The sequence below is a fragment of the Macrotis lagotis genome, chromosome 2 (assembly GCF_037893015.1).
Source record: "Macrotis lagotis isolate mMagLag1 chromosome 2, bilby.v1.9.chrom.fasta, whole genome shotgun sequence".
Lineage (NCBI taxonomy): Eukaryota > Metazoa > Chordata > Mammalia > Peramelemorphia > Peramelidae > Macrotis > Macrotis lagotis.
The window spans coordinates 63,476,672-63,620,850 of NC_133659.1; positions in this window are offsets into that span (position 1 = coordinate 63,476,672).

The window sequence follows — 144,179 nt, forward strand, 5'->3', positions numbered from 1 at the left end:
GCCTCAGTTAACTCATCTGTAAAATGAGGATAATAGTGCCACCTCCTTCCTGAGAAAAAAGAGGTACTATTTGTGAAGACAAAATAAAATCTGAGAGGATAAAAATCAAGGGAAACATTTAATTATGAACAAGGCTATATGAGACAGTTAAAGATATCTTGCAAACATTAAAGTGTTATGTAAATGCTAGTTCTTCTTCTTCTTATTATCATTATTTAATTCAAAGTGAGCTTAGTTCCCATTTTCTGCTCATGATATTTTATGACTTTTCTAAAAATCATTTAAAAATTTTATTTTAAATTCCTGGAATAAAACAAGCATTTCCCAAACACAGTTCAGTAAAAATGAAGATTGCCTTTGAATATGTCCCCAACCACAGCCTTAAATTTTTGACTCTAAGAGATGGGGGATAAAATCATTAATAATAATAATGATGATGATGATAATGATAATGATGATAATAATAATGGTAATAATGATAGGAAAGGATGAAAGATGAACAGAGAAAAGAGCAAAGTAAAGTGATGTGTACTACTTTAAACTTATAAACAGACCAGATAATTTTATATAAGTCTGTGAGCCCTACCCTACTTCACACATGGTGATATCTAATTTGTCCATATGCCTAAGTAAAGCACCTGGGAAAATCCCTGGTGAAGATGAATTCCATTGAGCACACCTGCCACCCCACCCAGCCCCCTCCCTGCAGTCCAGACCTTCCTTTTGCTCTCCCCTAGGCTGGGGTAGGGTAGCGGTGGGTGTTCTTACAGTCCAACTGTCATTGATCCTAGATGCAAAGCTCATGTGACAGGTGTTTCAGAAAACAGGAAATCTATGACAGAGGCTTCTAATAACTATGTAATTTTAAGAGACAGATCAAGAAGACATGACTGTTGGATGAGGAACAGATGGCTTTCAACTGCTGTTGCTACAGTAGGCAGAGGAGAGGATGAGCAGACACTATTGAGGTATCAGAGAACAAGAAAACTCTACATGCATTTCACTTAATCCCAATTTGCTCTATATTTCCTCCCTCTCTTTCTTTTTACCCTATTCCCCCCCCACTGAAAAAAAATGCTCCAAATGTAATATACAGTTTGAACCAATCCCTTAGGGATATGTTCTCCAAATTGTGTAAGAATGTCTTATTTCTTACTTTCAGAGGAAATGTTTTTCTTCAACTGTGATCAGGGAAAAAAAAGGAAAAAAGAATGACAATCAGAGATATAAAGGAAAGTCCCTTGCATTCTGACTCCTGATGACATTGAGCATATGGAACCATGAAATCAATAGCTTTGTGGGAATATTTTAATACTATTTTGATCAAAAGATTTTTTAGAAAAATACCTTATTGTAAATACTAGTAATTATCTCCTTCCTTACTCACTCTCTGTTTCTCCATTCCAGCTTCTCTCATATTAAAGTGGAAACATAAAATCATCTAAGTTACAGAATTTTTGGTAAGCATAACCCTGTTTCTATATCCATTATCTTCCTTCTCCTCCCTCCCTCTATCCTTCTGTTCTTTCTGGACTCTGTGACTGTTTGCTTGAGCACCACAGAAGTGTTCTTAGGAAGTTCGGGATACATGGCCCCCTAGCAGAGCCTCCCTCAACTCATCTTGCTCTGGACATAAGAATTCTAATACCAACCACGAATCAACTGACCTCACTTCCCCCTGCTTTTCTCCTAAGGATGCCTGTGGTTTAAGCCAAGCACCATGCAGCTCTGACCACTTAAAAAGCATAGCCTCACTGGTTAAGGAAGAGAGGCCCATTACAAATGGTTGAAAATCTCCAGTGAGACTGACCAGCATCCTGTGCCCTGAAAAGGGGCCAGTCCAAACACATAGGAAACCAAATGGAACTTCAGTGGAAGGGCAATAAATTGAGTGTTGGTTTACATGGATGATGTCCATGTTTCCATGTGTCACTTGCAGATCATCCAACAGGAATTATAGGAGAGGCTCAATGAAAGGTTTCGTATGTTGTAGGCAGGAGCAAGAGAGGAAAAGATTGGTTCTTCAGACTCCTTGGATAAGCTAACCCAGACGTTTTAGAAACAGATTTTGGTTTTCTTTTGTTTTCAGAACACCCTATTCTAACCTCATCATTTGTAGCCAATCATCTTTTTTTATGCTTTAATCTTATCCTGTCCACCATACTGCCATAGTATTTATGATAGATATATGCCTATGTCAGAAAACATGATAGATAGAGACTGAATTTGGAGTCAGGAAGCCCTGGGTTTAAATTTCTGGGTAATCATAGGCAAGTTACAACTTCTCTGATCCTCAATTTTCTCATCTGTTAAATGCAGACAGCAATATCTCTAGTCGAAAGCTCATGGGGTTGCAATAAGATTAAAAAGAGATAATACATGTAAACATTTTATGAGTTTTAAGCACTACATAAATGTAAGTTATTATTATAGGAAGTAGGGCCTTTTATCTTAATCCTTTTTCAGATTAGATGACCAATTCCTGATTTTATTGTTTAAAGTATTTCTTTAGTTTCAGTAACTTTATAGTTTGCTTCTGGTCCTCCATACTTACAATCAGTCTCTAGTCTCTTCACCAAGAATGGAACCAAATCTGAACCAAGGGCTTTGTGGGCCTTTGACAAAACTTAAAGATTGGGACCTTTTTTCCAAAGTCATCAGGGGCTTTGAAGCCACATGTAACACTTGGGATTTATCAAAAAATAAATAATTTAGAGTCATGAAGAGAAGAATGCTCTGGCATTCAAAAATAATCTCTTATCGCATCCCTCTATATGTGGAGTTGTGGGTCTACCTTGTCATAGCGATCCCACAAATATCTTGAAGAAAACAAATCATATTCAAAGTCCAATGTAGAAGCTTCCTTCTCATCTTTTCCAATAATTATTCCTTATAAAGATGAAAAAGAAGTAACAACATAATATTAACCTTATTATTGATATTATATGTTATACCTTTACATAGTCTAAATGGGCTCAAGTTTTAGATTCAGAAAGGAACTTAGAGACCATTTCATCCAGTTTTCTCATTTTTCTGACAAGTATATGGAAACTTAGATGTTGCCCCTTGCAACATAATATAGGAAGTGACAGAGCAGGTCTTTATGACTCTATCTAATGTTGCTCCAGATAGCAGCTCTTAAAGGGTTTTTCCAAACTTACAATAACCATATTGCAATACTTAAACAGATTGGGGGGTGGGGGTTTGGATGACATCAGACTCAGTATAAGTCGGCATTGTGATATTGCAACCAAAAGTAACTAATACAATTGAGGTAGAGTATCCAGGGCTGATATAGGAATAATTCCATTATCTCCTGCCCTGCTCATCCACATCTGGAAGAGTCATTCAGTTTTGGATCCTGCATTTTAGAAGAGTCATTTGATAATCTAGAAAGTATCAAGAGCAGGGCAACCAGGATTGAGAAGGATCTCAAGATCATGGAATATAAAGTTTGTTTGAAAGACTTATCTAGTTAGCCTGGAGAAGAACAAAAAAGAGGTGAGAGTGAGGAGAACCTAATAGTTGTCTACAGTATTTGAGTGCTGCCATATGGAAAAAAAAATATTAGGTTTGTTCTCTTGGTTCTCATGGAGAAAATTAAATACAAAAAGTGGGAGCTACAGAAATGTAGATTTTTTTATTTATATAAACAAAAGCCCTAACAATTAGAGCTATTCAAAAGTTGATTTAGTTGCTTTAGGAGTTGATGGCTTTGTTCTCACTAGAAGGTGTCAGGAAAAGTTGGATGACCACTTCATAGTTATATTATAGTGATTTTTTTTTCAATTGTAAGTTAGACTTAATGACCTCTTAGGTCTCTGAATTCTAAGATTTCATGATCCATGAGCTCATTTGTCTACTTGGATACTATTATCACAAACAATCCACACTTTCTATTTGTGTGACTCATTCATATTTTCCTTTAAGTCCTCCTTTGTAGATGTACCTAACATTTTGGAGACTTTATCCTGTCTTTTTAATATTCTATGGGTACTAACATAGTACTAAGATTATTCTGCCTTCTCATTTCTTTTCTTTTCTTTTTTTTAGGTTTTTGCAAGGCAAACAGGGTTAAGTGGCTTGCCCAAGGCCACACGGCTAGGTAATTATTAAATGTCTGAGACCGGATTTGAACCCAGGTACTCCTGACTCCAGGGCCAGTGCTTTATCCACTACGCCACCTAGCCTTCCCCTGCCTTCTCATTTCATGTCTGTGTCACCTCTTTTCCAGCTATGCATTTCTCAAAGATGACTTTTTGCATCACTTTTTGTATGAGTCATTTTTGGAAATATGCTATAATTTGTTTGTTCCCACCACACATCTCATCATTGTCTTTTGCAATTTTCCTCCATCAAAGATTTACTCTGATGCCTCAATATGACATCAATGATTCTGAGTTCTTAAAGGCTCTGGCAAAGAAAATAAAGACTCTGAAAGTTTCCACTATGTGGGGAAAAACGCGGTGAACTGAGCGTGGTTTTGTAGTTTGACCACTGGGTGATGAATTTTTTTGTCATGGCAACCCACTGAAAATAGAAATATACAAAATGGTCTTCAGCATTGTGCAATATGGAGCAGTTAGGTGATATAGTGGATAGAATGGAGACAGGAAGGCTCCTCTGAGTTCAAATCTGGCATCAGACACAAATCACTTACCCTTGATTGCCTTAGTTCCTCAAACTGTAAAATGAAGGAAATGGCAAACCACACCATTATCTTTGCCAAGAGAACCCCAAATGGCATCATGAAGGCTGAAATGAGTGAACAACAAACAGCACAGCAAACTATTATTTTTGCAGTGATGGTCAGCAAAGTGGTAGAAAAGAGGACAGAATGGGTTAAGCATTACATAGTTTTAAGCTCTCTGTATACATGAATGTAATTATTGGTACTCTGCAAGGTCCTTGATGAATGGCCACTGAGTAGATATGCTATTTTAAAGGTCACTTAGTCATTTTGCTTTGAGTTTCCTCATGAAGAGTGTTAACAGAAAGACCACCATTAAGATAGTTTGGATTTATACCAATATCTTATCTGCTACAGAGGATCAACAGGAAGAAAAATTATATGAAGAAATCAGCAGACTCCAACAAATCAAATGAACTTATACACGGTGACATGCTAATTTCTTTCTCTTTCTTTCTTTCCTTCTTTCCTTCCTTCTTTCCTTCCTTCTTTCCTTCCTTCCTTCCTTCCTTCCTTCCTTCCTTCCTTCCTTCCTTCCTTCCTTCCTTCCTTCCTTCCTTCCTTCTTTCTTGTTTTTGATTTTTGCAAGGCATTGGGATTAAATGACTTGCCCAAGGTCACACAGTTGGGTAATTATTAAGGGTCTGAAGCTGGATTTAAACTCAGGTTCTTCTGACTCCAGGGCAGGTGCTCTATTCACTGTGCCACCTAGCTGCCCCCAGTGCATGCTAATTTCAATGCAAAATGAGTATAACATTGAAAAATGTGATTCAAGATTAAAAAGGATCACACAAATATGTACCAAATATCATTGGATCCCCAAGATGAAGCTTTATCATAACAGACCGAAAATAAAGGTTTACACATGTGAAAGACATTTCTTAATCAGTTGTATTTGTGTAGGCAGCCTATGAAGTTATTAGAACAAAAGTTAAAGTCAATTATAAATTGATAAAATAAACACGAGATTAGGACTCCATGCAAATTCAATAATTTCATCTTGATCTATTCAAATAAGCAGCTGAAGTTCCAAATAAGGAAATGGTTAAAGGAATAGATACCATTTCCTCAAAAACTTTAATTGATTTACTAAAAAAATAAGAAAGGCAAAAGAGCCCAGAAGCTGCCATAGCCAGCAAACACTTCATCTCTTTGTCAAGGAGAAAGACATGTCAGCCAAAGAAAATAATTGTTTAGAAATTCATTTTCAAAATGCTCCAGTGAAGAATGGTGGAAAATTATTGCCTTCATCATCTTTCATACAACAGTAAAGAATGATGGAGAGACAAATTAATTTTCAGAAAGCTTGGCTTATGAAAAGTCATCTCAATATCATTTATAGATGAAACTGGAAGAAAGACCACAAACAGTTGAAAAATTGAAACAGTTCAACCAACATTTCTAAAATTAATTATTTTCATCTCCAATAGCAGTCGAACCATCACATTTGGACTCTAACAAAGTACTATAAAGAAAGAAAAATGTGCTAACAAAAATGAACTTAGGGGCAGGTAGGTGGCGAAGTGGATAGAGCACAGGCCCTGGAGTCAGGAGTACCTGAGTTCAAATCCACAAAGAATATTATTATTTTTATTTATTTTTATTTATTTTTTTAGTTTTTGCAAGGCAATGGGGTTAAGTGGCTTACCCTAGGCCACACAGCTAGGTAATTATTAAGTGGCTGAGGCTGTATTTGAACTCAGGTACTCCTGACTCCAGGACTGGTGCTCTATCCACTGCCCTACCTAGCTGCCCTAATGTTATTTTTTTTTAAAAAAAAAAAAGGTGATTGGAAGGAACTAAAGAATCACTCTTCTGTATGTTTAGATTCTTATCTAGGTGAAATCTTGATGAGAATAATTTAGGTATGTATTCAGCTTATCTCCTAGATGAAAATGTTAGAAGGGAAAAAGTATTTTATAAATTGCCTACCTTTTGTTTTTAACATAATAATTACTTCCTAATACTCACCTTAACACACTTTAATAGTTTCTCCTTTCAAAAAAATCATGTGTATGGTGGATACATGCATGCAAATTTTTAGTGAGCTACAGTATGGCATCTTAGAAGGTCAACTTCAGAATGCAGATGGCATGGGCATCAGCCCTGACTCTGACTCAAATTGGCTGTGCTACCCTGGACCTTAACTTCTTAGAGTCTCAAGTCTCTCCCTAGGACTATCTATTGCAGACAAGTTGCTAATCTGAATTGGTAGATGGAGTTCTTTCATCAGGAACACCTTATGTCAGTGAAATGATAGGCTATTTTATAGAGAGCAAAATACATTCTTCAAAGCTTTCTTTAAAAAGTATCCTCTCATGTTTAAAATCATGCAAGATACTTTGATCAGTGTAGCCAGAGAAATAATTTTATACCATGATCTTCTGATTATGAGTTTCAAATGAAGCATAAAACATAGAGATGGAAGATATCCAAATAGGTGAGAGATTCTCTATAGTCAACATAACATTGTGCTGATTAAATATGGCAGAACCTCCTTGATGAAATTTATGATATTTCAAAAGGAATTAGACTAACAGTCCACAAAGAAAAACCAAGTAGAGTAGAAATACGTATTATACACAATAAGAAATGCAATTGGATAGGACAGCCATTGAGTTAGTCTATCAGTACATTTATCTTCGATTGACAAGGAAGGATAATAAATTAGGCTCAGATTGGAATAGGAAGAAGAGCTGGGTGGATAATATTTGGGAAATTTATATTACTTTGAAAAGTCTCATTTGTACTTCCAAAACAAAACAAAAACCAGAAATAATAACAACAAAACAAATCAATTATTTTATTCTCAACAATCTTCTATTGATATTGTATGGCTGTGAATATCATAAACTCCACATCTATAAATAATTTTGCTCAGAATCCACCTGTTAGGTCAATTATTCAAATGTAATTTTTTTAATCAATGGGGAAACTGAGACTCAGTTAAGTCATACAATAAATGTATAAGGTTATACAATAAATGTTAAAACTGAGGCTTAAATTAAGTTTTCTGACTGCAAACAAGTGCTTTTGTTAAAATCACATGTTGGTGTCTCTTCTACCTCATGGTACCTCGGGTTTGACGAGGTATTTTGGGCTGAAAACAAATATTAGTTGGAGTAAAGAATCTGGAGACTAGTTCCCCTAAGTTAATACGTGATTCAACAATTCGGTTTGGTGAGCAGTGATTAAATACCTACTCACTACTATGTACTAGTTACTGGACATATCAAGACAAAATAAAATGGTCCCTGTTTCCAAGGAGCAAACCTCTTGACTGTGTCTTACTGAGGAAGATGGTGAGCTCATTCACTGGGAGGTATCATCTGCTACTATATGTGCAAATAAAACAGCTTCTGTTGAAAAATGTCAGTTTCTAATCCAAGTAACACCTTCTGGGGGAATGGGTTGATGAGAAAACCTAGGTAAAGGAAGGCGAGTATAGTGTTCTATGCCTTAGTGCTGAGTAGGAGTCAACACTCAACTCTGGAATCTGTTTGACTAGAACTATCTATTGAACAGCTTCCGCTACATAATTCCCTGACAATACCAGTAATCTAACATTTCCGAGGCATCTGGACTCATACATATTCATATACACAGAGTGCTGAATACCATACAGAATGATGACATCTGGCACTCCCAGATTAAGCTATATATCCTTAGTCCCAGGGAAGGAAACAAAGGTGACTTTTTCCTTTGTTTTGTTTCTTTTCTTTTCTTTTTGAAGACTAGCTCTCCCTATCTCATGTGGGCTACAAGAGCAGCAACTACTTATGGATGCAAAGCTAATAATAATAATAATTATAATTATAATAATAATAATAATAGAAGTAACCACTTAAATAACATTTTAAAATTTGCAAAGCACTTCAAGAATATTAGTCTTATTTCATCTTCACAAAAGTCTTGGTAGAAAATGCCATCCCCATTATACAAATGAGGAAACTGAGGCAGACTAGATCTTGCCTAGGGTCACAAAGCTAGTAAATAAGCGTCTGAAGTAGGATTTGAGCTTGAGTCTTCCTGACTCAGGTCCTAAACTCTAATCTCTTACTCACTTAGTTGACGACAACGTTTGTCATGGAAGCTGCCCTTTTTAGGCAGACTGCTGGTCTGGGTTTCTAAGCGCCCACCAGATGAGGTATAATATGGGTTGCTTCACCTGATTTAAAAAAAAAAAAGAGGAAGATTCCAGATGGTCAGTCTCTTAGAAGAGACCTATCAGATCATATATAACAAGTTATTACTTAAATGAGAAATGACTTCTCCAGATAAAATTGTAGTGGAGACTGCTGATCCTCACCTAAAACTGGTATTATGGACTCTGTCTGACTTCAGACAGTTCTCTGGTACTTCATTTTCAATACTGGAATAAAGTGAGATATTCATAGGTGATGGAAATTTTTTTTTAAAAAAAGAGAGACTTATTTAGCCACAGCAGGAAAAACACAGTCAACAAGAATTGGTAGTATTGAGGACACTTCAAATTGAGAGAATTTAGGGTTTGGGTCACCTTGATTACCTATCTTCTGGCCAAGTGTCTAGTTCCTGTACTTTGAACTCTGGAAAGGACTAAGTGAAGTCAGAATTCTTGGTCTTTGGTTATCTTTTTTTTTTTGGTTGGGGGCAAGTTTAGAAATTTTATTTTATTTTCTTACAATTACATGTGAAGATAATTTTAAACATTCATTTAAAAAATCTTTTGAGTTCCAAATTCTATCTCTTTCTTTTCTCCTTCTCCTCAAGATAATAAACCATTTGACATATATGTGTGATCAAGCAAAATATATTTCCATATTAGTCATGTTGGGAAAGAAGACACAGACAAAAAGAAACAAAAACCAAAAAAAAATGAGAAATAGAAATACCTACATTCAGACTCCATTGGTTCTTTTTCTTTAAATATGAACAGCATTTTTCAACATGAGAGCTTTGGCATTGACTTGGGTCATTGTGTTGTGGAGAAGAACTTATTTACAGTTGATCATCCCTACAATACAAATATTCTCCTGGTTCTGTTCATGACTTTCCAGGATTTTTTTTTGCGGGGGGGGGGGGGGTTGCAAGGCAGTGGGGTGAAATGACTTGCTCAAAGTCACACAACTAGGTAATTGTTAAGTATCTGAGGCTGGATTTGAACTCAGGACTTCCTGACTCCAGGGCCAATGCTCTATCCACTGTGCTACCTAGCTGTCCCCTTTCCAGGGTTTTTTCCTGAAATCAGCTTGCTCATCTTTTCTTATAATAATATTCCAATTTTCCATTCTTTGCCACTGCAAAATAAGCTGCTATAAATATTTTTGAACAAATAGGTCCTTTCTCCTCCTTTTAAAAAATCTCTTTGGGATACAGACCTAGTAGTGATATTTTTGGATCAAAGCCTTTTGGTCCTAGGTCTAAACTGCTCTGTAGAATTGAATCAGTTTACAAATCCACTAATAATGTATTAGTGCTCCAATTTTCCAGCATCCCCTCCAACATTTATCATTTTCATCTTCTGTTATATTAGCTAACTTCATCTCACTTAAATCCCATTCACTTGCAAGTTGGCATCACCTTCCTGATGCCATTGGTCTTCTTTGAGAATTAAAGTTGAACAATACAATCGGATAAGTATGAGGTGGTTCCTCAGTTGGTCAACCAATTCTTGAGGAAAATCTCAATACATTTTAAGGAAAAACCATCCTAACCTGCATGAAGCATGGGGGGAGTTAGGCTATTGTTCTCATAATGTAGAACTACCTAAATTTATTCATGCCAGAATCCTTAGTTGACTTTGTCACTTCTATGTGTGACTTATCAAAAAGCTGGCAATGACTGAAGCTGATGTCTTCTCCTTCTCAGGATCCAGGCATCCAGGGAAGAGAATGCCTATGTAACTGGAGTGGACTGGAGCCAAAGGAAGGGTCAGCATTCATGACATGTGGAAAAAATGACCTGTATGTATGTAAATATGACCTATGTGTATGTAAATAAATGACCTGCCCTATATCCCTCCCCCACAACAATTTCATAGGACATTTTCCTATGGTATCCTGTATTTTTGCCCTTTTGTACTTTTGCATCTTTGAGAATTTTTTTGGTTACCTCTCAGTAATTGAGTAATTCTGTGGTTCAAGAGGCATCCCTGGCTCTTGAGACAGGTGCTGCAGGATCAAAAAAAGGGCATGTAAACTGACCTCTGGAAAGTTTAGGAGGAACTTTGAAACACCTAGCTAGTCTAATACCCCATCTACTCAGCCATGGCATCTTGGCACTTACTAATTTGTGAAGACATTTGTGCCATTTTTGTTTCCCCAGCTATGAGAAACAAGTATAATTGACCATGGAAAGCCAATCATGTCAGGTTTTCCAAAAATTCAGTCTTTATTTCCATAGCTATAAGATTGGATGCCAAGTTGATGATGTGTCACTAGAGGCCCAATAACTCCTCTATTTCATATATTAGGATAACAAACTATTTTGATGTCTCTTCACCAGCTTTATCCTTGATGCCATTCCAAGAACAGAAACTCACTGTGCTGATGCTTGCATTTCTTTGCCCTGTGCACCTTGAATGAACGTGGTGTGTCAGTTTAGACATCAACCATCCCAAGTCCATGCCCAAGCCTTTCTTCTAAAAATACCAAATTGTCCAGAACTGATAGCTTCTCATGGAAAGCCCAAGACTTTGTTACTTCTGGCAGGCACATGTGTTTTGCTTTGGCCAGCCAGGCAGGAGAATTTCCAATAGCATGGATAACTGGGGATCTTGCATATTTCCTTCCCCTAGCTCTGTCAAGGTCTTGTCTGACACAGGTAAACTGGACATGACTATATAAACAAACTTGGGCTTTCAGTGACGCCTCTAAATTGTCATATCCTGCCAGAAAGTCTCCATAAAGTGTCAATGACTGGTAAATTCTTTCTGGGCCAGGCCCAAACATTTAACCACAGGATTAGATTTCAGCAGGCATAACTTTGTTCTTGAAGATTTAAGTTATGCTGTTTTCTCACAATTGCCTCCAATGGCCTCTGGTCAAATTCCAGTGCCATTTTTCTCTCCCCTTACAGTTCAGGGCTGGATTGGGCCCCAGGGAATCTTTTTGGAACCTTGGACTTTTTGACTGTGTTTCTGCCAGGCTTATCCTTTGACTCTTTCATTCTGATCCCTTTCATCTTGATATAGTGGAAAGAGAATTTTTTTGCTTCTTTGAAACCAATTTTGATTCAGATTCTTACTAAGTCACATCATACTTCCAAGTCTCAGTTTCCCCTTGTGTAAAAGGAGGCTACTAGATGGTGCACTGGATAAAGTGCTGGACCTGGAGTCAGAAAGATTTGAGTTCAAATCTGACCTCAGATAGTTTCTAACTATATGACCCTGGGCAGGTCATTTAACCTCTGTTTATCTCACTCAACTATAAAATGGGAATCTTAACAGTCCTAACTCACTGGATTATTGTAAAAATCAAATGAGAAAATATTTGTTAAAATTCTTAGTACAATGACTGGTATATTCTAGATGCTTAGTGTACTTAATCCTTTTCCTTCTCATTTCCTCATCAATATAATGGGAATAATAATAGCACCTGCCTATTATCAGGGTTATAGTGAGGATTAATGGTACATCTTTAAACTATTTTGCAAATCTTAAAGAGTTATATAAATTCTGCATTATCATTATCATCATCATCATCATCATTATAGCACCTACTTCACAGGATTATGTGGATTATACAAAACAAAATATATTAAAGTACTTTGCAAAGTTTAAGGAACTATATAAAAATTAGCTGTAATTAGCTTAAAACAATTATGGGAAAACTATTATAGTTCTTCAGTCACATGGCAAGCACAAAATTATTAATCTGGTTATTCTATGAGTCTGAACTTTCATTGTGTTGAATAATAGTAGGCTCAAATAAAAATTAAAAAAGTATTTTCCTGTTAAGTACATACCCTTGGGATAGAGGATAGAAATTGGATTCTGTCAAAGGAATGGATAAAAGGAGAGGCTTCATATAATGAAGCTGAGATAAAAATTAGAAGTAGGACTCTTGGTGCCCTTCCCAAAATATGGTTCAAAATTTCAGTGCAACTTTTTATACTCTGTCACATCCTGATCAGATGGATTATAGGAAAGTAGATGGGACACCTACATGGGGAAGCTTTGGCAGGAATGAGGGCAGAAGTCAAAAGTTGAACTCTTTTCTAAAGCTTACAAGATGTCCATTGGAGAAGTATCTAAGATATTATAGACAATTTTTCTCCAGAGACTTTTAATGGTGACTAAGTGTAACTCATATTGGAACCTGAGAGATCAAAACCATTCTTTGAAAATTAATTTTCTTTTTTTGGGGGGGTGGAGATGATATGGTAATAAGAGTACTGAATATGGAATCAGAGGACCCAGCATTGAATGCCACCCCCAAAACTAACTAGTTGTGTGACCTTGGGCAAAGTATTTAACTCTGGGCCTTTTTCCCTGAGTGAAGAATGTTGGGGACTGAACAGAATGATTTCTGAAGTCCTCTCCATCTTTTAATCTATGATCCTTGGAATTGAAATCTAGGGTTCTTCCATCAATATCATGATGCCTCTTACATCTAGAACAGATGATGTCTTTGGTCCCAAGGTAAAAATCCATCATATGCCCTCATATTGATCTCCTAGATGCAGATTTATGTCTGTCTCTTAAGACAGTTGAGTGATCACAAGAGACCATTTGGGGAAGGATGCCATCTATCGCATTCCAAAAAGTCCCTGGGACTGAAGGAACCCAAGTTGCTTTCCCTAACATGTCATGCAATGCAGCAGGAATAAAACTCTTAGTCTGCTTTTGTCAGGAAATGCCCCAATCTAGCATCCAGGTCCCTGAAACCCTGGGCATCTGCCAATTCACTCATAACCCATAGGCATCTGGTAAAGCTCTTGGCTGATTGCTTCAGTCAGGTTGGATGGAACAAGACACGACCATAACCCTCACAGGCAGGGCCCCTCTATTACTACCTTGAAGTTTATCCATTCTCTAAGTTCAGTACCTTGAAAATGATCCTTGAGTTTTCCATCATTCACATTTCCTCAGCTAGTCCGTGTAGAAGTTACTTGGATTTTGTGTGTGATATTTATTAAGTTAAATCACACCACAGTGCCTCTGGGCCCACAAACAGATCACAGATACAACATTTAAGGTTGATCTCATGACTCAGTTCCTTCCCCAAAGGAGGGGAAGCTCAACAAAGAAAACGATATAAAGGGTTACTTTTCTGAGAATACTCAGAACATACCAAAAAAAAAGCAGATATTTTAGATTCAGACTCTTAGAATCCAGCAGCTAGGGTCTGTCTGACCTCACTGAATATTGTTTTGCCTAGAAATCCCTCATCTTTACCTTTATTTTGGTTTTTGCAAGACAATGGGGTTAAGTGACTTACCCAAGGTCACATAGCTAGACAATTATTAAGTGTCTGAGGCTGGATTTGAACTCAGGTACTCCTGATTCCAGGGCTGGTGCTCTGTCCACTGAGCCACCTAGCCAACTGTTATCTATATCTTTTAATGTCCAAAAATTGAACTATAGATTTTGACTTATCTTGGCTACAATGACTAAGCTTATATAGACAGAGGCATTTTTGAAGGAGGCAGTAGGATGCAAAGGATAGAGGGCTGGCCTTGGATTCAGGAACATCTGGGTCTAAATCCCGTATCACACATGTACTAACTGTATTATGGCCAAATCACATAACTTTTTTTTGTCCCTGGAAAGCTCTCTCTGATTATGTTACAGATGCATTGCTGGCCCATTTTCGTGGAGATCTTACTTTCCACACCAGTAATATCCTACACTGATAAAATCAAAGGCCAGGACTAAACAATAAATAAATGTGCTTTAGAGGCAGATTCCAAACCAAAGAGTGAGTTGAAGGATTGGAGCCAATATATTGGCAGAGATTCCTCTCTTGGACAGTCTGTACTGACCATTAAGAAATCACCCTTAACACCAGTGAGGATTGTTTATACCAGAGCAACTGTCTGGGGGTTTGTGGGGAATCTGTAAGGAACAAACACCTTGTTCCAGTCAGTTATTCTTACTTGCGGCAGGGGAAGGTGTCTAGTTTAATATGGTTGGCCTGCTATGAATTTCAGACATTCAGAGTGGCAGGTTGATAGAAAACTAGCCCCAGTCTTTGTTAGACAGGCCTGTCTAGTACCAAAAAGGATGTGTGAGGTCTTTTTGACTAACAAGTGTTGCCTGTCAATGAGAATTTAATTTGAATAGGAGAGAGCCTCAAAGGAAACAAGGATTTCCAGGTCTTCCTGCCTCTAGGCTCAGCATTCTTATCCACCATGCCAGTGACTTCCTCTCTAATAACAATATGATGATGATGAAGAAAATATTAACATTGGTAATGCTAAAAGGTATCATTTTATTATTTAGTTATTCAAGGTGGGCTGAAGAATTCTTACCTGAAAGAACTACAAAGCTCCTTGACATAACTATTCCATCCCAGGGAAGCCCTTGGTATTTTTCCCACCTAACAATTCCATAATAACTCTGTATGGCAGAGCCCTGGAGAGCTAACATATTGGAGCACAGAATGGGGATCAAAATATTTGAAAGTCTCAATATTAATACCACTCTAATAGGATTGAATAGTCAACCAAAAATTGTGTTTCCTATATGACAGGGGAAAATAGGAGAAAAAAATGAAGGTCTTAGACTTGAATTTTCTAAGCATCCCAAGCACAAAAACTTGCCTAGATAGAAAGCAATTTGAATAAGGTCTGGGTGGCTGCAATTTGACTGTGAATCAAGAGTGTAATAAGGCAGTTGACACAAGGGTAGCTGCTGGCATCTCATCCTATTCTAGGTTCAGAAAGAAATGGGGAATGCCCTTTTGTATTCTGTATCAATATCATTGTGTTCAGCTTTAAATAGTTAGTGATGGGAGATATCGACCCATACAGACATATGTCATGCCACAATGTGAATATATTCACATATACATACATACAAACATACACATATCTAAATATAACCCATTGATAGCCTAGAATACATCCAGAAAAGCAGTAGCTGTGGAGGTGGCATGACCATACTTTGTTGTTGTTTGTCCTTCATTTTTGTAGGAGACCATGATATCAGGGAGGTGATGTCATGACAAGCCCTTGAATTCGATTTGAGTGAGGGGATCCATGCTAGGTTACCAGCCTGACTTCGTTCTCGAGAGTCATCTGGGTCCAGTGACCAGATATGAATCAGGAGACTGGGTGTGAGGGTTAAGTGACTTGCCCAAGGTCACATAGCTAGTAAGTGTCCCAGTTCAGATTTGAACCCAGGTCTTCTTGACTTCAGGGCCAGGGTTCTATCCACTGTGCCACCAGCTACCATCCATGCCATGTGAAGACTAGTTGAACTAAAAAGGTTTAAATTAGAGAAGATAAAACTTAGCCAGAATACAATAACTAGTCATATTAAAGGCTTTCCTAAGGAAGTAAAAAGAAACTTGCTTTGCTTTGCTTTGCCCTAGGGGGACAGAACTAAAAGCAATAAATAGAGGTAGTAGAAGGTCAAACTTGTACTCAGGGTAAAGACTGACAATAATCATAGTCATCCAAAAGTAGAAAAGGCTGCTCTGGAAAATAGTGGACTCCCCTTTTCTAGAAATCTTTAAGCAAAATCTGTCACTAGGGAGATGGATGGAGGAGGTAGTGTTATTTCCATATATATCAGAACAACACTGCAAGTTAATATTCTCATTTTACAGGCAAATAGATGTCAAGTATGAAGAAACAGAGGTCATTTAAAAAATTGAAGCTCCTATTAACTACCCACATCTGTAGAGGCCAATGAGTCAGCAAGCCATTTTCAAAGATTCAGGTACTGTGCTAGGATTCAAAGATGTAAAATAAACAGTACCTGCTCTCAAGGAGCTTACATTCTATTGGGGGAAAACAGAATAAACAGACTATATTCTAGCATCTAGGAGATAAGATAAGTAAGAAAAGAGGGGTAATCTAACATGAAAAAGTATATTTGTAGGAATCTAAAGATTAGAGACGAGGATAACCCTAATGATCTCCCTTAGAAATCATTATGGGGACAACTCAAATAGCTTCCCCCACCCCATTTCCATCGCTTTTACCTCTAAAGTTACTTTCCTTCATTTGGATATATTTCTAGTATGTATCTTGGTTATTTGGGGGCAGTTAGGAATCAGAGTGGAATCTCAGGAGGACTTGAGTTCAAATCTAGTCTCAGACACTAGCTATTGTGACCCTGGGCAAGATACCTGCCCTGTTTGCCTCACTTCTGTAATCTGTAAAATGATTTGGAAAAGGAAAGGACACACTGCTTCAGTATCTTTGCCAAGAAAATTTCAATGGGGTCATTGTTATCACAAAAAAGATACAACTGAAAATCAACCAAATAACAACAAAAATCTAGCTATTTACATGTTTTCTCTTTAGAATGTAAACTCTTTGAGGACAGGAACTATCTTTGCTTTTCTATTATAGGGTTTTACACATAGAAAACATTTCATAAATATTTGTTGATTTGATTTGAGTGGGTGGAACCAAGCTAAGGCACTACTGTAAGACTGAGTTAAGACACTGTAGTTAGACCTGGATGCTAGGAGCAGAGAGTGATGATAATTCCACAAATTATAAAGTAGGCAGAGCACTGGGTCTGCAGTCAGGAAACCCTGAGTTCAAATTCAGCCTTAAACACTTAATAGTTATGTGACCCTCGGCAAATCTGCCTGGTTCCCTCATCTACAAAATGGGAATAATAATAGCAGAAATTTAGTAATATATAGAAATCCCTAATTTGTTTGTAGCATACATCTCTACTATTATGATGCCACATTACTTTCTTTCATACTGCCATCTTAGAAAAACTGGCTGCCTAAGTTGGACCGAGAAAGAAGGATTTATAATCTGTCATAAATACTCTAATAAAGCCCATGGTTTTACATGTGGATTCAATTGCAAGACTTCTCCTTTAAATATGGATTAAGATTAGAGGAGCAAATCAAAATATACTGAGTAAAAGAATAGTAATGGAAATACCTCAAACTCACATAAAGAAAATATCACTACCAAAATGTTAGTGCATGTTATACACAATCTGAGTAATAGCCTATAGAAAAAGGTTCAGATCAAAGTAATTCCTTTTCAAAGCTGTCAAACATTCCATTAGATAATCTTACCTACATGGTACTATAAAAAAGTAAATTAACTATTTATCTTGATTATCTAGAGATTCTTTATTGGCTTAGATCAAGTATATGTCCTAAAAATAAAATAGGGGAATAACCAGTTTTCAATATTATTGGTATGAAAATAAAGATGGTTAAAATATAATTCATTAAAAGATACCACATTTCACTTTCACAGTTATTCTTTTTTAATGATGTAGCAAACAAAGGTCAAAATACTCCAGTATATACTGATAAGGAATTCAGAGACCGGCATAGACATAATGAATGTTTTAAAGTATTAGAATCTGCCAAAACCACATATGTGAATATTCTTCCTCCTTGTGTAAGCTTAAGAAGGGAATCAAGCTCTTTTGAGAAGGGGAACTTTGTATTGTTGATTGAAGGTAAGCAAGCTTGTCTTTTTTTAATTAACTTTTCAATTATTTATTTTTCTAATTAAAAGTAAGGATTAATTTCAATATTCATTTTTGTAAAACTTTCTCCCTTCCACCCTTACCTTTCCCCTCCCTAAGATGGCAAGTAATCTGATATGTTATACATTAGGCTTCTCTTTCTAAAAAAGTGTCATAATCAAAATGTAATATAGAGATTCATTGATATTATTCTATGTTTGAAGGAAGGTGAGATACATTTTGGGATTCACAATGAAAAAGCTGATGGTCTTGGGAAAGGTTCTTTTCTAAATTGTGACAATATGCTCCAAAAATATGCTTCCATAATGGCAAAGCATGTGTAACAATTCCCAAGAAACGCTATCTGTCTGAGAAATTGCACAAATTGATTTAATTACATTTTTGTACAACATTGTGCAACAAATGACTACATCTTTATTAGATGGAAAAATTGTCTAAATAATTGCAAATGATTCTACTGAAACTAGATATCATAAATAAATGTTCATTGTTGTGTAGTATTTTAGCAATGAAAAACAGTCCATTTGAACACTGTGACCTTTCAGAGATTATTTGCTACTGCTGTTAAGTCTGTTTTTGATCAGTTAACTCATGTTATGGGCATTCTTAAAACTGATTATCAGCAATGTCTGTCTGTTTTGATGGTGAATCTAGTATGTTTAGATAATCTGTGACAAGTTTAAGTAAAATGTAAAGAAAGAAACTGAAATAATCTACATAAACTGCAATATCCATTGCTTGGACCTCATTCAAGTATACATACATTTCATATAAACAAGACACAATTCTTTATTTTTCCATTATTCAGACTCTTTTTTTGCCTTCTTGGAAGGGAGAACTGTATGAAATGCAGTAAAGAAAAGTTCATAAGCAGTAGGAAGTAGTGGAAGACTTGAAAATTATGGTCAAATATAAGATGGGCATGAACCCAATGAGTGGTTACTATAAACTGAACTGTTCCATTATTTTACAAGCTTTAAAATTAATTGCCAAAACAGCGTAGTGCTAAAATATATAAAAGGTGGGAATCTTACCCATTAACTAAATTCATTTAAGACCACCTTTGCTTTTCATATGCTATACTTTCAATTAAAGAGCAGAAATGGTGAATAAGATTCTTTAAATTTCAGATTTTTAACTCATTCAAACTTTATATATCTTACATCATAGTATCATCTTTGCCAATGCCCGAGTTTAGCAGTTTTCCCTCTTGTAGGCATAATTTCATCTCAAAATCATTAGTCAATGCCAGTAATATTGAGTCTAAGGGTGAGTAAAATGAAATTATTACTTCCTGCTCCTCTTTTCCATCAAAACATGTTGGACCTACAATGTGTCAGCAAAAAGAATGCATATTTGAGCACTTCTCACAGTCTGCTGTCATAATACACACACACACACACACACACACACACACACACACACATATTCTTTGTTAAAATGCTGTATCAGGGAATACTTGTCTTACTTCCGCTTATGATCTTTACATGGGAGTCCCCTTTCCCACATTGTTCATTAAAAGAAAATTAAGCTTAGATAAGTTTTCAATTTATTTGAATGAAAATATGATTGAAGATGCAAGAAAATGTTAATATTAAAAAAATTCCATAGGTACACACTCTAATGATACATGCTCCACATGCCTATGGTGATGGGCAGGTGGCCAAAGGATTCACAGCTTTGGTTTCAATCAGTGATTCTGGATATAACTCTCACATCTGTGTGGAATTACTGGACATTTTCCCTAACTGTATGGCCATAGCTTGTAATTAGTCTTTTAGATTTTAAAAAAACCCTACCTTTTATTTATTTAAACTAACTGGCATTTGTTTTCTCTCCTTACCTGTCCTCCCTGAGAAAAGTAAACTCTTCTTTTTTTCCTAAGGATTTTGTAAGGCAAATGGGATTAAGTGGCTTGCCCAAGGCCACACAGCTAGGTAATTAAGTGTCTGAGGCCAGATTTGAACTCAGGTACTCCTGTCTCCGGGGCTGGTGCTCTATCCACTGTGCCACCTAACTGCCCCCAAAAGTAAACTCTTTATAATAAATATAGTCAAATTAAACAAATTCTCACATAGGCTGTATTTGAAAATGCCATTATTAGATTTAGAAAAGAGTATATATAATAAAATAACTATGTTACCTATCTTCCCAGACAACTCTGCTCCCATTATGAAGGAATGTTTCTGCAATGTCCCCAAAAAGTAGACAAGGGGAACTCTCCCTGAAAGGATACCATATTTAATTTTTATATGTATGTATATATATTCTCTAATAATAATAATAATAATAATAATAATAACAAATGTCTTTAGGGCCTGTAGCATAAACCAAGAGCTCATTTACTAGGAAAACACATTCATTTTCTCTTTTTTTTTCCTCAGAGAGTTGGCTCCTTTCCAGGACCCCTCCTGTCTTTTACACATACATATGATAGGCACTTACTCCCTGGAGCAACATAAAAAATAGATCATAAACCTGGCAATTTTGGAAAGTTTGCTCATCAACTGATGCCAAATGAAGTGAATAGAATCAGAACAAGTTATATGATAAAGAAAAACAATTTTGAAAGATTTAAGAACTGTGATCAATACAAGGACCAACTTTATCTCCAGAGAACCTAAGATGAAAAATGTTACCCACTTCCTGATGGAGAATTGATGGACTCAATATGCAAAATGAAACGTAAATTTTTAGACACGGCCAATGTTCAAATTTGTTTTATTTGGCTATACATGTTTGTTATAAAAAAAGTTTTCATTTGGGGGAGAGAAGGATGGATGGGAGTGAGCTAAAATAGGAATGAGGAAGGGAATAAATATTTATATAGTATCTTATATGTTCCAGCATGGAACTTTACAAATATTATGTCATCTAATGCTCACGGCAATTTTGTAAGGCAGGTGGCGTTATCTCCATTTACAATTGGGCAAACTGTGGCAAACAAAAGTTGCGACTTAAATGCTCATTGGTTGAAAAAATGTAAAATGAAATTTGATCTTTGCTTTAATCATTATCCAGAAGTTCTATCACTCAAATGAGTTTCTTCTACTTCCTTCTTCATCTTCCTCTTCTTCTTTTGTTTTTTTCCAAGACAGTGGGGTTAAATGACTTGGCCAAGGTCACACAACTAGGTAATCTATTAACTAATACCAGATTTGAACTCAGGGCCTCCTGATTCCAGGGTTGGAGCTCTATCCACTGCACTACCTAGCTGTCTCTCTGTTTCTTCTTTATTCATACATACCCTCATGATTTTTTAATCAATATCTATTACTGAGTTACAACTAGGAAGGTGAGACATTGTCCATACTCTGTGCTATCTGTGGATCAGTGAAAAAATAAAACAAGACAAAACAGACATGGAATGGTGAGTCCTTCTTTTGAAATGTTGATTGAGACCCTGTCTTTCTTTTAGTTGACAATCCTGATTTTGAAAGGAACAAATTCCAACCTGGAGGAGAGCTGGTATAAAGATGACTTCCCCTTAACATTTTCCATCTAATTTTATATACAGCAAGGAAGACTGGGAACTCCCAACAGATGTTATCATTACACAGAGAGCCATTGTTCAACACCAAATTGATTTATCCTACCTCTCTTATAAACGCTCCTGATTGTAGAAACTCACATTGGCTTAGGAGTCTGTACCTCCATTGCATTTGTGACTATCTTACTCTAAAACCTATGTATCTTTTAGTTTTTAGAGTCCCTTCATACTATATTCCTTTTACTCACCATATGGCAACGCATCATGCAACAGCTGCTGTATATTGTATTTCTTGGGAAAAAATGAAAAACATATTCACCCAAGACCACTGACAACAGAGCTAAAAATGTCTGCCAATTAATGGCCTCCATATTTAGTAGTTTTATGGTTGGTTTTCTCCATGTTTCTTGTCAGTACGTCAACTCTGAGAAGGAGTTCAAGGAGGCATATAAGCATTTTCCATGGTTTCTCAGGGACCCCCCCCCAACTTAAATGAAAAAATATCAGGCTGAAAATTAGTAAAGAGCAGGAAAGAGTGCAGATGCTTATTGATGGTGGAATGGCTAAAGAAACTGTAATAAGTGAATGTAATGGAAAATGACTATATCGTAAGAAACAGTGGGTATGAAGAATTCATAGAGGCTTGGGAAGACTTATATTGAAGTTAGTAGAACTAGGAAAATAATATACATAGTGAACATAATAAGGAACATTGTTGTCGTTGTTTACTCGTTTCAGTTGTGTCCAATTTTTCATAACCTCATGTGGGGTTTACTTGGCAAAGACACTTGGAGTGGTTTGCCGTTTCTTTCTCCAGCTCATTTTACAGATGAGGCAAACAGTCGAGTAGCTTGCCTAGGATTGTACAACTAATAAATGTCTGAGGTTAGATTTGAACTAGAAAAATGTTTTCCTGACTCCAGGTCCCATACTCTATCCTCTGAACCATAAGACACATAGGAGACCAAAAAACCCCAAACAGAACAAAACAACCCTACGCCCCTGCCAAAGCCAAACTAAAACAAAACCACTGTGTAACTTTAAAGAGTTAGAAAATTAATCCTTCTATCTTCATTGCAGAGGTAGGGAACGAAAGACTTGAAATGGTCAAAAAGAGTACTAGGATTGGAGTCAAGACAAACCCAAAGACATCACCTCAAATATTTATTAGCTGTGTAAGCCTCTCATACCTAATCTCAGGTTCATCCACAAGGTGAGGCAGTGGAATTTAACAACCTTTTATGTCTAAATCTATGTTCCTATGAACATTGTCTATATTCTCCTATATGGCTAATTCATTTATGAATTTTGCTGAACCTCCTTTTTTCACTACTTCTTTTTGAATTTCTGTTATAAGTATAACACAGGGTTTACACAAGGGATGGTTCACTGGGCAGAGGAAAGGGTAAAGACATATCTAGAAATGAATGTGATATAAAAACAAAAGACATAAATGAATAATATAATTTGTAAACATTAAAAAGAAAAGTCATCTGATGGGCACCTTGGTTGGTTTTCCTTGGCAGAAGTTGTATCCTCATTCCCTGTCCTGATTCTTTGCTTACAAGACCCCTGAGAAGTTTGTTAGAACACATTTTGGGAGGAGTGTAAAGGAGTTAAAGGTGACGGGCACAAAGAAGATCAATATAATGAGACAATATAGAGAAAATGAAGCCAAAGAAAAGAAAAGAGAGGGAAAGGGAAGGAACTTGAAAGGACTAGAGGAAAAGGGGGAAAAATCTGACTTTATATTTTGTTTGACAATCTTGCTCTGAAATAATTTTATCAAAAGCAATAATTCTGCTAACAGTTGAACCAGAAGGTGGTGAAAACAGCCATTTTTACCCAGTGAATTAGCCTGAAAATTCACCAAAACAGAAAGATCTCTTCATGTTTTCCTTTTAAAATTATAAGAAAAAGACTCTTGCTACAGGTAGTCAAGAGTTACTCTTTAACTAAGTCAATGAAAGGGAGCTGCTTGGTAAAGGTCGGGAAAAAAAAGGAACATAAACCCTTTAAAACCATCCTGTAAAACAGACCAAGTCATTGGCAAGTTTCCCTCGACTATGAAACTTAAGAAAGAGCTATCTTGATCCTAGAAGAGCTCAATGACCTTCATGGAGAAGACTAATAGGTAAAGTGAGGAGGGGGGACATGGAAAAGGGAAATGGGGGTGGAGTAGATGAAGCTTATAAAATAACTTTTGACTCAGTTTTAGTTTTGAACTCATACCCCATAGTCACTGCAATTCTTAACTACCCAGTTTATCAGGTACATCTAGCCAGGCCCTGGTTATTCTCTTTCTTTTCTTTCCTGAGAAGTTGAAAGGTGGATGTATTTGTTTGGTTAAAAAAAATAAAATTTAATTTAAAAAAAAAAGGAGCAAATTCCTTCAGCAGAAGAGCAATGAAATCCTAGAGCTTGTACTTCTATAGTTCTTCTTTTAAAGTCTACTTTTCATCATGCTTTGATAAACTGTGTTTGCTGTTAGAGGATACACCTCCTGATTTCATGGATTTTCACTGTTTGTCTCCCTAGACCTATTATTCTCTCCTTCCTCTCTGTCACTGGATTCCTTCAAGATTCGTCTTTTACAGACTGACAAATTGCCTTCTGTAGGGGTGGGGGGGAGGGCAGTAAGATTGGGTGAAAAATTGTAAAACTCAAAATAAATAAAATCTTTAATTAAAAAAAAAGATTTATCTTTTACAAGAAGCCTTTCCCAAGCCCTGTTAAAGCCAGGGCCTTTTCTCTGTTGATTTATCTCTAATTTATCCTGTAAATATCTTGTGTGTACATAGCTGTTTGCATGTTATTTCTCCCATTAGATTGTGAATTCTGTGAGGATAAGTACTATATTTTTGCATTTCTTTTTTATAGTGCTACCACTTAGCACAGCACTTAGGACATAGACAATTTAATAAATGCTAATTGACTTGACTTACATTAAGGTCAGACAAAACAGAGAGAATTCAATTCCAAAGATAGCCCCAAACCTTCATTTTATTCAATCCAATTCCAAATTTCTCTACAATCCAGACTTTGCGAAAGAGAGGGAAAAAAGCAATCAGACTCATTTGCTCATTAAAATTTTGTTTACCTTAAGGTCACTCATGATGAGAATCAAGGAATCATAAATATGGACTACTGAAAGAAGAAAAGAGAAAAGGAAAATAAAAGGCCCATATAATCATTCCATAGACTGGATACCTTGCCCTAGAGACTTGGCTCAATTTCCATTGCATTATTTATAAATGTAAACAGTAATTCAGAACAGTTCTTGCACATCATCTTATTATGACTAAAAATTATATTTATTCTATGTGGAAATGTGGATTTGTCCTAGTCCAGGAAGCTAGAACAGGGAAGCCAAGAGTTGATAGTTTTTTTTTCAGGGGTCAGAGAATTATTTGGATTAAAAAACCTCTTTGAATTGTATGTACTTCTTCGTTAATTTTTATTTTTAATCTATCTTCCTCTCCCCCCAAAAAGAAAAAAAGAACTATCATTTGGGAGGGGCTTAATCTTAAAACAGGAACCAATCCATAATATTTATTTTACTTTGACTCTGATATTTACTGTTGGCTCTGAGGAAACACTAAATTAGAATGGACTAGCCAATGATCAAAGAAATGGTGTTGGAGGCCGCTTGGAAGAGTGGGGATGGACAGCTGCTGCAATGAAATTACAGAGGATCTAATGCAAGAGTCTAGAACCAAATCAATATTGGAAAAAAGTATAGAAGAAAGAGAGTATTATATCCTACCATTAGGGAAAGAGTTCAAATTAAATTTTGTTAGCAATAAAAAAGGTTCTCAAACCACACACATGAAGACCTCACCTTTACTATCACATGGGAACACAGCTGCTGGGAAGACAGAAGGGCAAACCTTTTAATAAAGACTCACCTCATCTGGAAGCAAGAGAGAATACAAGTCCTTCCTTTAATCTCTTTCAGTATTCCTTTACACAATGAACTGGAAATTGAATTGCAAACTGCTTCTGTTCTTGCCAACAAATTCCAAGTCCCACGGATAATGCTCTGGAGTCTAGAGGTTTTCAACTTTCTGTTAAGGACCTACATTTTTGGAATTTAATGACCTACGAGGTCTCATGAAGACCTTGCCAGCTAACTCTTGGGTCACGGTCAAAATACAGCTACTCTAATGGATCATCTGTAGCTGATTCAGTCATTCAGTCTAATTGGAATGCCAATTTACCTTACCAAAATATTTGGATTATTTGGGGATTTTTATGTAGAAGAGTTCAAATTTATTACTTTTATACAGTACAGTAATTAGAATTAGACTGAAAGGTTGCCTGGGATAACCATCCTTAAGGGGCCATCCCAACTATTCATGTGGAAATATTTTATAGTATTCATTGTCTAGAAAATGCTTTTTAAAAATAGTTCAAAATTAAATTTTAGCCCCATTCCTACCAAAATTACTAAAAATTCTTCATTAATGTGTTCTAAACTAACAATTATATGGCAGTGTAGGAGGGGGAAGAAAGGAGTTTTGTGCTTAGAGTGAGGGTGGCAAGTAAGCTCAAGGCTTAAGAAACTGGTAATGGAGTGGGTTGAGAGCCAGGTTGAAGTTAGGAAGAATCATCTTGTGATCTCAAGTCTGACCTCAGGTAGTTACCAGCTGTGTGACCATGATTAGGAGTGTGCCACTTAACCCTGTTGGCCTCCTTTCCTCATTTGTAAAATGAGTTAGAGAAGGAAATGGCAAACCGCTCCAGTATCAAGAAAACCCCAAATGATGTTCTGAAGAGCCAGGGTTATTTCAGGAAGGGTAGGAATGGACCCATTTCCCAATCATTGGTTAATGACACAGACCCTGGGCTCTACCCAGGGATCTAAGCATCACCCCATTCCTCATACCTAGAAATCTAAAGTACTCACTTTGGCAACCACTTCTGTATAGCAAGGGTCTGCAGACTTTTTCCTGTAAATATTTTTTCCTGTAAATATTTCCAGATAGGAAATATTTTCCTTTAATCTCTTTCAGTATTCCTGAAGAGGCAAAATTATGGATAGTATATAGATATTATGTAGATATTTAAGAAGAGAAAAAATAAATTTCCCAAACAGATTTTAGTTTTATTGACTAAATTCAAAATAAATCTTTTTTTTTGTAATACAGCTCTACTAATGAAAAGTATAGAGTTCTATTGAGTTGCAATAACTTTTTGTTTAATTGAGATTCAAAGTTAGTGTTCTTTTTCATCAAAGTCCATAGCAAATGCTGATCTGTTAATGCTGATATATAATGAGATTTTATGTATTTCATCTTTGAAAATATCTTTTTATGCAGGTAGATACTGCCAAATATGATCATGATTTTAATTAACCATATGCATAGTCTGGGAGACATTTATGCATTTCTTGTAGATTCTTTTCTTAATATTTACTTTTAGCATATCATCTCATCACACTGCAGATTATTGGTTTTCATTTGAAAGTTAGATGGAAGGGGCAGCTAGGTGGTGCAGTGGATAGAGCACTGGCCCTGGAGTCCAGAGGACCTAAGTTCAAATCCAGCCTCAGACACTTAAAAATTACCTAGTTGTAATCTTGGGCAAATCACTTAACCCCATTGCCTTGCAAAAAAAAGGCAAAACAAAAGAAAGTTAGATGGAAGACACTACATTGGACAGTTAAATGGATTTTAACTTCTAGAAATTTGCATTGAGGGTAATTTATCTGAATTTGCATTGACATCCAATAAAACCACAGCTAAAACTCGTTCACACTCAAAAGATATATCTGCTGTAAATTTAAGTGGGAATAGAGATTTCACTTTTTGTTTTTATTTTGGACAGCATGGGAAATATATAAAAATATATAAAATAGCATGTATTACTTATGATACAAACATTATTGTCATTGAATTGACACAATACAAGTTTCTCATGTAAGTACTGTTTTGCCTTAAAATTTTAGGCTAAATTCATCAAGAAATCTTATCAAGTCTGCAACAAAAACTACTTTTCAAAGCCATGACAACTTGGTGGCACAGACCTGGAGTCAAGAGGGCCCAACTTCATGAATTCAAATCCAAACTCAGATACTTACTAGCTGGAAGACCTTGAGCAAATAAATCTCTTAACCCTGTTTGTCTCGGTTTGCTTGTCTGTAGTACTGGAGAAGGAAATAACAAATAACAAACCACTCATTATCTACCAAGAAAATCTTTCCTTCTTTTTACCTAATTTTGATGGTGAGTATGTATTGGTAATTTTTTTAAAAATGTCATGAAATGGCAATTCACATAGTACTTGAAATACTGTTGAATTATAACTATGTCATTGTGATTTATAGTGTATCAGGCTGTAATGCCAAGAGATGAAAATGCCACATATAATCTCTGTCATAGCCACTTAGCTCTGTCCTCATATTGCAAAAGCAGCTATAGAAAATCCATAAACACATCAACATGACTGTTTTCCAATAAAACTTTATTTATGGACATTGAACTTTGAATTTTACATAATTTTCATGTGTCATGAAATATTCTTAAATTTTTTTCAACAATGTTAATATGTCAAAAACATTCTTAGGTTACTGGCATATAATATAAAAACCATTATGGGCCTGGATTTGGCCCGTAGGACATGCATGACTTGCCAACCCCTGCTTTATAGTATAAAGTTCTTTGTATAAAGTAGTTGTTCAATAGATGTTTAACTGAAACTGTCATTTTTGGGTTTTGTATATGTGACGTCTAGTCCAGTAATTGAGCAGAGGAGGTACTTAATACATTTTTAACAAATTAAGTTGAGTTGGTTCTGCTATAAGTGAGTTCCATTAATTAAAAAGCCTGGGTACTTCTCTCTCCATCATTTGTCTTCAACACCAGCTTCCTTGCTGTTCCTCAAATAGGACGACTTGTCTAGCATAGAACTCAACTCAACCACTTTCAACTATATGACTTTGGGGAATTATCTTTCTGAGGCCCAGTTTTTTTCATCTGTTAAACGAGGTAAAAATTTCTGCTTTATTTGTTGCCCAGGGTTTTTGTGATATATTTGTTTGTGTCTTTGTAGCCATAAGGTGCCATGTAAGCCACTACTATTACAATTATGTTATAATAATTATTTTATTTTTATCCTTAGGTTTAATCTAGCTCAAATAGAAATGGTGCTAGGACAAGTCACTATCCTTTTATTGTCACTTTGTGTTTAACAATTAATGAACTCTTACATAGATTGAAAAAAGTAATACATTTTCATAATTGAATTGAAGTGTCAGTAAAATTGGTTTGAAGAAACTCAAACTCTGTAAGCTCACCGAAGACGTCAGGAAAACTCCATCGTCAGGATAATGGGAATCATTCTTCTTTTTCCCATGTGGTTTTGGTTTTTTTCCTCAAGTTTTGTATATTTTGAGAGCTTTTTGCTGGAGGTTATGAGTCCCTGTTGTGGCAGCATCAATTCAAATGTCTTGTTTCTAAATTTTGTGAGTCAATATTATGTCCTAGTGATTATAGAAAGTTTATCTTCTATTTGTTCCAGGGATGTGTGGTGAGGCGGCAGCAGGTGAAGCAGAGCTGAGTCTCACTTCTGATTATGAAGGGCTGAGCCATATACCTGGCCCAAGCTTACTGAAAGCACTCAAACTTTCCCAATCAGTGAGGCTCAGCTCTGTCTCACCTGCTGCCCCCTCACTGAACATCCCTGATCTAAGTCCATTAAGAGATGAATTCTAAAGAATATTTTGAAGGTTTTATTTCTAGCATGAAGTTATGTCATATCTTCGTTTATGGAGAATTTGGAATTTTTGATATACAAGGTATCCCTAAAGTCTTAGTATAGTTTTAAAATCTGAAAACTGCACTAAGAATTTTAGGAGACTGTATTAGCCTGATCATGAATTTCTAGACCTGAGATTTCTCACCTTTTTTGTATTGGAACTTCCGGATGAAGCCTGTGAGCCCCTTGTCTGAATGATATTTTTAAATGTATAAAATAAAATGCATATGATTACAAAAGAAATTGATTTTTTTAAAGTTTATATATCCCAGATTAAAAGTCCCTGTTTTAAGTAATTAGTAAGATTCATTCTTTTTGTGTTGTACAGTTTCTGCTATTTCCTTCCAAACTGCAACCATCTATAAATCCAAACTTATTCTTTTCCTGTCATGAACTTCTCTATTTTGGTAAGCAAATATTCTCAGTCATTTGTTTGGACTTTTTGGCAACATATTATTGGTTGAGTTCATATTGATGTCATCCATGGAAGACCTTGTGACTTTTTGATTTTTTTATTAGAGCTTTTTTATAACCTCCATTCAATATTAAACTGCTGTCAGTTATAATCAATAACTCCAATGGTATACATTTGCTATTAACCCTTACTTACTAGTGATCTTAGAAATGATATTAAGTCATGAAGTGCTTCTGTAGATTTTTAACCCTAGTCGTAGATTTTTAATCTAGTACTATGAAAATTTCTACAAAATTGTTAACATATCCCCCACTAAAATAAAATAAAAAAGCATTCTAGGTATGCTGCTATTCCAAAAATCTCATTTTGCCATGGTAACGATCCATAGTTATTAGAAGTTATGTCTGCAAAGCAAAAGCACCATTACATGCTACCAAACTGAAAAATTCCAGTTCCAAACTTCATTTCTAGTAACCAGGATAAGCCTGGCTAAATTAGGGGAGGTTTATTATTATTATCAGGTTGGCTACAGGGTTATGAATTTTTCAGCTTTAGCAATTCATGAAAAACATCACTGATTTCCTTTGCAAACATACATTTTTTATTTTATGTATTTAAAAATATCATCCTGATAAGGGGTTCACAGGCTTCATCAGATTGCCAAAGGGAATCACAATACCAAAAAAAAGGTGAGAAACCCCAGACCTAGAAATACATGATCAAGTAGTCATCTTATTTCCTACATACTTATGGGATCAACTCCAAGGAATTAGGGGTATTTCTCTAGGAAAAGAGAAGACTCAGGAAGATATAAGAAGTGTATAGAGATATCTGAAGGGCTGGCATATGGAGAAGGGAGTACATTTGTTTTATTTGGTTCCAAAGGGAAGAAAATGGAGCAATGAGGGGACAAATTGCTAGGAAGCAGGATGCATTATCCCAAGAGGTATGGGTTTCCTTTTTTATGAGCTCTCCCAATAGAGGCTCTATGATCACTTATCAGGCACATACATTATAGTGGGGACTCCTTTTGAGCATGGATGGAACTAAGTGCCTGCTGAGGTCCCTTTCATCACTAGAATTTTATGATTCCGGGAAAGCAATCCCCCTTCACACTGTTGTCCTTGAACACCATTGCTGTTCTTCAGTTATTTCATCCCAGAATTAGTCAAGAGCATTGACTTCTTCCACAATGGGTATTTGTCTAATTCCAAACCTGGACCAAAATCAGCATGTACTAGATGGGTTGAAATTGCTCCACCTAGGTGTGGACAGTTCCCAGGGGCTCAGAGACCAGAGCTTGCATGCATGAGAGCCAAGAGGTAGTTAGTCCTTAACAGAAATCCTACCCAGCAAACCACATATTTACAAAGGATTCGGCTCAGCTAAGGACCATTTGGATTAACGGAGAATCAGCAGGAGCCTTTCCCTCAAAACTCAAAACAAGACCTCTTTCAAGGTTCAAAAATGTTTGGCAAAACTTGTTCCTAATGTCCCTGAACTTTGCGGTTTGGGCTCGTCAGGCAGCCAATAGGTTTTATTAAATATCCATTGTGGAGAGTATACTGAATAGCCCCAGAGACTTGCAAAAGGCAGCAAAAAAATGAGGTCCTTGTCCTCCAGGGATATTGAGTCTAATGGGGGAGGCATGCTGTCTAATTTCCTCCAAGAAAGGATTGCCTACAATGAATCTTGACCCAAGTCGGCCAACGAATTACATAGAAAGGACTGCTTGGAAAATTTGCACTTTTCAAGTTTTATGCTCTGCCTGTCTCCAGTCTATTACAAAAATAAGTGCTGCCCTCTCAGGAGAGATATGCCCATACATCATGCCCAGGTACACTCTGAGCTCACAAGAGAGATACACAGCCATAAATGTTCATACAACCATATCCAGGAACACTTTGAGCTCCCCCAGAAGATGATTTATTCTTTATTCTTCTCCTTTATGATCTCGTGGACTGAAAGTCAATTATTTATCACCCCGAGAAATATTCTCTGGTGTAGAAAGCCAAATAGAGTTGTTGTTAATATCTAACTGAGCCTTGAAATCAATGCAATGTTTCTAATGATCTTGTTTTCTGATTATTTGCAGATGACTTACAGTCATATTTGCTTACAGATGGAATGTCAGATTTTCAGTACTTTAAAGCAATGCTATTTATTTATTTTCTACTTTACTCAATTCAACTTGGACTGTGGAGAAAATCAAAGGCAGTAGTTTGAAAGGAAAAGTTATGGGTTGTATAGGGAAAGTGGCAGAATTTGAGGATGGGGAGGGATACTGAAGAACATTTTGGTCCATTTCTCCATCATTAGGTGTGGCTACAAAATTTAAACGATGCCAGACTATGCTTTTGCTTAAAAATAGGGTCTTTTAAAGTGATCTCCGGAAAAGGAGATTCTGCAACTTTTGTTCTTAATTCCTTTCAATATCTGATGGTTCTCATTTTTGAAAGATTCTTCCCTGGACTTATATGAACAGAGGCAAGGTGAAGTAAATAAAACCAGAATACTGACATATTCAGAGGCTTCAATGATGTAAATGGAAAGAACAAAATAATTTTCAAAATTGAATGCTGTTTGATTACAATAACTACCGACACTAGGGTGGAGCTAGGAAAATTCATCTTCCTCCCTTTATGGCAAAGGAAGGAGATGATAAGTATAGAATAATATATATATATATATATATATATGTATATACTGAGACCAGTTGAAATGTTAATTTTGCTAAATTGCTTCCCCTGTATAAAAGTCTTTGTTACAAGAGAAAGCAAGGAGGGACATAAAATCATGAGACATAAAAACAAAAAGCATCAAAAATAAGCAGTGTTTTACAAACATTTTTTCATTTGATCCTCAAAACTACCCCAAGAGATAGGTGCTATTTTTATTTCCATTTTATAGTTGAAAAAACTGAGACAAAGGTTAAGTCACTTACCCAGGGTCCCATAGCCAAAAGTGTCTGAGACTGAATTTGAACTCAGGTCTTTCTGTCTTCAGGCTCAGCACTTTATCCAATGGATGCCTAGCTGCTTCAATAAATAAAATTGAGGTAATTTTTGAAAGGAATTCTCCTATAACTAACCTGATGTTTGGATCAATCTTCATCTTACTATTTCAGTCATGTGGCTCCTAAACATTTGGCTGAGTACTCAACAAGCTCTCCAAAATGTGTTGGTTGGTACAATAATGGGTGAAAATATAAACAACCACAAAGTGGGAGTGGAGGAAAGGCAAAGTAGCAACTCTTTTTATTCAAGACAATCTTCACTCATTAATAATGAAAACAAGTTCTAATTGGAAAATCCCATATTATTACTGTGGTTTGATTCCATTGAGTGGAGCCTTGTTAGCTAATGAAAACCATGCTGATTTATCTTCTGTGCTGGCTGGAACTGTATCTGGCTAAACCTGTAGAAAGCTCCTTTATGCCTAAAGACACTGCTAGATGTGGGGATGAGATAATAACCCCAATCCAGGAGAGACCTCTTCAGTGACATGTGCTGCAACACCATGAAGTTTAGCTGGTCAGCAACATTTACATTAAGTCCAGATTCTCATTATACTGTAACAAAGACTTGGGTTATTTCTATATAGGTCAAATCTTCTAGTCAGTTCAGTTATTTGCTAGCAACATTAGCCTGCTCTGGGAAACAGAAAAACTTTATAGACATAATAAAAATCAGTCAATTTTATTTATTTATTTATTTTTGTGGTTTTTTTTTTTAATCCATGTATATTTTTAAGTTATAAAATTTCCTTCCACTCTCTCTTCCTACCCCTGTCCCCTCAGTGGTGAACAGTCAAATTAGAATTATGTATAAATTTTTTGATAAACATATTTATAGATTAGTGATTTTCATTGTAAGGAATTAGGATTAAGGGAAAGAGATGCAAAAGATAATTTTTATAGTTCTGAAGGGTTTTTTTTTTTGGTCTTTGTTTCTTTTTTTGTTTTGTTTTTCTTCCTTTGGATGGGGATAACACTGTCCATAGCCAGTCTAATACGGCTGTCCTAGCTCTCTGCACTGCTGAGAAGAGCTGCTTCCATTAAGGTTGATCGTATCACAATGTTGTTGTTAATGTGCACATTGTTCTCTTGGTTCTGCTCCCTTTGCTCAGCATCAGATCCTGTAACTCATTCCATGCTTCTATAGAGTCTGATCATTTATGGCTTCTTATAGAACAATAATATTCCATAGCATTCATGTACCATAAATTGTTTAGCAATTCCCTAATTGATGGGCATCCCTTCAATTTCCAATTCTTTCATTATGCATATTTTGGAATATGTGGGACTTTTGCTATTTTTTATGATTTCTTCTAGATATAGGCCTAGAATTGGAATTGCTGGGTCAAAGGGAATGAACATCTTTATTGCTCTTTGAGCAATATTTATGGCTCTCCAGAATGGTTGAATCTGTTCACAACTCTACCAGCAATGCATCAATGTCCCAATCCTAACACAACCTCTCCAATATTGAGCATTTCCCCTTTTTCTCATCTTGGCCAATCTGATAGGTATGTTTTAAATTGCATTTCTCTAATCAATAATGATTTGGAGCATTTTTCATATGATCATATATAACTTAAATTTCTTCATTTGAAAACTGTCTATTCATATCCTTTTACCATTTATTAATTGGGGAATGACTTGTAAAATTTGATGCAATTCTCTGTATATTTTAGAAATGAGATCTTTATCAGAACTATTTGTGAAGATTGTTTCCCAGTTTTCTGCTTTTCTTCTAATTTTGGCAGCATTGAGTTTATTAGTGTGAAACTTTTTAAATTTAATATAGTCAAAATCATTTATTTTGCAATATAATTTATAATGTACTCTAATTCTTGTTTGATCATAAATTTATCCCTTTTCCATAGATCTGATAGATAATTTCTTGGTCAATTAATTTATCTATGGTGTCGTCCTTTATATCTAAATCCTGAACCCATTTTGACCTTATTTTGGTATGGGTTGTAAAATGTGGGTCTATCCTAGTTTTTGCCACACTATTTTCCAGTTTTCCCAACAATTTTTGTCAAATAGTAAATTCTTATTCCAGAAGCTGATGTCTTTAGGTTTGTCAAATGGTGGATTGCTATAGTTATTTTCTGCAGTTTCTTTTGAACCTACTGATCCATTACTCTATTTCTTAACCAGTACCAGGGAATTTTGATGATTGCTGCTTTTTAGTATAGTTTTAGATCTGGTAGAGCTAGACCACCTTCCTTTACATTTTTTTAATCAGTTCCCTTTCTATTCTTGACCTTTTGTTGCTTCAGATGAATTTTGTTACAATTTTTCTAGCTTGGTAAAATAGACATTTGATGATTTGATTGGTATGGCACTGAATATTCATTTAATTTTGGTAGAATTTTTATTTAATTTGGGTAGAATTGTCATTTTTATTATATTAGCTCAATCTTACCATGAGCAATTGACATTTTTCCTTTTATTTACTTTATTTGGGTGAGAAGTGCTTTATAATTGTGTTCATACATTTTCTGGGTTTGTCTTGGGAGGTAGATTCCCAAGTATTTAATATTTTCTATAGTTACTTTAAATAGAATTTCTCTTTCTATCTCTTTGCTATTGGGCTTTGTTCATATATAGAAATGCTGATGATTTAGGTGAGTTTATTTTATATCCTACTTCTTTGCTGAATTTAATTGTTTCAAGGAGTTTTTCACATGATTTTCTTCGGTCCTCTAATATACCATTATATCATCTGCACAGAGTGAACACTTTGCTTCCTCATTGCTAGTTCTGATACCTTCAATTGCTTTTTCTTCTCTTACTGCTAAAGGTAATATTTCTAACACTATATTGAAGAGTAATGGTGATAATGGGAATACATATTTCACCCCTGATTTTATTGGAAATGATCTGAGTTTATTCCCATTACATATGGTTTTAGATAGATACTATTTATTATTTTTTTTGCAAGGCAATGGGGTTAAGTGGCTTGCCCAAGGCCACACAGCTAGGTAATTATTAAGTGTCTGAGACCGGATTTGAACTCAGGTACTCCTGACTCCAGGGCCAGTGCTTTATCCACTTCACCACCTAGCTGCCCCAATACTATTTATTATTTTAAGGAAAACTCCATTTATTCCTAAACTTTTTAGTGTTTTAAAAGAATGATATTGTATATTATCAAAGGCTTTTTCAAGCATCTGTTGAGATAATCATATGATTTCTGTTGGGTTTTTTTGTTGATATGTTCAATTATATTGAGCATTTTCCTAATATTGAACCATCCTTGCCTACCTGGTATAAATTCTACCTGATCATGGTGTATTATCCTAATAATAATTTGCTATAGTCTCATTGCTAAAATTTTATTTAAGATTTTTGCATTCATATTCAATAGGGAGATTGGTATATAATTTTCTTTATCTATTTTGGTTCTTCCTGGTTTAGGTATCAGCACCATATTGGTGTCATAAAAGGAGTTTGGCAGAACTCCTTCTTCTCCTATTTTTTAAAATAGTTTAGGTAGAATAGGAATTAATTGTTCCTTAAATGTTTGGTAGAATTCACTTGTGAATCCATCTGAATCTGGAGTCTTTTTCTTAGGGAGTTTATTAATAGTTTCTTAAATTTCTTTTTTCTTAAATGGGGTTATTTAGGTAATTTATTTCTTCTGCTGTTAATCAGGACAGTTTGTATGTTTGTAAATATTCATCCATTTCACTCAGATTATCCAATTTATTGGTATACAGTTTGGCAAAGTATCTCTGAATTATCTCTTTTAATTTCCTCCTCATTGGTGGTTAGTTTACCCTTTTCATTTTTGATACTGGCAATTTGGTTGTATTTTTTCTTTTTTTTAATCAGATTAACCAAAAGTTTGCCTACTTTATTGTTTTTTCCCATAAAACTTAGTCTTAGTATTATTTAAGTGATCAATGGTTTTCTTGCTTGATTTTCAGAATTTCTAATTTGGTATTTAATTGGGGATCTTTAATTTGTTCTTTTTCTAGCTTTTTTTTAGTTGCATACCCACTTCATTGATCTCTTCTTTCTCTATTTTATTCATATAGGCATTTAGAGATATAAAGTTTCCCCTCAAAACTGCTTTGGCTGCATCCCATAAAGTTTGGTATAATGTCTCATTTTCTTGGATTATAACAATTATTTATTTCTATTATTTGATGTTTGATCCACCCATTATTTAAGATAAAGTTATTTAATTTCCAATTAGTTTTTGGTTTATCTTTCCATGACCCTTTATTATATATAATTTTATTGTATCTTGATATGAAAAGGATGTATTTATTATTTTGGCCTTTCTGCATTTGATAAGGTTTTGTACCCTAGTACATGGTCAGTTTTGGTAATAGGTGCCATGTACTGCCAAGAAAAAGGTATATTCTTTTCTATCCCCATTAAGTTTTCTCCAGAAATCTATCATCTAAGTTTTCAAATATTTCATTCACCTTCTTAACTTCCTTCTTGTTTTTTTGTGGTTAAATTTATCCAACTCTGAGAGAGGGATATTGAGTGTTGCCATTATTAAAGTTTTGCTGTTTGTGTCTACTTGTAATTTACTCAGTTTTTCCTCTAGGAATTTGGATTCTATACCACTAGGTGCATATATTGTTAGTAATGATATAGTTTTGTTACCAATGGTGCCTTTTAAGAAGATGCAGTTTCCTTCCTTCTCCCTTTTAATGAGATTGATTTTTGCTTTTATTTTATCTGAGATCAGGATCTCTACCCCTGATTTTTTTTTACTTCAGGTGAGTCATAATATATTTTGCTCAAACCTTTCTACCCTGTGTGTATTTCTCTGCTTCAAATGTGTTTCTTATAAACAACATATTGTAGGATTCTGGTTTTTAATCCACTCTGCTAACTACTTCTGTTTTATGGGACAGTTCATCCCATTCACATTTACAGTTAAGATAACTAATTCTGTATTTCCCTCTATGCTATCTTTCTCCATTTATATTTTTTTCCTCTTATTCCTCCTCACCAAAATTTTACTCCTTTTTTCCTCTTGACTTTTCTTTTAAAATTTAACTTTCAGTTTATTTTTATTTATATCTTTGCCTTCAATTTCCCTTTTATCCATCTCTTCTTCCCTTATCTTTCCCTTACCCTGTTCCCCCTTTCACTGTATATTAATATAGAGTTGTAAACCCAAGTGGGAATGTATCTTATTCCCTCTCTGGGCCAAATCTATTGAATAGAATTTACTCAGTGTTCACACTCTCCATTCTTTTCCTCTAAAATTATAAATCTTTGTGCTTCTTCACTGAATGCTATTTAGCACTCTAGTACTATTAATCAGTTAACATCAATCACAGTTTGATTATTTGATTGCCTGATAAACTCATATTGTTATCAAAGCATCATCAGAGATTTATTGCTTGATTGCTTGATAAACAGCATTGTCTCAAATTACATCAAATTATAATGATGATAATAATCTTTTTTTTTACCTTTATCCCCTTTTCAAGTAACCTCTAAGGACACACAATCCTCCTCATAAACCAAAGTATCATCCAAAGCCAAATCATTTTTTGAAACTATTTGTGCTCCTCCCCTCAGTCCTATTTTCTCTCACACTTTACTCCCCCCACTTCCCACCCAGAATACATAATCCCTTGTTAAGTGTTCATTTGTTAAATCAAGAATGGATTAAGTCAACCAGGGATCTAATTAGCTACAACAATCTTAAAAACCTCTAGATACTAGGAGTGTCTGGAGGTCTCACTCTGGAAGTCTCACTCAAGAACTTTACAAATGATTGTAAGTTATGGGAGACACTGACTCAAGACCACCTAGTTTATGATACCATCATTAGCTAAAGTGCTAAGCTTCATCAGCACAGCAGAATTAAAGTGGGTCATCAGGGCTTTTCGTTTCAAACATAGTGAAGTTATCTTGGACCTCTTCAGTGGAGAGATAATACCCAATTATATCCATATCCTTTAAGTCCAATCTCTTCAGTTTTATTTGACCATTTAATTATCATGAAAGAAGTAAAGTTCTCAAGAATTAGAAGTGTTATATCTACCCTTTTAGAGTTGTATACAGTTTGATGGCCTTGACCACCATTTGTTTTATTTTGTTTCATAGTTTCCTTCCCTTTTTCATTTATCTTTTTATAGAACTCTTGAATCAAGTATTTGGTGATTGAATTCTCTGTTCAATTCTGGTCTTTGTGTCAGGAAATTCTGGAAGTACTCTGTTTCCTTGAACATCCAACTTTTTCCCTGATAGTGTATGCTGAATTTCGCAGGGTAGTACATTTTGGGTTGTAATCCTAGGTCTTTTGTTCTCCAATATATGGTATTACAGTACTTCTGATCCTTGATAGTTTCTGTGTGAGTCTGATTGTGCTTCCTTTGTATTTGAATTTTTTTTTCTTTTTGCTGTTTGCAATATTCTCTCCTTTATTTAAGAGGTCCAGAATTTGGCTTTAATAGCCCTTGAAGTTTTTATCCTTGGGTCTCTTTCTGGAGGGCTATATGTATTTTTTTTTAATGATTACATTGTTTTCTTGTTCTAGCAGATTTGGTCAGTTTCCCTTATAATTTTCTGCATGATGTTTTCCAGGTTCTTTTTTTGATCTAGTCTTTCTGGTAGTCTGATGATTTATAGAATGCCTCTACCAGATCTATTTTTCCAGGTCATTTGTTTTCCCTAAAACATATTTTACATTTTCTTCAATTTTTTTCAGCCTTCTTATTTTGTTTGATAGAATCCTGTAGTCTCATAGACTCATTGGTTTCTATTTTTTCAATTCTAATTTTTAGGGTTTTATTTTCTTCAATTACCTTTTGTGTTTCCTTTTTAAAGGTATTTCTCTGGGCAATTTTTCATAATTCTCCTGCATGGCTCTCATTTCTTTGTTCCTTTTTCTTCTTTTCTCTTCTTGAGTTTTTGTATTTGAGTCCAATTTATAGACTGTTTTGATACTTCCCCTATGAGTGATTTTTAAATTATTTCTTCTTCAGACAAGGCATTGTTTTCATCTTTGTTTGTAAAGTAGTTTTCTATAGTGAGCACTCTTTTAGCCTTTTGGCTCATCTTTGTTGTTTTAGCTCTGCTCCTGGGTATAGGGAGGTATAGATTAAAGCATTTTTTTTGCTGGGGCTGGGGTCTTATCCCTGGCTTGTTGTTGGCCAAGATGTTGCCTATGCAGTTCAGGCCTTGCCCTTGAAGAGGTTTGTTTTCTCCTTTATGTCCAGGTTCCAACTTAGCAATTGTGTGTTCCCAACCTAGTCCTGTCTTTTGCCCAGTGCTCCCAGGGTTCAGACTTTGAGGTTGGGATCCTCCCTGTTGGCTTGCTATCTAGCTGCTGGGTCTTCTGCTGTTGTCAAGCTGTTGGGACCTGGATTACTCTGTGGCTAAGTGACTCCAGTTGGCTTTCCCACTCTCTCATCTCCTGGGCTTTATTTCCCCTTTTGCCCCCTAAGATACAGACTTTCACTGAAGATCTTCCATGATGTCTGCCATTGAAAACTTCTTGGCATCTTTTCTTTTTTCTTTGTAGAATCTGTAGCTTGAATGTCAGAATAGAAGCTTCATTTATCTTTGGTAGGGAAAAGCTCCAGAATCATATTAGCTTCACACTGCCATATTGGCTCTGCCCTGGAAGTCTCAAAGTCAATTTTTAAAGGTTAATTTTCTCTATCATCAATTTGCTTTGATAAAGAAGTGTGGTACCATAAGAGAAGAGTGTTGCTTATGCTGTGACTTTGTGGTTTTGCCTCACTGTTGTTTCCTTGTTATAAGAGCAGCAGGGTTTAGGAGGCATTCTATTGGGATGTAATCCTATTATAGAAAGGAAAAGGCATTTTAATGAGAAAGTTTACTTTCCAATGAAGTTGCAGCAATAATTACACCCTTTCTATCCTTATACCATTCTTTCTGAATGATTTGATGACATTTTTCACTAAATTCATGTTACCATGTAATCTTTCTGATTGGAGAACCATCATTGTATGAATATATGTAAAACATTCTAATTGAGGAGATAATTTTCTAGCAAACATATGACCCCAGTGATATATTGATAGGAAACTAAAGATATGCTCTCATTCTGTTTCCTTTCCCTTTATCATGTGTAAAGATAATTTTTGGAAGACATCATTTTGGGAAGAGAATTCTATTATGTAGAATTCTAAGTATTGTAGACATCAGGGGAGAGTCATATTTCAATCTAAATAATACAATACCTGCAGTTTTTCCCATATGCATTTATTTTATTTCTCCTTACCCTAGTACTGCCAAATGGCATGATGATGCTCCTTGAGGAACTCTGAACCATGCCATGGGTTTCAACAATGAAATCTTCCTTTTTAACTGAACTCCCTAAAGTATGAATTTAGGAATAAATAGGGACTAAATGACTTTTCCTATTTGCTTCATAAAAAATACTTCTTCATTCATTCATTCATGATATTTCATCTCTTGTCACTGAACTTTTGCATAGGTTTGCCCTCTGTCTGAAGTGTAAGTCCTTTTAAAGGTATGACTAAGAAATATCTACTTCAAGTGATTCTCCCCGTTGATAGGGCTACTGCTACTCTTCCTCCTATAGTAGTAGTAGTAGTAGTAGTAGTAGTAGTAGTAGTAGTAGTAGTAGTAGTAGCAGAAGTAGTAATGGTAGTAATAATAGTAGTAGAATTTGTAATAGTTGTAGTCATGATAATGGTAGTGGTAGTGATAGTAGTAGTGGTAGTAATGATAGTAATGATAGTAGTAGAAGTAATAATAGTTGTAGTCATGATAATGGTAGTAGTAATGGTAGTAGTAGTAGTACTGATAGTAGTAGTAATAGTAATAGTAGTAGTAGCAGCAGAAGAAGCAGTAGTAGCAGTAGTAGTAGTAGTGGTGGTGGTGATAGTGGTAGTAGTAGTGGTGGTGGTAGCAGTAGTAAAAATAGTAGTAACAATATTTTTATTTTTCATATATCTTGCACTTATCTTTGAATATGAAATATTCTCTAGTGGAATGCAAGTTCCTTGAGAGACTGGACTTTTTTTTTAAATACCTGCAACTACCATATTGCTGGAAAATGCTAGTTGATTATCGATTTCTTGATTGGCCACCTTCTTCTAGGACAAAGGTTTTTGACCTGAGGTCCATGAATTTAGTTTTTAAAAATATTTTGATAACCATATTACTATATAATTGGTTTACTTTGACAATTGTATTGATTTTATTCCATACATTTAAAAATATTCTGAGAAGAGGTCTGTCAGTTTTATTAAAGAGGTCCATGACAAAAAAGGAGGCATGGTAGGGGGAGAAGCCCTGATCTGGGGTTAGCAAGTTTTAGGCTATTTACACGGTGTGCTGTGGTTACTCAGATTGGGGTTCACCAGTTGATTGCAGAGCATATCAGACACCCGGGGGAAGAAGCACAGAGATGGCTTAAGCCTGTCCACTTCTCCAAAGAACATACATCAGAGAAGCAAGAAGGAATGACTGAGTCTAGCAGCTAAGCTATTGCAAACCTTACCTACTGGCTCCTTCCAACTCTCCCACACATTGTTCCCAGAACCTAGCAAGGGATAGGTCTTTTTGAAAATCAAATGCGGGCAGCAGGGGAGATTGATTCATCAGTCACTGATAGAAATTAGAAACCTACCACCTATCTTTCCAACTCTCTGTTGACAAAAATTAATTTTAGCATCTCTTTCATAATAATGTAACACTAGTATAAATTGAATAGTTATAATAATAATAACAATACAATTATAGCTAGTATATGCATAACACTTAAAGGCGTATAAAGTGTTTTATATATTATCTATCGTATAACTAAGGCTAAGATAAAGTGATATTTACTATTTCATAGTAAATCAGCAAACCATAAATTTAGAATCCTACCAGATGTCTTTCTTTTTCCTGCATGTCTCCAACATAAATGAGAAGTTATAGAGTATCTATTTGTATAAAGAGGAATTGTGATACTTGAACAACAGAAGCTGGAAGGTATCATTAAACATTTATTACAGTATTATTTATATAGCTAGAATATATGTACTTATGCATATACATAGCCTGTTAATGTAGAATAGATCTTACTTAAGGTTAAAACAAATGCTTTAGAAATAATAACATGTGGGCTGAGCTTCTGGAGATCATTTTCATTGCTCTGACCCAGCTGTGTTCTCTCCCTTCTGCCTCTATTGTTAACAAATGCAACATTTGCAACAGAAGCCACATTTTTCTGTATCATCCAGGCTTCAGTGGGACCAGCCTTCACACCCACCCAGACAAGTCACATTTCCTGGGTAAATTAAGGGATTTTCCATTATTAGAGAGCCACCAATAATATCGTAGACCCTTGCAATGGAAAACAGTCTGTTTACATGATGAATCAACTATTTGAGCTCAGATGAAGTCTTAATAAAGGAAGATTTTAAATGTCTTCTATGGGTTAGGCATGGAGCTAAGCAAGCAGTGGGAATACTAAAAAAGGAACAAGAAAGTCTAAGAGAGAGATGTAAATAACTAGGCACATATCAAATATATGCAAAGTAGATGGAAGACCTTTTGAAGTGAAGGTATCAGTAGCTAGTGAGAACAGGAAAGTATTTCTATAAAAGATGGGATAGGAATTGAATCTCTAAAGTAGTCAGAAAAACTAAGAGGAGGGGAGGGAGTGCTGGTAAAAAGATGCCTCTACTTTTGCATTTCAGGGAAAACCAATGCAAATGCATGAAGATGAGAGAAGAATTGGGGCTGCAAGTAGGCCAGAATTTGCTAGATCATAGAAGATATGAAGGTGAGTAAACTGTAAGAACACTGGAACGGTAGGATGAGGCCAGGCTATGAAGAGCTTTAAACAGGGAGGTTGATGGTTGATCCAAGAAATAAGGTTGAGCAGGGATGTTGCTGCTTAGGGTCACTAGGTGGTACCGTAGTTCTCAGAGCACAGGATCTGGAGCTAGCTGGGTGACCTTGGGTAAGTCACTTCACTTATTTGCCTAGATCTATTGGAGAAAGTCTTTCTCAAAAAACCTTAGGGACAATATTGTTTACTGGGTCATGAAGAATTGGACTGGACTAAGCAACTGAACAACCAGTATGATACCATTGACCTAACCCTTCATATTCTACCACATAAAGGTTCAAGAGACAAATTTGTGTGTGTGTGTGTTTGTGTGTATACATTTTATTTTAGGTATGAAATTTTATTTTGTATTTTTGTACATATATATATATATTACATCTATAATACGTGCCCAAAATGATTTACAAATTTTAGAGCATTATATACATTTCAGTTATATTGTATATATATATATATATATATATTCATATATAATAGTATATTACAGTATTTCATAGGTAGGTAAAAATGGTGAACTGGATGGAGTCAGGGTAACCTGGGTCCAAGTCTTGCCTCTGACATATGCTGGCTTTGTGAACTTGACTAAATTACATAACCTCACAGCTTGCCCAACTTTCTAAGATGGCAATAATTGCAAAACATGAGCCAATCAGTATTGGTAGAAGAGATTTTCCTCATCAGGTGTTTTCCATACTGATGAAATCACAGATCTGATCCCAAAAATAAAGGATACCATTTATTTGAAACCTCACTGTTTGGTCAGCCATGCCCTAGTTTTTTCACAATTACAAATCATAAAAATTTAAATCTCTGACCAGAAATCTGTTTTCTCTTCCGTTGCATTCTAGAGTTGTGCTCTGAATAATGAGATTATTGGGTCAAAGGGTGTGATTATTTTTATAACATTAAGTTGATTTCACTCACTCTAAATTTATAGCGTATAACCTCAGCTGGCTCTTCACCACTGCTTGCCAATTCTTTTACTCTTTTGTTATTGAGTCCATATCTCATTCCCCACAGCAACTGCTCAAAATATTTTCCTCTCTCCTCAGGCTCCCAACCACAGCCCCTCCCACCTCCCAATTTACAGCAGATGACTTGGCTCCTTTCTTCTCAGGGGTTCATGAAAGTGTCCAAACTCTTGCCTCTATTCCCCTTCTTTCTTTCAAGCTTGTCAGAATTGTTGCCCTTTCTTTCCTCTCTCTCAGAAATCTCCCCTCAACTCTTCCTCTTCTACCCTTTCCAAAGACTATTTTTTCACTTAACTCATTATTTCAACCAAGCTTTTAGTTGAACACCAGTGCACTATTTCTTTATTATCTTCTCCTCTACCCTGGGCAATCTGTCTTTCATGCCTATTTTACAGAAAATGTTTTCTCAAAGGCTACCAGAAGCCTCCTGACCACCAAACCAATTGACTTTTATTTAAACCTCATTGTCTTTAGCAGACATTCCTATCTCCTCACTCCTAGATTAATTTGGGATCTGTGGATTATTTCTTTCAATTTATATATGTGGATATAGATAGATTATATTTCAATAAAACTTGTTTCCATTGGAATCCCATGAATTTTATTTTATGCATTTAAAAATATTAATCAATAAACATTTATTAAACATCAATAATCTAGGGATTGTGCTAAGTGTTAAGGAAATAAAAAAGGGTAGAAATGCAAAGTTTAATTTACATATATAGTATCTTTTATATGCATATATCACAAGTTGTATCTCTCTCTCTCTCTCTCTCTCTATATATATATATATATATATATATATATACAGGAAATAATGGAGGGCAGACATTATGTATATAGTCTTCAACAGTCACTTAATAAATGCTTGGTATCTGTCTGATTAGAATAATCTTTCTTAATCATAAATTTAGCCATGTCAATCTTCTATTAAAAAAACACAGATAGAAGCATAAATGGGAAGCTGTTGCTCAAAGGAGAAGGGGAGAGAAAAACATTTCCTAAGTTTAATATGTACTAGACATTGTCTTACTTGCTCTACAAATATTATGTATTTTATCCTCACTACAACTGTGGAAAATGTGTGCTATTTTTATCCCCATTTTACAGTTGAGGAAACTGGGGAAGACAGAGTAAATGCTTGAGGATTTGAACTCAGATCCTTTTCATTCCATGTCTGCCTCTATCTGCTACCTGACCTAGCAGGTTAAAAATCCTTTGCTAAATAGTCTCTCCTTTTTTTAATCTAATGAGATATCATACTTTATTAGTTCCTCTATTCTATTACTGATCTTTTACTATCACCTTTATTGATTCTTCTTCCTTTTCCAAGTCATATCTCCACATATCCTGCTGGATATATGCTTCTGACTTTCCAGATCATGTTATCATTGCATGGCTGCCTTCTCATCCTCCAATTTCCCTACACAATAGCCACTTCTTTTCCCCATTGGTGCTTGTTTCCTTTTGGGATCTCCATTTTAGAGGCACTCACCCAGTGACCATGCTTCACTCTCTTCCCAGAAGTGCTTTTGATTCTCCTGGATTTCCACCAGCATGAAACAGTTGCCTTCATCACCATGTCCTGTGAAAGTACCTTCTCTCTCCTTCTCCTCAATCTTTTTCTGAGTTGTCTTCCCAAAATAGTATATATGCTTCTTAAGGTTAGAAGCTTACTTAATCTCTATTTAGTTATGTCAGTTTTCTATTGAGATGTTTGTCCTTCATTCTAGAAGAAGACCATGACATCAGGCAGGTGAAGTCATGACAAGCACATGAACTGGATTTGAGTGATGGGGTGCTGCGCTAAATCTCCAACCTCACTTTCTTCTCCAGAGCCATCTGGATCCAGTGACCAGAAGTGAATCAAGATGACTGGAGCGGCCCTGGATGCAAGACAATCAGGGTTAAATGACTGCCCAAGATCTCACAGCTAGTAAGGCTCAAGTATCTGAGGTCAAATCTGAACTCAAGCTGTCCTGACTTCAGGACTGGTGCTTTATCTACTACATAATCTTCTACTAAAAAAAAGAAAAAGAAATGGGGAACCATTGCTTGTTGGAACCAAACTCCTTATTCTGACTTTTAAGGTTTGAACAATCTAAAGTTACTCTACCATTTTGGTCTTATTTTCCACTACTGACTATAGGTATTCTATTATCTGAACAAACTGAACTTCTATTGACTTTGAATCTGTGGTTCAAGTGCCTTCCACAATCTGCTGAAGTTCTAAGACCCTTTTACAGTCTAAGGCGTATACTTCCTCTTATAAAGAGCCTTCCCTGATTTCCCCAGTCAGTAATACTAATTTACTCCTCCAAACCCCAACAGCTTTCCACTCGTAGAAGAATAATTAAAACACATTATAGTATACATTGTGCATTAGTAGATTGTAATATCTATGAAATCAAGGCCTTTGCCTTGGCTAAATTTTATATCTTCTCCATTGCCTAACAGTGTACTTTGTATATAGCAGTTATTTATCCAACTGTACCTTTCACCAGTTTGTGATTCCACCAACAATAACTGCATCTATTGGACATTGATATATTCCATTGTCATTGAGGTTTGTCATATAGGGTTGAGGATGGGGTGGAATGGAAGTGTGGAATGATAGAAAATGAATCAAGAAAAAATGAATTTATTTTGTTTGAACATCAGGTGCAGGTATTTGGAATGTTTACTTTTAAATCTAGGTTTACACGCACACAGACACAGACTGATAGACAACTCAACAAATTTATTAAGCTATCAATGACAGATATGGTTGGTCACAAAAGAAGATTGGGCAGCCATTTACCATAGTAATGAAGAATAGATGGAGAGGAACCACACTAGTATTCATAATATATATATAATATCAATAACAACATATATATGTATGATATTTCAAGATAGGACCCAGGGATGATTAGCATATTTTATAATGATCAACTGAAGCACCAAGTTTTAGAGAGCATCCCTGTGTCCTCGAACAAATCAGTGTTGGAGCAAAGAAAAGTTGGAGTTCCTCACTCCCCCTTGTTTAGTCTCTTGATTTGACCAGAGTGCCTCTGATATGTCTGCTACAATCAAGGACTCCAAGAAAACGACAATCAAAATCCTAGCCAGTGGACTAAATTAAACTAGCAGAGATTTCCTCTTTCTCTGGCTGACTGAGTCCTAAAATTTATTCTCATTTCTTTCCATACTCCTTCTACCTCCGTAGTATTCTTGGAAATCACAAGGAATGTGGGAAAGATGATGCTCATGCCATAGATAACAATGAAAATCTAATTCCTTAGTTGTGAGTGGATAATGATTTCAATGAATAGGACACCCACTGGTACATGACAGGTCAAACATACAGAACTATAAATAATCAAAATCAATGCAATAATAAAATATAAACTTTCTGAAGGCAGTGACTATTTTACTTTTGTAAGCCTAGTATACAGTAGACACTTAATGTTTGTTGATTGAGTGGTGGTACACACTTTGTATTTAGGAAGTTATAAAGACCAACCTATAAAGATGAGGTTAGAGTGAAAAGGGGAAACCAAAGAGGAAGTCCTGAGGATGGAAGTCAATGCTCTTAGAAGTTATAGGAATACAGAACCAGGTATAACATATGAATTCTTTGACATTAGTGTCATGAGATAGCTATTCCAGAAATATAAACAAGGGCCACAATCCTCCAGCAAACAAACTGGAATGAAAGATAAGTCTTCTGTTGCTAACTCCATTCTAGCTCCTTCCTTTAACCTCATGAGAAGCAATAAATTATAAAATCACTAGATATCCAAGACCAGACCTGATTCAAATCAACTCATGTGATAGCTCAGGTTTGTGAGTAGAAGGAAATAAGACACAGACAGACCATTCAACATTTAACCAAAGGAAGTTTACAGGTGAACAATTTAAACAATAACAATGACATTCTAAGACAAACAACTTTGAAAGACTTAAGAGCTCTGATCAATGCAATGTCAACCACAATTTCTTGAGACTGATGATGAAGCATGCTACCCACATGTTGGGAGTTATGGATTCAAGGAACAGATTGAGGCATAAACTTTTTGAGCGTGATAAATGAGGGAATTTGTTTTGCTTGACTTTGTGTATTTATCAAGAGAGTTTTATTTGTTTTTCTTTTTTTTCCAACGGAGTTAAGAAGGGGAAAGAAAATAGATTTTTGTTGGTTAAAATTTTTTTTAAACCAAGGGTGGATTACTTATTAATAGTATCAATGGCATCAGCAAGGATGCCACATTGATCCAGTTGGGTATGGCACCCCTGTACACCTATCACAAGAGTTTGTTATGCTTTATGAGTCCTACTTCCTCAATGGTGCAGGCCTTGGTCTCTGAGTCAAGGTTCATTAGCTTTTTTTTGTGGGGGGAGGCTAGTCTAACTTGCCTGCCTAGGACCTTAGATTTTTCTTTCTACTATATTAGCCATGGTACAGGCAGAATGCTATAGTACAGATTTAGTGATGTTTTTAATTTCTTTATTTATATCACACATGATTAAGGAGCCTAATAAATAAATTCTACTGTTTATTCCAGGTTATTATCTGGAGACTAATATGTCTCATTCTATCAATTGTTGTTCATGCATGAATTGGAGTGGCAAAAAGGCAGAGAATGGGAATCAAGTCAAAACTTTTTCTTTCTTTTTTGATACTAATTTTTCATTGCCCTCCTATTTAATAAAGCTTTAGATTAACCTATTTAATAAAGTTTTTATTAAGCTTTAGATAATTCACTGTATTTCCTTCAAACATTTTAGTCAATGAAAAAATTGAAATAGATTCATCTCTAAAAAAAATGAGACTTCAGTTTTTATTTTTGCAATTTTTATAAAAGTATAACATTTCTCTAGGTATTTACTTGACTTACCATGGACCAATAATAATGTGATACCAAAACAGCTAAAATGATTTTAGACTATATGAAGAGAAAGGTAGTATCCTTTACAAAGGGAGTTTATAAGCAAGGTACAGCTTAGTCTTGCTATACTTTGTCTAGCTAGGTCACAGATAAAGTTTTGTATCAAGTGGGATTACATTTCAGAAAGGACATTGATAAGATGAAATATGTCTTGAAATATGGGTAGTGAGGATAGTGAGAGGACTGAAAATTGTGCCACATAAAGATTAGATGAAGGGTTCTTGGAAACATAAATGTAAACTGCACTCATGTATATGTTGTCGAATCACTTCAGACATTTCTAAGTCTCTGTAAGTCCATTTGGAATTTTCTTTTATCGTTTTTTTTTTATGTTTATGTAAGGAAGTGGGGTTAAGTGGCTTGCCCAAGGCCACACAGCTAGGTAATTATTAAGTGTCTGAGGTCGGATTTGAACTCAGGTCCTCCTGACTCCAGGGCCAGTGCTCTATCCACTGTGCCACCTAGCTGCCCCTTGGGATTTTCTTGACAGAGGTACTAGAGTGGTTTACCATTTCCTTCTCCAGCTCATATTACAGATAAGGAAAGAGGCAGAGTCAAGTGACCTGCTGAAGGTCACACAAGTACTAAGTGAGATCACATTTGAACTCAGATCCCCCTGACTCCAGTGCCAGGGAGTTATTCACTATATAGATATAGATGTGTAAAAAAATAGTTCTTTGACAAACAGACCCAGGCTGCTTTCAAACTGGCACCTGTCTCAGCAAGGAGAAAATCCTGAACTATGGTTTGAAAAGCAATGAAGTTAGTTTGGAAAACACATTCACTTTTCTAATTTATTTTGGAAATGGATCTCACATTTTAAAAAATTCAGAAAAATTCTACCTATTTGTAAATGATCTCACTCTTCTCCAAACCCTTTCCAAATTACTCTTCCCCTCATAAATACGTGGTCTGGAAAGAGATGGGAGCAGTCAGAAAGGATTGATGATTGGGGAGCAAGAGAAAGGAAGGTGTCCTAGGAGGTAATGTATATATATAATAGAAGGGTGCTGTAGCAAGGATATAAAAAGTGGGAGAAATGAGAAGGTTGAATTCAAGTGCTTCTCCTTAATGGATTCAGTCATGGTGTCTATTCAGTTCTCTTACCTAGGAATAATAGAGGCAAGAATCAGTTAGAGGTCCTACCTAATGACAGGAAAGATGAGAGCAAGAAAAACACCATTTCTTGTCCCTAGTTCACTAGATTCCAAATCCTTATCTCTACATCATAAGACCCTTTAGAGTTTGATGGGCTTTCCCCTACAATTGGCTGCGCTAAGTTTATGACCTGAAATTGTACCTACTTTTCTTCACTTTCTTGCTTATTTGTGAGGGTAATGGGGCAATGAAGAATTCTTTAAAAAGCTATCAGTTCTTTCCCTAAAAGTTCTGGTTTTGGAGCTCTGTGACTACTGGAATCAGAGAGAGCTTTTGGGGATATAGCCCAGTTTAAGATGCTTTAGGGTACATCACTTAACTGTTCTCAAATATTGCTCTTTTGTTTGAGAAGTCGATCATAAAAATAAGTACTGCATACTCTAACAAATATTTATTTGCTTTTGTCTAAAGTGACTCTAATAGGCCAAGTTTTATGGGAATAGAGATCTCTGAAATACAGCCAATTCAAATTAGTGGAGTTTCCCTATAGTTAGTGTCTCAGAGATATTATGGTTGAGTAAATGGAAAATAATCTATCCCTTAAACAATGAAAGGCATGGCTAAAGAATGGGTTATCCACTTTCTAAAAATTTAAGAGAGCTTGGGACTTCTTTAGCACTTTCTCCCTTTGGAGAAAATCCATTTACCACAATTGGGAGAATGGGACCACCTAGTTTAAATCTTTCCCATTAAATAGAATCAAAATTAAAACTATTAAGTGCCACCTTATTTTTAATCATTTCACTGTTTGTAAACTTTTTAAACTCAAATACATTTTTAAAAATTTTAAATAGGAATACATTTTAAGCAATATGCTTAAATAAAAATCCTTGGAGCAGGAGTCACACGTTTTGCTTTGTATTTACACTATTTTGAATATTCAGTAGCTAAAAATTACTTGCTTTGAATGATCTGTGTTTTACTCCATATGAATTTAATACATGTGAATATTCTCTCTCTTTGATTGCCTTTTCACTCTGATTTTATCCATGTTTTAAGACACATCTTGCATAAAAGATGTACAAAAATACTTAAAGTTTTCCTCTAGTTCTTTTTTGTGTCTGTTGTGCCATAATGTTTCATTCTCCTGAGCCTATGCAGTGTTTTGGAAATATTATAATGTCTTCTCTGTACCTCTGTGATATGTTTTAACTCTTGTTGAGTAGGACTAGGCTTTTTCCAGAGCTAATCAAGGAGTTAATTAACTGTTGCGCTTTTTAGTCAATGGTTTGCATGAACTGAGCGTTTGTTCAGAGCTACTAAAACAGAGGTGCCTGTGGACGGCCTAGGCACTCCTAACTTCCAGTCTGCTGAGATTGCTTTCTTCATCCCATGGAGGTCAAACAAAGTTTAGTTAACTTTTCATTCCTATTTTTTTCTTTTTATTTCTATGCCCCTCTGCACTACTTGGCTTTAGTCGGGTCTGGGAGTGAAGCTGCCAAAATAACGTGAGATAGGTTGTTCTCAGGGGTGCTTCTTGTCAAACAGGAAGTACCAGAAATCTTGTAAGATGTCCAGTTTTTTTTTTGGGGGGGTGGATGTTGTTGTAGACTCCAGAGGTTTATGTCTAGATAAAGATCTGGATTTTCTGGATCCTGGGCCAAACTAAAACTTTCAGTTTACCCATTACTAATAAACATGTCAGCAATTTCTCTCCATCTCTCCCACTCTCACATCTGTTGTGAAAAATGGGAGCTGTCCTGTATACATTTATTTTGCCTTCCAAGTGACCACTGATTACAAGGGAGAAAGATGTTTTCATTGAATGAACTTCATGGCACACAATATCCCTTCCTCTTGAAAGAGTGATGAGTTGCACAGAAAGTGGAAACCATATCCCAGTTTCAGAAAAACAAATCAATTCGAAGTGCCATGATAACTTCGAGGAAGCTCATGCCAACAGAAACATGGAACAAGTGGAAAGAAACAACTGAATATTGAAGCAACTTCTCAATCAAATACTTCTCAAAATGTTATTTTCCAAGGCACAGTGAGTAATTCATGAATTCAACAGCTGTCAAGATAGTTAAGTTCTAGTAGTATCTCTTTATTTTGGTTTAATTTAAAAAAAAGATTAAATTATGTACCTACTATGTTCAAGAGATTATGCTAGAAAATATAGATAACAAATTATTTTTTTAAAAAGTTTCTTCCCCCAAGGAGCTTGCCTTCTATTGGCAGCTACAATAAATCCAAAAGCAAGTAAATAACAATACTTTTACATAGTAATTTCAAGAGGGAGAGGATGAGAATTCCAGGGATAATAAAATATCTGATATAAATGACATCTTACCTGTGCATTAAACAAAAGTAAGGATTTTCAGAGAAAAAATTTGAAGATTCCCTGTCCAACCTCTTTATTCACATTCTGAGTTTTGTAAAACTACTGCTTGCCATCCCAGACCAAAAAGGAGTAGCTATTTTACTGGATGTGTAGAAAGTAGAAAATTTCAGGAACCAGAGAAACTTGGAGTTTTTCTTAATCCCACATTACTGCAACCTTGGATTTACCTAAAGTGAGAAACCTTGGTATTATATAATTGTCATATGGTTGTGAATTGTGAGATATTATAACCTTGAAAAAAATCAAAATTACACATGAATCAAAAGGAACGTTGATGCTGGAAATGGAAAAACAGCAGCATATTGCCCCAAATGATTTGTGGTTTTTTTAGCAGTATCAAACAAATCATCGAAAATACATCTGACCAAAAGAGAAATGGACCAGTCATAGAGTGAGAACCATTTGATATATTTAGGATAATAGTTCATCAACAAGTATTTTTTGACAATTATGTTTCAGGCATGATTTCAGTTTCCAAGGATACATTGAGCAAATAAAGACCTTTCCTTCAAAGAATTAAATGAAATATCCTAGCTTTTTGGCTAGATTATTTAGAAAGAAAAAATTTCTCCTTATTCTCTTTGTATTGTATTCTTTTTCTTCTCTCATAGTTGCTCAAACAAAAGTTTTTCTATTTCAAATTATTTTCTATTTGTTGAATGGGGCAGTTAGGTGTCAATAAAGCCCTGGAATTGGGGTCAGGAGGATCTGAATTCAAATTTGACATCAGACACTTGCTGGGCAAGTCACTTGACTCTATTTGTCTTAGTATCCTCCAGTAATGTTGTCAAGAAAACTCCAAATGGGGACACAAAGAGTAAAATGTGACTTAAATAAGTAAAGAACAACATAAGCGGAATAATATATTTGCAATTACTTGCCTATATGCTTTTCTTCCATTCCTCTTCTAAAGAGAAGGTATGAACAAAATCCTCAGCCAAGGTTGCAGCAATAGGCTGTAGTCATGACACAAAGTTTTCTGTGCAAATTAATTGATGAATTATAGAGTTCAAGTCCATAAATATGACCTTATAACTTCTGAACAATTCAGCAAGTATGACAAGAAATACCCTCCATTGTCTGGAGTTTTTTTTTTTTCTAATTCATAGGCTTCTCTATTTACCATAAAATCAAAGACAAAACAATCCATGACCTCAAAGAAATTATATTTTCTTGAAGAATTAAGGGAAGAATTTTAGCTCATTGTGTGCATTCTTTAGTCAATAATGATCAGAAATGAAAAAGAACGACCTGGAGGCTAATTGTAAGCAAGAGAAAAATCACCATTGTAATGAGGAAGGGAAGAGGACTTTGTGACAGCTGCACTTTGGGACTGAATTTAGAGAGATAGGACCCAAGTTCAAATATCTGCCCATGTGACCTTGAACGGTTGTGTAAACTCTCTGAGATCCAGGTTCCTCATCTTTAACATGAGGTGCTCAAATTAAATAACTTCTAAGATCTCTCCTAGTTCTCTTTATGATCCTATTCTCCTATGAATGGTCAGAGTATAGAAAACCAGCCCTCGACACTGTTTTTTATGAAACTATTTGTCCTTCATACTTATTATTGCAATACCTACTAGATGCTAGGTATTATGCTAATCACAGAGGATAAAAGACAAAAATTAAAAGTTTTTTCATTTAAATAAATTTACAAAGGGGTGGCTATAGCACCAGCCCTGGAGTCAGGAAGACCTAAGCACCAGCCTCAGACATTTAATACTTACCTAGTTATGTGACTTCAGGCAAGTCAAAAAGACAAACGAAAAATAAATAAACAAATAAACAAACAAACAAACAAATGATTTAAATGAGGAAAGAAGATATTCAAATTTAAAGCTGGAAAGAACATATACACAACTGCTTAGAGACAATAATTTTGCAAAGCAAAAACAAAGTATTTAAGGAGAAAAGATGAATTGAGATCTGTAAGAGGTGTCACTTGACTTGAGGCATGAATGGTGATAGGGATTCAAAAATGCAGAAGTGGGGGTGAGAAGCATTCTAGGCAATCAAAAGAACTTGGAGGACAAAGACACCAAGGCAGAAGATAGAGTGCCACATATGAAGAATTAAAGTTTTATGTAGGATAGCTTAACTGTTACATCCAGTTCGTGTCTGGGGAGCAGAGTGGATAAATGGCGGAAGGGAGGTAGAAAATAATAAATCACCATTATTTTCTGACTGGAAGAGAGGAATAGATGTGCAAATAATATGCTTACATCCCAAATGTCAACATTATTCAAGATTTTAGAGTTTTCTCCCCACCTTAAAAATGATCAAAGACAAGAAATATAAATTCTCAAACTCTAGTATTTGGAAGTTTGAAGTCTTTGGTGTATTTATATGTCTAACAAAAGAGAAGCAACATGGTACAGTAGAAACAATGTTGATTGGCATCAGAAGAGTTCAGATCTTAACCTTGATATTTATAATCTTTTTGACTTTGGGCAAGGCTCTTCTGTGGGTCTCAGTTTCCTTAGAAATAAAATGAATGAGTTGTACTATTTGACTTCTGAGATCCAGTTTGGTTATATATCTAATGATCCTATGATGACATATTTATTATAGATAACACTGAAAATCCTTGGATCTAAAGTTTAAGACATCCTTTGGTCCTATTAGGAAAAGGTACTCATAATATATTGTTTCACTATTTCTGTAGTTTTGATCTTATCTATCCCTTCAGCAATGAGGATCATATTCCACTAATGACTTCTCATACTATAAAATTTCTTGTCTGTTTCCTCCCACAAGTCCCCTGTAAAAGATCTATCCAGTATATGAGATACTTCAGTCTAATATTTTTAGCATTTAATGCAGTTTTCACTATATTTTTATTTATTTCTGGCTCTTGATTCATGACCAATCTATCTCATTTGAAGAAAGAATATTTCAAAACAAAACAAAAGAATATTTCCTCAATTATATCTTTCACATCAATTTGTACTTTGTTGTATATAATATGTGGTATTTTCCTTATATTTATTATATATATATATATATATATATATATGTATATATAAACATATCATTACCCCTTGGGCTACTTCCAATTTTTATTCTGCTGAAAGGTATTATATAAATTAAGCATATAATGTATGCATGAGAATATTGGTGTTGAAACCATAGATTTTTGTGTCAGGAATCATTGAAAGCACTTCACAATTTACAAAATAACTCCATGCCACTCATTCTCTTATTTAACTTTGAGATCAAATCATTGACCATTTCTATCCCCAGTCCAAGATATATGTGTTAACTATGAAATTGAACATCATAGTCAGAACAGTAGACATTTTTCATCCATTTTATTTTGCCTGTGTGGATTGTTATATATCTGTTTTTTTACATGATCACTAGTCTCATTAAGTAGTCAACAAATAATAAACAATGAAGTTGTTATTCTCTTTAAATCATTTAATCTATTTTGTAAATATGTATGGATATGATCTGCTACAGAAAATTATCTGGGAAAATCTATTAATTCTTTCATAATTCATCAAAACATCCCTGAAATTCATATAATTTTTTTTAGAAATGAGATAGGTATATTATGAATAGTGATGGATATCTTCTTAATTGCCTTTTGGGGAATACTATCATCTGTGATTTTTTTATTTCTTTGATTATTTGATTTCTTTTTCCAAATTAGATATCTTAAAATTGATTCCTTAATATTTTCAAAATTGGGGTAACTCTAGCATGAATTGCTTCTATATTTAGTCATTTTTTTCTGATCATTTTCCTAAATGTCATTTCTACTTCATGGGTAACTGAGGTGTTAGGAGCCCTGATATAGTTATGGCATTAAATAAAAATTACTAAAGAAATACAAACCATCTCATTTCATAATTATTTATCCTCCTTCCACTTTCATCTACAAATGTTATCAGAATTATTTAGTTAAACTGGATCTCATACCAATCTTTCTACAGACTTGTTTTCACATTAGACCACTCAACTATTTTACGAAGTGATACTGTTCCCAATCTTCCATCATTCACCTCTTTATTGCTTAGAAAATGAGTTTATATTCTAAACAAGCTTTGCCCTTGGATACCATGTCTCCCTGGTTGGCAAGGAGATCATATGTTTGCAAGCTGAGGAAGTTTATAGGCTCTTTTGGACTGCCTGCTGTGGCATTTATTTTGGTAAGGAGATCATGTGTTTTCAGGCTAAGGCAGTTTATGAGTATTTTTGGCCTATCTTTTGTGATATTAACTTTATATTGGCTAATCTGTAAGAAATGGTGGTCATAGTCTTTATATCTCTTCTGAGCTGTTGTAATTTAATGCAATGTTTTTTCATCTAAATCCTTTCTTCAAGGATGATGTTGATCTCGACCTTTGCTCTAAGTTGCTAATGAACTTATGGCATACAGACACTGTACAGAGTTAGGAATATGTCCCACATCCATAACCAGTCATCTTTTATTTTGATTGATTTGAATCTTTGTGATAATTTTTGGTGTTCACATACAATGCTTTCTGACAATTTTCATGAACAGATAGAATATACAAAATTTAATCTAAAAGTCTTTGATATCTTTAATATCTTCATTTCAGACCATAGTTCCCAAAATATTGCTTGCCTTTTGCCCCTAGGATCACATTTGTATTAAAATAATCATATATACATTGATTTGACTTGGAGTCCTCTGAGTTTCTCTATGTCTTCTTTTTCAGCAACAAATGTTGGTAAACAAACTACAAATTTGCCCATGATGGTCTTTTTGTGTATACTTGTTAGAAACTTTTCAGGTTTACATGAAAGAATTTTGGTTGTTGTCTTTGGATAGTTTGAAACCAGTTTAATCAACTCCTTTATTTCTCTGTCCAAGAAGGATGTGTGCCATCTTTCCATTTACATTAAAGTCCTATATCTCTTTTAGTTTTGTATTTATAGTGAGAATGTCAATATTGATAAGAATGAGTTCTTCCATAATATGGCAATTTGTTCCTTGTTGGTTAAAGATATCACATTTAGAGTTTCAATATTTAAATGAATGTTTATAGATTGTCTAAAAATTGTATGATCCTTTACTCCCTCTCTTCCCTATCTAGCTATACTGTCATCCATTGTCACTAGAAATGGAAGGGGGCAGAGCACAGAGGACCATTTTGTATCTTTCCTTGTTTCCTTATTTGGCCAAAAATCAATTATGAATTGGACCTCTTTGTTGCATATCAAAGTAAATAAATCAAGCTCTGTAGTTTGACCAGTTTCTACATAATTAGAATCAACTTGTACAAGAAATAAAAACTAGGAGTCTTTTCTGTGTTTTCCAACCCCTTATCTACCACTTTTTATCTTGGCCTTTGCTTTTTGTTCTACCTTCTGCAGATCCCAGCTCCATTATCTATCATTTAGCATCACAACTCCATACAATGCTAGGCCTAAATGTCTTTTGTCTTCTCTCTCTGCTCCTCTGCTTTTGATCTACACAGATTGTCCTATCCTTTACCATGCCTGACTTCATCACCTACTCTATCCAGCCATTCCTAGAATATTGTCAATTTGAGTAATAGTCCTGTTCTTGACCTTTGGGGCCAACAAACCCTGAAGAATTAGAAATTTTATTGAATATAAAATTCTGTCAACCATTTATTGTCTCTACTGCTTGCTGGGCACTGTGAAGATCAAATGTTTGGATAAGATGTGGTTCTTGCCCTTATGCAACTTGAAGCCCAGTGGGATGATGAAAATAATCAATCAATAACATTATTAAGCACCTATTATGTCTGTTAAATGATGGGGGTACAGAAAGAGGAAAAAAGATAGTTCCTGCCTCAAGAAGATTACAATCTAATGGTATAATAGCTTGCATTTATGTAGTGCTTTAAAGTTTTCAAAACATTTAACATTAGCTAACTCAATTAATCCACAAAAAATAATCCTGTGGGATTGGTGCTATTAGTCTTCATTTACAGTCGAGGAAACTGAGGCATACAGGATTAAGTCACTTGCTCAGGGTCAATCACTAAAAAAGTGTCTGAAGAATGACAGAACTTAGATTTTCTTGGCTCCAAGTCCAGGACCCAACATTGCCATCTAATTTCCTCAAATAAGTCAAGACATTATGAGAAGCACAACCATAAAAATAACAAGAGGACAAAAACAGGGTAATTACCAAACTAGGATCAACTTTGTGTGGGTCACTTTGTGTGGGATTTGCAGGAGTATATTTCTTATATATTACTCTTTGTTTCTAAGTCAAATGGCTGCCTGGGTTCCATATATTCTGACATAAGTCATATCTAAGGGAATAGGAAAAAGGTTCAAATGATGCTGTCACAGTCATAACAGCAGATGACTTTGGCTAAGTCACCATCACCTATCAGAGTCTTCTGTGAAATTGGGAACAGAGTCACTAACAATACAGGATGAAAAAAATAAAGACCCAAAGGCATCCAGGAGAAGCAAATCCATTCTGCTCTACCTCAAAGAAGTTTTACCTGGTCCTTTGTATTTCCTTCATTTATGGAAAATTCCAATTGGGGACTTTACCTTGGAGATCTTGCTTCTGCCTGCTTTTATCTGATACTTTGAAAAGGCAATGGATAGTTCTTTGGGCCTGGAATCATGAAGACCTGAGTTCAAGTTTAACCTCAGACACTTATTAGCAGTGTGCCTTGGACAAATCACTTGTTCTCACTTTCCTCAATTAGAAAATGTAAATCACAAGAAGTACCTACCTTCCAGGACCACTATTAGGATCAAATAAAATAATATTTGGGTTTTGTTTTGTTTTTGCAAGGCAAATGGGGTTAAGTGACTTATCCAGTGTCACATAGCTGGTGTCACATGTCTGAGTTTGAATTTGAACTCAGGTCATCCTGTGCACCTCCAGGTGCTCCATCCACTGAATCACTGAACTGGCCCTAAGAAAACATTTGGAAAGTGTTAATTAGCACAGTTGATAAACTCTTATTTATTTACCTTCCCTTTATCAAGACTTCTCGATTACTGCCCATAGGTAATGCTTACTGACCTTATGCCTTCCTTGTCCTGCTTTCCTTAATGCAGTAATAAGGGAGACTATGAGCACAATTTCACTTAAAAACTTTGATGTTGCACTTCACCCAAAATGATACAATCTGAATATATATGATAAATTAAGTTACAAAACATTTATTAAATCCATTGATAAATGCTGAAATTCTGAAAACAAAAATATAAATAAGCAAGGCATTCATTACCCCCAAGGAGTTTATAGGGATACTAGAAAGAAGTATGGGAATAAAGTGAAGTATGGCTGAGATTTCTTCATCAAAATGATGGTCTCAGGAGGGCATCATGGTGAGGTTTTCCAGGGCGACAAAGTTATACAAGAATGAGGTGGAGTCCGGAAAGCAGAAAAGAATATTACAACAAGGGAATACATTATTTCATGTAGTTTCTGGAGATGCATGTGAGTGGATAGGAGGGAATTCTTACTTGTGGGAAAGTTACAGCCAAATTCTTTTGTGATTTAGGAATCTGTGACAAATATTTCTATTCATGGGGGATCCGATCTTCTGATGACCAGGGCATGGAAAGCTCAAGATCATGCTTCATAGCCATGAAATAAGCAGCCTAAAAGTTTCTTTTGTGATAATCCAAAGGGTGGGACCCAGAAAAGGTCATTAGGCTGAGACAATAGGATGGCAAAGTAGGAAGGAGAGAACTAACTCATATGCAAAGCATTTTGTTCCAGCATTTAATTTTTAAAAGGGTGAAAACAGAAATTCTCCATCAAAGAATATTCCTCTTGTTTCATATATAGAAAGTCCCTCATTTGAATTTTCCTCTTTTAGCCTCTGGTCTAAAAAAATTTTTATGAGTGACTTTCAGTCAGTCAACAAGTGTTTATTCATCATGTACAAACCCTTTCCTCTGCCCCTACATTCCCACCAACAATAGAAACACATGGCATCTCTGATACAAAGTGAAGCAGCCACCATGTTGAGGTCCATGGGGAAAATGCCATTTGCTTTGCAGTCCTTACCAATTCCATACAATCCAATTTTCCCCTGATCATTTTAACCTTCATAACAACTCATTAAGTTGGCTCATCATTGAAAGTCACTTCATCTCTCTGGGTCTTACCCTCCTCATCTGTAAAATGAGAGAGGCAGATGATGATCTTAAAGGTTCTCTTACACTTGAACATTCTGTGACCTTGGCTCAGGCTCCTAAGAGAATACCTTTTACAGATGATGGCTGAAACCACAGGAGGCTGTGTGGCTCAGAATTTATAAGGAGAATGTGGGTGGAACACTTTCTCCCCCCATTCCACACAGCCTTTCATTTTTATGACTCTCAACGAAGAAATAATTTTTACTTAAAAAAAAAACTTTGTTCTAGGGTCCTTGAAATGCTAGCATTTGCAAACCAACATATACTGGCAAACCATCGTGGGAAATAGACATACAGCACATTTAATGATGATTGAATACATAAAACATTTTTCTTTTGTTGTTATGTGACATCTGGATGAGTTTCAACTTCCTGCTCACTGCACAGCCTCCACGCTTCCAATTCTGGGGTTTTTCTTTTCCCTCTCCCCCCTTTCCTTCTCCTTCATGAAAACACAAATGGTTTTGATTACATAATAGCTGCAAACTTTATATCCTCCCCCTTCAATTGTTACACATCATAAACCAAGGAGCGAATTTCGGACTCCATTAAGAGAAAGGTTGTTTTGGATTGCTAGGCTGCCTTATGTGCTGGGGGTGGTGAAGAGGGGGATGGGAATTTATTGAGTTTGACTTGAAAGGATGCCCAGATTGCCAACAGCTCACCTTAAAGAGTTGACAAAAATCCTGATCATGGCCTAGGTCAGGTCAAAGTTGGAGGATGTGACCAAACCTGTTCCTAATCCCACCCATTCTAGACCAAAGATATTTGACTATGGGAAGGCACACAAGTGATAACATACTAAACAGAGGCATGGGGTAATATGATGATTTTTTTATTTAATTTGTTCTCTTCTCTAGCCTACAATAATCATTTGATTCATTCCTCATTGTCTATAAAGTTATCTCTTGCTATAGCACCTAGGTAGATAAACTAAAAACAGATGGTGCACTCCAACACTATTAAGTCTTGGAAGCAAATGAGTTAGTGATGTTTTAGTTTGGATATTGATATCTGCTAGGGATATAGATTTTGTTTATAAATGTGCAGTTTTTACATTTCCCCATTAGATTTCTCATCTTTTGGAGATGACAACTGACTCACTGAACATCATTTTTTAACCTTATTTCTAACTCTAAAGTTCTGGAAAAAATAAACGTATATAAATCAGCATGGTTGTTGAAAGAAGGCTGAATTTGGAGTCAGAAGTTGTTCATTTTTCAGTCACGTCTGCCTCTTTGTGAACCCGTTTGGGGTTTTGTTGGCAAAGATATTGGAATAGTTTGCCATTTCCTTCTCCAGGTCATTTTACAGATGAGGAAACTGAGGCAGACAGGCTTAAGCAACTTGCCCAGGATCACATAGTTAGTAAATGTCTATGGCCAAATTTGAACTCAGGAAAATGAGTCTTCCAAATTCCAGGCCTGGTATTCTATTCTCTGAGCCACCTTGGCTGCCCTGGAGTCAGATGATCAGATCCTGGCTATGTCACCTCCTACCTGTGTAACCTTTGGAAAACCACTTAACTAAGTGGGATCTTAAAGATATCTTCTACATTTAAATCTATGATTTTATTTAGTTATATGACCTACATTCTTCATTAAATTTCTATTCCAATAACTTCTCCCAGTAGGAAAATCATGGGCTCTTGAGGGCTCAGCCAAATGAATACAAGTTGACAGAACCTTTGAGACCTGAAAGGAGTCTAGTATCAGATCAGCAATAAACCATATGGTTTTTTTCCTCTAAGGATTAGCTATAATAAGTTGAGAAAGATTTATCATGAGAGTTTAAGAATTATAAACATTTGGGGGCCACAGCAGCTCATAGGTCATAAGACCATAATAACAATGCACATTTTATAATGCTTTGAACAGTACATTCTTTATGACAAATGAGACAGGGAAATCAGTGCAGGGTGATGACACCTTCTCTGCATTTTATAGTCTTAACAACTTGCCTAGGACAATGGATTTGATAGCTCAGCTAGTATGTGTCAGAGAGAGGATTCAAACTTGGGTCTTTTTGGCTTCAGGGCCAGCTCACTACATATTTAATTAACCTATTAGTTGATCTTTTAAGATCTATTAAGAACTTAATGATATTGTAGTAAGAGTTGGGATAGAAAGAAAGGCAGCTCCTTTCTCTAAAGGAGCTCGCATTCTAATGAAGAAAAAGGATGTGAATACCTTTGTACATTCAGAGTAGGAAGCATTAGCAGCTGGGGGACAGGGGTCTTGGAAAAGCATCCTAAAAAGGTTGGAATTTTTTTTTAATTGAGTCTTGCAGAGAGCTGGGGAAAATAAGAGGAGAAAAGGAGGAACAGAACATTTTAAGTATAGGGAACAGCCTGTGCAAAGATGGGTGACGGAGGATCATGTGTGAGGGGTAGCAAGCAGGACGCTGTAGCTACATTATAGAATGTGAAGAGGAGAGTTAAGTATAAGATTTAGGAAAGGCCAGATTGTCAAGATCTTTACATGCCAAAGAGCAGACTTTAAATTTGATTCTGGAGGTAACAGGGAGTCCCTGTAGCTTACTGAGTAGGAGAGTGACACAGGAGGAGGACTTTCAGTTTGGGAAGGATGAATTGGAATAAGAAGATATTTGAAGCAGGATGGACAATTGGAAGCTATTGTGATTGTCTCAGAATGAGATGAAAAGAGCCAGAATTAAGATGGGGATTTTGTTAGTAGGGAGAAAGGGATTATATAGAATAATTATAAACTGACCAGTGTAAGAGTTCAATGGAAGTCTTATCTTCTCTATTTGACAGATGAAAAACTGAGGCTCAAAGGTAAATAATTTATTTGTGGTCACATAGTAAATATGAATTTGGGATTCAGATCAATGACTTTTGATTCCAAGTCCTTTTCTCTCTGTCTCTGTCTCTGTACCTCAGTTTTACAAAGGGAGATTTATTTTAATGATAAAGCAAGAACAGAAGTATTTCCCCTCCCAAAAAACTGGGTCAAGGTGGCAGCATTTGTTCATTTAGACTCTTGATCCCTGGGAAGAGTGGACTTTAGATATTCTCTACATCAGGGATGGGGAACCTTTGTTTCTAACAAGGGCTATTTGAATGTTTATAATATCATTCATGTGCTATATTTAGTCAAGCATTTAATTAATTTACCCCCCAAAAGCTCCTATATTTATTGACTTTTGAGTCCCTGTCCCTGGAATCATCATACCAACATGACCCTGAACTGGAGATCAGCCCTGATCCACATAGTCTTCATACTTCCAAGTTCACTTCCAAATGTGACTGGATTGATGAATAGATACATCTTCATCTCTAATACTGCTTGACTTGGCTAGGGAGGTTGCTCCTGGCTTTGCTCTTTACTATTTGGCTTCTGCAAAAACCCAGCATGGACCTCAGTTTTTAGACTCTGGTGGCTCATTTTCCTGACCTTTTAAAGGTCATAAAGTCATAGCCACCTTCAATCTCCTTCACTCCAAACCCAATAAACAGACAGATGCAAAGAAGAGGAACTAAATTGTAACCTTGGATGGGGATGGACTGGAAAAAGGGATACCTATCTTTCAGAGAGTTCAGTCTTGTGCTATGTGTTTTCAAATTGCCTATTGACATATTGCTCAGATCGACATTTAGATAGACAAGGTGTTTTGAATGTGTCCATTAGGAGAAAGCAGATAGTAAATAGACTGATCCAAGCAAGGGTCCTGTTCTCTTTCTAGTACACGCCATTGCTGTCCTTACTAAGGCCATTCAATACTTGGGTCTCTTGAGACGCAGAAGGATTTCAACCTGTGTTTATGGAGGGACCACTCAACCCGATGAAATCACAGATCCTTGAACTATTTAATTAAATATGTGATTTAATTTTAGCATGTGTCACAGTCAATGACTATAAATATTATGACTAATTTCACAGAGTCACAGAAGTCTCAGAGGGGTCTCAAAGACCATTTGTTCTGACTACAGTTGAACAAGAATCTCTTCTCAACTTCATTAGCATTTCTAGTGGGAGATTGGGAAGATGGAACAAAAGACTAATTTATCACTTGTTTAATGAAGGTAGAACTTATGTTTTGGAAAGGAACAGACATTTTAAAAAGTCAGGCTTGTGTTTTGCAGAAAAGGTCTAGACTAAAAATAAGAGTAGACCAAAAGCAGAATGGACTGCCTCCGAAATGAGTAAGCTCCCTTCATGGAAAGTCTTCAAGCAAAAGCCAGAGAAACCATCTTTAGAGATATGCAGTGAAGATTCCTTTTTTTGCTTGTTTGTTTGTTGCTATGGGTTGAACTACTTTCCATTGAGATAATTTTTAATCTCTGGAATTTTGTGATTAGGCATATTCTTCATGAAATGATTTTAGTGCACAACCACCGTTCTTCCTATAAAATGAAAAGATAGCATAGTAACATGGAAAGAATGGCATATGTGTAATCTGTAGTAAGAAAATCTAGGTTCAAATCCTGGTTCTGTCATTTACTACTCATTTGACCTTGACTAAGGTATTTAATCATGCTGAGTTAATTCTCTGTTCATGCACAAAATTAGTTGGCTGATTTAAATGATCTATGAGGGTCCTTTGTTGTTAAACCCATGATCCTGTGATTTTGTCTTGTTGTGGAGGGCTTGCGATCAGCACTGAGTGTGGAGCATAGAGAGCTGTAGCTAAGAATTTTCTGGGCAGCACAGAGAATAGCTCCATTGTAGGTGCTGTTGAGTTGGGACAATGGGATGCCTCTTTTTCAGAGAGTTCAGTTATATGCTGTGTTTCGTAAACACCTGTTGGCATATTTCACAAGTAGACATTCAGACAGACAAAGACTTTAAAATTTGTCCATTAGGAGTTGGGCATTTTTTTCTTTTTTTTTCTTCAAACTGTCCAGATAGGAAAAACAACCTCACATTTAAATAGATGCTACTGATGGAGCTTCGCAATAGTGCAGGACTTAATGCAATGAATTCAGTATCATCTTCAAGGAGAAACATCTATAGAAACTCATCATCAATAAAGAATTCTTTTTTGGATTTTGTTCAGGATATCTTAACAAGATATTTCCCATGGTACCAGGGAATATAATGGGCAGATTTAGCACCTTATATAATGTCCATGTTCAGCTGCTTATTGAAAGACATTATATCTCCATAGTCATCCTTATTTATCTTTTATGATATTAATATCCCAATAGGAGCCAAGTTCAAGAGCCCAAGGCTGGATTATATGTGTGTCAAATTTTATAGTCAGTGACCAATACATGTGATGAGGTTTTATTTTTATTTTTATTTTAGTTTAGTTTAGTTTAGTTTTTTTTTCAAGGAAATGGAGTTAAGTGGCTTGCCCAAGGCCACACAGCTAAGTAATCACTAACTGTCTGAAGCTGGATTTGAACTCAGGTACTCCTGACTTCAGAGCCAGTGCTCTACCCATTGCACCACCTAGCCATCCTTATTTTTAATTTTTCAAGGTTTCTTAAGCAATATTCATCAGTGAAAAACTGTCCTTCCCTTTTCATATTTTCATCAAGGATATTTTCAATCCATGAATTATCATTCTCCTCAGATTTTATAGAAATGACAAAGTAGGCACTGCTGTTTTTAGGTTTTGGTGGCTTCTTGGTTGTCTTTTAGTTGTTTTAAGAATGAACTATTCTATTCTTTTGAAATCTATTTTAAGATATCTTGAGAACTGATCTCTAAGCATTAATAATGAAAATAATAAGAATTAATACTTCTATAGCACTTAAAGTTTACAAAATGCTTTGCATATTTTATCTCATCTGATCCTCACAACAATATCATGTGATAGATGTTATTATAGTCATTTTACACATGAAGAAATTGAGGTTGAGAGTTTAAATATAACTTATCTGAAGTTACCCAGCTGAGGCAGGGTCTAAACCCTGGACTTTCTGACTACAAGTCTAGCACTCTCTATCGTACATCTAATATGATAGTTTTAGGGAAAGAGTTAGATTTTGAGCTGGAGGATTCAGAATTGAATCTTAGATATCCTCCTTTCTACTAGTATGGCCTTGGGAAAGCCATTTGACTTTTATCAGCCTCAGTTTTCTCATTTATAAAATAAGAATTTGGATTTAGATAATATCAAAGGTTTCTTCCAGATCTGATTCATAGGATCCTATAATCCCTGAATATCTAAAAATCAGGATACCTCCAGCATGTATTTTATCTGTTTAATTGGTCTAAGTCCATCTGTTTTTCCCAGCTTCATCATCTGGAGCCTTTCTCATAAAGTTCTAGTACATTTAGTACTATAGTAGCCAAATCTAAGTATGATGCCATTGTCATTAGCCACAAAAATAAAGCACTATTAAAACAAACCATTTTTGTTCCATGACCACAGTACTTTCAGGCATCACATGCTCTCAGTTAGTTGGGTCTAAAGGTAAACTCTTGGAAGTTTTGCACCTTTAGGTGCCTTTTCTTGTTGTGTGAGGTGATGATTCTTCATATTTCTGGTCAAGCAGAGGGACATAGCAGCAAAGTGCATCGTGAGTTTGGAGTACAAATTCAGTTGCAAAAATGAGCATAATGACAAAACATAGTTTCTGTGTCCTTTCTATTTCTTTATTGTGGCAACTACTTGGTATTTGACTATGCTTCTCTAGAGTGCTGTGGTAATGGTGTTAGAGTACCCGGATTTATTTTTGGCAATTTCACATTTTTCCCCCTAGGTTTGACAACATGTTTCAATAGTTCAGGGAGAGTGTTTTATAATTATGATGCAGTGTCTTCTTGTTTTTATTCTTTCTTATAGGATCCTAGAATTACAATGAGACCTTAGAGATTATGTAGGCTATTTTCCTCAAAATTTTGTTTTGCTCAAAGCATAATTTTTTTTGCTATGAGGAATTTCCAGCATAGTCTGGGAGAATTGGAAGACATATGGATTGATAGCATAAAACTCACATAATTCACTGAGACGTGCATGCAATTACAAGTGAGATTCATCCAAAAAGGAAAGTCAGCAAAATCAGTGTGATGCTATACATAAAACTTTTCAGAATCACCAATCTGGTCTTAACATAAGGACATAGTTGTCTTTAACATAACAACTTTGTTGCAGTTCCTGTATCATTGTTCTTTTGACTGTTTATAGTAGTATGATTCTCCCCATAGTTCATTGAAATCTTCAAGATTTTCGTTTCTTATGCAAACAAATATAGTTCAATGTCATTGTACCATAATACTAGAATTCCTTCATTTCTGTTTATTTTTCAAAATTTCCATTTATATCCTTGGCTTCCTATTCATTTCATTATTGTTTTGCCCACATCTATTTAAAAATTTCTCTGATGGTTACTCAGTTTTAGCACTAAATCTGCAGGATGCTTTGGTAAATATCTTTTAAAAATAGTAATATTTAAAATGGTAATAGTTAAATAGAAGTGTAGATCTATGTGACCAAGAAGCAAAATCCAAGAGTACAAAGTACTAGCGCCAGGTGAGGGGAGGAAGAGGTTATTATTATTTGAGAGTAACTTAGAGAAAACTGAAAACCATTTTGGCAGGAAAAATAAGTACAAGGCCATTATCTCATACAGGAAAATGTAAGGTTATATCTTTTACAGTTATGGGGGGGGAAAATCATAACAAAACAGTAAGTAGATCAGTTTCATTAGAGAACATTAAAAAATACTTGACCTGAATTAGATAGATAAATATATAATATTTAAAATCTTTTGAAGTTAACAAACTCAGTTCAAGAAGAATTTGGAGGAAAATGGGGAGATGTGAAATAAACATCTTTATTAAAATCAGATAGCCAAAATATGTAAAGAAGTAAATATAAAAGACTAGGAATTATTTGTTAATGTATAAGTAAAAGAGTATGACTAGTTTATTAAAAAGACAAGTAAATTGGCAACAATTATATTAAACAAGTAAAAATATATATATTACTAATAAGCTAATTATAAATTAAAACAAGGCTGAAATAACTGATTGACCAATATGGGACCAATTTTCAATGTATAATTGTGAGAAAACTCCTTTTATCTTCCTCAGATCTGACTGGATTTATAGTCAGCATAATCTAGGTCATTAGGTAAGTCTCTAAGTAGCAGGTAGAAGTGGTCCAGCTCCCAGTCTCACAGAACAATGTATAACAACTGAGAACTTTCCACATTCATATAGGAGTGGGTAAAGGGTTTCCTTTCATATCTCTTCAGTCAAGTCCTACTCAATCTTTATAATTTTGTGACATTTACCTTTGATTAATTTTTCTGTATAGTTTTTTTTTAATTTATTGTAGTTTCAGTATTATATCACTTTCTAAGTTCTGCTTACTTCACTGCACATCAGTTCATATAGATCTTTCCATGCTTTTCTATAATCATCCCATACACCATTGTTTTATAGCATGGTGAGAGAATTTAGGGGACTATCACACCAAATGGTAGTGGGATTTGAGTCATCCACACTGACTCCAACTTTTGACTTAATTCTGAAGCTAACTGTTCAATTATGGATTTAGTTCTATTTTCTTTCCTGTAAGAAAATTTCACTTAATTATAAGAATCGTGAGAAATATCATTGCATTGTTTGAACTTAGTCCTGTATGACCAGGTATCTGGACCACTTCTACCTGCTGCCTAGAGACTTAACTAATTCTTGACCTGTGATTTCTTTGGTGTGAGGGATCTCCTACCAATGTACATTGGCAAATTTTCTTCAACTTATGGTTTTAGAAAGTTATCTTGGGGACTGAAAAGTTAGGAAACTTGACCAATGTCAGAGCTGCATATGAACCTAACCCTTCCTAATACCCATTGCACTACATAACACACCATTCTCCTCCATTCTTTACATTAAATTCTATTTATCAGTAATGTTTTATAATTATGATGTAATGTCTTCATTGATAGAGAGACAGAGACAGAAACAGAGATAGAGAGAAGAGACAAAAACAGACAGAGAAGTATAGTCGATATATTACTGAACTTCAGGTCAGGAAGAACTTGCTTCAGGTCCCATCTCAGATGTATGTTGAATGTGTGACCCTCTAAAAATCACTTACTCTTTTAGAATAATAGGCAATTCTCCTAAAAGTATGTTATGTAGAGGTTGCTGGCCTGCCTTGGTAGAGGGAGTTTCCTCATTCAGTAGTACTCTATTCCAATAACTCACAGGTTCAGTCCCTATACTTTCTATTAGTCATGTTCCAATTATCTCTATTTTCTTTTGATGGGTTAATAATGCCATGTAATTTGAACTGGAGTGCCTTGATAAGTGAGTTTTTTTTTTCCTTTTTAAATGTTTCTAACATCCTCATCATTCGTGAAACTGGAGTTTGACTACATTTGAGTGAGTTAAATTTGATGCTTTCCCCCCCCACCCCAGGGAATCCAAGTAATTATATCAATCAGAAGTCTGTCTTTTGATCTTGCTAGATGTGGAAAACGTTCTTGAGCTATTTAAAAAAAATTTCATTAGACATTTTTGCAGCATTTTTTGAGGATAATCTGAGAATCCATAGGTTATCATCTGCCTTCTAGTTCCATCATCTTTCTTTGTAAAATTTCCAGACCTCTTTGTTAGTTAAATGACCCTTTGATGTTTCTTTGCTGCATTTCCCTCACATCTGCCAACTGGCCTTCCAGTCTGGAATTGTATTTCCCACTGATTCCATTTCTTTATTCAGATTTTCCATCTCTTCCCTCCTCCTCCAACACCCCCTCCCTGCATTGTTTACTTTAGTTATGAATTTGTCTTGTTCTATTTTTACTGATGATAAACCTCTCATTACAAGTGCTCACTATTTATCAATGCCAGGTCTTTCTTTACAGACCTCAGATCTTTCTTCATTTCCTTTATCAAATTTGATGGATCTCATGCTACATCTAACATTCTTTTTTGGCTGTTTCAGAAGGTATTTCTTTTTTCCTTCTGGCAAATTCTCTTCAGTATCTTTTAATTCATAATGCTTATTCACTGTGTTAGAGAATTCTTTTTATTTTCCTCCAGCATTCTCATTCCTTTATTCCTTACTGTTTGTTATCTGAGATGTTATTGTCTTTGAAATTCCTTGGTTGCTGCCCTTGTTTTCTCTTTTTCCTTCATTTTATGCAAAAGTATTTTTAAATTTCTTCATGTTAGGTTATAGATTAAGAACTAATCTAATTAGAAAAAACCTCTCCTTCCTACATGCTCATTTAACAAGTTTGTATGTCAAAAGTTAAAATAGGTACATTATTACTTACAGAAGATGCCATCCCTTTCAATCATTAGCATGAAAGCAAAAGAGGCTACTCATGACTTTGAAACTTAGGAATTAAAAAGCTTTTTCTCCATTTCATGTATTTCAAGGATCAGCAAAATCTATGATCATCTGAGCCATATTTTATTTTTTTAGGTTTTTTCAAGGCAGATGGGGTTAAGTGGCTTGCCCAAGGAAGTGTCTAAGGCCGGATTTGAACCCAGGTACTCCTGACTCCAAGGCCAGTGCTTTATCCACTATGCCACCTAGCCACCCCATGAGCCATATTTTATTAAAGCAAATAGTTCAACATATAAACTAGCATAGAATTATTTTGTATTTTAAAATGCTATTTGCTACATTGATTTTATGGAAATTTTTCATTTTAAGTTTAACATTTTTTTAATAGATAATGAAATCTGATGTTAACAGAAATAGCATGTGTTTCACCATGTCTTGTTTATAATATCAAATCTATTTTTACAAAGACTGATTTTTTTTCTTTAAATACCCTCAAGGAGATGAATGTTCAATAAATCCCAAACCATAAATTACTTGGAAAATTGTTCCCTTTAAACAGAAGCAATAGGGAAACTCAAAAACAGTTTTGCAGAAATTACATGTAGACAAGTATCTTACACAGTAGATATATATATATATATATACATATATATGTATATGTATATATATATATATATATATATATATAAAACCTTAAAATAAAATGTCATGCTATAAAAATGGGAAAAAAGTGAAAAGTGAATAAGATTAGATATCTTTTACAGTTATGACTAGGGAGAAAATTCTTAATTAATCAAAGAATACAGTTAATACTAAAAGATAAAAGTTTATTTAAAATGAATAAAATTGTAAAGCTTTTATATGAACAAAATTAATGAAACTATAGTAAGAAGGGAGAGTGTCACCTGGAGAAAAATAACTTTGTATGAAATACTTTGACATCTAAGATACAAAATGGATTGAAACCATTTTCATTTGGTACATTTCAATAGGTGTTGTAGTAGATAGAGAACTGGTTCTGGAGTTACTAAGACTCATCTCCATGAATTCAATCCAACCTCAGATATTTACTAGATGTGTAGTCCTGGGCAAGTCATTCTCCTTTGCTTACCTCAGTTTCCTTGTCTAAAAATTGAAATGAGAAGAAATGGCAAATCACTCAATATTTTTGTCAAGAAAACCCCAAATGAGGTCACAAAGACTCCAATATGACTGAAAATGACTGAACAAGTGGTCAAAGAATATAAATAGTTCTCAAAAGAAGTGCAAATTGATAGACTGGGGAAAAAAATCTTTGTTATAAAATTTTACTAATAAGAAATTTGTTATTTAAGATATGTAGATAGTCAATAGAAATACATAAGACTAAAAGTCAGTATTTAGAAGATAAATTATCAAGAATATGAACAAATTTCTGAAAAGAACAAATTCTGAAGAGATCTACTAACAATCATGGAAAAGAAGTTAAAATCATCAATAACAGGAGAAATATGTGAAATATTTCCTCAAGAGAAATACAAATCAAAACAACTTAGGTCTCACCTCACACTCAGACAATTAGGAAAGATGACAAAAGAAGGAAAAAATACTGAGTTGGTAGAAAGATAATCACAGTCGATAGAGCCATATATTAGTCTATTCTGGAAAGCAATTTGGAATTATTTTTTTAAAAATGAATAAAATATCTGTAACCTCTGACCCAGAGATTCCACTTATTAGTACACATTTAAAAGAAGTCAAAGACAAGAAAAAAAAAGATCCTCTCTATAGCAAAATAGCCATAGCAACTGTATTTTTATGCTAATAAAGAACTGGAGACAAAAGAAAATGAGCATTGATTGTGGAGTGATTAAATATGTTGTGGTATGTGAATGCAATTGAATATTAATGTACCTTAAGAAACAAAAATTCTAAGGAATGCATACACTTATGTGAAGACTTACAAACTGATATAAGGTGAATTAAGATACTCTTCCCCTAATTAATAAAATCCAACACAATAAAGAAGAATAAAGATTATAGTATATTTAAAATGAGCAGATCAAGCTCCAGAGTTGAGAAAATTCTCTCTATCCCTCTTTGCAGAGATGAGGAACTAAAGGTATAGTATATCACATATATTATCAGGCATGATTAATATGTTGGTTTGTTTTGCTGAACTATGTCAGACATACCCAAAAAAAGTTCAAATATTTTTCAATCAAAAAATTTTAACAAAATTCCCACCCTCTTGGAATTTCTGAGCTCTTCTTTTAACTACTATGCTTATCTCATTCTAACATATTTATATACATGCCTGCCTTGTTTATGTGGTAGTTAGTAAGCTTTATGAAAGGAATGATAGAAGGGATGATTGCCATTTTCACCTCAATCTCTCCAGAGTGAAATATAGCATCCTATAAATAATAGGCACTCAATAAATAGTTGTGTTGAAAATCAAATAGAAAGCATTCTTCAAATATTAATATGTAGGATAGTTCAAAGACAAAAAAAATTATTGTCAACTGCATTTGCTGAACAGAAAAAAATAGAGAGAAGGAATTCAGAACAAAAGATTTGAGGTGGATGAAGATAGCTACTCAGAGGCTTTAGTTATTTTTTTTCTTGTGTTTCCTCAGACAGACCCAGGGGATTTAAAGAACTGAGGGAAGCCACCAAGTTTCAGCTTCACAAAGCCTTCTGTAGTTTGTTAGAATGTACCCCCAAATCTGTTTAAGGAAGTGTGCAGGTTAATAATTAGAAATAACTAAGAATTAAAGAAGACTTTCTAAACTAAGTTTACATTAGAGGTATGGGATTAAAATATATTTTAGCCATGTTTTCAAAATTCCAAATTGCTTTCTAGAATGGTTGTAAAACTACTACAGTAAAATACATTCACATATCTATTGTTCACAGTCCCTCCACTATTTATTCTTCCCATCTCTTCTCATCTGTATCAATTTGTTGGGAGAGAGACAAAACTTCAGAGTTGCTTTAATGTGCATCTCTCCTGGTATTGGTGATTTTAACTTCTTTTGCATGATTGTTAGTAGATCTCTTCAGAATTTTCAGAAAATTGTTCATATTCTTGATAACTTATCTACTGAATATTGATTTTTGGTCTTATGTATTTCTATTGGTCGTCTACATATCTTAGATAACAAATTAGTAAAACTTTATAAGAAAGATTTTTTTCCAGTCTATCAATTCTCTTTTTTTTCTAGGTACATTAGTTTTGTTGGTGTAAAAGCATTTCCATTTCATGTATTCAAAGCTAAATTTATCTTTTGAAATTGCCTCTGCCTATTGGAAGCTAAAAATTCATTACTTACCTATAGCTATGAAAGGCATTTGTGCTGCTTTTCTCCTAACTTTTAAGGTAGTAATAGTCAAGTTGCATATCTATTTTGAATTTATTCTGGAATATAATATAAGATGGTGGTATAAGCCTTTTCTGCTGGACAACTTTCCAGGTTTTTCAGCAGTTCTTTTCAAATGGGTTGTTATTTCTAAGTAATTTAGATTTGGGGGTTTATTGAACCTTGGGTTATAGAGTTCCATTATTTCTAATTCTCTCTTGTTTAATCTGTTTCATTAATATACTTTTCTATTTTTTTAGATACTAGTACCAAATGGTTTTGATGATTGATGTTTTATAATGAGTCTGATGACTGGAAGGACCGATTCTCTCTTCCTTTATCCCCTTTTTCATTATTTCTCATGATATACTTGATCTTTTGTTTCTCCATATGAGTTTATCATTTTTTATGTAACTCTTAAAAGTATCATTGGAAATTGGATTGATTTAGCATTAAATGTGTCAATTAATTTTAGTAGAATTATTATTTGAACTAAATATATATTTATATTTTATAATATAAACATATATATATATTAATATAACCCAGTCAGGAGAACTGAATGTTCTTTTCCCTGTTTTAGTCCCTTTTTTCCTTAAGGAGGTTTTTGTAACTGAATCTTTTCAAGTATTTGAGGGCCTTTAGGTAGACTGATGCCTAAATATTTCTTACATTTTGTAGCTATCTTGAATGGCATTTTCAGTTCAGTTATTGCCTCCAGGGTTTTGTTATTATTACAAAGGAATTGATTTTTATGAATTTGTTACATAACCTGCAGCTTTGCTAAAGGCATTAACTTTTTCAATTACTTTCTTTGTTAGGTCAATAGGATTTTCTAAATGAACCATTAAGTTATCAGCAAATAGGTATCTAGTTCATTCTAACTGAAAAAGGCATATAAGTAGCAAGCTATCTTGTCTATTCCCATTTCACCAATAATCTCTACATTGAGAGAGTGGTTTGCAATCATAGCAAGCAAGGTGGCCTCCTAGTTTTCTGACAAGTACAATTAATTCTTCCAACACTCTGAGACATCCCAATGCAAACTGTGCTATGGGACAGCAGGCTGATTCAGTTTCATGGTGTTCATAACAAAGCACTATAAAAAGTATACTTTTGAGACTTACTACTTTTTTATAGCAACAAATCTCCTGGGATTAGACACTGAGGCAATAGGCTATTGTGGGTCTGGCCCTTCCATCTTTGGTGTCTACTTTCGGGGACTCATCTCTTTGACTAGTCCCTCTTTCTCACATTATTCCTGTGGCTTTGGGGGTTCAACTGTTTAAGATTTTTGGTCCTCAGCTTCCAAGAATATGTATGTACTCTCTTTCTCTCATCCCTCCACCTGCATTACTCCCACTGTGTCTATGTATCATGAAGCAGGTGTAATTTTCGGCAAAAGCTTCATCCATTAAATAATGTTCCCTGAGACTCATGGGAGCCATAAATAACATTATACTATTGTCTATTTACAAAATTTAACAAAGTACTCTTTTACTTTGAAAGGGGTTAAGAAATGGAATGTCTCATATAAGAAAAAAGAAGGAGCCTCTAGGAATAGAAGACACAATAATAAATTTAGATGTAGAGGAGATTAAGAAATTTTACAATCCATGAGCTTTAACAGAGGAAACCCACATTTCCTTGTAGCCTCCCAAAGTTAAAAATCTTTATTATCAAGGTTAAATAACTATTTTGGCTTTTTCTCTCCATTTGCAGAAATAAGGTCATTGTTCCCATGATGCTGAAACATTCCTCTTTCCATTTTTATTCCATAGTAAGTTTTCCAAAAAAAAAAAAAACCCATTCTCCCCTCTCGACTCCTGGTCCTAAAGGAGAGAGGATTCACAGAAGGTTTTTTGTGGAAGCTGAAAGCTTTGTCCCTTGAACACAGATAGTAGAAATTGTTGTTGGCTTTTCCCAGGTTTTGAATAAAATATATAACAGGATAAAAATCCCAAAGGAGGTGACATTGAGGGAAGAAGGTTTCACCTGGGTTTGGGGAAGGCATATAATATGAAGGAAAGAGTACTGGCTCTAGAATTCAAGTTTCTCAAGTCTAATAATTGATTGGATCAATTGTTTTCTCATCTGTACAATGAGAGGATTGACCAAGAATGGTTCTGAAGGTCAGTTCAAGGATCCCCATGGGTCCTCAAAACAATTTCTGGGGCTCCACAAGTAAAAACCTTTTATAATATACTAAGATGTTCTAATTTCTAAAATTGTTAATCAGTTGATAAGCATAGGTGAATGATCTATCAAGGCATCAACTTTTTATGAAATCCTTAAGAATGTATGGAGCAGAGCTGTGGAGATTGAACAAAGTTCAAGGACTATTCCCTTTAATTTAGAAAAAAAACAGATATATTATTGTCTGATCTTGTTAAAAAAAAAAAAAAAGAATGTATGGGGCAAGGGGCAGCTAGGTGGCGTAGTGGATATAGCACCGGCCCTGGAATCAGGAGTACCTGGGTTCAACTGGGGTCTCAGACACTTAATAATTACCTAGCTGTGTGGCCTTGGGCAAGCCACTTAACCCCGTTTGCCTTGAAAAAACTTAAAAACAAAACAAAACAAAACAAAAAAAAGAATGTATGGGGCAGGACAGCTAGATGGTGCAGTAGATAGAGCACTGACTCTGGAGTCAGGAGGACCTGAATTCAAATCTGGCCTCAGACACTTAATAATTGCCTAGCTGTGATACCTTGGGAAAGTTAACCCCACTGCCTTAAATGAATAATTTATTTTAAAGAGATAAAAAATGAAGAATGTATGGGGCACATGAGAGGAAAAATTTTGAGAACTACCAATCTAAATGATTTTTAACATTGCCACCAACTATGAGTCTCTGATCCTAAGCTTATTTGTTATTAAGTTAGGGAGATGCAGAAATAGGACCACTTATAAGCATCATAAGACTCAAAATGATCTAAGAAGTAAAAGTCAGTAAGTTGATGCTTAAAAGGACTTATGAAGCTCCTAAGAGGTGTGCATCAAGTCCTGGACATGAAGTCTGGAAGATTTGAGTTCAGATCACGCCTCTGACTCTAGATGAGTCACTTAACCTCTGTCTTCCTCAGTTTACTCATCTGTAAATGGGTATAAAAATAAAACCTACCTACCAGGATTTTTATGAGGATGAAAATGAAATAATAATTATAATGCTCTTTGCAACTCTTAAGGTTTTATATAAATTTTAATTATTATGATGGAAACCATAAACTAAAAGAAAACTCCATGCTCACTCAATCAGATCATAGGTTAAAGGACAGGAAAATACATTGCTGTTGTTTAATCATTTCAGTTGTGTCCAACTCTTCATGACACCCCCCCCCCCATTTGGGGTTTTCTTGGCAGAGTTACTAGAGTAGTTTGCCATTTCCTTCCCCAGGTCATTTTACAGTTGAGGAACTGAGGCAAATAAGGTTAAGTGACTTACCCAAGAAAATACATACTAACAAGCCAAAATATCTGCTGAAGGGTATAGGATGTTAATTCTCTCAAGCCCAGGCTTTTCTTATCTCACTTGATGCATATCAGAGCACATTCCCTGTGTCCTCTAGACCTCAGTTTCCTGAGTCACTTAACTCTGAGGGTAAGGATAGATAGGCTTGCATTTATAGGGTCCTTATCTGGGATCTTTAACTTTCTCAAAAAACATTCTTTTGGAATTAAAAAAAATTGGTTTTCATCCAAAGGTGATTTCCCCTCCACCATCACTTTCCCATGCCCCTGAAAGTCTAACTAAAAACTGTAGTAGCTATTTTAACTTTTGAAGGAAGAAGGAAGAAGTTGGGCTTCTGTTCCCTAGGGGAAGTCCTCATAGCTTCTTTTATGCCACTCTGAAGAAGTAGTCCATAGTCCATACCCATCAAAAGAAATTAAACTATTTCTGAACCCAAAAAAGAGAAAGTCATAGTAGGCCTGAGGGAAAATCAGGTTTAGGATTCTTGTTTTCTGTCCTGGATACAGGAACCTAAAATTTTACATCCAACTACTCATTGAAAAGCATCTGGTTTTGTTTTCTTGGTTAAAAAAGAATTGGAAAATTGAATGCTAAAATTTTATTAAGATGAAACAGAGTCATGGCAGAAAAATGAGGCCTCTCTGATCAAGTTCTATTAGGGCAGTACCTGAATACCCTAGCCTTGTAATAAAGATGGCAAACCAACAAAATACAGTGTAAATTATATTGTTAAACCATTTAGATTCATAGAATTGGAGAGTTGGAGAGGATTTCAGAAATCATTTCATTCAATTCATACCCCAAATTAATGTCCATTGTAGCATACCCAGGGGATGACCAACTAACCTCTGCTTGAAGATATCTAGTGAGGGAGAACCCCATACTCCCATTCCCAATCCCTAATGTAGTCAAGTGAAAAGCAGCATAGACTTGAAATTGGAGGACTTTGGTTAAATCTTAGCTCTACCTCTCCTATAACCTTTATAACCTTGGGCAAATCACTTAATATCTCCAGGTCTCCATTTCTTGATCTATAAAATGGGCATGTTGAACTAGATGACTTGTTCCAAATGCATGATCTTGTGACCTCTCAAAGCAATCATTCTTTTTTCTACATAGCTCTAATTAGAGATTATTTTTTTTTCCTGACATCAAGAGTAATTTTCTACTTACATCTCATGACTCTCTCCTCTGGGTCCAAACAAAAAGAAATCTAATAATATCTCTTCCACACTATAAATATCAGATACTTGAAGACAGTTATTACAGTCAAGTCATCCTCCTTATGCCCTTCATAGGAATGGACTCAAGGCCCTTCTTCACCATCCTCACTGTCATCCATGTGACCCCTCCAGCTAGGCAATGATTTCTTTCAATTGTGGTACCCAGAGCTGAGCCCAATACTCTAATTATAGTTTGACAAGGGCAGACACAAAAGGACTGTCACCACTTTATTTTGCAAAAATGTTCTTCTCAGTGTTACCCAAGTTCAAAATAACTTTTTTTGGCTGCTGCATCATGCTTCTGACTCATTCTGAACTTTCGGTTCACTGGAATTTTCAGATCTCTTTCAGAAAAGTCTGCTATTTAACCATGAGGTTACCTGTTTAAACCATCCTGGATTTGTGAAGTTGATATATTGAACCCAACTATAAGACAGCATTTATAATGATGAATAGGGTGGATAGGTAGCATAATGGGACTTGACTTGGAGTAAGGAAGACCTGTGTTTGAATCCTTCCTCAGACATTGCTGTATATGTGACCCTGATTAAGTCAATCTCTCTCTCTCTCTCTCTCTCTCTCTCTCTCTCTCTCTCTCTCTCTCTCTCCCCTTCCCCCCTCTTCCCCCTCCTAACTCTTTCTGTCTCTCTCCCCCCTCTTTCTCCCTCCCCCTCTCCCCTCTCTCCCCCTTTCCCTCTCTCCCTCTCTCCCCCTCCCCCTCCTCTCTCTCTCCCCCTCACCCTCCTTTCTCTCTCTCTTTCTCTCTCTCTCTCTCTCTCTCTCTCTCTCTCTCTCTCTCTCTCTCTCTCTCTCCCTCTCTCTCACACTCTGAATAGACACTTGAGTATATGCATGTATACAAGCATGCAAACACAATATGTATAAGCAGTATATGTTCTTCTTTTCCAGGGTAACATGCATTTGGGTAGATGAACTTAATGAACTTAGAATTCTTCCATCAGTGTGTATATATATATATATATATATATATATACATATACATGTAGATATATCTCTATATAGATATAGATATGCATGTAGATATATCTCTATATAGATATAGATATGCATTTGTATATATAGATGTATAGATCTATATAGAGATACACTAATATATAAATAATAGAAGTTGTCTATATGTATGTTATAATCTGGAAAATAAATATTTTTTAAATCCATTTAACTTTTCCTCTGTAAATAGGTCAAACTCTTTAATGTGAGTATTAATCTCATTTAGGAGCCTTTCCAGTATTCTAGGGCTTGATGGGATCAGCACAATTCACCTAGAAACAGATGCATCTGGAAGACCTCACAATCTATAGGAAATTCCACTGTATACTGGATCTCTTCCATGACAATGTTAAAAAAATAACAAAAAACATGGGTTCAAGTGGAAGGGGTGATATGACTAATAGAGGCAGTAGGTATTAAGTGTTAAGGTTAGGGTATATCACCCTCAGAAGAAGATTGGTTTGACCAAACCACAGGAAAGCAGTAATCCTGAGAGTCAGCAGACAACAGAATGATTGCTACAGCAATTCAACAAGGCCGTTGCCTGACTCATGGAAGACCTCAGCAATGTGTAGTTTCTCTCTGCCAGGGAACAGAAGAGACTGTTTTTCAGAACAATCCAATCAGTAACATCTGGTTAACATACCCTACGAACCTGGAAGGGAAAATAAACCCTAGAAATCTGAAAAAAACAAATTCCCAATAGATTCCAGAAAAATGGGGTGTTGGGAAGTGGGCAGTGTTTTCCCCTATCTGAGAAGTCCATAGATGAGGCAGGAAATCTAGTTTTAGCATTTCAGGCTTAAATGTAATTCTTTATTTTCACTGATTGGTGCTTACCCATAGACCAAAAAAGACAATTAAAATTATATGTGTCCTGCTGTTAACAAATGATGATAAAGAGGGATCATGGGACTGAGGTTGCATTTGAGACTAAAAACAAGAAAGAGGGGATGGGACTCCTGAATTCTGGCTTCTTGATTTTAAAAGGATATATACTTCCCTTGTAATAGAGATCCAGGTCTGGTCTTCCAGCAGGTTTGTTATCTGCCAAATTCTACCCCTGCTGGCTAGTTGATGCTAGGAATGCTACAATTAGAGATTAATTCCTTTGGCTCTGTTAAAATGCAAATATCCTCTATTAAATGCAAATGCCCCTAGGAGAAATGTTACATTAAACCATGTGAGAGACTTATTGCTCACATAGAAATATTTCCCCAAGAGCAAGTTTCAAATTTCCTTTTGAGTTATATTACCTTAAAGAAATTTCAGAAAATTATCTAGATACATCCATCCAAGGAAGAGAACTAACAGGTTCTCTTGGTAGTTGAAATCTGGAATTAAATTTGATATCACTGAAACTTGAGGAAGATTCATAGAATCATAATTTGATCCAATATCAGAGCAGAAAGAGAACCCTCTAATTCAACCCCAATTGATTCTAAGAGAACAGGATATGAAAAATCAAGGTGAGGCTCATACAACCGCATTTTCCTATTTATTTCATTTTCCCCTTATTCTCTCTTCATTGACCCCAGGGCTTAATTTTAATATTCATGAACCAGAAGAAAATTGGATCATATCCTAAGTAATCAGACTACAATTTCTTTATATAATGTTTCTATGACATCACTGTACCTTTCTATTCCCAGTATTTGTTTCTTGAGCATGGTCGGGGGTGGGGAGGGGAATGTTCCTCTTATGGAATAGGACTAGAACCAAGAAGGGATGGCAGTGTAGAATAGGAAAGTCTGCATGTAAATCCTGATTCTGGTATCTACAATGACCCATGTAACCTTGGTGAAGGTTAGAAACTGAATCTGGGATACAATTGATATAAGGAGATTCGGAAAGAGGAAACTCTCTTTTCCAATGCAGGTAAGTGTCCTCTGTAAAAGGTATCTTCTCTTAACAAATTGCCTAACAGAATACTGTGATTTAAGCAGAATTCGAAAGTCATATATGTCAGAGGGGCAGGTAGGTGGCGCAGTGGAGATGGCGTGCTGGATATAGAGTCAGGAAGACTGATCTTTATGATTTCAAATCTCACCTCAGATACTTATTAGCTATGTGATCCTGGGCAAGTCACTTCACCTTGTTTGCCACAGTTTACTAATCTGTAAAATGAGGTAAAGAAGGAAATGGCAAACTAAACCCCAAATGCAGTTACCAAGAGTTACACATGACTTAACAACAATAACATGATGTGCCTGAAGCAAGACTTGAACCCCAATTTTCTTGACTCCAAGGCCAGCTCTCTATGTACTCTAGCACACACAGATAGTTTAACTTTTTTAGGTCTCATTTCCTCAACTGCAAAATAAGAGGGCTGAACTAGATCTAAGCTCAAAGGTCACCTTCTGGCTTGCATCTATGGCCCACATCAAAAACCAAATAAAAAGCTACCGTGGGAGGCAGTGTCCTGTTATCGACTTCTGCTTAGGAAATTCCTTCCACTTGTAATTTTCTGATCCTGTGATTTTATCATCTACTTTATTTGTTTTGAACTGAATACTTTAAATTTATGTGAATCCTTCTAGTTATGAACAATGTTGAATGTTCAGGTGCTAATTATCCTATTTCTTTAAAAATATGCATTTCGATAACTTTTACAAACTCAGCTGCAGCTGTATCTGCCTTTACTCAAAGAGAACCACCCGCAGACTCAATTTCACATAAAAGAGGGTCTCCATTTTTTAATTTTTTCAATTTCAGAAAACATAACATAATTTTAGCCTGGAAAAAGATTCTAGTCCACCCTTACATACTTGAAAGTTTATCAAAGGACTTTCCATTTATTTTCTGCAATGAAGTAAAGATTTGACTCTAAGTGTAGGCAATGCCAAGGAGTTATTTGCCTCTAACCTGTATGTGTAAAGAAAGAATTCTCCTACAATTGATTTTGTAACCTTCAACAACAGAATCTTTATTGTGAAGAGTAGCAGACCATAAATCAGAGGCAAGTTTCTTCTAAGAGATAGAAAAGAAATAACTTATTTGCTGAAATGATGGGCTATTTGTTATAATCTGTACCTTTCTATTTCATGGCGGAATATAAAGGGAGAGACTTCTTGAGCCACCCATCAAGGAAAGAAAATTAGAGTGGATATATTACATTAGGAGGCAGAACATAGTTGGGTCCAGTTCATATAAAACAAAAAAAAAAATCAGGTTCTGTGCTTGCCCAGAGAAGGGTATTACTAAAAAACTGGGCAGCCACTTCCTTGAATAAGCTCTGTGAATGATATACGTACCCCCAGGCCACCCCATAGTTAAGGAGACTGCCCTCCCTTTGACTACCAGATGCGTCTATTATAAAGTGCTGAAAGGAAAAAGAAAACAAATAATAAAATTACAAAATAAAGTTTATTTTATTAAAATTAAGGCTGTTTCCTTCTCTCCACCTCAGAGTAACCTTGAGATGGAACAGTCTGAGAATTACAATGCTACAAACCCTTAGCAGTTAGTTCCACAGCAGGAGGTGCCTGCTAGAGACAAAATTATAGGGTTAGGAATGTTCAGAATCCAGAGACCTGATTGGCTGAGCATCCCTTAGGGTTTCATAATCAAATATTTGTACATCTAAATGGGAGCAAAGAAAGGAAAAGGGCTCATAAGGAGAGTCCCAAAGCATGGATTATTGGAATAACAGATGGAAATATTATATTTTTGAAACATTCTTTCTATAAAGAAGTCTTTTGAAGTGTGTTTTAGTAGAATAAGCTGAGCCAAAAGTGGGAGAGGAGGGGGGGGAAAGAGAGAGAGAGGTTTTATTTTCAAATGGTTGGTGTCAGCAGAGTACAAAGTTAGCCCTTCCCAGAAGAAGCACAACCCAGAATGCACCAAAACTTGATGTGCTTGCTAGACCCCTAAGCGACACACTTCCCAGAGGGAAGAATATCCAAAATCCATTGTCACTAACTGCAGTCTACAAATGGGAATAGACATTTTCTCTTTGGTTTTCTGAGCTAAACAAATGGTTGTTGATGGATTGATGCATTCTCCCTTTGATCTGTCAAAGGAGGGGCCCAAGGCTTTTTCAGGGGAAATTCTATACTGTCGGATTTTTCTCTTTTTCATATGTTTGTTGAAACTCAAGTTAGGATTCCATTAGACCTTCTATTGAACAAGAATGGTTTTGCTAGGGTTTGGCTCCAGAGTGAGAAGTGGAAGGGGAAGTAAATAAACATTTATTTTGTTGCTTTTTTGCTATTCAGTCAGTTTTGATATTTTATGACCCCATTTGGAGTTTTCTTGACAAAGATACTGGAGAAGTTTGCCATTTTCTTCTCTAGCTCATTTTATAGATGAGGCAAATGGGGCAAGTGACTTGTCCAGGGTAACACAGCTAGCAAGTATCTGAGGCCAGATTTGAACTGATGAAGATGAGTCTTCCTGGATTCATTTGGTATTCTAACCAATCATGCTATCTACCTGCTCAAGAATTTATTTAACATAAACTATGTAAGTGCTTAGTGCTTTTACAAATATCTCATTTGACCCTCACAACAAGTTGAGAGGTAGGTTATTATTGCTATTCCTGTTTTACAGTTGAGGAAACTAAGTCAGAGATTAAATGTCTTGCCCAAGGTCAGCTAGAATGTGTCTAAAGTTGAATTTGAACATGTCTTCCTGAGTCTAGGTCCATTGCTCTAGTTACTGCATTGGATCTCTTCCTTGAAAGTATTAAAAAGCTTTGGTTAATGGACAGTAGTTGCTCCATAAAGGAAGAAGGTTGGATATAGGAGCTATGGATTTCACATATTGGGGTAGCTATTATCAACTATGGCTTAAATCAATTAGGTCATGTGACATAAATAGAAACATATATATCTCGATTAAAACAAAAAAGAAAACAGGAAGAAAAAATACCCCATCATTATTCAAACATTATGCTTTGCCTTCCTGTTCCCTCCTTGTGTGAGTCTACCCCTCTGACACTGACCTTTTTTGATGGTCATCTCTCATACATACTGTCTAATTACTGAAAAATCAAGTGCCATTTGGTCAGCCCAATGTAGATATTTCAATCTTCAGATGAAGTTCACTTATCCTGTTTGACTCCATTAAATTAGATCAACCTTGTACGAATTCTGCTATTATTTGGCAATATAGTCTAATAATAATAATAATAAATAATAATAATGATGAATGTTTTCATCACATATTATGTCATCACTTATTTTTGTGAGAGGTCTCTGAAGTCAGATGTTATTTTTATGTTATTGCCATAGAGAACAAAGACACAGATCAGTTGGAAAGAGGCATAGGATTAGGTCATGGATTTAGAGCTAGAAGAGATCTCAGAGTTCATCTATTCTAACTTCCTCATTTTCCAAATGAGGAGACAAAGACCTAGAGATGCTAGGTGATTTGTCTAAGGTCACACTGCTAGTAAATGGGAAAGTCAGGATTTGACTCCAAATCCATTGATCTTTCCATTGGACCATGGTACCTTAGACCTCAGAGGACTCTAGTCCAATGTACATATTAGCAGGAATCCTCTTTAATAATAATAATGATCATCTTCATAATCCCAATTTATATATGCTTTGAAAGTTTATAAAGTACTTTCCTAGATTGTCACAGCTCATCTGTGAGAGAGGTCCCATTATGGACTCATTTTACAGAGAAGAGCACTGAGGCTGAGAGAGGATACGTGATTTGCCCAGGGTCATGCTTAGTAAATGTCTGAGTATTCAGAATCATAACTTCCTGATTCCAAGTAGTTATTGGACATCTAACTCAAATAGTTTTAATAATACAGAACTCGTTATCTCATCCAAAGTGGGCTGTTCAACCTCTGAATAGCTTTCATTATGAGGAAATTTTCAGTCATTTAGTTTGCTTGTTTGTTTTTCCTTATCTTGAGCTGAAATCTACCTCTGTGAAATGACCCTTCTTTGATTCAGGTTCTGCCATCCTTGAGTCAAATAAGAAAAATCTCCTTCTTCCACATGATAAATGTTCAAATATTTAAAGATGGTCCTATCTATCCTGTTTTCTCCAGACTAATTATCTCCAGTTCTTTCAAAGATTTCTCTCAAGGATTAGGTATGGATTAATGATGTGAATCGATGCGGGTAATGTGTTAATAAATCAGCAGGCTAAAGAGTAATGTTAAGTATCATTTTTCTTTCCTTTTCAACTCTTGGAGCTAATGCTTGTTGACTGAGAAATGATGGCAATCCATTTGGCTTGGTGATTAGGACATCCAGTTCTTAATAGAGTTTGTCGTTTTTTGATATTAGTTTTAATATTCTAGCTGAAATTTCCAACCCTTCCACCCTCTTCCTAGTCTCCCCCCCCCAAAAAAAAGAACATTCAAAATCACTCTCCCTCCTAGCAGGACCCATTTCAGAGTCCATGGAGGTGGAGGGGGGTGGGAAGGCTTCTAGCAATGACTCTCTGGCCTCTAGCATCTGCTTGAAGAGTCCAAGAAGCTTTTATTCAAAAATCCAGCCAGCAGTAGAGGAGGCTCTTGGCAGGGCTGCTTCCTGTCCCTCGTTTGATCACAGGCCTTGGGTTTGGAAAGGTTCTCCCCAGTCTTGTGGTTTCCTCTTTGTGCGTCAGTCTGTTCTGGCTGAAACATTCCACTTCCTTAGGCCAGCCTCTCCATCCGTGGCTCCCCAGCATCCATGGTTCACTTTCTTCAGCCTTGGACTATAGTCACATTCTCCCTTCCCCAAGGATATTTCTGGCTTTACTTTATCCATGGAATCAGAGGGCTTCCAGCTGGGACACTACTCCTACACCTTCATCCCACCCTCTGATGTGACACTCAAAATTTCTCCTTTCCCTGGTAGGATTTCTGTCATAAAATCCCCCTGACCAAAGCCCTCATCTCTTTCTTACTTCACTATTTGCGCTTCATCATAAATCATGCCTGAATTTCTCATTCCTAAGTCACCTTGGATGGTTCCCTTGCCTTAAGTCTCTTGACCTGGTCTGTTTCCTTATGATCCAGGAAGCTTCTTATTTTGGCTATCCTTCCTCATGTCCCACTCCCATTCCCTCTGCCTGGATAGCACTGTAACTGGAAAAAGCAATGTTTTCATTCATCTGTTCTTAGTGAGGAGGTTTGTATAATTGGACCTGAGACCCCAGACAGTTTGGATAGCTCACAAATGCAAAGAAGGAATTCCTCAGAAGCTTTAGTAAGTGATAATTACATGCAGTCATCCAAGAAAATTCTGGGATTATTTATAGAGCAAGGTTTCAGCTGGGTGGTTTGGGGGATGGGAATAGTAGAGGTTGATATAAGGAATAAGTGACCCAGTGAATACAATAAAATTTTCTAATCTTATGATGATTCGAGAAAAGGCATCTAATAGAATTCTAGCTCTTTGAAGATGGAATCATTTCATTTTTGTGTTTATATCCTGGCCCATAATAGGTACTAAATAAATATATATTGGATGAATTGAATGTATTTAAAAAAAAACAGTTTTATAATAGATTGAGACAAGTTGGAAAGGTATCTGGAAAGATTCCTTCTCCTAACACTTCTCTGAGGAGTCTTGAAAGAGACATTAAGGAAGTCAAAGGAGATGGTTTTGTTACTATATAATTCTATGAGATTAGCACGTAGCAAACTTGCATCCGATTCTCTATTAGAATGATGAGGAAAGGGCCGTAAACAGCTCAAGCTGGATAGAACATCCAAAAAAAAATGTTTATTGACTGACTGATTCTGAGGTGAGGTTGCCAAGATTGAAGGGAATACCAAAAATAGGGAGGCAGAGAGTGATTTTGAATTTCTCTTTTCTGGTAACGATCATATCTCACACTGAGCACTTGTAAGTTTGCAAAATACTATACATATTAATTCATATTTTGTCTTTACTATTCTGTGAAAGAGTTGCTCTTATTTCTTCTCTTTTATAGCTGCATCAAGTGTAGTTTAAGTCACATGCCTAGGAAGTATCTGAGGCAGAATTTGGACCCAGGTCCTCCTGATTCCTAGAACTAGGTTTAGTTCTTACCTACCTCATTATAGTGTCTGCTAATAGGTAGTACAAGCATGGATGGTTGACAGAATAAGCATAACAAAGATTGGTAAAAGAAATAAATAAAGTCCCAGGAAAAACAAGGTTTTTCTATCCAGCAATAATGTAAGGCAGAGTGTCCAATGGAATGTGAGCAAAACCAAAGAAAGAGTGATGGGATCCTTGGAGAGTATACCTCAAGGCAGATACATGAAGTAGCCCAACATTTCTTTTATTCTGTAGTGCTTTGATAGGGAAGACAATGTGCTATAGTAGGAAGAACTCCAGACTCAGGATCCAAAAAATCCCCCAAACAACCTGAATCTTGTGTAAGTAGTAAGTCACTTAACCACTTAATATTGTTTCCTTTTCTTCATCTATCAAATAAGGCACTTAGACTATATGATCTCTAAGATCCCTTCTGGTATTCTGAGACTATGATCTTGCTTCCAAATTGGTTTACCTATTATGCTGTCATCATGTCAAAGCATCCCTTCCCACTGCACTCATATATTACCAAAGCTTTAATCAAGAGAGGACTTCAATGATTTATTCTTCCTTTAAAAAAATCTCTTTTAAAGAATTTAAGAGTAAGGGAAAAAGGTGAGAAGTGTAACCCCCATTGGTCTAGATGGTTTTCCTCAGAGCTCTCAAATCCTGCTTACCAAGATACATCAAGAACATCTGCTATTTTGGGTTTATAAGCTGAGCATCAAAACCTTTGAATATCTTTGGCAATTGACTTTAGGGTTGTACACTCAAGAGTCTTCACTGTATGCTGATGGAAAAACTCAGGCTCAGAACAATGAAGTATCTGGCCCTGAATCATACACTGAAGCACCATTAGAACTGAAACTCCTTACCTCCCAGGTGTAGATTTAGCCTAATGTTTCTACAAGATTACACTACAAGTCAGCCTCCAAAATGTCTGGGACAACTTAAAGATAATTCCATTTTACTTTCAGCTTGTACAATGACATCATGTGAATGGAAACATTATGGAGAATCCAAAATTCATTTACTGCACAAGAGATGAGATTTCATTGGGAAAACACAATGGTGCAATGAAGAGGTGGTGCTGCTCTGCCAAGAGGAAACTGAAAGGAGAGAGGGTCAATATCAAGAGAACCAGGTTCTGATGCAACTTGCAGACACTTTCATAAACTACCAAGATTCTTTCAACCCATCCTTGAATCCTTTTCACTCTATTTCCCTTTAGCACTATTCAAAATTTCCCTTGGTGGTACAGTGGATGAAGGATAAGATTTCAAATTAGGCAGCTTGAGTTTAAATTCTATCTCTTCTGCTTCATATGCAGTCTGAGATGAGTCAAACTTTCTGGGTCTCAGCTGCTGCATGAATAAAATGAGGTTCTGGACTAGATGACCTTTAAGAAGAACTGAGTTCAAATATGGTCCCCTACATATAATGATGGTGTAACTCTGGACAAGTCAATTCACCTCTGGATAAGATCTGGACAACCCCCTAAGAATAAACATTTCAGACTTCACTTCCAAGAGAAATTCCCTCATCTGGAAACTCTCTTAACCAAGAAATCAGAGGTCTAGTCCCTATCTCTATCCATTATCCATTTCTAAGTATCCTAAGTCACAGCTATACCAATAATTATGTAGGTGAACTTTGGGGAAACTATTTAACCTTTTAAGACCTGTCTATTTATAAAATAAGAAAATTCTATAACTATCTAAAAGGATTGCTATGAGAGAAAGACAGTAGATAGAAAAGCATTTTGAATATTTTTATAAATACAAATAAATGAAGATTCTGTTTTGAGGCACCTACTTACTTGGTTCTTGCTGTCAAGGTCCTTTTATTCAATTAATTAATGAAACTAATTTTTCTTGAGGACCTGCTACTATTCCATATACAATGAGAATGAGGAGTGATAGTCTAGTGCAAGAGAGTCTATTGCTTTCATAGGGAAGACAATGTACTATAGTAAAGGTATTCTCTTTAGCAACTATTGTGAGACTCTATATTAGTCTTTTTAACACCTCTAGAACTTAGAGTCCTGAAGAAGTATTGGAGATTCTGACTAATGAAAGAAGAAATGCTCTGAAATATTCATATATATATATATATATATATATATATATATGTATATATATATATATATATGAATTCATACTACTTGAAATCATCATCATTATATCCTATATGGTCATTCGTTCCAACCCAGTAGAAATATACAGTGAGAATTCAAATAACACAACCATGTCAGAGTAATTCATTATTTGTACTAATCAGAGCCTAGTTGTGATGATATTTGTCCTTCATTCTTTTTTTTTAGGTTTTTTGCAAGGCACCTGGGGTTAAGTGGCTTGCCCAAGGCCACACAGCTAGGTAATTATTAAGTGTCTGAGACCGGATTTGAACCCAGGTAATCCTGACTTCAGGGTCAGTGCTTTATCTACTGTGCTACCTAGCTGCCCCTTGTCATTCATTCTTGAAGAAGACCATGACATCTAAGGTAATGCCATGGCAAGCACATTAATCGGATTTGAGTGAGGGTGGGTTGTGCTAATTCACCAGCCTCACTTTCTCCTCTAGGTCCAATGATCAGATATGAATTGGGATGACTGGAAATAGTACTTGATGATACAAGGCAGTCAGGGTTAAATGACTTGCCCAAGGTCACATAGCTAGTAAGAGTCAAGTGTCTGAGGATAAATTTGAACTAAGTCCTGGTGACTTTAGGACCAGTGCTCTACACATTGCACCATTTAACTGCCAGAGCATTTAAGAGTCAAAATTTTAAGTCAAAATGAGCTATTGACTAGAATTAAATATTTAGTCAAAAACTTCAAAAGGCCTATCTGTGCTCTCACTAGTATGGGTATACCCTCCATCCAATTATGTCATGTGTAATTCTTGTCCATAGCTTTTTTGTAAATATTTCAAGTGAACATCTACCCAGTATTGTGGAGACCCTTGTCTGGCTTTTTTAACATTTCATGGCTAGAAGAGCCATCCTCAAGATGTCCATCTGTTGTCTTTAAGTTTAGCCCTTTGACCAACCTACCTCTTTATTTGATCATACATGGTATATGATGAGGTCTCATATGCAAGTGATCAATGGTGATATGCCATATTGTAAATCCATCCACAATTCATCTTTCCTTAGATCACCTCTAGTTGGGGTTCTTTGGAGATCATGTTCCTGACTTGTTTTCTGAGAGAATATTGGTTTTTATAAATCGGACTTCTGAAAAAACATATATATAGAAAACACCCTCTCTTTAAATAGCCATGAGTTTAGAGTCATTTAAGAACCAATTCTTAAGATTTGATTTGATTAAGGTTAAATTTGATTCAAGTCAGAAGAAATTTAAGTCCCTCTATCTAGCTTTTAGTCTGGTAGGGGGCTATGACACACACATGAGGTTTGGTGCTGATTAACCTCCATATATGAAATACCCTTCTGGTTTCTGTGAAGACTCAACTAAAATTCTACTTTTTTTAAGAGTTCATTTCTGGTTTTCAGTTCCAATCCATCCATCTGTCTCCCCTTAACTTTGCTAATGTCTTCCCTCTGAGGTGATTTTCCATCCACCCAATCCATAGTCATATCTATGCATAGTTATTTGCACATTGTTGCCCCCATTAGAATGCAGTTCTTGAGGTATGGAGACCATACTTTTGCATTTCTTTGTGCCCCAGATCAGAACTTAAGAAATGTTTGTTGACCGACCAACTAACCTGAAACTCCAGGGGCTCCATACTTCTAGAGCAAATATAACCTCCTTCACTGGAAAGTTATAGTTCTTCACAACCTGACCCCTCCCTCCCTTTTAAGTCTTCTTATGTACTTATTCCCCATCCACATTCTATAGTTCAGCTATATTAGCTTCACTATTGTTCCTTTTAAACAATATTCCATTATCCATCTCAGTGTCTTTGCATTTGCTGTACTCCAAACTTCATTTATGCCCTGCCTCTTGAAATGTCTGGTTACCTCCAAGATATAGTTCAAATACTATCTTCTCTATGGGGTCTTTCCTGATCCCCCAGTTGCTAGTAATGTGTGTGTGTAAGTATGCATATATGTGTGTGTGTGTGTTATGTGTGTATATAAGGATACATATATTTAAATATATTCATAATTTCTTTTTCATTAGAACAGAAGCTCCCTGAAGGCAGTAAGGCAGGAACTATTTTGCTATTGCTATAGCTTTTTAATTTTTTATAACCAGGGGTGGCTAGGTGGCATAGTGGATAAAGCACCAGCCTTGGAATCAGGAGTACTTGGGTTCAAATCCGGTCTCAGACACTTAATAAATACCTAGCTGTGTGGCCTTGGGCAAGCCACTTAACCCCATTTGCCTTGCAAAAACCTAAAAAAAAAATTTATAACCAGCAAGTTTCTGAAATGTAATGGGTTCTCAATAAATACTTCTTTGATTGATTTGATTTAACTTATCATATGGAACCCAGAAGAAAAATAATTAAAATGCTGGTATTTTAACCTTAGCTGAGGAATGAGATAACTTTTTCTTAAGTGTGGATGTCCATATCTCAGCCTGATAATAAGTGCTGTGACTGCTCCCAGGTCCATATATCATTAACCTGCTTGTTTCTGACTAGATCTAGTTAGCCCTTAATTATAAGATAAAAAACCAGAATTATTGCTAATTTTTTACTTAATTTTATTGACATGTTATTTTTCAGGTTTGTCCATGTCCATGATTTCATCTGGAATTTTCATGGCAGAGATACTAGAGTGGTTTGCCATTTCCTTCTCATAATACAGATGAAAGAATTGAGACAAATGAAGTTAAGTGATCTGCCCAGGGTCACCCAGCTACGTAATACATAAGTATCTGACATAAGATTTGAACTAATAAAGATGAGTTTTCCTGCTTCCCAGCCAAGCATTCTTCCCACTGAGTCACTTAGCTGCCATGCTTTATTTTATATTACATATATTTATAAATTGCTCCCATTTTATAAGAGGTCTCTTAGGGGCAACTAGATGGCATAGTGGATAGAGCACTGGCCCTAGAATCAGCACAACCTGAGTTCAAATACAGCCTCAGACACTTAATAATCACCTAGCTGTGTGACCTTGGGTAAGTCACTAACCCCATGGCCTTGCAAAAACTAAAAAAAAAGGTCTCAGAACAAAGTAAGAGTTGAATAAAACAAATAAGTGGATTTAACATTTCACATCTCTAAAATAGTTTTTGAATTTTTTGAATGAACAGAAATCTATTTTCTCCTTTCCCCTTTCATCGAAAAAAGAAAAGCTCACCAATATGCACAGCCAAGTCCCACCCCCTCAAAAAAATCCCAATGGCTGCATTAAAAAAATAAAAACAAACAAGCAAACAAAAACAATTTCTTCTCTGAAGTTCTCCAGGAGCAAATAAATCCATATGGATATTTAAAACCCTTTCCAATCTGGTCTTACCCAATCTTCCTAGCCTTTACATATCATCCCTCTTCATGTAGACTAGGGTCCAGTCAAACTAGCCTTCTTCTGGTTAATTATATTCAGTACTCAATTACCCGCCTATGAATTTGCCATATTTATCAAGCTCTATGCTTAGAATCCATTCCACCCTCATCTGGACCTCTTAGAATCTCTCGTTTCCTCCAAAACGTGCTCAAGACTTATTGTCTTCAGGTCTTTCCCACATCCTTTGATCGACAATGTCCTACTCCACAAAATCACTTTGTGTTCACTTGTATATCTGTACATGTACATGCTTGTGCACATTTGTAAACAGCCTCTGACCCTTTTATTTCTCCTAATTAGATTAAGTTTCTTGAAGTTAGTCTTTTAGTTTTGTCAGTTTTTTCCCCCCTAAGATCTCTCAATTTTGTATATACTTATATGAACCTCTAGTTTCTCCTGATAGAATGTAAGGTCCTTGAGGGCAGGATTTGTTTTACTTTGGCCTTTGTATGCCTAACCTAGCACAATGTCTGGCACAGATTAGATGTTTAATTACACTTGATAGTTGATGGAGTGCTCTCAAGGTTTTAGATGTAGAAAACAATATACAGAAACTTGAATATCTCCTTTTCAAATGTTTTCTCAGCTCATCATTTTTCTCTTTTTAGCTAGTTATATAATCCTCACCCCATCTGGATATCTTCTTTCCCACTTAATTTCAACGTGGTGTAGAGACAGAGCTGCTCATTTTTCTTTCTCAGTTATTCCTTATTGGGTCACATTCCTACCCACATATTTAATACTTCAAACCGTGCTGGCACCTGCGATTTCTGACCTTTCATTTTAAACATTTTCCACTCTTCCATCCTTTTCTTTCTCTTCTACATCTGGTCTACCTTGTTGCTGGGATGATAGTCTATGGAAGGTTACTCAATAAAATCTACTCTGTGGGAGAGAGGTGCATAATGTTTTCTGGGAGAACTAGCATTTCTGTTCATCTTTGGTGTTCATCTTCATCCAACTTTCATCTGTGGCTCTAAGAAGCTATAACATGCACAGTGACCACCCCCAATAAAAACCATCTTAGTAGATGGGCTAAAAAATGTTGAAGGTAGCTGACGGGCCCATGGGTGAGGTAAGGGGATGTTTATTCCCAGTAGGTGAACATTTTCCCCCCACCCCCCAGAGAATGGGCAGGTGAGAACAATTTATTCCAATGGTCATGGAGGTAACTGAAGCAGGTTCTGTGGAACACTTAGAACTTCCTGGGACACGAAAAATGCCAAGATCATCCACTTCATCTTGGACCATCACCAGTCATCTTGACTTTAGTCTTGTCACTGGACTTTGATGACTCTGGAAGAGTGAACTGTTGACTTTGTGTAACTCTTTCTTACTTAACTCCAATTCACACACAGTTAAGACATTGGTTCTCCAAGATGTCATAGGTCCTTTTAGAAACAAAAGGCAAACCACGATTTTGTAGTAGAGGGGGGAAAATAATGAAATTCTGAGTAGCAAGTAAATAAAAACTATCAAAAATTTCATTATTCAGAGTTGCTTTCAGCTTGTTACAAAAGGAGCTTATGAAGAAATTAAAATTAAGGATTTTAACCACCAACTTTTCACTTAATGTCATTGCCTTGCAAAAAAAAAGAATTAAGGATTTCTTACTGGATTAATGGCATCATAATATAGAATCCCCAAAGTCATTCTCAAATTCATCAGCTGTTTTAGGTATGACAACATCCATCGAACTCATGATTGTTTTAATACGGATTGGAGCATGCTATTTTTCATTTTCTTTCACTTTTTCTATTTACGTTTTCATATACAAAATGATTAATTTGGAAATGATTTACATGATTGCATATGTGTACCTTCTATCTCAAGGAAGGGGAAGGGAAGGAGAAATTGACTCTGGAACTCAAAACAAACAAACAAAAAACCCACAAATGTTAAAACTTGTTTTAACATGTAATTGAGGGATAATAAAATATATTTAATTTTTAAAAAATATGCTCTTTCAGGAATCACATATATAGCACGTGGGATCCTAAAATATAGAAAGAGAAGTGGTTGGCTATATTGTGACTCAGTCTTGATATCCTTCACAAAAAGGTCTGCCCCAGCTTGCTCATCTGTAAAATAGAAATAATAACAGCCTACTTCTCAGGGATGTTAGGACAGTCAGACGAGGTCACATATCAAAGGCATATTGTAAACTTAAAAAGCAGCATATAAATGCTAGCTAATGTTTTATTCTTAGGTGAGAGACTGCATGATGGATGATTCAGGGTGTAGCATAAATGGGATAATGGACACAAACTCCACTTTAGAGTTAAGAACACTGAAGTGTTGAGAGTGGGTAAGAAAACCTTAACTATAATTATTATTATAATCGCGTGAGAAGTAAACACTTACTGTGTGGTAGACAGTGTGTTAAGTACTTATAACTATCCCAATGAATCTTAATAACTGTGCTAACAGGTTGTTGTTGTTGAGTTGTTTTTCAGCCTTTTTATGACTTCCTTTTGGAAGTGATTTGTTATTTCCTTCTCCTTTTCATTTTATACATAAGAAGACTGAGACAAATAGAGTAAAGTGACTTGCTCGGGGCCACACAGCTAGCAACTGAGACCAGATTTCAACTCAGGAAGATGTGTCTTCCTGCTTCCAAGTCTGATATTCTATCTACTGTGTCAAGATGGAGGTGTTATTATTATCTGCATTTTGCAGGTGGGAAAACTGAGGCAGACTGTAGTTAAGCGACTTGCTCAGGGTGACAGGCTAGGAAATACCTGAGGACAGATATGAACTTCAGTCTTCCTGACTCAAGACCCAGTGCTGTATATATTGCACCTCCTATTTCCCCGTTCCTCCACCCCAATATACTGTGATGAAAAATTGCCAACATGACAGCAATAAACTGGTCTTCAGGATGTTACGGACTCTAAGGTTAATAACTTGATAATTCTCAATGTTCATAAGCTTTCCTCATTTTTCTTTTAGGTTCTATCTTAGGGTAGTATAGTTGAGTGAGAGCTGAGGAGTCCAGTTCAAATACTGGCTTTGTTGCTTCCTACCTACAGCTGAGCATGCCATTCCTCCCTGGTCCCCAGCTTCCTCATCTATACTAAGTCTGATTCTAAGAAGAACAATGAATATGAATAGGTTACTGAAGCTAAAGTAAAACTTGTTGATAAGTGATTTCCCTAATTTTTTTTTCAAACAAAACATTTTGAAAATTTATTATACAGGTGTGCTACACTTAGCCACAAAGAAAACAACCAGTCCAGAATGACAGGAGTCCCATGGCACAAAATCATGGGGCACGTAGGTGGGATTTGCATTAAAAGATGGTATGACCTTTTTTGCCAGGGAGGTGTGTTAAATGGTAGTAAAAGAGTCCTTTATCAGATGGTAGAGTCTTGTAGAATCTTTCGTAGGGCAGATGATGTCTCCTAAAGGATTCTGCCTTCCCAAGAATGTCACCAAGGGTCATTCCATCTCTGCTCCTGTGGCCTGGGGTCAGCATAGTCCAGTTACTTGGACCTCTGTCTCATCTTTCTCCTTCTGCATTTCAGTCTAGGCATTCACTTCTTCTTCCACTTGGCTGTCATGGAGCAATGGAAGTAGACAAAAACGGCACTAAGAAGAGAGCTATTTCCCTAATTTTTAAAATCTGAAATCTATAAGAAATGATGGATGTACTGACCAGCCTTGATTCCCAAAGAGCAGTGACAAACCTGGTTGTTTGCTTCCTGATAGAGAAGTAATGAGTTCAGGATGAAGAATGAGACAAACATTTTTCTTTTTACTTCCTTCTTTCCTCCCTCTCTCCCTCCCTCTCTCCCTCCCTCCCTTTTTTTATTTGACCATATATATTTCTTAATAAGGAAATTGGTTTTCTTTCTCCAACAGGGTGGGTGTGGGAGAGTGACAAAATATAGAATATTTTATTTAAAAAACTCATAAAAAGTTCTAAATAGTTGATGATAGGGTTATAAGTCTAATTATTAATATATAAAGAGACTAAAGTCCCATGAGGCAGGGCTCTGTTGATTCTGTGTGATGCTCATCTTCTAGTTCTTCAAAGACAGGGATTCCCCACCCCATTTCACTGTCAAATACAACATGGGTAAAATGTTTGTATTAAAGAGAAGGACCTTTACTGTTACAGAAAGTTTGGGGTTAGTAAAACTGCTTTGAAAATTCAACAATTTAGCATTAAAAAGAGAAGATGGGGCAAGACATTGGCAAGTGGTAAAAACAAGGATGATAGATGAATGACCAGGGTGTGCCATGAAAAGTTAGAAAAAAATCAAGGGAGGGCACTAGCCCTGGTATCTATTCTCCATTTACTTATCTATGTTAATGTTTCCTCCTCAGTCCCCTATATCTGGTAACCTCCTAGAGGGCAGGAGCTATTTTCTTCTTTGTATCCCTTAGATACACTGAAATAGAATAGGAATGGATGCGTGGTACAGTGGATAGAGCCTCTTAAGGGAGGAAAATGGGTTCAAAATATGACCTCAGACACTTGCCATCTGTAATTCTCTGGTTAAGTCACTTACCCGCTGCTTGCCTCAGTTTCCCCCTCTGTAAAAATGGAGATAATAACAACACTTATCTCCCAGGATTGGTGTGAGGCTCAAAAAAGATAATATTTTTAAAGATAAATATTTTAAAAATATTTTAAATATTTTAAAAAGAGCACATAGAACTGTATAAATGTTGGCTATCCTTATGAATTGAATTGAATACTTTGTGCTCACTAATACATTCTGAAGCTCCATTATCCTTCCTAACACCAACTGTGTGAATAATTGTTCTTTTCTTCTGTCATTCATTCATTCTCCTCCATGAGCCCAACATAACTTGTAAGTTTGAAATCCTTGTTTTAGGAACAGCCTTGAAGCTGCTGATTGTTAAGGGTCAATTTGACGACATGCTCTCCATAGCGGGGCAGATGCAGCTTCCAATGAGCAGGACGGCAGCTCCATCCCTAATAAGTTAATCCAATGGTTTTTGTCATGAGCAAAACAAGAAATCATGTTTTTAATCATACTAAAAGGTCTCTGCATCTTGTTAACATCTGGAGTTCAATCATTTCTGTGCTAAAAACTGGGGAATGCTTCAGCAGAGTATAAATCTTGCCCTTCGTTGTACATACAATCCAGATGCCGAAAGAGAATTAATGTTCGTTTGTAACACATCTGGGTGTCGGGAGCTTTGAGCAAACCCTAATAGAAAGAGTGCGGAACTAATGTAGCATTACACCTTCTTTCAGGCCCGGGTCTTAGACTAAATGCTAAGGGTCTATAGGTATCCCCAGGGGTTTAGCAATAAACTCCCTTAATCAGCTTTGGCATTGTGTTAAGTGTAAGGTGTTTTGAATTTTCCACAGAAGGCTTTAGGAGTAGCACAGTTATTTCTATAATCTGTCTGCCTTTGACATCTCTTTAGGTTTGCCACCATCCTAAAATCCAGCAGTAATGAAGGCTGAGAGTTCCTTAAATTAAGTATAGGATGAGGCTACTCCATAGAGACATTGGAAGAAATCACAATTCCAAAGCTTAATCTTATAATAGATGGTATTAATAGATACCTACCTAGTATCATTTCAGTGACTCCTCTCCCCCTAAATATCTTCTAACTTCTTGGATATAAACAGTGAGCAAAGTCTTTCATTTTACAATTTAGCTTGTTTAAAAATACAAATCTTGGCCAAGTCTCCTGGTTTTGCCTCAGTTTCTTAATATGTAAAAATAAGCTGGAAAAGGAAATAGTAAGCCATTATTGTATCTTTGCCAAGACTCCAAATGGGGTCCTGAAGAATTAGACACAACTCAAAAATGACTCAACAACAAAAACCACCAAATCATTATTAAACACAAATAACTGAAAGCTGGTGCCATTCTGAGAATTGGAAGAAATCTGAGAGATGATCTAGTCTAACCTTCTTATATTATAGACAATGAAATCATGACCCAGAAATGGTGTGACCTATCCAAGATCACAAGAGTCAAAAGTGACAAAGTCATGATTTGAATTTATATAATTTCCAAATCTACCATTCTGTCCATTGTACTGCGCTGGTTTTTTGAAAGAAATTATGTTTGTCCTTCATTATTGGAGATGACCATGACATCAGGAAGGTAATGCCATGACAAGCACATGAATTGGATTTGAATGAAGGCATGCTGTGTTGTCACTTTCTTCTCCAGAACCATCTGGGCCTAGTAACTAGATATGAATCTGGATGACTGGAGATGACCCTAGATGCAAGGCAATCAGGGTTAAGTAACTTGCCCAAGGTCACACAGCTAATAAGGCTGGATTCAAACTCTTATCCTCCTGACTCCAAGGTCAGTGTTCTATCCACTAACTAAGGATACACCATAATTTTGTTAATGTAATTGGGGAACTTAAAGCATTCTTAGATTTGTTGTTCCTGATAGCCCATACGTGGTAAAAGCAGATATTCCTTATCTAGTTCCAATTCAGCTTGTAGAAATTTGGGGCAACAATTTCTGATTGTGATGGATTGAAGATGTGGTGCACTGGGATGACCAAAACTTTTCTCTGGCTTCAGAAATGGAACAGTGAATGATTCAGGAGAGCAAAATCTGCAAAGGGATAAGCCACAGATCTCTTAGTACTTTTCCTTCCTGTATTAAGGCAAGAAATGTTGTCTTCAGGTATCCCCAGGGAGGACTTGGGAATGACAGTGTTAACCCAACTTCTCAGGGTTATCTCTGGAATTCCAAGGGAAACTACCCTCTGGGAATCCAATCTGGGAGTTTAAATATGAACCATGAGGGAGTGTTTCAAGAAACCTTATCTTGTACCATAATATAGAGTTTCCATTCTTCCCTCATCCCCCTTTCTCAGAAAATGTAAGGTAAGGTATATTTCCATATGGTTGAGATTTGTTCTTTAGCTGGTTGTTTTTAGTCTTTGTCCAGAGTATCAGAAAAGTCTTAGCTCAGTTTTAAGCTTTAGTAGTTTAAAACTCCTATAAGACTTTTGAGATGTTGCCTTGGTATAACTCAGTATAACTAGTACACAATTGAGCGTAATAGATGGTTAATCTAATGTTAAACTGAAGTATCAGGAAGGTAAGGGACACAGTGCTGAAGAAGGTAGCCTGGAGAGGTAAGGGCTGCAGAAATGCCAAGGAGGTTTGACAATTGAGGGGTAAGAGACCTGTGGAGTCCTGGCCTAGGTCAGGGGTTGAACTAAATTAATTAGTTTTTAAAGTTTCTTCCAACTCCTAATCCTATATTCCTTTGATCCTAAGAAGGTAATTAGTAAGTGGATACTTAGATGTTCAGGTAACTCCTGGAGATGGAATGAGTGAATGAATGAACTTCCTATCCTCCAGGAGCTTGCATTCTAGTCTGGGAGGCAACACATAGATGGAAGCCAAGGAAAGAAGTTTAATATGGTTTGGTAAGTCACAAAATAATAAATAGAACAATGGAACAGTTCATTATTGTATTCTTTGCAGAGGCAATGGCAGTGGTGACTTGATTATCATTTTCAGAAAAAAATGTTAAAGATGGCGGGGGGGGGGGGTCAGAGGGGAAAAGTACAAACTCAACACCAGGCAGAGATTAGCTGGAATAAAGGTTGGGATGAGGTCTTCCCAGTCATGCCTCCCAGGTGGACAGGCAGTGTGGAAGATAAGAGCAGCAGTAGCATCAATGGCAGAGGAGAACATGACCAGGGTAAAGATGGAAGCAGCTGAAGACAGACTAAAATAGCCAGTAATGGATTCTTAAAATACTGCCAGGGTGAAAATGCTCTTTTTCTGCTTCTCTGTCAGACAGGCAGAAGTAGCTTCCTGGAAAATGAAATAAGGGGAATATAGCAAAGTCCAAACTGATGCGGGGAGAATGCAATTTTCCCAGCAGGATCAATTACTACAAGTGTTTCGGCAAGAATGGAGTCACCTCTGGGTGGTAGTAATAGACCATGGAGGTCCTCTTCTAACTAGCATTACCAAGAGTTGAAGGATTACTACATATATGAATGATATGAAATTTATCCAGGAGGCAATTTAAATGGCAAAATCAACAAGCCTGAAGGCATTCGGGGGGGGGGGGGGTCAATGTATCTCTAAAACACTTTTGCTGTTGCTCTGTCATGTTTGACTCTTAGTGACTCTTCTGTCCTTGGGATTTTCTTGGCAAAGGTGGTATGGATCGACATTTCTTTATCTGGTGGATTTAGGCAAGCAAAGGTCAAATGACTTGCCGAAGATCACACAAGCAGTGTCTGACACTGGATTTGAGCCTCGGTCTCCTTGACTCCAGGGTCAGTACACTATACACTGAGTCACCTAGATGGATCCTGGATAACGAACTAGGATCCTTTAATTAATTGATTGATTATATAAACAAATAAAACAAACCAAATAGATCATGTTTAAAATAACATAAAATAAATAAATAATTTAACAGAATACAATAGCTCACTGTTCATGCTTTCCCATTTGATCCTGGGTTTGATTCCCAGTTCTACAACTTACTATCTACCTAGTGTTTCCTCGTGACCGAGGAAACCAAGAGAGGGTGATGAGGGAGGAACTGAATAAAGAGGATGGGTTTTCTCCCTGGATCCCCCTTAGCACTGAAATCACAGTTCCTTTCCCTATCTTCTCAGCACATCTGACAATATTACTGTGTTGGCCTTTTAAAAAGAGGACCCTGAGCTCAGTGTGGTGCATCATATACTCCAAAAGTATAAACCAACTGACACTGCAGTTTATTCAGAAATATTAATATTGTAAGAGAATATTCTAGAGAAACAATCTATAGTAAAAGTTAAGGTAAGGAACATGTAAATATGTCAAGGATCTAAGACTTATCCAAGGTATGACAATGTAGACCAGTTGGAAAGATCAGAGGGTTAAATTTTTTCTTTTTTTTTTCTTTTTTTTGCAAGGCAAATGGGGTTAAGTGCCTTGCCCAAGGCCACACAGCTAGGTAATTATTAAGTGTCTGAGACCGGATTTGAACCCAGGTACTCCTGACTCCAAGGCTGGTGCTTTATCCGCTGCACCACCTAGCCACCCCAGAGGGTTAAAGTTTCAGTGTGAATATTCCCACTTCAGAATCAACAAATCAGGGTTTTATTCAATGATTTGGTGATTGCCTAATCCAAGAAAGTTGATAAAAGTCTAAATTCAAGATAAAGAAAGCAAAGGGGAAAATCTTTTAAGCTCTATTTAAGCCATTTAAATCTATTTAAGCTCTCTTCCTAGCTCTGCTAGGAAATATGCTAAGTACTCTACCAATACCATTTCATTTGCTCAACATTGAAGAAAATGGTAATAATATGTTAAAACTTAAAGGTGAATTGTGCATCCATTTTTTTCCTCCCAGAAAGCCACATGTGAAACATTTACTATCCTGCCTCTGCCTGGGTTGCAGAGCAAGTATTCAGGGCTTAAACCAAGATCTTCCTAACTCCAAGGCTAGCTCCCTATCCACTGCATCTCTGAAAAAAAATTTGGGATGTTTGAATGATGGTATATCACTCAAATGAAAGAACAATTCTTTAATCTTTATTCCTGGGAGGGGGGTGGCTAGGTGGCATACCGGCCCTGGAGTCAGGAGTACTTAAGTTCAAACCAGGCCTCGGACACTTAATAATTACCTAGCTGTGTGGCCTTAGACAAGCCACTTAACCCCATTGCCTTGTGAAAACCTAAAAGAAAAAAAATCTTTACTCCTGTTTTTTTTAGTTATTTTTTTTTTGCAAGGCAATGAGGTTGAGTGATTTGCCCAAGGTCACAGAGCTAGGTAATTATTAAGTGTCTGGATTTGAACTCAGGTCCTCCTGACTCCAGGGTTGTGCTCTATCCACTGTGCCACCTAGCTTTCCCCTTTCCTCCTGTTCTAAAAAGGAATTGCCAGATGTGAAAACAGAAATGGTCATGTAGCTGCCAAGGTGGTGGCAGTCATAGTGGTTGTTATATTTCAGGTGTAGCTGACTCTTCATGACCACACTTGGGGTTTTCTTACTGGTAAAGATACTGGAATAGTCTTCCATTTCCTTCTTTGGGTTTATTTTACAGATAAGGAGACTCAAGCAAATACGGTAACTCCTAAATTTCTAGCCCTCTTTTAGAACCCTGTACATTGCTTTGTACTTCTCTAAAGTACTTGTCACAAAAAGTTGTGCATTAATATTTTCCGTATTTATGTCTTGACCCCTGCTGCAAAGTCAACATCATGAAAACAAAAAGCTTATCTTGTCTAAATGTTGTGCCTCTAGCACTCTGCAGAACTTTGATGTTTAATAAATATTGAATGAATGGATAAATGAATGAATGAATGGAGTATCATTGTTCCTAAAGCAGAGTACTGATCATATTATTCCCCTGCTCAATAAATTTCAGTGAATTCCTATAGAATAGAATACAAGTAATCTGGCTTCAAACCATCTTTCCAGAATGAATATACAGTACTACTCATCTCACACCTCTATTTCCATAAACTCCTAAGTTCCAGCATGGGCCTTCCAAATGATTCCCATTCCATGCATTACATTCTGTGTCCCTCACATGCAGGTCTTTACACATACTGTCCTAAATTTTGGAATGTTCTTCTTCCTTACCTCTTCCCAAAGGAATCTCTAGCTTCCTTCAAAGAACAATTCAGAGGCCATAGCTTCTAGAATAGACTTTCTTGATTCCTCCAATTATTAGTACTCTCCTCCAAAAAGAATGACTTTGTATTTTATTTGAATAGATTTACTAGTCGTTGTATATAAATTCATTGAGGGCAGGCAAGGAGTTTTTTGTTATTATAGTTTTAATTTGTAACTTTTTCTTCCCTAGCTCACTCTCTGACACCTAGTAGGCTTTCAATCAATCAATAAACTGTTAAGTGCCTTTTGTTGTTATTGTTTCAATTGTTTCAGCCATATCTGACTCTCCATGGCTCTTAGCAAATGTACTGGAATAGTTTGCCATTTCCTTCTCCAGCTTTACAGATGAAGAAACTAAGGCACACTGAGTGAAGTAACTTGCCTAGGATCATGCAACTACTTAATGTTTGAGATTAGATTTGAATTCAGGTCTTCCTGACTCCAGAGCTGGCATTCTATTGACTATACTACCTAGCTGCCCAAAGTCATCCTAGCTACTTACACCTAAGTGCCAACTATATGCCAACAAATATTTGTTTTATGGAATAGAAAGGAGTGAATGAAATGGCTAATGATCAAACTTTGAATTTGGTAATAGTAGATATAAGTGAAGCGTTAGATGAAGCTATTTTGGAATATGAAGCATACTTCATTACAGAGCTGAAACTTCCACAAAAAGAAGAGCCATTGGCAAGAATATGCATTTTCATGTGCTCATATAGGAGAAAAATATAATGGTCAAGAAAGCATTTCTCAAAGGTTCATGTAATTAGCCTTTGTAACACCATTAGACATTGATACCACAGATTTTGGTTTAGAGTTTGATATTCCTTTGATGGGCTTGTCCTCTCAAAGTAAATCACATTACTTCCAAAAGCAGAAACCAAAGCCCACCTACACCCAGCAAAATAGATGACTTTCTTGAAGAGACTTTCTCTTAATATTATGTGGCTACCAATGGAACATATGCGTTGTTCATAAGTTCTTTCTTTCTCAGTTCACCTCCTTCCATAGTTTGGAATTTTTTAAAAAACTTGTTTATTGATCCATTTTATGATGCAGATCCCTCCATAGAGGAGGCAGCCAGGTGGAACAGTAGATAGACTTCTGGCCTTGGAAGGAACTCTGGACTCAGACAATTACTTGATGTATGACCTGGGCAAATGACTTCATTTCTCTCAGTCTCAGTTCTCTCCTGTAAAGTGAGAATAATAATAATACCAACCTCCTATGATCAAGTGAGCTACCATATAAAGATCACTTTGCAAATCTTTGAAGTGCCATATAAATCTAGTAATAGTAGTTGTAAAAGCAGCAGCAGCAGCAGCAGCAGGAGTAATATAAATGAAGACAATTCAAATGGTTTGGGGAATAAAAAAGGCTTCTATCTAAACAATGATTTTTAAAAAATAATACATTGATCCTAAACTCACTTAACCTCTCCAATTTTCTCCTTAGCAAAAGGGCTTATGCAAGAGAAATGACTTTGTGTTTTATTTGAATAGATTTACTAGTCTTTGTATATAAATTCATTTAGGACAGGCAAGGAGTTTTTTGTTTTTATAGTTTTAATTTCTCTTGCATAAAACTCCACATGTAATGAAGTGATAGGGTTCAAATATAGCAATTCCCTTCTCACTGATGATGAAAAGAGACTTTAGAAACATTGGACATCTAAGTCTTGTAATGCTTTGTATTGCTTTATAAAGCCATAGTCCTCATAATCTTCTACTATATTCATTTTTGATATCTAACAAGTGAATTTATAATCTATCCTCAGTTTACCAATGGATTCCATCTCTCTCCTTAAGAAAAAGATAAAGTGCTTGCTGGCTAAGTAATTTCTGACTCTTTTGGCAGCTTCTCTATGTATGATTCTTGCAATTGATTACATTTTTGCTAGAAATAATATATAAAAGCAATACCTATGACTTTTTTTCTATTTTCCATTTTTTAGCACTGACAATTCATTTGAATAGGTCAGGTTGAAGCTATTTCAACCATTTTTTTTGTCTTTTCACCTAACTTTAGACTTTATTGTAATTTTGTGATGATTTATGTCTTTTATCTAACCAGGAAATGGTCTAATTAAGCAAATAATTCCTGATATTTACTCCACATCAGTAATTTGATGTTTCCCATTTGTTAAGCTCTATCCAATTTCATTTTTTCATGAATGATATGAATTAGTGCTTATGACAACTAATACCTTCAATATCTTCTGGAAAATAAAAGATATTTAGAATATATAGGAATAAGGCTACCGAGTTGTCTTCAATATCTATTTCTCATCCTGGATCAATATTTTCTAGCATTTTACACAGTCCTCTTCAGGCCCATTTCAAGGTTGAAATCAGTGAATTTTTTAAAAAAAATCTTAATAGTATTTTATTTTTTCTCCAATTACATATAAAGATAGTTTTCAACATTAAGTTTTGTAAAATTTTGAGTTACAATTTTTTCTCCTTCTTTCCCTTCCCTCCTCCCTCCCCAAAATAGCAACCAATCTGATGTAGGTTATTCATGCACAATCATGTTAAACATATTTCCACAAGTAATATCCTAAAAGAAGAATCAGAACAAAAAAGGAAAACCATGAGAAAAAAATGAATAAGAAAAATGAAAACAGTGCTTTGTACTATATTCAGACTCCATAGATCTTTCTCTGAATATGGAAGGCAATTTCCATCACAAGTATTTAGAAATTATCTTTGATCATCGTGTTTCTGAGAATAGTGAAGTCTATCAGTTAAGGATCACACAATAATGTTTTTACTGTGTACAATGTACTTCTGGTTCTGTTCACTTCACTCAGCATCAGTTTGCCTAAGCCTTTCCAAGGTTTTTCTGAAATCTACCTGCTCATGATTTCTTACAGAAAAATAGTACTACATCACATTCAAATACCATAACTTGTTCATCTGTTCCCCAATTGATAGGCATCCCTTCATTTTCCAGTTCTTTGCCACATTAAAAAAAAGCTGCTATAAATATAAATATTTTTGTATCTGTGAGTCCTTTTTCTTTTTTTATGTTGTTTTGGGATACAAAAGTAGTGGTATTATAGCTGGATCTAAGCTTATACATTATAGCTTTTTTTTAGTTCAAAAATCATGATCTTGATAGAGAGAAAAAAAGCAAAACGAGAGGTAACCAGTTCTGACTCTTATTTGCAATCCTATTTTTTTAGATAATCCCTCCTTTTTCTATCTCAAACCCGGGAAAGATCTTATCTTAAAAATGCCAATGTCTGGCAGCTAGGTGGTGCAATGGATAGAGCACTGGCCCTGGAGTCAGGAGTGCCTGAGTTCAAATCCAGCCTCAGACACTTAATAATTACCTAGCTGTGTGGCCTTGGGCAAGCCGCTTAACCTCATTTGCCTTGCAAAAAAAAAAAAAAAACCTAAAAAAAATGTCAATGTCTCCCACTAAATCCAGGGTCATCACCAGTTGTCCTGACCTACCTCTTGCCTCTGGACTACGATGACTCTGGAGGACAGAATGAGGCATAGCTCTACCTCATTTATATTCAAGTCATTTACATCCTCCTGATATCATTGGTCTTATTTAAGAACAAAGGACAAACAACATCAATCTTAGTATCTCCAGGATTTGATTCTTGAGAACATCCCACCCCTTCTGGACTGCCTTGCCCAGTTGAAGGTTAGGTCATAGGATAATTTTTTTTCTTTCCTGTTGAGAAATTCTCTTAAAATTTAGAGTATAAATTAGACTATGATTGACCACACTTATGTATATATGTCAAATTGGACCTAACACACATGTGTACCGTATAAATATGTGTACATGTTTGTGTAAATATACATGTGTGCATTCACATATTGCTGTATCACAGAGAGATATTCCAATAGAATGGCCATTTCCTCTTTTCCTCTCCCACTTTGCCAAATTTCCCATCATTTCCATGCCAGAAACTAGATCCTTGTGGGTGAGAAGATCTAAAAAATAAATTCCCCTTTTTGACTATTCCTCTTTTTAAAGGATGATGGTGCTGAGCTCTCCTTATTTCTTCAGCTCTTGGACTGCAGAGGTCTTTCAGCCATAGCTTCACCTTTGGCTTCATCTCTGAGGCTGATCATCTCCAAACAGGATACCAGAGAGGTCTAGCCTTTCTCCTTTGACAATCCTTCCTGGCTCAAAAGCCCCTTTTCTCTGTAAGATGCCCCACCTTGCTTTAGGATGATTGACTCCAATTTAGTTCTTTGGGTATCTTACATATTTGATTGACTAGGGACAAAGGTATGAATTCTGTACTCTTTATTGCTTCTCCATATGCAATCAATTTCTTTAAATCCCCAACTTTTTTTTTAAAGTAGGGAATATATATTGTGTGTCTTAAGGTCTTCTCCCTAACATTTCAATAGCTCTTGTCTTTTATTCCATCCAAATGTTTGGTTTTAATGGCAGTTACCAAAAATATTCCCTCTTACATAAACCTCTCTTTATGGTGCTTAAAATTTTACAATTTAGTCTGATATGAACTACTCTTTTGCTTCATTAGATGTTACTTCCCTCCCCAAACTCTGATCTAATCAAACTGTCCTTAGAACTGTTCAGGACAGTTTCCTTTCGTTTCTCTAATTCTTTGCCCAAATGCTTATTGATTGATCAATACAAGATATTTTCTTCTTAAATAAATTACACTCTTTTCAGAGTCTTATTCTAGTCTTGGGTTTCCTTGGTCCTTGACTTTGTATAATAGGGCATTCTCTAGACCTACTTCACAGGAGTGTTGTCAGGATAAAATTACACATAATGAAGCAAGTTGTAACCTGTAAAGTACCATATAAATAAGTTGTTATTGCTATTGTTAATCCATTTTCAAACAGAAATCCTCCCTGAAAGACTTTTATCTTGGGATAACAATCCTTCAACTTCCTCCACAATTTCAGTGCCATTCTGTAAAATGTCACGGAAGCCATTCTGCTGAATGTCATGGAATGTGAGTACCTTGAAGGATATTGAAAAAGAACTCATGAAAACATCTAATATCACAGACCACAGAACTGGTGAATTGTTAACACTTAGCTCTAGACAGAACGATTCTTGGGGTCCATGTGCCCTGAGATTAAAAAAAAAAGAAACTAAAGAAAAAAAAGAAATGTTTTCTAGCTCTTGCCTTCCTTTGAATATCTGGCTCCCATTCTCCCCCTCTACCACACTGGTTCAGGAAGTTAGCAATTTCCTGCTCTGGCTGGGCCGGATATTAAAACCTCTTTGTTCCCTTATCTTTGGGAAATAACACCTCTCTCTAGCACTCCAAATGGCTGGCTCCTCCTAATAGTCTTATAAAGAGGAGACTGTATATAGTTTTCCAATATTAGTGGGCCAGTCTTTCTGTCTCAGCCAACACCATCTATAATCCTAAAATTTGGTGTAGAACACACCACAATTGTGGATTGTCTGATCTTCAGAAAATAAAATTTTAGGTATGCTATAAGAATAAAGTGCTTCCCTTTCCAGACTCTCCTTCTAACCATTTCTCCCCCAAATGCATGCACACACATTAGCAAAGAATAGAAACATTTTAGAGATTATCTAATTTGACATTTTTATTTTATTATACATGCAAGGAAACTAAAACTCAGGGAACTGTAAAGCGATTTACCTAAGGAAATGAAGCTATCAATCCTGCCTTATATATTATATAATTATTTTCATAGGATCATGCATTTAGAACTAAAAGGGACCTCATACACCACCTTTTCTAACCTCTCATTTTACAGGTAAGGAAATTGTGTTCCCAAGAGTATGAGCGCTTTGCCCAAATCCACTAAAGTAGTAAAAGGCAGAATTGGGATTCGAACCCATGCCTCGAACCCAAATCCATCCCCTTTCCATGAACTCATCCTGTTTTCATAGGATTTATTCATTCCCCATTGAGTATTAATAAAGGCTTCCTTACATGGGAAATTGAGTAGTGCTCCCTGATAATACATACAGAGAATGTTCCTGCTGATGACAGTTTGGTACATCCCAATTTACAGATATGCACAACATTGAGTTTGACATCAAGCCTGTGTTCCCCCTTTAACTGATGGTTAGTGATACCATCTGCACTCCCATTCACAGCTTGTGGGGTTTTCAGGTTTCTCACATTTGGTAAAATGTTCTAACAGAAAATATTCATATTCAACACTTCAAAGCCCCTTTAAAACCATTCCATTCTTCTTGTTCCCCACACATTACATTCCGGTTTCTTTGGCTTAGTACTTTGATACAAGAAGAAAAAAGTTACTTTCCAATAAATCGGTACATCATAAGCCTGTTGAATGTTTTTTACTTTAAGTTTCATTGAATTATCTGTAGCATTTTTCTTTTTTAACTAACAAGCATTTTATTTTTCTCTCCCTCTGTCTCTGCCACATTTTTGGGGGGGGATAAAAAGAAAGAAAAAATAAAAAGATTAAAGAGAAAGAAAACAAACTTGGAATAACACAGTGGTTGTTTAATTCAATGCTTCATATTTAAGGAAGAGGAAAATTAGACCTAGACCTAGATAGGTGAAGGGATTTGTCCTCAGGTGATACAAACAGGCAACATGAGAGTTGGGCCTGGAGTCCTGGCCTCCTGATTTCAGAGTCTTTATCTTTTCAACTATGTCAGGAAGATCCAGGTTCAGATATAGCTCAGATCAGACATTTCCCAGTTGTGTGACTGCGGGCAAGTCATTTAACTTCTGTCTACTTTGTTTTCCTCCTCTATAAAATGGGGAGAATAATATATCACCTACTTCATGAGGTCGTTGTAAGGATCAAATGAGACAATATTTTAAACTGACTGGTATATCATAGGTGCTTGATAAATGCTTATTTTCTCTTCCCTTTTAAATACTTTTTGAATAGCTGTGTGTAAATGAAAATGTAATGCAAAGAATGGGACTTACCAGCATCAAGTCAATAATCTTTTATTAATCTTTGCTTTCAAGATGCTCTTAGTTTAATAGAGAATAGAATATGCAAACAACTAAATATCAACTCTCTCTTCTCTCTCTCCTCTCTCTCTCTTTTCTTTCCACCACAAACACACATGTACATATATGTATATCATATATATATATGAACATATATATGATAAATTGGAGATAATCTCAGACAAGGATCTAAGATTAAGGAGTACTGGAAAAGGCAACAAAAATAATTTTATTTTAAAAATTGTCAAACTAATCGTTAAACATGTTAAACACAAATTTGTATACACAATATTCACCAAACTGTTTGCCACTTAAGGGAGTGGGGAAAGGAGGGTGGAAGGAAATTTTCTAACTTAGAAATATGCATTTGCATGTGGATGAATGTTAACAAACTATAAAATGTCATTGGAAAAATAAAATATCAATTGAAAAAATTATGTCATAAATAATCACAAAAGCAAATAATCAAATATGGAAAATATAGAATAAAATTTTGCTTAGCATACAAAAAATAAAAAAACCCAAATGAATAACCAATCAAACAAAAAACCTTTGTTTTCCATGTTCTATTTAGTTTTGTCTGAAGATTCACTTCTTTGTGGTTCAAATGTTTTTCTGATTCTGCTGATCAAGTTTTGTACTATGTATAAGTCTTTTCCTATTTTCTTGTAAAGGCTTCATAGTTATAGTTTTTATGACACCATAGTATTCTGTTATGTTAACATCCCACAATTTATTTAGTTTACATCTATGCCATCATTTATTAAGGCAGGGAAATATAGTGGGTAGGACATTGGGCTAGGAGTCTAGAAGAAATGGCCACAAATCCTATCTCTGACATTTATCAACTGGGTGATTCTTGGCAAATCCCTTAACCTCTATGTGTTTCAGATAATGCTCTGGGTCTTGCCTATTATGTCCTACAATGGTTGCTTTGGTCAAAGGAGCAGACTTTGGTGAAGCCACAAATCTTTGATGTGTTAGCAACTGATTGATTCAGATTTATGTAACATCTCTAATCATTGATTAATTGGATGCTTTCCATTTTTAGCTCTTGAGAAATTATTGAAATGGAATACCTGAATCAAATGGTATGACTAATTGCGAAATTCTTGCTATGTATTGTTCTCCAATATATGTTTAAAATTTTACAATCTCATCAACAAAAAAGTGTTTCTTCCTCTCTACCCTAACCTCACCTGTTTGGGTTTTTTTTTTTCACCATTCTAGTGAACATAAAGGCAATATTTCAAAGTTGTCTTGGATTAGATATTTCTGAAGAGGGAATCTGAGGATTTTGTCATGTGGTTATTGGCAATTTATATTTTCTTTTAAATTATTGATTCATATCCTTTACCTTTCTCCAGACCCCCAATCTCACAACTCCAATTGCCTACTAGCCATCTGAAACTGACTCAAAAATATCTTAAAACTAAAATCATTCTCTTTCCCTTCAAATCCTTATTTTTTTCCTAACTTCTGTGTTACTATCAAGGGTATCATCATTCTCTCAGTTACCCAAGTTAGCAACTCAGATTTCGTCCTTGAATCCTTAGTCTCTCATCCCCTGACTCCTATATCCAGTCAGTTGTCCCTATGTTTCCACCTTCATAATATTCTCCTATTCATCTCTTTTGCTACTCTGACACTGTTACCTCACTGATATAACCTTCATCACCTTCATCAAGTCATGAGACCTGACTACTGAAATAGCCTTTTGGATAGACCCTGCCTCAAATCTATTCTCTAATCTGCTTTGATCCTAAAGCACAAGTCTTAACACTAAATTCTAGTGACTCCCAATGCCACTACAATCCAATTTAGAATCTACTGTTTCACTCTACAAGGACTTTTCAGGCAACTAGATGGTATAGTGGATAGAGCATTGGGCCTAAAGTCAAGAAGATCTGAATTAAAAATCTGAACTTAGTGACCCTGGTAAGTCACTTTACCCTGTTTGCCTCAGTTTCCTCACCTATTAAATGGACTAGAAAAAGAAATGGCAAACCTATATCTTTGCCTCCAAATAGAGTCATGAAGAGTCAGACACAACTAAATGATAATAACAAAAAGGGCCCCTTAGTACCTTTCCCTCTTTTTTCCCATTATTCTCTTCTGCACACTATGCTCTAATGACACATTCCTCCTTGCTGTTTCTTCCTGAACAAGATGCTCACAACTGAGCATTCTCATTGGTTGTCCCCCTATACCTAGAACTCTCTCCCTCTTCCCCTCTCCCTCCCCCCAGCTTCCTTAGTTTCCTTCAAGTTCCATCTCAGTAAGAAATTTTTCCCAGGCTTCTTCAGGTTTAAGACTTTTCCTTTGTTGATTATTTCCAATTTATCCTGAATATATCTTGTTCATACTTTATTATAGGCATGTTGTCGCCTCCATTAAACTATAAACTTGAGAACAAAGATTTTGTATCCTGTATGCTTAGCAAGTAGGTGTTTTATTGATTAACTTTGGGCTACTAAATTGGCTAAACTTTGGCTTTGAGTCTGCTCAAGGAGCAAGTATGAGAAGCTTCTAAGGCAAAAGATGGTCTTTTGAAGAAAGCTTCTTAGTGCCTACCCTCAGGAAGGTTTCTATAGACAATGGTTCCATTGGTGTTTTAATCGGACATCAATATTTTTCTAAGGCATTTTTGGTCACAAACTTCCCTTCTGCTGTCCAGAAAATTAATTTTTGTATATTCAAGGTGTGTAGTTGTTTGTGCTGCTGCTATCCACCACCAGACCTGAAAGAATGTGTCAGTTCTGACAGTTTATGACACATTGGTAGCAAAAGAAAAAACAGATCCAAATCATCCCCAATACTATAAGAATATGAAAAACAACAAATTCAGATACATGTACTAGAGAAAAGGTCACAGGAAAGCATGCCTTACTCATGAAATCAGAAGTTGCCTCCAGGATAAAATCCAAAATCCTTAATCTGGTATTGAAAGACCTCCACAATTTAGCTCCCATATGCCTTTTCAGACATTTCATATTACTTTCAGTCAACAAACAAATGATTTTTGTAAAATTGTACATTTGTCTACTATGTTGAAATATTTAAAATGATTCTTAGAACTATCACTTTAATCTCCTAATAGCCCTATGAGGTTGGCAATCCCCTTTTTCTAGAGAAGGAAGTTGAGATTCAATGTTTCAAGATATATTGAAGCTAAAGACTTTCCAGGCCTAGATGCCTGGGTACATAAACACATTTTATGTAGCACTCATTTATAATCTAATTTCTGCCCTTTTTATTCCAACCCATAAGCATACTATGTTCAGATTTCCAGAGCAAAACTCTGTCACATTCCCCCACATAGCCACCAAGGCTCTAAGGAATATACCTGAGGGGTACCTGTGCTGTTTCCTATAATGCTATAGGTAAGATACCCCAATTTATGTTCTCTCCAATATGAGCTGTTAGTGATCAGCATTATTTAAACTAGGAGTTGTTGAGTCAACTATAGTTCCCGGGCCAAGTTCAGTCCACTGCCTGTTTTTATATGACCCATGAACCAAGAATCTTTTTCATATTTTGAAATAAAGCTTTTTAGGTTTTAAAATGTAAAAACCATTTTTAGCTGATGGCAACATGGCCCTCAAGCTATAGATTGTCTATATCCTTGATTTAAGTATCTTTATATTGGGAAATGTTCCAAAGAAGATATAGTAAGAAGAGAATTATAAACTTCTGCACCCAACTCTTGGGGATGGTCTATCTTCTAGTATATAGAGGGAAAAAATCCCAAAATGTAAAGCAATTTGTCTCACAAATGAGCATAACCAATGGACAAATCTCTCCTTTCAGCAAGACTATTTCATAGACTATAAGACTAGTAAGTCTTTGCTCTGTGGGTAAGTGAGAGGCTGGTCAAATCACTCTTGGACTGAGTCTCACTTTTCATGACTGTTCTTATGGACTGAAAATTCTGGAATAGGTTCTGACTATTGAATCTTTGACAGCTAGCTTTCCTGACTTGTCAAAGTTCACAAGGATGAAGGCTAGCCCAATATTCCATCTAAGAGTAGGAAAGAATAGACTCAAGCAATGGAAAGCCATGAACTCATGTCTTCATGCTGCCTTGAGTGAGGATATAGGCAGCTATCATTAGGAAGTTGTTGTCATTATGGTTACTACCAGGGTCTGACACCCATCATCACAGCTGGTTCTCCTTGCTAACCACCAGAGAAGGAAAAGGGCCACAGGGTCCCCTGTGGCAGTCTTTTTATGTACACTCTCAATTCTGGTTCGTAAGTCCACCTCATCACACACATTTAGTAGACCAGAAATCAAATGCCTGTGCATGTTTCAAAGTCCAAAGGGTAGTTTATGTAAAGATGACCGCACTGCATATACTCATACAGACTGGCCTTTGCCATTCGACCACATTACATATCATCATTAATTATATTATTATTAACCTTATAGAGTTATTAGAAGATTAAAGTGATAGTTGTAAGAAACATTTTGAAGATAGCAATAGAGTAGATAAATATCAAATATTACAAACATCATTTACAAGACCTTGTTCTTCCATGAATTTCAATTTCACTTGTTAAACACATAAGACTTGACTGTAGTGGAATCAAACAATTTAGCATTAGATGAGTATTTGAGGATCACTTAGTCATTTTCCTCCTTTTTAATGATATGTTAAGGAGAAATTATTGAAATGGGATACCTGAATCAAATGGTATGATTAATTGCAAAACTCTTGCTATGTATTGTTCTCCAGTACATTTTACAATTTTACAATTCCATCAACAATAAAGTGTTTCTACCTTCTTATTTAATAAATGAATGAGCTGATGTCTACCTAAAAGTTAACTGGCTTGTACAAGGTCACGTAGCTACTCAAAGGCAGAATAAGTTCATTTATATGGATCACGCCCTCCAGGTTGAATGGACACATAGAATACATCTTGTTGGGGTAAACTGACCTGCCTGTTGGAGCCTAATCTCTAACCTCTTGACCCACCTCCAAGGCAATTAGCCAGTAATTGCTGCTGAGGCTCAGCAGGGGCAGTTTTATGTCTAGCCAACCTTCCAGAGGTCACTAATGAGTCACCTCATTGGGTCTAAAGTCATCTTGCAAGTTAGAGTTGGGGAGGACGGGAAATATAGCTTAAAGTTGCTGGTTTTGATTTTACTAGAAATGTAGTTAATATGTTGAGACAGCTAAATTTCACTGAAATAATAGAAATCTTAAAAGAAAACTGGACAAGAACATGGAAAAGTTGGAATGAAATGATAAAGAATAAAATATGCAGAACCAGGAGAATGTTATATACAATGATTGCAACCACTAAATCATTAAAAGAAAGTCAAATCAAATAACTGAAAAAGCAATAACAGTTCAGGATACCAAACAATGAAATTTATCTCTTAGGAGGGGGGAACTCTGAAGGCAGAATACTGTATACACTGTCATACATATTCATTGTATCCATTGCTTTTGCTTAACTGTTTTTCTTTGTTGTAACAAGTTGAGAAATATTTACAAATTCCAAGACTGGGTAGCAGGAGAGAGGCATATCTAAAAATTACTGGTGTATAAATAAATGATACCAAAAAAAGCATTCCATAATGGTTTTTGGAAAAACTAAACTAAATTGGAGATATTTGCATATTATGATTGAAATTTTTCTCTAAGAATTTGAATTTAAACATAAATGGCTGGTGTTATTTATAATCATGTCATTTTCATTACAATGGCAACTGGCTTATTAACACTGATGTTAACAAACCAAGACACAAAAAAAGAGTTCCCTGATTTGATGCTGATTAAATACAGATTCAGAGTTATAGGGGGAAGTAAATAATGTTGCATAATCCTTTCCCTAGTCTAACAGTTATGGACAGTGTTAAAAAAAATCTTTCAGGCATTTGTTTATTTCTCAAATATTTTTATGAGCCTTAATTTGTGAAATAATCTTCCTCTCCTACCTTAAAAATAGGTATATATATATATATATATATATATATATATATATATATATATATAAATTAACACAACTACATATTTACAAAGGATGCTTGCTATTAAGAAAAAAATTAATCATGGCTGGGATTTTACCATAAACTAACAGGACTGATTTTTTTAAACATACCAGACCATATTCATCTTAATGTGTTACCTTCAAAGTAGTCCCCTTGGGAGACTATATACCTATTCTAACACTGCTACCACTGCTCAGAAACATTTCTGGAATGTTTCTTTTGTAATTTCCTTCAGTGTAGTTTATGGGCCACACAAGAAAAATCCATCTCACAGTCACACTTTAGTTTTGAATGAAAACTATTTCAGACCTTGCTCATGTACCTTGTTCGCCAGACTTTTAGGTAACTCAGAGGACAAAGATTTATTATTACTGATGCTATTTCAAAGAATTGTAAGGGCAGTGAGCTCCAAAAAAAGAAGTCCCAAGATAGACAGGACCATAGCAGTCCTGCTGAAATAAATATTTAGCCTCATAACAATGTTCCAAAGAGCTGAAATCCCAAGGGGATCAAAGATGGAAGCAAAGGAATATATATACAAAGTTATGTTTAGTACTACTTTTCTGTCATGGTAGCAAAGATTTCAAAAAAAAGTGAGTGCCCATCAACTAATGAATGACAATCAAATTGTGGCATATCACTGCATTCTAAGAAATGATGCATAAGAAGAATTTTGAGAACTTTGGGAAGACTTGAATGATTGATGCAAAGTACCCAGAGCCAAGAGGACAATCTTCACAATAGCCACAATAATGTAAAAGAAAATAGCATCAAATGACCTCAGATCTCTGATCAACACAACAACCAATCTTGGCTTCAGAGAGCTGGGTAGGGGAGTATGCCTTCCTCCTCTGGGCAGAGAGGTGGTCAGAAACAGATGTGAAGGAGGCAATTATTGTCAGAAATGGGCAATATGTTGGATTGCTTTGCCTCTCATTCCTTGATAAAATGGAGGATGACGGAGGGAGGATAGTGGAGAGTGTACCATGGGGATAAGAAATGAATGTTGTTGTTTTTTTAAACACACTAATTAAAAATATTCTTAGGCCCTGCTTTTGTTGTTCTTGTTTATTTGTTTGACATTATTTCATCTTCTAATGCAAATTCATTTGAAAGTATTACCAAATTTTTAATAGCTTTTTCTCATCAAATGTATTTTTAATCAACAGAGTAATAATAATAATAATAGCTAACATTTAAAATACACTCTAAGGTTTACAAAATATTGTTTTCACATCTATCTCGTTTGATCTTCACAACTTTTTGAGGTAGGTACTATGTAATCCCCACTTTATAGGCTCAGAAACTTAATTTTTGCTAATTTAACTATTTACTTATTTGCACAATAATTTTTAACTCAGGCATGCCACAATTTGTTGTTTGCATTACCATGCTTTAGTTTTTTAGTTTTTAGTTTAATTTTATCATACTGCTTCTACTGTTTTCTAAATTAATAATTTCAAGATATGATTTAGATCAATTTCTAAATTTTAATATATACCTGTTTTATATTAAATGTGTTTCCTACAGGTAAAAATGGACATATTTTGTTCTTTTCTCTATTATGTAAATCTTTATCTTTCTAAGGGAGTCCAAGACCTCCATATTTATATGTGTCAATATCCATATTTAATGTAGCAACTATTCATTTTAATCTATCTCCTGGTATCTATTTTCTTCCCTATATTTGTTCTATATGTCATCTGAAGGTAGCAAAACTTATTGTTAAAACTAAATAATGAAAGCCACTTAACCCCATTTGCCTTGCAAAAACCTAAAAAAAACCCCTACATAATGAGTCAAAATTAGATAGATTTTTAATCTGCTAGTGTTTTTATTCTTATTTTTGCTTTGTTAATTATCAAGATCTTCCTTTCTTTTTGCTGCTAATTTGTTGCAAATGATATGTTTAAAGAAATAGATATATTTAACTATTTTCTTTTTAATTCAAACCATAATTTTGTTATTTCTATTATACTTACAAAGGCATACATATTTTGTTTTCTGATTCCAATATTAGGCAGTAATAGACTTAAAGTATGTGATTACCTTTAAGAATTTATCTTTAAATGGTTCTAGTATTACTCTTCTACTATGCCCAGAGGTCTTTTTATTTATGGGTCTGTATTGACAAAGTTATTAATGTTGGGTTTTGAAATGTATTCTTTTGTCATCATAAAACTAACAATAATCTTTGATCCAGCAATTCCATTACTAATCCTAATATATTTACATGTGTGCATGTGATTAAAGGGAAATATTCATAGCTGTTTTATTTGAAAAGCCAAAAACTGGTAACAACCACTGAAGGAACATAGTATGGGGAAAAGTAGTGGATTTGGAATTAAAAGCCCTGGGTTTAAATCTTGCCTTTCTAATTTAGGGTAGGAAGCTTTCTGTATTTTTCTTACTTGTATTCCCAATATTTAGCATAGTGCTAGAAATGTTTATTAAATCAAATTGAATTGCTGATGTGATCTTGGATGGGAAATCACCTGAGTCTTAAGTTTCCTTCTCTGGAAAGGGGGAGGAGGGTCACACTAACAGATTTCCAACAGTTTTAAGACTGTGATATATGCAATGAATGGAAAATTGCTGAATAAATCAATAAAATAACACAGTAGACTATTATGACATCATAAAATGATAATTCAATTAAAATTATTAAATACTCAAAAGAGTCCACCATGGATAAATATAGTATTTGTCTTAAAAAGATAAGCTCAGGTGTATAGACTTTATTCTTTATGAATATAATCTAAACATTTGAAAAGCATATATTTTGAGCCATGCATCATCTTTCCTATTTATTACTGCAACGTTCAATGACATTATAATTAGCATTTTTGATAGGAATAAACTTCATAATTTTAGTATGAAACATATCTTTATTGATGTGTACAGAATACGTATTTAGCACTTATCTCTGCTTTTAGGATGGTTTCCTTCTCTTGAGCTCATAATGAGAAAACTGGGAGAGTCTCTTCACTAGCCAGCCCAAACAATGTGTGGGCCCATTTCTATATTTAGGAATACTGCCTATATTGATCTAAAAGAAAGTGTTAACAAAAGTAAAGTTAGTGAGTCAAGATTAAATATTAAATATTAGGCATATAATAGTAGCCTGGGATCCTCAAATGACCTATATAGTTCATCAATATATAGTATTCCAATATTGTTTAGCATTCTTAAATAATATTATTTGGGGAGTTTAGTTTTGTAGGTGTGTTTGGATATCTAAAAATCCCAAAAGTTTTAGTCTGTAACAGATAAGGGCTGAAACAGGCTCAAAAGTTGGAATTTGTGGGTTCCCTCTCTTTTAGGGAGCAATTAACAACCTTTGATAAAACATGAGTAAATTTCCTAGATGATTTTCTTCAACAGATGACATCCTGATTGACACTATACCATCATGAGGCAAAGTGAATCCCATGCTGTATAGTTTGTTATAGAAGTATTTGATTTTAATGTATATATAAGGCATGCCTTTAAAACTCTACTTCAGCAAATAGCTGTGTAAATGCAGGTTTAATTAGCAACTACAACTGGGAAATAACTTTGGTCCAGCCATCTGCCAAGTACAGGCATCCACTGAAGCATAAAAACAAGATCTTTGCTCACCTTACATTTTAATAGTCACTGTTACACAGCACTTTGACTTGTAACTAGCAGGTTTCTGCTAGTATCCTGATGTAAACAGTAGCTGACCTCTGCTATTATATGTGAGGACTTGGGTAGAAATCAAATTTCCCCTCAGTTCCTTGCCACTTCCTTTCTTTTCTGTCTTTTCATGTCTGGTGGGGTAGATCATGATCCTTAACTCTGCTCTGCTGAGACTGTAACTACCATTCCTGGGCAATGATGATTTGAAATTTCTTTTAAAAGAAGTTATTTACCCCCCCCCCAACAAATTTGTATACACAATGCCAACTAAGTTCTCAGTTTTTCTTGCCAGTATTTCTACGGCACTCTGGATAGTTCTTCTGACTTATTCAAACCCAGGTTCTCTTATCCACTATTCTTTCTCCTCTGCCCAGAGGAGTTCTTCAATGAAAGGCTACATGGTAACTAATTGGATATGCTGTAGAGCAATGGAATCAAACAAATGGAAAGAATTTTTGAAGGCTTCAATTGACATTGAAAACCACAGATTAACATTATCTATGTTGTATTTTTATTTATTTTGTTAAATACTTACCAATTACATTTAATCTGGTTCATGATGTACTCATGAGGTTTTTGGTCACTTTTGTAAAAGGAGTGAGGTTAGAATAGATGGATTCTGAGATATTTCTAACTCTGAAATTCTATTATCCTACTAAATAGGACTCAGGGAAGAGGAGAAAAAAATCAATCACACAATCTCAGGATCAATGAAAGAAATGATGAAAGTACCAACAAATGACTCCACTTCTTTGGCACCAAAGATATCAGGATTATTGCAACAATGTGGTCTCTGATTCCAGAGAAGTTACTTAGCATGTAGACCCTTGCCCATCTTTCATTAAATCCTGCTCTTAATAAACCTAGCAGGATCTAACAATATATTGCAAGAAATGCCCAGAATATTTCTAAGCCAACAATCCAATCTGCCAAACCCCTAGAAATGTAGGGAAACTACATGATTTCTAGGATACAGTACTCCCAATATTCTTTCTCCTTGAAACTATACAAAAATGTAGTTTCTTGATTTGCTGTTCCTTATCTCAAAGTTCAGTTTATCAAGGTTCTCTGTTATTATCAGCCTCATATATAGGTATATACTTTGATATGCTGAAATACTTTTGTGCTCATTTAAAAAATCAACCTAATAAATTTGAAGCTTAAAATGTCATAGATATAAATATAGTTTTATTCGAATTGGCTCAGTGCTTTAACCTGGCAAGTTGGGGGTGGATTGGATGATATCCTGACTGTCATTCAATATGTTAACTATCTGTCCCAGATTTGAGTTATTTGATTTAATTTGTCCAAGATTCGAAAATTTGATAAGAATATGAAATAAGTCATTGATGAAAATATTAAAACAGCTCAGGGTCATGCATGGATTCCTCTAATAGTCCTCTAGGAAATAGGGGAATAAGCATTTTTATATTCCCTATCATTTGCCAGGAAATGTACTCAAGACTTATCCTTCCAAGTTGACATTAAACTATTATTGACTTCTCCCTGTCAACTAGTTTTCTCTATGTCATCATTATCTTCTTTACTATCTAAAGAATTCACCAGGAGGTAGACAGTCTGGATAACTATATCATCCCCTTCACACTCCCTGATGATTGCAGAACACTGGTACATTAAATAAATTATCTTCCATTCTCATACCAAAAACAAGTTAAAAGTTCCTGACAAACTATTCCTTCACAAAGAGTTCCACCCAAGTCCACATATAATTCATAGAGAGGGTAGCATCACAAACTTGTCTATAGTTATTAGTGTTTACTTTTCCTTGATAGGACATTGGCTAGGGTATCCTTTGCCTAGACAATATTTCCATTTTGAATTTCTGTAGATGCTATGGCCAGCACACAGCTTAGAGGTGGAGGTTAACATTTCACCACACACAGAATCAATGCCAGACAATAACAAAGTGAATTGCTGGCTCCAAATGCAAGGGCATAATTAATTTGAGGGGTGTATTATTGCTAAGCACTCTTTGGACAGACTTTCTCTTATTCCCTGGGAATCATCTTAATGTTCAAATGTAGGCTGTTCCATTCTGTTCCATCTTACTTTCTAACAACATTACTTTCATGCCACCCCCAACCTCCTACAAGTGGAATTTTTGGTTCTATTAAAAAACTCATTAGCATGGAATTATGGTCATTTTTATTCAGGGTATAGGCTTATGTCTCAGAACTTTTGGGGGGTGATATCTTGGGGGAGTGTTTCTAGTTCCTAAGTGAGGGATATAAATAACTGAAAGATATTTAGTGAGACCACTAAAATTAGTTGATTTCCAAATGTGTCACCTCCAACAAAATACAAAATACATACCTCTGGAGCAAAGCAGAAATGGTAAGAAGCAAGCAAATGCAATTACCCAAATGTAAAATCATCTGATTTTTATGTTCAGGTCTATCTCGTACAATATCAATTGTATTATGTGTATGTGAAATAGCTAGGAGTCCATGTTAAGTATGGGAACATACAGGTCACAAAAAAGAATTCCATCCCACTCAACCATTTATTTATGCCAACCTTTGAAAGGAGGTCAGGATATTCCTTAAATATTAAATAAATTCAATGTATTTGGTATCACAAAAATTTTGGGAGAGCTGGAGATTTGGACTCATTCTATCTGTTGGACTCTAACTGCTATAAGCTTAGGTGAAGATCAGATCCTCCTCCTTTTGGAAGAGGCAAGAATTGAAACAAGAGTGATTATTTCTTGTCCTATACCTTGAATTCAAGACAGTAGATGTGGCAATACTATACTTAAGGTTGCTGTGAGATCCACATCATCTCCATCTTTTCCTTGTGACCTTGAGGGTAGCAGAAAGAATATCGGTCTCAGAGTAAGAAGACATAAATGCAGAACTGATCATAACATTTAGAAATAAGGATAGATCAGTCACTAAACTCTAAGTCTCAATTTCTTGCCTGTAAAATGAAAGCATCCCAAACTCCCCACCATTGTTTTCTGAGGAAAGTACATTGTAAACTCCAAAATGTTAGATCAAAAAGTAGCTAGAATTTATTAAACATCTACCATGTGCTGGCATTGAAAGAATATCCTAACTTGGAAATCAAAACACTTAGACCTCTCAAAGGTATAGAGGATATATGCTATTAAATAATAGACTCACAACTCAAATCCATATGTCCTCACTCCTGGATTAACGTTATTTTTGCTAAATCATAATTATTGCTTACTTATTTAGAAAACTCATTGGGGGAATTTAATGGAATTAGAGATTATTTTAAGACAGAAAGGATCTTAGAAATCATCTAGAACAAACTCCTCATTTTACCAATAAACTGAGGCCAATGGTATTAAGTGACTTACCCTAGGTCACACAGGCATTAACAATCAGGATTGGAACCCCTTATTAGGTCTGGCACTCTTTCCAATCAATTACACCTGATTTAAAATTAAAACTCTTTGCTTACTGAGCAGAAGGACTATAGCAAAGTCAAATGCATATCAAATTGCATTCAAAGCCCCAAAGCATGGTTTAGTCAAGAGATTTTAAAAGAGTGGCTGTCACATTGCACATGACACATCTCCCTCCTCCTGTTCCCCCTGCCCCCAGCTGTTTAGCAGGACTGTTAGTATAAAAGGCTTCTAAAGAAAGTAAGCACCATCACTGCTTAACAGTTATCCCTGGCACCTAATCAGTCCTGAGTCCCTGGTAACAGGCCCTCTCCAGTTCCTATGCTGCTTCCCATAGTCCTGGGGGAAGAATTCTCATATTATTATAGTCATGCTGTCTGTAACATATCTTTTAACAGCTCAAAGTCCTGACTGTGAAGGTAGTACCAGTCAGGGACTTAGATGTCCTTATAATTCTTGAAGGCAAAACAAAAGTCAGCGGATAGTCATGGAAAGGAAGGGACTAACAACTGGATGATTTGTGTGAAAATAGCCATGGCCCAAATGTAAAACTGATTTCCTCAGCTATGAACCTGATACGCCTCAAATCCAAAACACTGAACAGTTTCACAATGAGGTAGTTTTAATGAGGTCAAGGAAGATGATTTAGAAAGAATCTCATGGTGAAGCTTTAACCAGCTGTCTGAAATAGTATGGTGTGTTTTTATAAGTGATCTGGCTGAAGAGATTTGACAGAGAGGGTTTTGGGTACAAATGGATCTCAGGAGTCATCATCAAGGTTGATGAAACTATGGAAAATAGCCAAAGGGTATTCTAACACATCTTACTATTTGTCTGTATTGCAAAGCAAATTCTCCCAGAGAAAATAATGTAAAGTAGGAGGATCAGTACCATATCTCCAAAAATATTCATATAAAAATAATTATTCATAATTTAATTAAGTTTTTGTCCTTAATGAGCCTGAAATTCAACAGAAATGCTTAGCTTACCATATAAATCAAAAATAAAACAAATTATCCTACATTTTACTTTGAGAGAGTTGTGACTGGCATGAGGGAGATGAGAGGGTAGAGGAAGAGGAAGGATTATTGCTTAGAAGGAGAATCTCCTATGAGAACATCAGGGATTTCCACATTGGGGAATGTTCTCTCTTATGGTACTTTCACCAAATATAAGATTAACACTAATGCCTTCACTTATTTTTCATTTTTTAGGAATACTTTCATGTTTTGACTCACTGAGGTTTTTTTTTTTTTCCTTTACATTTGCTTCTGAGTGAACTGGAGAAGGGAGGCACTTGAAACAGGTAGACCAATTAGGAGGCCATGCAATAGTCTAGGTAAGAAGTAATGAGGGGAGGCGGCTAGGTGGCGCAGTGGATAGAGCATCAGCCTTGGAGTCAGGAGTACCTGGGTTCAAATCCGACCTCAGACACTTAATAATTACCTAGCTGTGTGGCCTTGGGCAAGCCACTTAATCCCATTGCCTTGAAAAACCTAAAAAAAAAGTAATGAGGGCATGAACAAAGGGAATGATAGTGAATAGTGAGGTGAAAGCATAAAAAACAAAACAAAACCCATTACCCTAGTTAAATGTCATCCCTTCACAAGTGGTTCAAGTCCAAATGTGATGTTTGTACTGTGAATTTTTATTTGTCCTGCAAGACAAATTTTGAGAAAAATTTTTCCTCCTCCAGCAAAGCATACATAAACTAAGTTACCTGTAAACTGAGATTCTACTGTATTGGTAACCAATGCATTTTGTAAGGAAAAGAACAGGGAAGAGGGATAGTATTGGGTTGAAACTGATTACATGAAGTTCAGTAGAGACAAATGTAAAGTCTTAAGTTTGGGCTCAAAAAATAAACTTCATTCTAATAGAAACAGCTAGATAACAGTTCATCTAAAAAGGATCTATTTGTACAAAAATATTTATGGCAGCTCTTTTCGTGATGGAAAAGAATTAGAAAGAATGTCCATCAATTGGGAAATGGCTGAATAAGTTGTGACACATGAATGTACTGGAATACTATTGTGCTATAAGAAATGACAAGCAGGCAGATTGCAGAAAAACCTGGAAAGACTTACGTGAACCTTCATGGAAAGTAAAGTGAGCAGAACCAGAAGAACATTCTTTTTTTTAGCAATCTAAGTTAAAGTGATATATCCCAGAAAGAAAGTTCATTAACAGCAGATGAAGTTGGTAAAAAAAAAATGCTCATTTTTCCTTTTGTTTTCTAATCATTTAGTAACAGTCTTCTAAAGATGAAAATATGTTGTTTTAAAGAAAAAAATATTGCCTACATGGGTAAAATCTTTAAAAATTTGCAAAATAATTTGACCTAGTCACTTTATGTATTTATAAATTGTATTTCCTAACCAGAAAATATTTCCTGAATTTCTAATGATTTTCAATTATGTATCTATTGCACATAATTGTATGTATCATATATAGTAATAACTCTGTGCACAGTAACAATATTATATGATGAGCAACTGTGAATGACTTAATTGTTTTTAGCAATACAATGATCCAAGACACTTCCAAAGAATTCATGATGCAAAATGGTATTCACTTTCAGTAAGAACTGATAGAGTCAAAATGTAGAATGAAATATATTGTTTTTTAACCTTATTTTTCATGTTTTTTCTATTTTCTGCCATAACATGAATAATATAAAAAATTTTTGCATGATTGTACATGAATAATCTATATTTAAATTTCTTATCAGCTCAGGGAAGGGTAAGGAAAGGAGAGAGAGAGATAATTTAGAACTCAAGATTTTTAAGAACAAATGTTAGAAATTGCTTTTACATGCAATTGAGAAAACAATAAAATATTATTTTTTTTAAAAAGGTCCTTTTGTGGACTGGAAAAACAGTTTCAAAAATGTGATATAATGGCAAAAAAAATCCAAAAGCAAAAACAACACAATTCTATCTTAGTGTCTTGAGGCTTAATATCTAAAACCAGAGAAAAGATTAGCCCATCTTCCTGGCCAGACCTTTTATGGGACATTGTATTCAGGAAGAATACCTTCACTGATAATTCAGAAAAAAAAATATACAGAGGAGGGTAACCCTAATGGTAAAAGGGCTTGAGATTAAACCTTATGACCACTGGGAAACAGTAGAAACCAAACTCACTAATTCATCTTCATATTGTATTTTCCCCATGCCTAGAATGTTTCTCCTTACCCTCTGCTTCTAAGAATCCCTATCTTCCTTCAAGGTTCAGCTCATGTGTCTCCCTCTATTGGAGGGCTATTTTGACCATTCTCATTAGTGCTCAATATCTCATCATACTATGTTTATATTTACTTGACCACAAGTTGTATTCTTCCAGTAGAATCTAAGTTCCTTGAAGGAAGTGAAAAAGTTATTCCTTTCATTTTGTCTTATATTCCCTGGGGTCAACTAGATTTTTAAATTGATGCTAACACTAATTGGATTGAAGGGATTAGGAATATTTAATCTGGAGGAAAGAGAAGAGAAATATATTTGCTGTCTTAACATATTTTTTTTGTCCTGAAGTATCCTCAGAAAGAAGGAAGATTAGATGCCTCCAACTTGGTATCCAAAGGGCAGAATTAGGAACAACAGATAGAAGCTTCAGTGAAAGATTTAGACACAATATAAGGAAAAAATCTTCCCGATAATTTGAACAATGCAAAAGTGAAATGTGCTGTCCAAGTGTATTTTTCCTTTTTTTTATTAGAGGTCTTATAAGCATAAACTGGATGACCAATTGCTGTTATCTAAGAAATTTTGATTCAGTTACAAATTATTCTGTAAGGCTGGGATCCCTTCTAACTGATTATTCTAGAAAGTGAGGTGGCAAAAGGATGGTTCTGAATATGGGCTGGGGGCTAGGGTAGCCATTTCAGAGTCTTAATTAACAGAATGTTTAGTTGCCCATTCCCCATTTAAAGGGAATGATCATCAGATCCAGTAGTCACAAATGGTAACTTTGAGGGCAATGTGTTGCCATTACTAGTTGGTAAATATTTCTCCAAATTTACGATGAACTCAAAACATCATAATGGAGTATTTTCACCCACAATAAACTTGATGTAGAAGCATACTGGCAAGTGATGTGCTATCCTGGGAGCCATTTAGGGTTTATTTTTAACCATACACATCAAAATATGCCACTAGGTGCACACCCAAGGTTAAATGCTCATTGAATCAACTCAGTACAATCAGGTCAGGAAACCATTACTTTTCAATGGGAGGCACTGCAAAAACTTTTAGAACAAAACAAAATTTTAAAAGAAACACACAAAAAACATGGAGAGTGTTCTTCCTAAGAGGAGCTAATATTTCAGATAGAAAAGAATTAGACTTTAAGCATATGAATATATAACATATTGTACAGCTGCTTTTATGAAGAAAATTAGATTCATAAATATCTGTCAAATTTACTATCTATTAATATCTCTTACCGTCTATTTTTATCTCTTAGGATCTTAGCTCCTCAATTTGAATATGAAACTAGAGAAGAACTACTTACTGTTTATTTTTCTCAGATCAAGTAAATCTATTTAGACTTATTCCTGTGTGAATAAATGAATACCAGTCAAGATTATCTCCCAAGAAGTTTTTGGTTTAACTCTGCACATGGAAGACTGAATAGGCTGAAGTTTGTTGAGCTCCAGGCTAGTCCTGCAACAAATGTTGATTTGCTAACTAGAGGATTGTGGCAGGGTATCTGCCTTGATCATAGCCCTGGGCATGGTCTGAAACTTGATCTCTGAAAAGAAGTAGGCAAAGATAAGAATTAAAATGTAAGGTTATCTACTATGAATACTTAACTTATACCATCTGGGAAAAGGTGCCTAATATGGTCAACTTATTGGACAAGGCATTTTGTTCAAAAATCCAGCTAAAAATTGATGTTTCATGAGATTCCTCAATTGGAGATTGGTTAAACAGTCTGATAACTACATCTGAACCAGCTACAGAATAACAAAAATTGGATGAATCATTTAGACAGTTAATCCTTAAGGAAAGAATCAGAAGCAGGTTGGCCTTGGAGGAATGATTTTTTTTACAGCCACAGTAGCTCTCAAGGTAGCTAATAGAATGTTTAGTTCCCTGTTCCCCAGTTTTAGGGAGTGATCATCATACCCAGTAGCCACAAAAACTTACTTTAGAGAATAGGATGATGCCATTATCAGTTGGAGGCCAAGAAATTTATCTGCATTTATAATGAACGAAATCATCACAATGGATTATTTTTACTCACACTGAACTAAATACATCTATATTACGTTTCATGAAATTTGAATAGGAAGGGACCTCAGAGAGCCTTTGCACAATTCCCTCAGTTTCTCAGTTAAGGAAGATAGACCCAGAAGGATTTTAGTGACTTGCCTAAAGATATATCATGACTATAAGTAACCAAACATATTTTGGAGCTCAGGTTTTCTGTCACTAAAACTAATGGGGATTGGGATGTGATTTGCATTATAATACACTAAGATGCAAAGCCTTGTTCAAGTCATATCATCTGGTCACAATAGTGTCCTTTCTAAAATAGGGATCCCCAAACAAAATGTAATTCTCAAAATACAGTCTGGCCAGAACAGAATACAACACTCCCTTGTTCAAGAACTATAAATCTATTGAGTTGACTCAAGTTTTGCATTAGCTATTTTGATAGCTACTTTCATATTACTGATTTCTATCAAATTTTGGTCCACTATAACCCCCAAGATCTTTTTTTCCCCAGACAAACTGCTTTGTAGCCACATTTCACCAATCCTGTACTTGAATTTAAAACAAAATAAAACAACAAAACTGCTAAAATGTTTATAGTAATTCCTATAAATTCCATAATTTCAGCCTTAACTCATCATTTTATTCCATAAATCAACTACTGATCCCAATCCTATTATCCAACATACTATTTCTTTTTGTTTACATCTTCAGTTAATTCTATAAGCATATTACCAATAATGTCATTAACATTATTAATAACAATGGAAGAAAAAATTTTCTCCATCATTAGCTGTTTACATCTCCTATCTGCCTCTCTCTTCTAAAACTGTTATTTAGCTAATATTAATAATTTTATTATCATTATGATTTAATTACTCTGCTGTATGGAGTTACCAATAGCTAATAAAAGCTCATTATAGAACTTTAAGTTTTTTAAACCCTTCTTCTCAAAACTTGTATAAAGCAGAACATAGATAGCACAGTCTCATATCAAAGATGCACCTGGTCTATTATTTATTCAACAAGTCTTAGGCAATTTCCAGAGACTCAGAGATTAAGTATTTTGCCAATATTCAGAATTTGCACCCAGGTTTTCTTAACTCTAACACTATTTCCACCATCTGTTTTTCCATATAAATATCTTTGTCCTCTAAATGAAGGAACTGAGGCTGTTAAAGGTATAGACATCTCTCTGGTAAATGTAGGAGCTGAAACTCTAAACCAGGTCTTCTGATTAAAAGTTCTCTTTCTACTTTATCATAAGATCTACCTCTTAGGTATGATTATTCTTACATACCAATGGACCAGTAGCATACAACCTCAATTTGTTCTTTAGTTTAACTTTATTTTGCTAACATTATAGTCTTTGTTTAGGAAAAAAAAGGACAATGTGGTGTATTAGATAAATCATAGGATTTAGAGTCATGAGAGCTGAGACACTGGACACACCCATTAAAAATATGTTTTTTTTTCTTAAGGGTTCTAATTTCATTCTCTCTTCAATAGAATAGTTATACCTCCAAGTTCAGAAGAAAGTGATTTCCCATTCTTAAAATGTAGTATAAATATGAATTGTCATAAGGGTTTCATTGTATTATAAAATTTAGTGTTAATAGAGAACATCTAAACATCTACTTTTACAAACAAGGAAAGTGAGATCCACTGAGGGGCTTTGAATCATAGCTTTACTACTTACCAGTCTAATAACTACCCTAGGTGATACAAATCTAGGTCCCTCTAATTCCATATATAGTGTTCCTTACATTGTAGATTAATGTGAACCTTGCATATCCCTGATGATGAGTCAAAAATGGACACAGAAAGGGATGCTTCTGACATTAATGAAGTTCAGGACCTGGTGGTGTCTGTTTTGTATTTCTGTGATCCTCAGAGAGTTTAGTGTTTCACTAATATTACTCACTCCCTCTCAAGAAAAAAAAGGGAAAAAACCTTTGGAATAATGGAAGAAAAATGTCTGAATAGTTCATATTTTTTTGACCCAATGATCTCAACACTTGGCATAGCATCATCAACTGGGAGACCAAAAACAGAAAGAGCTCCCCCACTTTTTTAATGTGCAATTCTGAAAAAGAGGGGAAATATAATCAAACTGGGAAATATCAATAGAGAATTACTAAACAAATTATGGTATATGAATATAATAGATTATTGTTGTATACTAAGAAATGAGGACTTCAGAAAAAACCACCTTCTAATACTCACATGAAGTGATGTAGAATGAAGTCTGCAGGACCAAGGGACCCCTAAACCCACACATATATGCACAACAATAGAAATGAAAAATACCACCAGAAGCAGATGAACTTTTACTTATAATGAACAATCTGTTCTGGAGAATGGGTAAAACAAACATCCTTCCTTTCAGTAGAGGTGAGAAACTACAGGCATTGCCATGCTGCAAATACTATCAGACACAGTTGCTTATAAGGTTAACTTAGTTGTTTTTCTTTGTTAGAAGGGAGAGTATTTAAAGTGTGTGGAGGAAAAATATTTGGAAATTGCTGATGCAAAACCACAAAAAAATTCAATACATATATTTTTTTTAAAAAATCCTCCTAGTTAGAAGGCTGGTCTGGAAACTTAGCAGATATTGCTGGTTTCCTTCCTGCAGTATGAGGATAATTTTTTATGACATTCTATGAACAGGAGGCTAGTTACCTTCAACACTGATTTTATATTTCCTTATTGCTCTATGGGGACATGGCAAGCAGGTACGAGCTGAGAGGCAAAGAAAGCCAACACTTTAATCTATCAGTTCACCAACTGGTTAAAGCACATGGGGCTAGGCTGATCAGATAGTGATTCTTTTATCTCTGCCAAGGAGATATGTCATCATCTGAGGACCACCAGAGTGTAGTAAAGAGACCCTGCCTAAGTCAGCTTTACCTGGGTTGGCAAATTCTATTGTTGTGATATTGAGTAAAAAGAGGTTGCTTTCTACATGAAAATATAGACATAAAAAAGGAGAACAAAATATTTTGGAAAATGTGTCTCAAGAACAATAATTAATTTTAAAAAGTCAAAGGTTTATTTATAGACTACTGATATAAGTTTTAATCATCTATTATCACAAAAGCTTTTTTGATGAAGAATAGTTGTAAGGCAATGGCTATAGCAAGCATTAGTGATCACAAAAATGAAATTACCATTTCTTGTCAATAAATTACAGATATAACAAGAGAATGACCCTCAATCTCAATTATGGGCCTACTTGAAGAAATGTATAATGTGATCCCTGCTCTCTGTGTGGCAACAGAAAGCCTTCTAATTGACCTCTGAGCTTAAACAGAGTTTGCACACAAAAGACACAGTCAAAAATTTGCTCTCTCCTTGAAAGCTTTAAAGTAAGGAAAACTCTGGGTAGGGGAGTCTTTCCCCTACTCAGTTACTAGCTGGCCCAGTTTTGCTATTTCTCTTGTCCCTATTGTTTTTCTTCTTTCTTGATCTTAGGAGGAATAAGTGCAATGGATGGAATGGACCAGTATAACCTTGTGATTTCAAAAAGTCAAAGGAGCAATGAGACTTCCACCAACTGGAATACATAGTGAAGTTTACTTGCAGGATTCAAGAACCAGTACAGACTAAAGTAGTGAACTCTGTGACCAAGCACAACAGTGAATCAATCCAGTAGTTGTGTCCCATAAGAAAGAGACTTGTTCATCAGCTATGTCATACCCAGAAGTGAATTTAGTGAGGTGAATGTATGATTGTGATCACTTTGAGTTTGAATCTGCTCTTCTAAAGACTAAGGTACATAAATGAGTGGGTTCTGATCTGGGGTGGAGGTAAGTTTTTATACTTTGGTTTCTGCTATTTTTTTCCCCAAAGATTTTATTTATTTTGAACTTTACATTTTTTCCCCTAATCTTGCTTCCTTCCCCCTACCCTCCCACAGAAGGCAATTTGCCAGTCTATACATTGCTTCCATGGTAGAAATTGATCCCAAATGAATGTGATGAAAGAGAAATCATATCCTTAAGAAAGAAAAATAAATATAATATAATATATATATATAAATATATAATAAGATAATGTTTTTTTTCTAAATTAAAGGTAATAGTCTTTGGTCTTTGTTCAAACTGCACAATTCTTTGTTTGGTTTCCTCCATAAGTCTGTCATATCTAGGTTTTCTAACAATCTACTTATCTCCTTAACTTCTTTCTTGTTTATTTTATGATTAGATTTATCTAAATCTGATAGAGGGAGGTTGAAGTCTCCCACAAGTAGAATTTTGCCAGCTATGTCTTCCTGTAGTTCTTTCAATTTTTCCTCTAAGAATTTGGATGCTATCCCAATGGGTGCATACATATTCAATATTGAAATCACTTTATTATCTATAATATCTTTTAGAAGGATATAGTTTCCTTCCTTATCTCTTCTAATGCTATCTATTTTGGCAGCTGCTTTGTCTGAGATAAGGATTGCTACTCCTGCTTTTTTCACTTCAGCTGAAGCAAAATATATTTTGCTCCAACCTTTTACCTTTACTTACTCTCTCTCTCCTCTCTCTCTCTCTCTCTCTATCTATATTTATATCTATATATCTGCTTCAGATGAGTTTCTTATAAGCAGTATATTGTAGGATTCTGGTTTTTATTGCACTCTACTATTCATTTCCATTTTAAGGGAGAATTCATCCCATTCACATTCAAGTTATAATTACTAACTCTTTATTGCCCTCCATGCTATCTTCCTTCTGATTGTATTTTTCCCCTTTTTCACATTATCCATACTCCCCAGTATTTTGTTTTTGAATACCACCACCTTCAGTGTGTTTGCCCTCCTATATCCACCCCTCCCCTTTTCCCCTTTCCCCTTTCCCTTTCTCCTTCCCTTTCTTCTGTTAGTTCCCCCATCACCTTTTCCCCTTTTAATACTTGAAAGGTAAAATGTTTCTTAAGTTAACTGAGTGTGTGTGTAAATTAACTTTAAGCCAAATCTGATGAGAGGAAGATTCAGGTGTTTCCCATCTTCTCCCTTCTTCCCTTCCATTACAATAGGTCTTGTGTACCTCTTGATGTAATGAGATTTACCCCACTCAATACCCACCAACCTCCCATCTCCTTCCTGTCCCCCTTTTTAAGGAGGTAGTGTTTGTAAATCATTCTGTCTGAGTCACAGAAAATCATGAGTATCCATCCCTTCTGGCCAAGTATATTCTCTCTAATAGAGTTACAGTTCTCAAGAGTTATTAGAGTCTTTCTCCCAAATAGGGATATAGTGAGTTTCTTCCCATTGGATAGCAGTCTCATGAATAAGTCATGAGTGTCCATCACTTCTGGCTAAGTATATTCTCTCTGATAGGGTTACAATTCTCAAGAGTTATGAGAATCATTTTCCCATGCTAGGATATAGCCAGTTTCTTCATATTGGAAAGCAGTTTTTCTTTCTCTTTACCCCTCCTTTTTTTAAACTTTTTCATGTGTCTCTTGAACCTCCAGTTTGATGTCTAAATTTTCTACTTAGCTCTGGTCTTTTCATCAGGAATTGTTGGAAGTCTCCCATTTCGTTTAATGACCATCTTTTCCCCTGGAAGGGAAGGTTCAGTTTTGCCAGTTAGTGGATTCTTGGTTACTTTCCAAACTCCCTTTCTCTTTGGAATATCTCATTCCAGGCCCTTTGATCCTTTAATATTGATGCAGCCAGGTCCTGCATAATCCTTACTGTGGCTCCTTGCTATTTAAATTGTTTCTTTCTGGCTACTTGCAAGATTTTCTCTTTTATCAGATAGTTCTGCAATTTGGCCACAACATTCCTTGGTGTTTTCATTTTAGGATCTCTTTGTGGAGGGGATCAATGTATTCTTTCAATTTTGCCCTCTGGTTCCATGATATCAGGGCAATTTTCCATCAGTAAATCCTGTACTATTAAGTCCAGGCTTTTTTTCTTTTCAATGTTTTCAGGTAAGCCTATAATTCTCAGGTTGTCACTCCTAGATCTATTCTCGAGGTCAGTAGTTTTGCTCTTGAGGTATTTTACATTTTTCTTCTAATTATTCGATTTTTTTGGTTTGTTTAACAGACTCTTGCTGTCTCGTGAAGTCATTAGTTTTCACAGACTCCGTTATTTTTTTAAGAAAAGAATTTTCTTCATTTATTTTTGCAATTCCTTTTCCAATTAGTCAATTCTATTTTTGTAAGAGTTTTCCATTTGACCAATTGAGGTTTTAAGAGAATTGTTTTCTTGTTGCAAGGTGTTAATTTTCTCTTCCAAATTTTCCAATTGGTTTTTAAACTCCTTCCTTATTTCTTCAAGGAAGTCTTTCTGTGCTGAGGAGAGAACCTCCTCAGAGGTTCTAGGTCTCTCTGAGTTAGTGCCTTTTCCTTCCAAGAATTTTTCTATGGACCCTCCTTTGTGCTACCCTTTCTTCATTCCACTAAGACCTTGTGTTGCAAAGGTGCTGGTAACAAAGGTTTGGTGTTGGGATCCCTAGAGGCTTTACTCACTGAGTATAATTTCTCCAGCTGGCCAGTAGGAGGTGCTGGTTGCTTTCTTTGGAGTGTTTGTGACCTTGATTGAGGCCCTCTCCCTTGGCCTGGATGGAGTGACTGAAACTATTAATACTTTTGTCTTTGATCACTCTCCCTATTCACAGCTGAGGTGGTTCTGCTGCTTGGCCTTAGCTTGGGGCAGAGGTGGGCTGTAATTGTGTTTGTTCTGGGAAGAAGCTTCAGCTGAAATGAAGGTACTGACTCTGAGTTCCTCCAGACCAGAGGAGCTCAGGGATTGATGTCTGCAGCTATTCCACACCGGAACTCTCCCTCCAGCCCTGCCTGCCCGCTCCTGACAATTAGTGCCACAACCAATGTCCCTGCTCCCTAGTTGGCTGGATACCCAGTGGCTGACCAGGCTCTAGTCCCAATACTGATTAAGCCAGTCCAGTTCTCAGGCCCTCAGGCTCCCAGGCTCCAGCCCCTTCACTAATCAGGCTAATCCGAGGTTGATCCAGGCTCCCAGCCTCACTGGGTCCAAGTTCGGCAGAGTCTGCCCTCTGCCCCCAGACTCACCCATGATCTTGGAAGACTGATCCTGAAGTGAATGTTCTCCTCCTAGCTTCTCTTTTTAGGTTTTGTAGGTCTGATTTCTGTTAAGGGACTTATTTCATAACATATATGAGGGAAGGTCAGGAGATCTTTAGCACTGTGCCTGTTTTCTCTCCACCATCTTGGCTGGAAGTTGGTTTCTGATATTTTTTAATAAATACATCTATATAAAAGTTTACTGATGATAACTGAGTGATATTGAGGAAAAAAATCAACTGGCAGTTATTAGAGGGGAGAATAATAACTGATCAAATAGGATTGAGAAAGTTCTAACTGGTCAAATGATATTGAGAAAACATACTGGATGGGGACTCAAGAGCAATAGTGTTAAATACCTTAATACTTCAGATTTAACCTTAGAATTCTCAGGAAGGAAATAAAGAATTGAGTTCTGGAAACCTAATCTACCATCATTAGGTTCAAGTAAGCTCAGAGTTAATATATGCTATATTAATTACTCATGTGGGAGGAATTTTCAAATTAGTTATCTATGTATGGTCAGAACACCAAGTAAATATAAGAAGAAAATCAATACCATGTTAGAAGAATTAAAATTGTATATTTCATGCCATTGAGACAACTCCATCCTATTTAAACACATCATTGATTCCTCCCTCCCTTCCTTCCCCCCAAAAAGGGTAAATGGATTGAGTAGCTATTATTCTATCAACCATTTTTATATAAGTTTAATCAATATAAATCCATTGATCCAAATGTCAGTGGCAAGCAAGGAAAACATGAGATCTATGAACTTAAATATTCTAAAAGATATTTTGATAACTTTATCTCAGTAAAACTAGATGCCTTTAAACTTCTGATATATATATACATATATATGTATATGTATGCATATATATATATATATATATATATATATTTTAAACATTTTTCTGGTAAGAGGTTCATTGATTTTAACAAACTTTCAAAGGAGTCCAAGACATTAAAAAGATGTTTAAAAGTCCCTAATTTAGAATAGAAACCCATTTGTAAAAAACCTTACAAAAAAGAATATAGGAGATTATGATCAGAATCATCTTGTCTCATAAAACAATGATAGAGTAAATGAAAAACAATTTAATGGAAATCTTGGCAAGAGAACCAGTGAAGCTAGATCATCCAAAGAACACTGAAGAATGGAACTAAGGGTAACAAATGGATGAAAAAAATGAAAATATCTTTCAAGATTACCGTAACAAATTGTTTTCTCCATCAATGACAGTAGAGCCACCACATTTAGACTTTCATAGTCCCTAGTGTGCTGTATGAGGAAGTAGACATAGCGTTAAGAAACACAAAGATGGGTTGAACAGCTGAACTAAACCAAATATATAAAAAAGAAGTCTGGATTGGAATGGCAGAGTTTTGAGGGTGTTGAAGGATCTAGCCTCAAGATATTTCTGAAAGAGGAGGTTTGATGCCAAATGCTTGGAAATAATTACAGATGTTACCATTGTCAGAAAAAAAAAATTGAGAACATATCAAAAACAACTAACTTAAATGCTCCCCTTTATATCTAAAATGTCTTTATAAGTAATCCACAAATGTATATAGCAGGTACCCTTGATGAAGATAGGAAGATAGAAGGGAGAACAGGAAGGGTTTTGAAAGCAAAGATTGTTTGTCATTGATCATTTTTTATATTCATTTAAGTGACTGGAAAATGCAAAAAAATCACCATCCTGCTTTGCCAATTTGTTGACTTTTTTTTCTTTAAGTATTTGTTTTGAAAAAATGAAGAGGTGCTTAAAGATTGTTTTCTATGAAAGTGTTCCTCATCTCTTTGTTCTGACTTCCCTGATCTCCTTCAAGTTTAGGCTAAAGTTCAATTTTAGTGTCTTCCCTCTGAAATTACTGCCAATTTATCCTGAATATATTTTGTTTACAAATAGTTGTTTGTATGTTCTCTGTTTATGAGATTATGAGCTCTTTGAGAGCAGAAACTGTTTTATCACTTTTTTTTTAGTTTTTGCAAGGCAAATGGGATTAAGTGGCTTGCCCAAGTCCACACAGCTAGGTAATTATTAAGTGTCTGAGACTGGATTTGAACCCAGGTACTCCTGACTCTAGGGCTTGTGCTTTATCCACTGCGCCACCTAGCCACCCCTTCACATTTCTTTATATCCCCAATGTCTGATATAACACCTAGCAAATAATAGAAGTTTAATAAACTCTTGCAACTTGTTGACTTGACATGTTAAAATCATAAAGTGGATAAATAGGGGTGGCTTCAGGCAAGATGACAAAGTTTGAATGACTCATTTTAAAACTCATCTCCTCCCACAGTAACACAAACATACAAATACAGATGCATCGAATTTGGATGTCATAAAGATAGTAACCACAGAAGACAAAAGAAAATTCTCAAAGTAATTCAGTTATTAGAAGCAATAGAAGACAAAACTAACAAAAGCTCAGCCCTTGAGGCTCCATATAACTGCCTCCACCCAATATTCCTTCTTGCTGCCCTGGTCACCATTTCAGTCTCATCCCCATAAGCCAGAACTAATACTTCTTGAACACTATGCACTCTGGCCCTATTCCTAGAGCTCCATATAGCAAGATATTATCTAAAGTGCAATCTGTGTCATTAATCAGCAAAATTTTGGCTGAAGACTTCTCCTCAAATAGTGTGAAGTTAATGACAGATAAAAATACTTCATTCTCCAGCGAACACCAAAAGGAAAATAGAACTGACCAGAAAATAAGAAAATAATAGCACTAGTATGGGTTCAGTTTTAGCTGGCTAAAAGAAGAGAGTTGGGAAAGAAGAGGACTGATCATCAGTGTTAGCCTTGTTTCAGCCCTATTTCCCATGAAAAGGAAAAAGTCATTTTTGTAAGAAGTTTGGTAAGTCAGAGAAAGAAATTTATAAACACACACATATATGTAAAAAGAAACCAGTATATGGAATAATATATATACATATATATATATATATATATATATATATATATATATACACACACACACACATATATGTTGGGAGCCAGGGTCTCTAAGCTGTTTGACACAGTCACAGCAAGAAGACTCAAGGCAGTCACACTGCCTGATGGAACATTTCCTTCTTCAACATATATATATATAGGGATTCCATGCATACCAATATTTATAGGTTTATTATTGATTACAATATTTACTCACCCTAATACTGGAATGACTATAAAAGAAGGATTTCAGAAAAAAATTCCTTGAATAAAACAAATTGTAAACTCTGTCAAATTTAACAGGACTGCCTCTCCCTGAGGCATACAAAAGGCTTCAACATTATGAAATCTCTGGAAAACCCAACACTGGGAATTCCAAGGAGATGTCAGAATATATACAAGGAAAACAGATACAAGATGGGTCAGATAGAATTCCAGGGAAATTAATATTTCTGCCCCCCTTACCATACACAGGAATATATGAAAAAGATGGTGAGAAAATAGTTACTACAGGTGACCGATATGTGAACTCCAGCAGCCTTAGTTTCATGGGAAAGAATAAAAAAGTCACAGAAACTGTGGCTTCTACCAACAAGGCCTGAAAGAAAAATTGGTTATTGTAAGAGTTAATGGATGGATGGACAAGCATAAAGACTAGGAAATGTATCAAAAAACATTACTTACACAAAAAATATAAAAAACTTTCCATTAAAAGAATTGCTTAATTAATAACTTTAAATGAATTAACAATTATACAATGTAGTAATAAATAAGGTAACAGACAGGTTGAGGTCATCATGGTCTGAGTAAGGATAAGAAATCAATTAACTATATGATTATTACTTAAACTTGTAATCACATGATTAAAACTTGTAACCATATGAACTATATGATTGATGATGAAAATTGTAATACTTTTGTAACCAAGGAAATGATCTTAGCTTGCTTGCTTGAAACATACATGATTCTGAGACTATAAAAATAAATCCAAGCAGCCGACAGCCAGTCAACCTGCTCCTTACCCACTTGTTGACTCAACTTATTTCGCCAACTCTATCCCTCCTGTCAGGTTCCAAGGAACCTGTGGAGGCTGGACCCCCACATATATGAACTAGTATATGGAATAAATACTAGCAGGATTAAAAAATGGTCTTGCAAATTCTTTAAGAAAAAGGACATTTTTTTCATCAAATTTTTCTAGATCCGAGAAATAATAGTGAAACAGCTGAAAGTCCAAAATGATTCAAGAAAGAAATAAAATAATTAAAAGAAATAAGGAGGAAGACTAGGACTGAATTAGAGTTCTCAAGAAAACCATTTAAAAGAATGAAAGCAAAGACTATAGAAGAAATGATGGGGGAAAAACTTTAAATAAATCCTCTAAGAAAAATAAAGCATGATAGGTTTGACACAAAAAAAAATTTTGCAAAAGCAGAAGAAAAAAACTGAACAAAATTCAGACAAGCAAGCAAATATTCTGAAGAATACATCAAAGTTTTTACAGGCCAAGTACTCCAAGTTATAAGACTTGGGATATGACTAGATATTTTAAAAAATATCTTTCAGAGAAACATAATATAAATCATTCAGGAAAGTTTCATGTAATAGGAGAAACAGAGAGAAATTTTCTAAAAGATAGAGTATTGGTGCCTTGATGAAATGGGAAAGACCTTGTTTAAAAGACCAAGTTCTCCCACTAAATCCAGACCAACACCAGAAGTTCTGTTTCCTATACTACCAGGCCACTGGGTTAAGATGGTTCTGGAAGAGGCAATGAAAGGGATGTCTTTGCACTACACTTCCCTCATTTTAATCAACATAATGTGCATGTCATGACATCATTCACTTGATGCCATGGTCTTCTTCAATTACAATAGATAACAATTAATCTATAAATCAATTCATCAATCAATCAACCATAAGATGGAGTTTGACAACCAGAGAGAAAACTAAAATTTAATTAATCAAGAAATATGTTCAAAATGAAGTCTTATTTGATTTTTTGATTTTTGCAAGGCAATGGGGTTAAATGACCTGCCCAAGACCTTGGGGTCACACAGCTAGGCAATTATTGAACGTCTTAGGCCAGATTTGAAGTTAGGTCCTACTGACTCCAGGGCTGGTGCTCTATCCACTGCACCACCTAACTGCCCCAAAATGAAGACTTGTGATGTCAAACAACAGATAACAAAAATAAAACTCTTCATACAAAGAGTTTTAAGGAAACCAAGGAAATCAATCTAAATCACACTGAATTACTCCTTGATTATCAGAAATATAAGGAAAAAATGCAATATGATCATCTGAAAAGCAAAGGAAAATCAGTCTGTATCAAGAAAATCACACATCCTTCAAAAATAAGTATAATTGGCGTGGCTAGGTGGCGCAGTGGATAGAGCACCGGCCCTGGAGTCAGGAGTATCTGAGTTCAAATCCGACCTCAGACACTTAAGAATTACCTAGCTGTGTGACCTTAGGCAAGCCACTTAACCCCCATTTGCCATGCAAAAGCCTAAAAAAAAATGAGTATAATAAAGAGGAACATAGCAGAGGGTCTTCAGTCATCCAACCCCCACACAGTCCAGAGGTGAAAGTTCCCTGAGACAGCTGCCCTGGGGCTTGTTGTTTGTTGATTCAGTGGAGTCTGGTCTAGACTTCATTTGGGACCAAACCTCCAATCCTAGAGATCATCTTTTCTGAGACCTTCTCAAGTTGTTTTAGGGAGAATAACTGCTTTACCCCAAGTTTTGTTGATTTTTGCCCTCTACATTCACTTTGAGGTGATAGTCTAACTTTTGTGGAGGGAATTTGGAAAGTTTGGAATTTTCTGACTTACTCCACTGTCTTCCTCAATAACATTTTAAAAAATAACAACAGATCATTAAAAACAATCAATCTAGATTTACAAAAATGCATTAGTTTAATGTTTGATTAAACACTAGAACTCAAAATTTAAGGGAATTGACTCTACTGAACAAGAGCCACTGAGCAAACTGGAAAAGAGTTTAGTAGTTTAGAGTAGAATCTTATACTAAATAGTTATAAATCCTAAACAGATAAATAATAAAGATATACGATCAAATCACAAACAAAAAGGTTTATTGTTCAGATCTATGGTTAGAGACATAACAACTAAACAAACTAGAAAGGGAAGAAAATAGATAATTTATTATATAAAATTAAAATAGCTTTCAAATGAACAAAACTAAAAAGTTGCTTCATTATTATTTTCATTCATTGCCATCTTTTTCTCCCTTCTTGTTTTCACTTTTGCAATCTGACTTCCTGTGAGATCATTCAACTAAAACTGTTGTAAATTAAACAATGATCTCTTAATTGTATATCTAATAGTTATTTCTCTAGCTTCATCTTTTGTTGTTGTTTAATCTCCTGAAGCATCTGGCGCTATTAAACCTTCTCTCCTCCTGGATATATTCCCTTCTCTGGATTTCATGACACTCCTCTATCTTGGTTCTCCAATCTAATCTAAGGAGGTCTGATCATTTCTTCTTAATCTGATTGTCTATTTTCCATATCAAACCCTTCAATCCTGGACATATCCCAAAGTTTTATCTTAGGTCCTCACCTAGTCTCACTCTAGATTCTCATACTTGGAGACCTCCTCAATTCTCCTGAGTTTAATTCTCATCCTTATGCAAATGACTTCCAAATCTTTCCAGTCACAGCTTTTCTTCTAACTTCTGTTTCTCAACTGCCTATGGGTATTTCAATCTGGATCTCTGTAGGGATCTCAAATTCAACTTCTTTCTTTTGCACAAACTCATACTCTTTCCAAACTTCCCTTTTTCTGTCTACAAGCCAATCATCCTTCTAGGTGTTTGCAATCTCAGGATAATCCTTGACCCCTCACTTTTCCTTATCCCTTATATCTAATCAGTTGCCAAATCTTGATGAAGAAGGAAATGATAGCAGATTATTCTCTGCTGTATTAGTTGAAGTCTCAAAATAGAAAATAAAATGCTGAATACATTCATGGAAACTATCATTTAAAACACACACACAGTCTCTCACATACAAATATGTCATGAACTTATCACAAACATAAATATTTCAATATACAAGGAACACAAAATGAGAATTTCATATAGCAATATTTCTATTCATATCCTTTTCTCAAGGATATAAGAAACTCAATTTTTTTCTGCTTAAGTATTTCATTGTTGCTTCTGTTTCTTTTTTAATTTTATATTTCTATCACTATTTACTATTTTGCTCCATTCTACCTCCATTTTCCCTCTGCAAAAGAAGATTTTCTCATTGCAAATATAGTAAAA